At 40.0% G+C, this 144179-nt stretch overlaps 1 protein-coding gene, 1 long non-coding RNA gene and 1 pseudogene across 6 annotated transcripts; 2 read left to right on the top strand and 1 right to left on the bottom strand.

The window, feature by feature from the left end:
* Positions 1–25413: 25413 nt before the first annotated feature.
* LOC147340078 (uncharacterized) lies at positions 25414–113309 on the bottom strand. Of its 5 annotated transcripts, XR_015159211.1 has the most exons (8): positions 113105–113309; positions 110363–110483; positions 45667–45728; positions 37507–37579; positions 36887–36958; positions 34018–34081; positions 33083–33172; positions 29329–31594 (listed from the first exon to the last, which is right to left on the bottom strand). It is a non-coding gene; the product is annotated as an uncharacterized LOC147340078 (long non-coding RNA). The 5 variants fall into 5 exon arrangements; XR_015159210.1 differs by lacking the exons at positions 36887–36958; positions 37507–37579; positions 45667–45728; positions 110363–110483; positions 113105–113309 and adding an exon at positions 25414–26726 and having other exon boundaries at positions 30658–31594; positions 34018–36684; XR_015159212.1 differs by lacking the exons at positions 36887–36958; positions 37507–37579; positions 45667–45728; positions 110363–110483; positions 113105–113309 and adding an exon at positions 25414–26726 and having other exon boundaries at positions 31257–31594; positions 34018–36684.
* Positions 50910–52416, top strand: LOC147340079 (BAG family molecular chaperone regulator 4 pseudogene; annotated as a pseudogene).
* Positions 113310–116185: 2876 nt separating the features above from the next.
* NR0B1 (nuclear receptor subfamily 0 group B member 1) lies at positions 116186–121832 on the top strand. Its single transcript, XM_086388422.1, has 2 exons — positions 116186–117416; positions 121480–121832. The coding sequence occupies exons 1-2, from the start codon at positions 116246–116248 to the stop codon at positions 121722–121724; spliced, it is 1416 nt and encodes a 471-aa protein (XP_086244548.1). The 5' UTR covers positions 116186–116245; the 3' UTR covers positions 121725–121832.
* Positions 121833–144179: the final 22347 nt, after the last annotated feature.

Below are 144179 nucleotides of genomic sequence, written 5' to 3'. Positions count from 1 at the left end.
GATATCTGACTTCTACTTCTGCATTATTTTAAAAACAGAATAGTATTCAAGCTGAAGGAAAGTGCAGCAAGAAGTCCCTAGACAACAACAACAAAAAATCCAAAGAATAAAATTACAACAGATTCATTCAAATAATTATCGTTCTTTTATAAAAAGGACGAGTTTGAGGTTAATGTGACATTATCTATGAAATACTGCAAAATCTCTCGTCCTTGAAAGGTATGTCAACATGCTGCCAGCTTTGGGTTACCTTAGTAACTAATAGAATAAGGCCTTGTGAGTATTTAGTGACCAAGGAAAGTGGAAAGCCATTTAGACGTTCTAAGTGGAACTGAAAGATATTTTTTCATTGCGTTAAACTAGTTTGTGTTTTTCCCTTTCCTCATTTCTGAGCTTTCAGGACAGTTAAAGAGTTTTTGAAAATAATTTGGTTAAAAGAGCAAAATTAGTATCAGGAAACCCAAGGCAAATAATTGTGCTTCAGATATAAATGGCAGTTTGGATACAATCTTGATCTTAAATTCACATTAAAATAGAGAATAATTAACACAGAAAAAGGTGACATTAAATTCTTGAGCTCTTTCTTGGCTACATGTATTAATTTTAATAAATTCTCTGGTTTAAAACAGTCAAGATAGCATTTTTCAGTGATATCTTGGTATAATCAGATACCTTGAATGCCATTTCCATGATTATCTTTGTATACAGCATCAGGTTGAATAAAATAGTTAGAACTGTTAGTGACTGGGAATTTGTCTAGTTCAATCCCTCCTCATTTTCCCCTAAGCCATAGTGAGGTTAGAGAGATCACCTACTTCTTAGGAAGAAAGCAAGGATAAGAAGAGTCATGACTTGGCTCAGTGGTAAAGAATCTGCCTGCCAATGTAAGGGACAAGGGTTCAACCCCTGTTCCCAAAAGATTCCACATGCCGCAGGACAATTAAACCCATGCGCCACAACTACTGAGCCCAGGCACTGCATGTTCTGAAGCCCATGTGCCTAGTCCATGCTCTGCAACAAGAGAAGGACCACAACAAGAAGTCCAGGCACCACAACTAGAGAAAAGCCTGGGTAGCAAAGAAGACCTCAGTACAACCAAAAAGAAATAAATAAAATCTTAAAAAAAAAAAACCCTCACAACTTGACAATGGATGCTTCTCCCTCTGCCACATGACCTAACACCATGAAATGCATCAGATCTGGCCTCTGAGTTATGCCAAACAGAGGACTCATTTTTTTTTTTGGGGGGGTCTACTTTCTATAGAACACTTGGTTTCCTAGCATGGCTCGAGCAAAACAAAAGAGAAACTAGGCTTAAAAAAAAAAAAAAAAAAACAGCTTAAGCAAATAGTCTTCATCCTGTAAAAATTCACCTATCTTACATGTACAGTTCAACAGTTTTCAGTGTATTTACAGAGTTGTGCAACCACCACACTACCATTTCCCTCAGAAGAATCCCTGTGCTACTAGCAGCCACACCCCATTTCTACTTCCCAACCCAAGTGAACACTAATCTACTGTCTCTTCATATAGATCTTCTGATGCTGGACCTTTAATATAAATGGCATAATACAGTATGTGGTCTTTGGGGATAGGCTTCTTTCACCTGTTGTAGCATGTATCAGTACTTCTTTCTTTTTTACTGCTGAGTATCATTTCATTACATGGATGTACCACAATTTACTTATCTATTTGTCAACTGACGGACATTTGGATTATTCCCACTTTTGGCTTTTATGAATGATGTTGCCATGAACATTTATGCACAAGTTTTTGTGTGGGTATGTCTTCATTTCTCCTGGGTAAGAGGGAAATTGCTGGGCATTATGGTAACCCCATGTTTAATCACTTGAGGACCTATCAGACTGCTGCACCATTGTACATTTCCATCAGCAACGAATGAGGGTTCAGATGTCTCTGCATATTCTTTTTATTACAGCCATCCTAGTGAATTTAAAGTGGAATTTCACCATAGTTTTGATTTGCGTCTCCCTGATGACTAATAATGTTGAGCATCTATTTTTTTTTGTACTTATTGGCCATTTATCTATCTTCTTTGGAGAAGTATCTATTCAGAATCTTTGCATTTTTGGGTTACTAGTCTATTATTGACTTGTAAAAGCTCTATAAGTATTCTGGATACAAGTTTCTTATAAGACATACAATTTACAAATGTTTTCTCTCAGTTTATAGGTTGTATTTTCACTTACTTGATAGTGTCTTATGAGGTGCAAGGTTTCTGTAGAGGATTGTCAACCTTGAATGTAATAGGTTGGCCATGGTATGCTATTTCCTTGGAAATTTTGTGTATTAGTTTTATCCCCATGTTTAACAAATCACAAACTTAGAAGTCTAGAGCAACACAAACTTATCTCATAGTTCCCAAGAGTCAGGAATTGGACACATCTTAGCTGGGGTCCTCTGCTCAGGGTTTTAAAAGGCTGAAATCAATATGTTGGCCAGCTGTGTCCCTATTTGGTGACTTGGCTAAGGAAATAGCCCCTTTCAATCTTCCTCAAGTAGTTGGAAAAATTCATTTCCTTGAGGTTGTATGATTGAGATCCCAGTTTTCTTGCTGTCAGCCAGGGGTAGCTCTCAGCTCCTAGAGGCCACTTTCAGTTCCTTACCATGTGGATCCTTAGTTTGAATAGGCTAGTTTGAAATGTGAATATTTGCTCCTTCAATGCCAGAAGAATCTTTCTCACACCATCAATCTCTCTGATTTCAAGAAGGGGCAAAACTCTCTTTTAAACACTCACCTGATTAGGTACAACCCACCCAATTAAAAACCAACTGATTAACAACCTAGCCATGGGAGTTATTTCTCATTATATTCACAGGTTTCACCCCATACTCAAGGATTGTAAAGGGTGCAACCACCAGTGGGCAGGAATCTTGGGGGCCATTTTAGTATTCTGCCTACCATACCCTGAAAAGGTAACTTTTCTATCTCTATATGGGGAGAGATTTATTGGGTTGGCCAAAATATGAGAAGTATTTTAGTTTTTTGTGATTTTCACTTTTTCAGAATAAAAAATACAGTAACATGGAGTTTTTGTACCTGAATTATGTTATATTCACTTATTTTTGTCTTTGAGAAAACAAAAGGTTAACAGTGAACAGGTAAATGAAAGATTTGTCAAATATACCATATTTCTATTCCCACTCCCACCCCTTCCCTCTTTCTCATACCTGCTAAGCAAGAAATGGAGTAGTTTGCTTATACAGCCTCAATATGAATAAGGCAGAAAATATTAATGGAAATAATCATCTTAGATAATGCACAATATGATTTCTATTATTATTGCCTTATGTTGTATATTATTTTTAATTTCACCATGCTCTGTGGCTTCAAACTATGGAAGCTTCTGATAACAACCTTCATGGCAAAATCCCTCTGCTATTTCTGGGTTAGAGCAATTTGGCTGATAACACTAAATTTTATAGTTGAAATATGCTAAGAGAGTAGAACTTAAATATTCTCACCAAAAAGGGAAAAGAAAAATAATTGTGTGAGGTGATAGATGTGTTAATTAACTAGATGGGGGGGGGATTCTTTCACAATGTATGCATGCATGCTCACTCAGTCATGTTCAACTCTGTGAGATCCCATGGACTGTAGCCTACCAGGCTCCTCTGTCCATGGGATTCTCCAGGTAAGAATACTGAGTGGGTTGCCATTTCCTCCAGGGCATCTTCCCAATCCAGGGATGGAACTCGAGTCTCTAGCATCTCCTGCACAGACAGATGGATTCTTTACCACTGAACCACCTGGGAAGACCTTCACAATGTATTAATGTAAATCACCATGATGTACACTTTAAATACCTTACAATTTTATTTATCAATTATACCTCAATACAGCTGAAATTAAAAAAAAAAGTAATTTGGGCTGCAGCATGGGTACAGGAGGATGGACAGCGTGAGTCAAGGCAGAATTCTATCATGACTGATGAACTGGTGGAGTGATCCTGCCAGATGAGGGCATGTCCACAGACATATCTGAATGCTTCTGATGAGCATGCAACATGACCAAAGAAGAGTCTACTTGTAGGGGCTACTAGAAGCTTCTTGGAGAGAGCTCATTTGAAGGTGTTTGCCTTAATTTCCCCCCCCCCTCAAGATTTGAATCCTGAAGTAAGAATTCAAGTTTAAGTAGCTCAGTCGGTAAGTAAGGGCAGGTAACAATGGTAGAGGAATTGGTGTCATGAGACAGGGCAGGGAGGGTAGCTAAGACATTAAGCCAATGACCCTGATGGGCACTTGGGAGCTGGAATCCTCTGGCAAACAATGCATAACACCCACTCAGAGGTGACAGAGCGGGGAGGTTTACACACCTATCCTGAGACTCAATGGTTGCAGATGCTCCCAAGAGATGTTACATAAATTCCTCAGCATTTCCTTGTACAGGGAAGATCCTAAGGCATCTATATCCTAAGGGATATAGATTTAGGTAGTTGGATGTCTATACACATAAAATTTCAGGGACATAGACAGGACATTGACAAGATCTGTCTTAAGAACTAGGCTGAACCTAGTCTTATGTACTCAAAGGGAAGAGAAATATTCTGCCTTTAGTTGGAATCCATTTCTCCAGTCAGTTGGCTACTTATGTAAGTGCTAATATATAAGGACATTTTAAGACTGAGGAAGATATTTCATTAAATGTCCCTAAGCACGTATGGACTAGAAGCAACCCTGCTTCAGAACCCAACTTAACAGAAGGAAAGGGTCTACTCTCTCTTCTCCACTCAGAATAGCATGGTCCTGGGAGAGCCTTGTCACAACCTGAGAGTGAACTTGCTCTTGAGCACAGCCCTCTTGGGGTTTCCTAAATGTCCTGGAAAAGTGGATCAGGCCTAGAAAATGTTACTATTGTCAAGGTAACCACATTTCCATAGCTTCCCAGGTGGCTCAGTGGGTAGAGTCTGCCTGTAATGCAGGAGATGCAGGCAATGTGGGTTCAATCCCTGGGTCAGGAAGATCCCCTGGAGGAGGAAATGGCAACCCACTCCAGTATTCTTGCCTGGGAAATCCCATGGACAGAGGAGCCAGGTGGGCTACAGTCCATGGGGTCACAAAGGGTTGGACACGACTGAGCACACACACATGAATAAGGCCTGGGAACATGATCTAAGCAATGAAACATTTACAGCAGCCTTAGTTGTCACCCAATTCAAAAGCAGAGACATTACTTTGCCAACAAAGGTCCGTCTAGTCAAGGCTATGGTTTTTCCAGGGGTCATGTATGGATGTGAGAGTTGGACTGTGAAGAAAGCTGAGTGCCTAAGAATTGATGTTTTTGAACTGTGGTGTTGGAGAAGACTCTTGAGAGTCCCTTGGACTGAAAGGAGATCCAACCAGTCCATTCTAAAGGAGATCAGCCTTGGATGTTCTTTGGAAGGAATGATGCTGAAGCTGAAACTCCAGTACTTTGGCCACCTCATGCTAAGAGTTGACTCACTGGAAAAGACTCTGATGTTGGGAGGGATTGGGGGCAGGAGGAAAAGGGGATGACAGAGGATGAGATGGCTGGATGGCATCACCAACTCGATGGACGTGAGTTTGAGTGAACTCCCGGAGTTGGTGATGGACAGGGAGGCCTGGCGTGCTGCAATTCATGGGGTTGCAGAGTCGGACATGACTGAGCGACTGAACTGAACTGAACTGAATTCTCTCCTAGGTCTACTGCTCCATGTATCTCCATGTATCTCTGTTTTGGTTTGGGTTCATGTTGCTCTTTCTGCTCCATTTCATCTCCTGTGGACCATTTTTGGTGAGAATGTATACCTGTATCAAATCACCATGAGGTACATTTTAAACACCTTACAATTTTATTTGTCAATCATACCTGAAACCTTCTGGTTGTATTACGACATCTGGGATAAGAGACTCATCCAATAGTCCTTTCAGGAACACACAATCCGGGGTTTAATCACACCTACAATTTTTGTTCCTTTTGAGCTTTTGGTATCCTGTGGCTCAATTAGAGAGAACCAGGCAGATCTCAGTCTTGCAGTTCATTTATCTGCACTAGTACATAGGATTATATTCCATGCTATATACAAATATGTCATCTCCATGTGCTCTTGCCACTGCCCTCCCCCTTTTTAAGACTGATTCTTTGTCCTCTATTCTCACATATTCCACCATTACAGGCCTTCAATTAGAGAGTACAGTCCTTCTACTGCAATGTCCCTCCCAGCAGGCTCTGCCACTCAAGGCCCTTGCTGATACTCATGTCCTTGGCATTTACTGTCTAGCTTCCATAGATTCCTATAGTCATCCTCTCTGTCTGGGCCACTGTGGAGAACAACCCAGGGGGCCAACATTTTGCAAAGCAATGCCTGTTATTCTCATCTGGGGAAGGTGAACCCAAATCTGAAGGAGATCAGACTTTACTACTCTCTTTATGGTGAGGGGAGACTGGAAAAGGGAAAATCCTACTTGTTTATCCCTGATGAGTCCTTCATGGGAATGAGACTTGGGTTATTCCTTGGAAAGCTAATCTGCCCTGTGATGCATAACTGAGTTCACTGACTTTTCACCAAGGCCAAATTTAAGCTTTCCTTCTGGATTAGGAAAATGAGACCAAGAGAGGTGAGACAACTCAATCCAGTCTGCCCATCCAGGAAGAAAGAGGGCTAAGATGAGAAACAAAGACTGAGACAGAGGCACATGTGCTCTGCATTGTTCTACCCCAGTTCTCCCAAAAAAAGAGCCAGCCATATCTTTTAAAAGTTTTTATTTTTTTCTTCATACAAGTCTATACGGCATTCTGAAGGATTTTTACAGTTTATGGGTTGGATACATTACCAACTTAAGAAAAAAATAAAGTGAAACTATTAAGAACTAATTCTTAGGAATAAAGATGTAAAAATGGACTGTATAAGAGCTAAAGCAAAAAAAAAAAAAGATAAAAATATTTTTACCACTATGAGTAGGAAACAGATCCATAAGGAGCCATATCCCTGACTTTTTGGGTCCGAGACATTGCTGGTCAATTGCTACTGAAAGTCAGATCATTTGTTGACGATACCCTTCAGCCCACAAGAAAGATTACATTGACAATGACTGCTTTTGGGACACAGAGTAAAATTAACTTCTAGGTTATCCCCGTCAAGGACCATTAAGTCCTGAACTATGAGGGACATCGTGAACAAGTCATATTTTAACCTCCCATGAGCACAGAGCCGGCAGATTTCGCCCCCTCTCCTCCCTTCAACAAATCTGACCTTCACTAAAATTTATGGGAAAATGAAAAGAGAAAAGAAAGCTGTGGCCCTGCCAAATTCTGACGATGTTACTCATTTTAATTACTGGTATTTGGAAATTAAATGGCCTAGGGCTTGTTCGGCAATTTGTTTCAGGAAAAAAAATGATTTAAGCAAGCCACAGAGTCCCAGCATCTTTTTATAGCAGGTGTTGAACAAGGCGTTCATTTTTCTTTTTACAGAGTGTCCTTGTAAGCATAATAACAATTAGGAAGTGAGGCCTTCACATGGAAACCTCAGGCTCGCTCTGACATTCTTTCTTCGGCTACTTCATTGCTTATAGTTTCCTTCAGCCAGCTTTGTAAATGCCTGCACTTGAACATTTCCTTTACATAATGTCACACTTAGAGGACTTTTTTTGTAGAGGTAAAGATTTTAAAGGATAATATGAAGAGTACTTTAAAGTTAATTCAGCTGCTTTTTCTGTCCTCAGGTTCTGTTCTCTAGCTCTGGGTTTAGTTAAATGCCACTAATACAAATAAACTGAAGCAGTTTAAAATCAAGGAAGGGGGGCTATAAATGAAATCTGATTTGAATACATGTTTCTATCCATCGAAAGGGGCCATCCGCTCATATTTTCCTGTGTAATAGGTTGCATGTGGACTCTACTGCAAAAATAGATTCTTTAAAAAAGCTTGGAAAGTCATATGTGAAATCCTCCCAAAGACCAACTGGTTTTTCAGATCCCTTTTACCTTTAATCAACTCTTCTCATTCACTCTAAAAATGTGCTCAATCAAATGTGAAGTGCTGTGTTTTCTGCTACCCTGTTTGGTTTAAGACCTGCTAATAAACAACTGTGTATTTCTGAAATGAACCATGAACATTAGCTAAAACTGAATCTTTTAATACCAGCATGTATTTACTTACAAAAATACTTAAGGTAAGATGAAAATAGTTTATTTTGTGCATGTATATGCATGGTATAGTAAACTATTAGGTATTATACAGTAGCTATCATGAACTATAGTCTTTTATGAAATTATGACACAGTGGTGGAGGCTGATGAGAATCAGCCAGGAAGAAGTATTAAAACAACGTGGCACACTCCTTTATTTAAAATGGATAACCAACAAGGATAATCACAGGGCACTGTGCTCAATGTTATGCGGCAGGCTGGATGGGAAGGGAGCTTGGGGGAGAATGGATACATGCATATGTATGGCTGAGTCCCTTTGCTGTCCACCTGAAACTATCACAACATTGTTAATCAGCTATACCCCAGTAGAAAATAAAAAGTTTTTAAACAAAACAATATGGTAACCCCACTGCCCAAAAAACCCCAAACTAGTGGAGGCTGATGAGAATCAGTCAGGAAGAAGTATTAAAACAATGTGGCAGGACTTCCCTGGTGGTCGGGAATCCACCTGCCAGTGCGGGGGACACAGGTTTGATCCCTGGTCCAGGAAGATTCCACATGCTGCAGGGCAACTACTGAGCCAGTGCTCCACAACAAGAGAAGTCACTGCAATGAGAAGCCTGGGGACCACAACTAGAGGAAGCTCGTGCACAGCAATGAAGACCCAGCACAGACAGAAACTATTTTTTTGAATGTGGCACCCCCTCAAAAAAAACCCAAAACAAACAAAACAATGTGGCATCCAATCAGGTGGTAAGAGTACTGACTATGCTGAATCAGGTCAGAGAGAGCCAATACTACAAGAGAGGGCTCCTGTGTCCTGGCTTTGACTTCTCTGACAACAAATTGAAATTATGGCCTCAAGTCTTAGAAACTTTAGTTGCATTTTGCAGCTATACGAGAAAAAAAATAACTAAAATCAAAACCATAGCAATATTACTTTGTATTAACTTTGGGATTACCTTTTGTCAGTTCAGTGTATTCTATGTTTTAAGATGCTTATTGGCACATTTAAAAGGATGCTTAGGGCTGGTGCACTGGGACGACCCAGAGGGACGATACAGCGAAGGAGGAGGGAGGGGGGGGTTCAGGATGGGGAACACATGTACACCCGTGGTGGACTCATGTTGATGTATGGCAAAACCAATACAATACTGTAAAGTAATTAACCTCCAATTAAAATAAATAAATTTATATTTAAAAAAAATAAAAAGAATCTGATGTACTGGAGAATCTGACATGTGAGCTGATTTTAATTTGAAATGGTTAATTAATATTAGACTTGTGACTTTGACTTGAAAGGTGTAAGACAATCTCATGGAGTTTAAAGATTATTTAAATATGTAAGTGCTCCTGCTCTATTAATGTTTCTGCTTTATTTGATTCAGAGGAGTTGCTTAAGTGAACAGGAAGATTTTGTTTCTACTCTTATCCTGGGAGGCTTTTGAAGAACTTGTGAGAATCAGATATATTAAATTTGTAAATGGAGATTCTTAGACACTTTAAATAAAATTGAGGTTAATTGTTTAACATAATTTAATCTGTTAAGTGTGAGCTAGAGAACACCCATCAAAGAATATGTACCATGACTATTGATCTGCAACAGTACAACAAGTATAAATTAAATGCCTAAGAAAAATCAGGGTTTTAAATTTAACTTTACCAAAATATTCATTAAAACATGCAGCAACAAAAATTTTCTTTTATAAATGAAAAACCCTGCCCTCAGATGTTTAAAAAAAATCAGAGTCCCTATGTGATGAGCATTAATTTTTATATTCATAATTACATTCTAAATTTTGTGACAACATGGATTTTATATAAATTTTTTCTTCATTCTCCCCCTTTGTTCCAAATACTCACCATCTCCTACAAGGACATAAGAAATATTCAAGGTGAATGTTTGTTGAGACAAACTGTCAAATAACTAAATGATAATTATCACTTTTTGTAGCATGTAATGGAGAAAATCAATTCAGTTCAAGAGCTATGTTTGTTGAAAATCATTTTTGAGATGAAATCAAGACCATTGAAGTTTTCCGTGTAGGAGTTGTATAAAAAGGGCCACACACAAGACACTAATAACTCCAAAAGTAACTCTCTGTTCTCACCATTATGAGATTTTTGAGTAACAATAAAAAGATAAAATTATGAAAGAATACAGGGACACAGAACAGGAAGAGAGCTGTTGCCTTGGATGGAAAACTGCAGTAAATATTCTCTGAAGTTCTTTCTAACATGGATATATCTTAATGCTAAGGGAGAAGATGGGCCAACAGCACTATGATGTGGATACTGAGGAAACTAAAAGTTAAGTAACCTGCCCAAAGTCACCCAATCAGTAAGGCATAGCACTGGGACTCAAATCCAGGCAGTCTACTCTAATCCATCTCAATATGTTACTAATAAAGGATTTACTGAATAACTTTGCTCTTATGTTTAGTTGCTAAGTCCTGTCCAACTGTTTTGCCATCCTATGGACTTAGCCCGCCAGGCTCCTCTGTCCATGGGATTCTCCAAGCAAGAATACTAGAGTGGGTTTTCATTTCCTACTCCAGGGGATCATCCCAACCCATGGATCGAACCTGTGTCTCCTGCACTGGCAGGCAGAGTCTTTATCACTGAGCCACCAGGGAAGCCCTACTGAATAATTACTATGGAGTAAATGGCAGGCGGCAGTTCTTTGAAGAACAAATTTTTGGACAAAGTGGGAAAAGGAGAGGGTGGGATGATTTGAGAGAAGAGCATGGAAACATATACATTACTGTACATAAAACAGATAGCCAGTGGGAGTTTAATGTATGACACAGGGAATGCAAAGCTGGTGCTCTGTGACAGCCTGGAGGGATAAGGTGGGGAGGGAGATGGGAGGGGAGTACACGAGGGAGGGGTCACATGTATGCCTATGGACGATTCATGCTGATGTATGGCAGAGGCCATCACAACATTGTAAAATAATTATCCTCCAAATGCGGAGGGAGGTGGGAGGAGGGTTCAGAATGGGGAACACACGTATACCTGTGGCAGATTCATTTTGATATATGGCAAAACCAATACAATAAAGTTAAAAAATAAAATTAAATTAAATTAAAAAAAAAAAAAAAAAAGGCAGGCCAGCTAAAGGGTACAGAGAATGACAGAGTGAAAGGAAACACATTTAGATACACTGGTCCTAAAAGATCTCTCTGAGGGGATGAGTGGAGTTCTGAAAGAAAAGAAGAATGTGACAATCAGGAATAACAAGATCCAGGTAGGTGGGTTTGCCAGGGCAAGGCCCCCTGAAGGACTTGGCAGAAGGCAGTTTCAGGGACTACAAGGAAGCCAGTGAAACTAAGAGAAGGGAGCAGTTAAAGAGTAGGAAATTGGGGCTTCCCTGGTGGTCCAGTAGCTAAGACTCTGTGCTTCCAATGCAGGGGTCCAGGTTCGATCCCTGGTCAGGGAACTAGATCCCACATGCCGCAACTAAGGATCCTGAGTCTAAGACCTAGCATAACCAAATAATGTTTTTTGTTTTTTTTTAACAAAGAAGTAGGAAATGAAGTCTCAGAGATAGCCAGGTACCAAATCACACTGAACCTATAGGCCATAATAAAGATTCTATTTCAAAACAGTGATGGTATTTGTAGCTATAAGCTCTTGACTGTATTTTACGGAAAGTAAATGACATTTATTTGCCAGTCAATAAATATCTGGAGAAGAATTCAACAGGAAACTTCTTGGAGTCAATGCCATGTGAGGATAGGGTGATGTATATTAGTAACTGTGACAGCAGAGCTGGCATTCTTGGCGGGGTGGGGGGGACTTAGTGCAATTTGTCCAGATGGAGAAAATTCAAGTCAGTGATAGGAAACTGTCAATTAATAAGTCAAATTAATTCACAGAATTCATAAAATTCATTTGTAAACTGTATTTTATCATAAATAACAGAAAGTGATTAATATTTAAAAGTTGGTTTCAACAGAAGCTACTCATCTGTAAATGTAATAATCAAGTACAACTAAAATTGCTTTCTCCACTATAATTAAAATTATCTTCAAAATTCAATTTATCTGTCATTTCAAAATTATTCTGTGTGTTTCTAATGTCCACTGTCTGACAAAAACCTAGATCTCATTCCAACTTTAACATGTAGAATTTTTATTCCAGTGGTTCTCAATAGTGGGTGATTTCTAGTCCTAAAAAAAAAAGCTGTTTGTTACAATGACAGTGGGTAGGGTCATTAGATGGCAAGGCAGGTGTGGCTACTAAATATCCTGCCCTCTGAGAGAGAGGGTTCCTCACAATGAAGTGTTCTTTCCCAAATGACAATACTACCCTAGTTGAAAGCACTGCACACATTTGTGATTCCTTTTATCAAGGGATATGAATTTTTACACCTGATGTATTTCTCATGATGAAGATTTCCTGTCCAACTTTTTACTAATTTTAAACATTTTCCCACTGCCCATTTTAAGCTGCCTCACATCAGTAGCTTCTTTTAGTCTTCTATCGAATCCATTAGAAAATGGAATGGTTTTTCTAGAGCAGATTATACAGAAAATACTACTGGAAGTATTTATTTGATCTGACTGAACAGCCATTTGTGGCTCAGATGGTAAAGTGCCTGCCTACAATGCGGGAGACCCGGGTTCAATCCCTGGGTCGGGAAGATCCCCTGGAGAAGGATATGGCAACCTACTCCAGTACTCTTGCCTGGAAAATCCCATGGATGGAGGAGCATTGTAGGCTCCAGTCCATGGGGTTGCAAAGAGTTGGACATGACTGAGCGACTTCACTTTTCACTTTCATATATTACACAGCTCTATAGAGAACAGCAAATCCATTCCACTTGAAAAGGTCAAGCAAATATTTACAATATAATTTCATCACAGGCAATATATTTTCATCAAAGATGAAGGATCCAGGCACATTGGTAGTTAAGTATGTGTGGACATTTGTTTTCTAATGGCTGGAGTTCTGTGCTTTCTGCCTAAGTGTTTAGTAGTTGGAACAGATTGGCAGGTAAAAAATGGATGATGAGACAAACTCTATATAGGAATTAATCTTCAACATCCTCCAGCATCTAACTATTAACATAATTAGCCAACATGGCTCCCCCAGGTTTTATAACTTATAGGGCAATACTGGGGACCATTTCCACTTATTAATATGCAGAAGAATAACCCATGAGCATATTTTCTTGACCTTGATTTTTTTTCCATTTCACAAATTGCCAATGGCAGACAAAGTAATTTATAGAGAGACATTCCACGCCAAGAGAAGCAGAAAGGCTGAAATGCAGCTACATCTATTCCAGCTTGCTAGTTATCACAATAGTACTTTTTATTTGGGGGTTTTAGATTTCAGAAAGCATTTTCATCCACATTGCCTCCACTCCTTCTTACTAATGCCCTGTAAACAAGGCAAGCCAAGTGTTACTGCTTTTCAGTATTGGTTCTGAGAGGTAATGTACAACTAATGTACTACTATATTTCTTGGAGGTCACTTGGCTGGTAAGGATGAGCTCAAAATAAGATTTTTTTGATTCCCAACCCATTCTTTCTGTGTTTTTTAGATCACTGAAATAAAAAAAAATAAAACTGGGACTGGGAACAGTATGAGACAGTATGCACCCAAGACTATAGATTATTGACAATTTACTAGCATGAGTTAAAAATATAGGTGGATGTTCTCAGTTGATCATTTAATGCCTTAAGCTTATCTTAAATGAAAACTAAGAAACTTAAATGAAAACTAAACAAGTCCAAAGTGCATTTGGACTTATTTCAGAAAATAAAAAGGACCTTTTAAGTTTTGTGACTGGAAGAGATTTAAAAATTAAAAGCCATGAAAAGAGTGAACGATTTCAGATAGGCTGACAAATTACAAAAAGGCCAATAATAGTCCACAGAAGGTTTCTCTGGATGAAAAAGGAAGGTCTGCAGAAGAAAAAGCCTCATATTCAGTCCAAGTCAGTCAATCCATTAAACAAGAGGGCAACAAAACAAAGTTATGTTATTTTCCCCAGTGGATGGTATCTTTTTTCTTTTTTTCAGATGGTGGTTTTGCATCCCAGTAATCCTAGTAGACCCATCAGATATAAATATATAGTTTGACTAAAGCTACTTGTTACAGATACCCCTTTTCAGAATACCATGCTTAATTCCTGTATTTAAGGGAATACATAAATGTGTCCCTTGAAAATGAACATGAGTTTCTAGGTGTGGGACTCAATATATAAAAAGAAAACAAAATTTAAGTTTTAAAGAAATATATAAGAAGAGTGTAACAATGTATTTGAGGAATGAAGACACAGCAAAAAGGCAAGGACAGGCATAATTTTAAGAATGAACAGCTTACAATGATGTTTAATTTTTCTGAACATTAAAACATGGGTTTTATTAGTAATAAAGTCTCAGAAGAGGGCATTACCCAGGGAAATTATTGACCATGTGAAGTTAATGGACCTCTCCCTTGCCTTGGGCTATGAAACCTTTTAGCTAGTTATCCATCAATCTTAGAAAATGCCTATACCAGAATCATTAATGTGCAAAAAGTTAAGAAAAGAGTGATGTGGAAATTTTAAAAAAGATCCAAAAAGGATACAAAGATTACATATAAGTATTTATCATGAGGAATTTGTACAGAATGTTATATCAAGTTAGTGTGGAGATTCCCTGGGCCTGCCTGTTTCTATTTCTCTCTCTCTGGCTCTGAGACTCACACTAAATCAGAAAAATGCAAAGACAATTATTTAGACTATATGAGTCCTAAGAATGGTCAGATATTTGGCAGGGCAGGGAAAGAGGAGGTGGAGAGGGTACAAGGATAGGAGGATGAACTGGGAGAGAAATGTGGTTCTTGATAAAGGAATAAGCACCAAGCTGGGGTATACACTGCAGCCAGCACCTTATTAAGACTTGTTTCCTCATCAGTATGTTGTTTAGACAGTGTGAAGTGACACTAGGAAATAGAGGGTCTAATCTTACCTTGCCTACTACATTCTTTAGATCTGTGTTTGTTTTTAATAAATAATGAAATAAATATTTACAGAAAAACCTGAACAAACCGTTTGGCTAATCCATTTTAATAGACCATTTGGCGGTGGAGGGGTGAGTGCTATAAAAGTATAGCGTATAAAAGACACGACATGGATGTCGTGTAAAAGACACGACATGGACTTCCCTGGTGGCTCAGTGGTCAAGAATCCACCGGCCAATGCAGGAGACACAGATTCAATCCCTGGTCTGGGAAGATCCCCCCTGCTGCAGGGCAACTGAGCCCGTGAGCCACAAATACGGAGCCAGCACCCTAGAACCCAGGAGCCACGACTACTGAAGGCGGTGTGCTCTAGAGCCTGTGCTGCACAAACAGAGAAGCCACCACAGTGAGAAGCCCATGCAGCACAACTAGAGAGTAGCCCCGTTTGCCACAACTAGAGAAAGCCCACACGCAACAACCAAGACCAAGCGCAGCCAAAAATAAATAAATATTTTTAAATGCATGACACCAGCATTTTCAAATTATTTCTTCAGCTCAACCTGAAAATTCCAAATGGCATCTGAAATGTCTTAAAGCAACTTGTTATTTCCCCATGTTTTACATTTACTGTTTTGAATAGGGAAATTAACCTAATAAGAATTACTGTTATTATATTAAAAAACTGAAATGTAGAATGACTGATGGCTAACATTCAGTTTCAGTCTGTGAACAAATCCTCATTGGGAAAAGGTCAAAAAAAGGAAAGGCTCATTTAAAGCAAAAATAATGGTTAAACAGCCAGCATTTATTGTCATTTACAATGGGCTTATGACTGTGCTAAGAATTATCAAAGGCATATAAAATATGGTACTCGCCCTCAGGCAGCTCACAATATGTTTTGGTAAGAATGATTAACATCCATCAAATAATGATGACAATATGCTAATACTGGGAACTGTATGATAGAAAAATTGACAGGAGAGGAAGGGCAGTGAGGATAGAGTGAAGGGGGCTTGTGGGACCCCTGAAGATGAATGGGATCTGAATCTCTCCAAGGAGACAGGGGTATTCCAATAAAGGGCTAGGGTGAACAAACGTACCAGTGTGTTGTATTTGTGGAGATACTGTGGATATCAGAATGACCAGCACCAATCTTATGTGTAGAAAAGCAAGAAGAAGTAAGGTTAGAAAACTAAACATAGGCATATGACGCAGCTGAAAGAGCACGTGATGGGGCTTACACAGGGACAACCCGAAGTCATACCCCTTCTCTGCCAGACACAGGTTAATTGTAATGTCTTGCATGTCACTTTCCACTCTGTGTCTCAGTTTTCCCATCTGTAAAATGGTACCTTTGCTGAGGATTAAATACACATATGTGAGCTCGTACGCACCAGCAGAATTCTGATGATGGAAAACTGGCATCAGCCCAGAAGGACTGAGCCTCCGTGTGGTAAGACATTTGTTGAGCAGGAAAGAAGCAAAATTATAGTAGCCCATAAGAAAAGTTATTTCTGCTATTGACAAAACAAACTGGCTGGCTGGAGACCAGACTTAGGAAAGCGTGCCATAAAACTACTGCAGAAGTCCCAGGCTGAGATATCAAATTCTGGATTATGGCAATAGCAAAGGAATAATGAAGAAGGGTCTGGAGTGTTGGCCATCATTTTGGCTTTCCTCATCATAGGTATTTCAATAGCATATGAAATCAACCTTGTACAAAAACTGTATTTAAAAGTAGATGGATAGGAACCTTCTCTGGGGCTGTAGGTTGATGATCTTATTCTAGCCTTAAATTGTAGACAGTAATAATTCCAATTAAATAAATGCACCTTATTGAGCTTGCATATACAAGATATAATGACAGGCACTAACTTGCACAGAGTACCGGGAGGATATATTTTCTAATCTCAGGGTCAGCAGTAAGCGCTTAGTTTATATCAACACACACATACTCACAGTGTGTTAATAATACTGTCAGATCCAAAGTCTAGTAGCTAATATGAAAGACAAAATTCTCAGACAGAAAATATTAAATGGTGTGATATAATACACATTAGAGTTAGTTGTCGAAGAAGGCAATGGCACCCCACTCCAGTACTCTTGCCTGGAAAATCCCATGGACAGAGGAGCCTGGTAAGGCTGCAATCCATGGGGTCGCTAAGAGTCGGGCACGACTGAGCGACTTCACTTTCACGCACTGGAGAAGGAAATGGCAACCCACTCCAGTGTTCTTGCCTGGAGAATCCCATTGACGGAGGAGCCTGGTGGGCTGCCATCTATGGGGCTGCACAGAGTCGGACATGACTGAAGCAACTTAGCAGCAGCAGAGTTAGTTGTGAATAATTTTCCTTTATTTTGTTGACAAACAGCTGAAATCATTTCACTAATCATCTATGATCAACCAGAACATCAGTTACTATCCAGTGAAATTACAGAACGCAGTGACCACCTACCTTCATGGAAATACACAGTTGTAAAGAATATTTAAAGCAACACCCAATTTTATACTGAGTAATGAAATCCTTTTAGATATATAAGAACAACTAGCTACACTAGAGAATATTTATGTTCTAATTCCCATTTAGCACTCCCAACTTTGGTCAAGAGTAGAAAAGTGCAGTGGATACTTATGGTACATTTTGGGGGTTTGACTCTTTAAAACACCATCAGATTTGGAATCAAAACACCTAGCTCCACTACTTACTGGCCCTGTGACTCTAGATGAGTTTTGTGGTTCCCACAAAGCAAATATATTTAAGAGTTCTAGGTTTTCTGCATAAAGACCACTCATAACCATGGAACTAGTCCTCATTTTTCTTATTCTAAGTATCTAGGTATTTATCCCAATTTCATGACAAAGTAGCTTCCAGGGATGAATGGGGCAGATATATGAACAAAATAACTTCATGGAGGAACAGAAATGTCTTTTAAGAAATTTTGTTTGGCAGACAGCCACCAGTGACCCACAGTTCTTTTTAGACAAAGCTGCCTATAGCATCTCTGAACAGACATCTCTCTGAAGACATACAAATAGCCAACAAATAAATGAAAAGGTTCTTAACACCACTCATCATCAGGGAAATGCAAATTGAAACCACAAGGAGGAATCACCTCACCACTGTCAGGATGACTATCATCAAAAAAGAGATTATGAAACGAAAATAAAAAGACACAAGTGTTGGCAAAGATGTTGAGATAAGGCAACCCCTGTATACTGTTGGTGGAAATGTAAATTGGTGCAGCTGCCATGGAAAACAGTATAGAGTTTCCTCAAAAAATTAAAACTTTAACTGCTGAATGAGTGATTTTACTTCTGGGTAGAATTATAGGACCAAAGCAATCAGTATGACCCATACCTTGAATACACCTGTACTCCCATGCTTACTGCAGCATTACTCACAATAGCCAAGGTATGGAAACAACTTAAGCAGATGGATAAGGAAACTGTAGAATACACATGTGATGGAGTAGTTTTCAGCCCTGAGAAAAAAAGGAAATCTTGTCATTTGTGACAACATGGATGAACCCAGAGGACATTATGCTCAGTGAAATAAATGCAGAAAAACCAATAGTGTATGATCTCACTAATATGTGGAATCTACAAAAGTCAAACTCACAGAAGCAGAGAGTAGAATAGTGGTAGCTGAGGGCTACGTGGTGGAAATGGGAAGATACTGGTTAGTGGGGATCAACTCTAAGTTATAAGATGTGTAAGTTGTAAGGATCTAATATAGAGCATGGTGACTATAGTTATAGTGTATTGTATACTTGAAATTTGCTAACAGAAACTCTGCAAATATGACTTTGTTAATTGTTCCTTATTGCCTCATCAGATGTATAGAAGGTATCATTATATACAACTTACAAAGTAAACTTTGCAAAAATGACTCTTAGTTACAGAAGGTAGATCTTAAGTGTTTGATGGTAATTATGTGCGGTGATTCATGTGCTAATCAGCTTGACTGCAGTAATCATATATACACATACTGAATCATCTAGTTGTATACCTCGAATATATATAATTTGATTGGTAAATTATATTTCAATAAAGGTTTCTGAGATTTCTAAAAAAGAAATTTATTTATGAATACAAGACAGATATGAGGCCTACAGATATTTTAAAGATTAAATCTGAGCAATGCTACCCATGCAGACCATTTCTTTCCAATCCAACTGAAAGAAAAAAAGGTAAAACAAAGCCTTCAATTCCTCTGAGAATTACTAATTATTATAGTAAGAAAACGTCATAAAATGGAATTGCATAGCATATATAAAACTCACATAAGTCATCTACAGTAAAGCTGTCTTCTTTAACAAGAGATCCTAACCTGTTTCATTTCCTTTTTTAGGTTTTTAAAAAACGTTTCCTTTTATTTTTACCAGTTCTTACTTTTCGCAGATTGACTGAAACATCACTTCTCACTGACACAGTTTGTAATTCCTATCATTTCCTTTAAATTGTGTTTAAAACGTGAATGCCCAGCCTTCTCCAACCTCCAAGTAATTTAGACACACACACACAGACACACGCCTCAAGTCACGCAATAGCTGCCTTTGTCTCATAGCAGTTTGTCCATTTGTCATAAATGAATATAAACATAGGGCTCTGAATAAAACGGTTGCCCTTCTGAGAAAGGTTGGCCTGCTTGTGAGGAAACACCAAAAAAGTCCCATTGGAATAGGTGCAACTTCACAATTTCTCTCATTAAAGGGAAGACACTAGGCTGATGCCTTGACTGGATCATTTATAAAGAGTGTGACTGAGTGGGAGAGAGAAAAAGCCTGTCATACTTGCCTTCTATATTATACACTGCCATCCTGTCAAGTCAAATCTAATATAAATGAATCACATTAATCAGAAAATGTGAATTTTTACATGACAAGCTAAAGGGGCATGCCATTTCCAATTAGATTAGTGATCTAAAATTAGCTACTGACACAAGCAAGTATACATGGTCAATTTGCCTGCCTGAAACCGAAAATTAAATAAGACATATTGGATAATAGATAGCCCTAGAGGAGACATGCAGCTGTAATTCACTCATGTTGCTCAGCTGATGTCACAAGCCACCAAAGAATAGTCAATCTTGTGCTCATTTTGAGATGGATTTAACTCAAGAAAATACTTGGATCAATTGTCCATTGATTGGGCTCTGTGGAATGTTAGGGGGTGAGTACAAGAAAGAACATTCTCTATCATTTCCGTAGTGAAGTAAATTGAGGTGGCCGATCAATAGCTCATTGTTGATATGTAGCAGTACTTTTGAAATTGAGAAACATGTCTTTGTACACACACCGAAGCTTTCTCTTCCTCAGTGTTCAATTTTACATGGTACAGAATATACCCACCTCACCCTTCTCACAGGTTGTCACCAGTCTTGGTGAAAATAATGCATGTAAATAGGGTTTGAAAAATCAAAAGTGTTTTTTTTTTTTTTCTTTCAGTTACTACCATTTGTTACTTCAAAATGTAACTAAGTCATTTTTGCAAAGTTTACTTTATAAATTGTGTATTGTTATACCTTCTATCCTGAATATTCATTGGAAGGACTGGTGCTGAAGTTCCAATACTTTGGGCACCTGACGCAAAGTGCAGACTCATTAGAAAAGACCCCAATGCTGGGAAAGATTGAAGGTAGAAGGAGACGACAGAGGATGAGACGGTTGGGTGGCATCACCAACTCAATGGACATGAATTTGAGCAAGGTCCGGGAGATGGTGAAGGACAGGGAAGCCTGGCGTGCTGCAGTCCATGGGGTCACAAAGTGTCAGACATGACTGAGCAACTGAACACCACCACCTTCTATAAATCTGATGAGGCAAGAATGCAATTAACAAAGTTATATTAGCAGAGTTTCTGTTAGTTGTTCTGATGTGAATAATGACTATCAAATTAAGGTTCTATGTCTTGATATCAGGCTCTAGAAGCAAAATGCAAGGCAGGAAAGTCTGGAAGACTTTGGTTCATCTTTTCAGACTATTTTTAGACCAGTTTTATGTTTACAATGAAACTGGAAGGAAAGTATAGCTAGTTCATACATAGCTGCTGTCCCCACACGTGCACAGGCTCCCCTACTATCAACATCACTGACTGCTAACTGGAATGGTACACTATTTTAAAACAAGGTTGAACCAACAATGACACATCATAATCACACACAGTCCATAGTTTATCTTAGGATTCATTCTCTGTGTTATATAGCCTATGACTTTGGATAAAAGTACAATGATATATAGGTCCATCATTATATATCATACAGAAAATTTTGACTGTGCTAAAAACCCACTGTTCTCTATTCATCTCTCCCATACCATCTTCTACTCCTGGCAACTACTAATTTGTTTATTGTCTCCATAGTTTTTTTTTCCAGGATGTCAAATAGTTGGAATCATATAGTATGACAACACCCAGTATTGGCCAAGATATGGAACAACTGGAACTCTCAAACACTGCTTCCAGGAATGCAAATTGGTACAACCACTTTGGAAAAATGTTTGTCAATATCTACTATAGCTAGACATAAGGTTGACCCTATGACTTAGCAACCATACATTTAGATTTATTCTTAAGAAACTGAGGGTGAAAGTCAGGTATGCAAATGTTCTTAGCAGCTTTGTTCTTAATAGCATCAAACCACAAACTCAAATACCCATCGACAGTAAAACGAATAAACTATGGTATATTCATTCAGTGGAATACTACTCTGCAATAAAAAAGAATGAACTACTGCTATACTCAAAACAACATGCATTTGTGTCACAGACATAATGATGAAAACAAAAAGTCAGACATAGAAGAGTAGATTCCATTTGTCTAAGTTTCAGTAATGGGCAAACAAAATGTACAGTGATAAAGTGAGAGGAGTGGTTAGCTCTGGGCATATGCTATGAATGACAAGGTCATGAGGGAACCTTTCGAGGTATTGGGAATGTTCTCTATCTTGATCTGAGTGGTGGTTATCCTAGTGTGTGTGTGTACGTGTAGTGTGTCAGAGCAAAAGTTCATGCAGCTGAAAATTTGAGATTTGTGTGCTTTACTGGAATATTTTATACCTCAGCAAAAATTTTTAAAAGAATGAGCAAATCTTTTAATTTAAATTTATTTTAATTAGAGGCTAATTACTTTACAATATTGTATTGGTTTTGCCATACATCAACATGAATCTGCCACGGGTGAGCAAATCTTTAAGACCAATTAAATAAAAAGAAGTTAATTGCTGACAATGTACAAAATATTAACAAAGAATTGAAATTCCCAGCACTATCTATGAGCCATACTAAAAACTGTCAAATACTCAAAATGATAAGGTAGTTTTTAAACCTCTGCCAGTATCACTATTCCATCTTCACATGTACTTTCCCACAAAAAGCTTCATCAATTCAAACAGGCTTGCCAACTGTTTCTGATGTCCTTGAAGCATTTCAGTTCCCATTCAACATCATTTAAAAAATATCTTCATGCACGTTTTATTGATGAGTGTACTGGTTTCTCTCCAAACATATGTTTATGTATGCATGCCATATTCAATTATGTAAAACCTGGGTGATTATTTGCAGCATTGTTGAATGGAAAAAGAGAGCTATGAACAGACCTACAAGGTGGAAAATTTCTCTTTGTTCTCGGGAGTCCTAATGTAATTAGGACATAGAGTTCTCTGAAAAAACAGCTAATGTCCAAATGCTCAATAAGGATTATTAATTTGTAAATGGTGCTAATTATTTGCCTCCATACGTATGGTTATATCAACTGACGTCTGAAAAACAAAAATAATGCATACAGACCTTTCCAAAGTATAGGCTATTCCTTGAGTTCCATTAAAAAATAAATTATTAAGACATTAACCCTCCAGGGACTTCCCTGTAGGTACAGTGGCTAAGACTTCATACTCCCAATGCAGGGGGCCCAGGTTCCATCCCTGACTGGGAAACTAGATCCTGCATGCCACAACTAAGTAAATAAATATTAATTAAATTATTATTTTAAATATTACAAAAAGAGACACTATCCCTCTGACTCTGATAGTACTGAAGACCAAATCTCACAGAAAAATAAAGCCAAGAGCCCTTCCAAATACTGTTTATGGGCAGATTGTTTTATTTTACTCCATCTATTCATTCATTATATTTAGAATTCTGTTAAGACATTTTTCCTACAAAAGGCATAAGTTATTTCACATAACTTACTCTCTTTCATTATAAACATATTAAGGCCCTACTGGCCAGTCTCTGAACATTTTAAAATTTGATCACACACACAAAATTTTAGGCCCAGAGCAACACCCTTTGAAAGTGGCAGGGGCTCTTCACGTTGTGGATAACATGTTTGGGAGATCTGGAATGAGGAGGGATTAGACAGGGCCATTGGTGGGTGTGTTCACTTAGGAAAGAGACAGAAAGCAAAGGATCATGTTCTAGTGAGATGTCATGTGGGAGAAGCACTTTTAATCATAAAAAAAAACTGTAGTTTTTACGCCACTGACCTTCCAAAAGTGCCAAGAAGGAGCTAACACACAATCTCACTTCATTATAAGATTAAGAACCTGAGATATAAGGAAAATAAGTGTTCACCCAAAATGAAGATATAAACCGAGTCCCAGAAAATCCTGAGTTCCTGATCTCTAAGTACTGTTCATTCATTACCCTGGGGAGCTTTAACTTTGGTTGCAGGCAGAATTAAGATTTTTAAATGATTTTTTAATACATAGTATATTCCTATGTTTCAAAATTGAAATGATTTAAAGGGTCAACAAGTAAAATTCTCTCTTCTATTTCTGTCCCTCAGCCACCTTGCTCACCTTCCCAGAGGCAATTTAGTGTTACCACTTTCTTGGGGATCCTTCCAGAGATATTTAGGAGAGAAAATACACAAATGCATATACAAAGATTTTCAAATTTGACACAAATTGCAGCATACCATACACGAGACTCTGTACCCTGTTGGTTTGATTTCATTTAAGTATACCATGGACATCATTCCAGATCAGCAGTATGGTTTCTATATGTGCTATTTGTATGACACCAGTATCATCTATTTTTCCCATTTTCGGGAGAATTATGTGGTGAACTAAAATCACATAGAGGGACATCCCTGGCGGTCCGGTGGTTAAGACTTGGCACTTCCAATGCAGATGATATGGGTTCCATCTCTTTTTCTGGGGGGGGGGGCGCGGAGCAGAACTAAGATCCCACATGCTATGTGGCAAAATGAAATAAAAGCACACAGAAACTGGGTTTATACAGATCATGGCTCCATCACTTACCAACTAGCTTTGAGATTGGGCAAGGCACCTAATTCTCTGAACCTCAGATTCTTCACTCAACGATGTTGATAATGCCTTCCTCACAGGATAGTTGTGGGAATTCTAAGAGCTTGAAACTGGAGTCAGGCAGCCTGGCTAACTGAACATTTATATTATCTTGGGCAGTTAATGTGATCTCTTGCAGCCTCAGTTTTATTTGTTCCATGTGCACTTCCACAGACAACCATAAACAGAAAAGTTCACTGATCTTAAGAGTACTGTCCGAATTATCAAAAAAGAAACAGATTCACATGATCCTGACATAGGTGAAACAATACATGACCAGAAACACAGAAGCGCAATCTTTGTGTTATTACTAATACCTCTCCAAAGGTAACAGCATCCTGACTTCTAATATAATCTTACATGCTTTTAAATTTTATATAAATAGAATGAATAGGTATATAATTTTTACTGTCTTTTGATCAACATTTGGCTTGATACTCATCCATATTGTTGAAATAGTGGTAGTTCTTCAATAGTTCTTCAATGTCATTGTTGTAGAGTTGTAAGAATTTTCCAGAAATTATTCATTTTACATAATTAACAAATATTGATTTACTTTTATAAACACAGACTTATAGATCAATGGAAAAGGACAGAAAGCCCACATACCTATGGTCAATTAATTGATGACAAAGGAGGCAAAAAGATACAATGGAGAAGAGACAATCTTCAATAAGTGGTGCTGGGAAAACTGGACAGTTCCATGTAAAAGAACGAAACTAGAACATTATCCAACACTGTACATAAAAATAAACTCGAAAATGAATTAAAGATCTAAATGTAGGACCTGATAGTCTAAAACTCCTAGAGGAAAACATAGGTAGAACACTCTTTGACATAAGTTGCAGCAGTCTATTTTGATCCACTTCCTAGAGTAATGAAAATAAAACAAAAATAAACAAATGGGATCTAGTTCAAATTAAAAGCTTTTACACAGCAAAGGAAACCAACGAAAAGACAACCTACAGAAAGGGAGAGAATATTTGCAAACAAAATAACAGACAAGGGATTAATTTCCAAAATATACAAACAGCTCATGAAGTTCAATATCAAAAACACAAACAATCCTATCAAAACATGGGAAGATCTAAACAGACATTTCTCCAAATAAGATCAGTTGCTCAGTGGTGTCCAACTCTTTGCAACCCCATGAATCGCAGCATGCCAGGCCTCCCTGTCCATCTCCAACTCCCGGAGTTCACTCAGACTCACGTCCATCGAGTCAGTGATGCCATCCAGCCATCTCATCCTCTGTCGTCCCCTTCTCATCCTACCCCCAATCCCTCCCAGCATCAGAGTCTTTTCCAATGAGTCAACTCTTCCCATGAGGGGGCCAAAGTACTGGAGTTTCAGCTTTAGCATCATTCCTTCCAAAGAAATCCCAGGGCTGATCTCCTTCAGAATGGACTGGTTGGATATCCTTGCAGACCAAGGGACTCTCAAGAGTCTTCTCCAACACCACAGTTCAAAAGCATCAATTCTTCGGTGCTCAGCCTTCTTCACAGTCCAACTCTCACATCCATACATGACCACAGGAAAAACCATAGCCTTGACTAGATGGACCTTTGTTGGCAAAGTAATGGCTCTGCTTTTGAATATGCTATCTAGGTTGGTCATAACTTTCCTTCCAAGGAGTAAGCGTCTTTTAATTTCGTGGCTGCAGTCACCATCTGTAGTGATTTTGGAGCCCAAAAAACTAAAGTCTGACACTGTTTCCACTGTTTCCCCATCTATTTCCCATGAAGTGGTGGGACCGGATGCCATGATCTTCGTTTTCTGAATGTGGAGCTTTAAGCCAACTTTTTCACTCTCCACTTTCACTTTCATCAAGAGGCTTTTGAGTTCCTCTTCACTTTCTGCCATAAGGGTGGTGTCTGTATATCTGAGGTTATTGATATTTCTCCCAGCAACCTTGATTCCAGTTTGTGTTTCTTTCAGTCCAGCGTTTCTCATGATGTACTCTGCATATAAGTTAAATAAACAGGGTGACAATATACAGCCTTGACGAACTCCTTTTCCTATTTGGAACCAGTCTGTTGTTCCATGTCCAGTTCTAACTGTTGCTTCCTGACCTGCATACAAATTTCTCAAGAGGCAGATCAGGTGGTCTGGTATTCCCAACTCCTTCAGAATTTTCCACAGTTTATTGTGATCCACACAGTCAAAGGCTTTGGCATAGTCAATAAAGCAGAAATAGATGTTTTTCTGGAACTCTCTTGCTTTTTCCATGATCCAGTGGATGTTGGCAATTTGATCTCTGGTTCCTCTGCCTTTTCTAAAACCAACTTGAACATCAGGAAGTTCACGGTTCACATATTGCTGAAGTCTGGCTTGGAGAATTTTGAGCATTACTTTACTAGCGTGTGAAATAAGTGCAATTGTGCAGTAGTTGACATACATGTGGCCAAAAAGCACATGAAAAGATTCTCAACATTGCTAATGATTAAAGAAATGAAAATCAAAACTACAATGAGGTTATCACCTTACACCAGTCAGAATGGCTATTATTAAAAAATCTACAACCAATAAATGCTGGAGAGGGTATGGAGGAAAGAGAAGCCTCTTACACTATTGGTGAGAATGTTAATTGGTATAGTCACTATGGACAATACTATGGAGGATCCTGAAAAACTAAAAATAGAGTTACCATATGATCTAGCAATCCCACTCCTAGGCATATATCTGGAAAAAAGCATACTTTGAAAAGATACGTGCAACCCGATGTTCATAGCAGAACTATCTACTATAGTCAAGATATGGAAACAACCTAAATGTACATCAACAGAGGAATAATAATGAATATGTGGTACATATATACATAGCGGAATATTACTCAGCCATAAAGAAGATCTTTAGTCTTTCCCATTCTATTGTTTTCCTCTATTTCTTTGTATTGTTCACTTAAGAAGGCCTTCTCATTTCTCTGATATTCTGTGGAGCCCTGCATTCATTGGGTATATCTTTCCCATTCTCCCTTGCCTTTTACTTCTCTTCTTTCCTCAACTATTTGTAAAGCTTCCTCAGACAACCACTTTGCCTTCTTGTATTTCTTTTTCTTTGGGATGGTTTTGGTCACTGCCTCCTACACAATGTTTCAAACTTCCATCCATAGTTCTTCATCTGTCTTGGATGGCCTTGCACAGCATGGCTTATAGCTTCATAGAGTTACCCAAGAAAGGATGGGCATGATATAAGACAAAAACAGTAAGGACCTAACAGAAGCAGAAGAGATTAAGAAGAGGTAGCAAGAATACACTTAAGAACTATATAAAAAAGGTCTTAATGACCTGGATAACCATGATTGTGTGGTCACTCACATAGAGTCAGATATACTGGAGTGTGAAGTCAAATGGGCCTTAAGGAAGCATTACTATGAACAAAGCTAGTGGAGGTGATGGAATTCCAACTGAGATATTTAAAATTCTAAAAGATGATGCTGTTAAAGTGCTGCACTCAATATGCCAGCAAATTTGGAAAATCCTGCAGTGGCTATAGGATTGGAAAAGGTCAGTTTTCATTCCAATCCCCCCAAAAAGGCAATGCCAAAGAATATTCAAACTACTCTGCAACTGCACTTATTTCACATGCTAGCAAGTTTATGCTCAAAATTCTTCAACTAGGCTTCAGCAGTACATGAACTGAGAATTTCCAGATGTACAAGCTGGGTTTTAAAGAGGCAGAGGAATCAGAGATCAAGCTGCCAACATATGTGGAGATAATGGAGAAAGCAAGGGAATTCAAGAAAAACATCTACTTGTGCTTCATTGACTATGCTAAAGCTTTTGACTGTGTGGATCACAACAAACTGTGGAACATTCTTAAAGAGATGGGATGACCAGATCATCTCACCTGTCTCCTGAGAAACCTGTACGCAGGTCAAGAAGCAACAGTTAGAACTGGACACAGAACAACTGAGTGGTTCAAAATTGAGAAAGGAGTATGACAAGGCTGTATACTGTCACCATGTTTATTTAACTTCTATGCAGAACACATCATGTGAAATACCAGGCTGGATGAAGCACAAGCTGGAATCAAGACTGCTGGGAGAAATATCAACAACCTCAGATATGCAGATGATACCACTCTAATGTCAGAAAGTGAAGAGGTACTAAAGAGCCTCTTGATGAGAGTGAAAGAGGAGAGTGAAAAAGCTGGCTTGAAACTCAACCTTCAGAAAACTAAGATCATAGCATCGGGTCCTGTCATTTTGTTACAAACAGAAGGGGAAAAGTGGAAGCAGTGACAGATTTTCTTTTCTTGGGCTTCACAATCACTGCAGACATTACTGCAGCCATGATATTAAGATACTTGCTCCTTGAAAGAAGAGCTATGACAAACCTAGACATCATATTCAAAAGCAGAGACATCTCTTTGCCAACAAAGGTCTGTATAATCAAAGCTGTGGTTTTTCCAGAAGTCATGTGCAGACAATAGAGCTGGATCAGGAAGAAGTCTGAGTGCCAAAGAATTGACGCTTTCAAACTGTGGTGTTGGAGAAGACTCTCGAGAGTCCCTTGGACTGCAAGGAGATCCAACCAGTCAATCCTAAAGGAAATCAGTCCTGAATATTCACTGGAAGGACTGATGCTGAAGCTGTAATACTTTGGGCAGCTGATGAGAAGAACTGACTCACTGGAAAAGACCCTGATGCTGACAAAGATTGAAGGTAAAAGGAGGAGGTGGTGGCAGAGGATGAGATGTTTAGATAGCACCACCGACTCGACGGTCATGAATTTGAGCAAATTCAAGGAGACAGTGGAGGACAGAGAAGCCTGGTATGCTCCAGTTCATGGATTCACAAAGAGTTGGATATGACTTAGTGACTGAACAACAACATTAAAAAGAATGAAATACATTTGCAGCAACATGGATGGACCTACAAATTATCATGCTCGGTGACGTAACTCATCCAGAGAAAGACAAATATCATGTGATATCACTTACATGATATCATGTAAGTGATATCATTGCATTCAGATGATACAAATGAACTCATTTACCAAATAGAAACAGACTCAGATTTTGAAAACAAATTTGTGGTTATCAAAGGGAAAAGGTCGGGGGAGGGATAGATCAGGAGTCTGAAATTAACATATACACACTACTATATTTAAAATAAATAATCAACAAGGACCTACTGTGTAGCATAGGGAAGTCTACTAAATACTCTGTAATAATCTATATGGGAAAAGAATCTGAAAAAAAAAGAGATTATGTATAACAGAATCACTTTGCTATACATCTGGAAAAACAAGACTGTAAATCTTTATACCCCTGTATAAAATACAAAAATTTAAATGTAGATGTTTTTGCATTGCTTTCAGTTTTTATCTTTTATTATAATGACGCTATAAACATTCCAGTACAATAAATATATGCATTTCTGTTCAACTTATACCTAGGAGTGGGACTGCTGGGTGACAGGGTAAGCTTGCATTCAGAATACTCAGAATTGGTGGTAGGAATTTAAGCTTCAACCAAGGTTTACAGTTCAAAGTACCAGAAGCCAATTCTGGCAGATTTAAGAAGAAAGGAATTTATTGAAAGACCATTTAGTAGGCCATAAAATCACTGGGAGGATTTGAGTAATAGGCTCAGGAAAAGGCAAGTAGAATGGAGGGCCACATGGGTTGAAATGCAGCCTACATCACACTACGGAACTAGTACCAGAACACTGTTTCGGTCATGCTGTATACCAGACCCCACAGTTCGCACAGTCAACACTGAACTCTTGCCAACAGACTCATAACGCTGCATCCCCCTATTACTGCCAGAGAGAAATGCCTTAGTCTCAGCTTCTTCACATCTCTAGCTACTGATTTGAAGTCTGGTGTGTTCACAGCTCATAGGCCAGGCCCAGGTCACATGTCCAGGTCACAGCTGCAAGGGAGCCTGGAAAAGTGAGGCAGGCACTTTCCAAACAGAAGAATAGAATAGGGTGCAGCCATTGGGCATAAAAACCTGTTTATAATACTGATTATTTCTTCCTAAGTTAAATATCTTGGGAAAAAAACAGGTATTGATTTCAGTCCATTAGGAAATAAAACCACCACCTAAATTCAGCTCTTCAAAAATCATGAGTATTTTCCTTGATTACATATTTAATAAATATGACCTCAGTATCAATCCTGAACATACGTTTGAGGTTTCTAAACTAACTTAATGATTCTGTAGCTCCTAGTAAGCAGAAATCTAGTATTAGACTATACAAGAATTCTTTTTGGGTTTCCCAGGTGGCTCAGTGGAAAAGAACCCACCTGCCATGCAGAAGACATGGGTGTGATTCCTGGGTTGGGAAGATCCCCTGGAGGAAGAAATGGCAACCCACTCTTGTTTTCTTGCCTGGAAAATTCCATGGACAGAGGAGCCTGGTGGACTACAGTCCATGGGGTTGCAAAGAGTTGGATGAAACTGAGCATGAACACACACACAGAGCCTTTTTTATAATGAAGAGAAACACTTTCTTCCTCCCATGTTTATCATAGTTTTTTAATATATGCATATGTGGCTTTATTAACCATCTTACTGAGGCAGATATTGCCTGGGAGTCACCTAGTTCTGGCCCCCAAACCACTTGGTACAAATTCAGAGCATCTAAGGCCAGTTCTTTGCCCCTATATACTCCTTGGTCAACTTCCGAACAATAGGCCTCTTTTGTTCTCTCCTATATCTTTACCTTCTTGCCATTACCTGTTTTACTTTCCTGATTCCTGTAACTACCTACCCCATTCAACTGTGGGTCCTTTTGAAAACTTGATTCTATTGTTATCAAACTCCTATCCATCTTAAATTTGAAGGAAACAAGCTCTCTCTCTTTTTGCCTTAATTATATCTAGCCCCTTCCCAAGCACCTTACTTTCTCCTGTTTAGTTCATTTTAGTAGAGGCTGCCAGGTCTCTTGGCAGAAGGCAACGGTACCCCACTCCAGTACTCTTGCCTGGAAAATCCCATGGGCAGAGGAGCCTGGTGGGCTGCAGTCCTGGGGTCGCTAGGAGTCGGACACAACTGAGCGACTTCACTTTGACTTTTCACTCTCACGCATTGGAGAAGGAAATGGCAACCCACTCCAGTGTTCTTGCCTGGAGAATCCCAGGGACAGGGGAGCCTGGTGGGCTGCCATCTCTGGGGTCGCACAGAGTCGGACACGACTGAGGTGACTTAGCAGCAGCAGCAGCAGCAGCCAGGTCTCTCACCCTGTGAGCAGTGAATCCAAAGGTGAGCTGGCATTACAACAGATCGTCAATGTTGCTTCTGAACACGATTTTCCCATCCTCTTATAAAATCACATTCTATGTTTGTTTGTTTTAACTTTACTGGAGTATATGCTTTACAATGTTGTGTTAGTTCCTGCTCTGCAGCTTTACATATATATACGTCCCTCCTTTTTGGACCTCCGTCCACACTCCCCCCCATCCACTGCAATCCTACCCATCTAGGTCATCAGAGAGCACTCAGCTGAGCACCCTGAAAATTGCATTCTCTTTAGAGATTCACTACAATTCATATTCCATCCTCGAGCCATTCTAATTTGTGGCCAATCCACTTGCCAACTGGTTATCCATTTACTCACCAAAGGCCCAACTCACAGTCTTCCTCTCCTCACATAATTCTAGGAGATTTTAACATTCATGGACATAGATCATCCAACTTAAAGGCCTTGCAATGCCTTTAGCTCCTTATTCAAAAACCCACACCCTCAATCTTTTCAGGGCTTAGTAACTGCTCCACTTGAACACAACTTCCCGATTTCTATCTTCCTCATCAACTTATTCCCATCTGGTAGCTTCACTCTGTTCAATTTTTAAATTTTCACACATGATGGCTCCACACACATTTACTGTCTGCAAAAGGGGTGGCTTCCCAGGGAACCTTCCAGTCACTTTACTCAGTCTCGGCCAGCTCCCTTTTCGATTCCCATCAGCAAACATCCCCAAACTTACCCTAAGTCCTTCCTCCAAACAACTGCTGATTTCATTCCCAGCAGGTGACCTTGCCTTTACATCAGTGGAAAAATTGAGGTCATCAGGGAGGTCTCACTCAATTTCTCTGTAAACATATCTATATTCATTGCTTTTTACTTTCTTTCCTTCACTCTGGAAGTTGGCAACGTCCCTTACCGGTTCAAGGCCAACCCATGCCACTGGCCCACCTCAATCTCCCTCTGTATCTGCCTCGTCCTTGCCCTGTCAGTCATCTCTTCCTCGGCCTCTTTACTGGATCCTCCCCTCAGCTCATAAACACCTGAAGACCTTTTCATTTTAAAAGGCCCTCACACCTGTGTCCTAGTCAACACTCATCAAGCTTCTGTTCCTCCATTTTCTGCTCTTTTGAAATCACAGAAAAACTGGCTTTTTTAAAAAAAAATCTTTTCACCTCACTTTTACCCCTTGAGCTCTGAAATCCTCCTTCCTTCCACATTCCTCTACTGAAACTTTTCCCTAAGATGCATAATGACCTAATTGCCAAATCTAACACACATCTTCCAGCTTTATGTAACCAGACTTCGCTCTTTGACTCTAATTGCTTTCTCCTTTCAAAGCGTTATCTTGTGTGTGTGTGTGTGTGTGTGTTTTTTCCTGATAATAAAAGCAGTGCTTGTTCATTACTGTTTTATTCTATTCAGGGCTATAACAAAATACCACAGTCTAGGTCAACTCTGAACAACAGAAATTCATTACTCACTGTGCTGGAGGCTGAAAGTCTGAGATCAAGGTGCCCAGTGGTCAGGTGAAGACCCTCTTCCAGGCTGTAGACTTGTCACTGGATCCTCCCCTGGTGGAAGCGGCAGGGAGAGCTCTGAAACTTCTTTTATTATATAAAGCTTTTATCCCATTCTCAAGGGCTCCACCCTTGGGACTTGACCACCTCCCAAATCGCCCCAACTTCTAACACCATCACTTTGGGGGTTAGAATTTCAACATATGAATTTTGGAGGGACACATCATTCATACCATAGCAATTACAGTATATGTGGAAAATCTAGGAGAGTACAAAGAAGAAAAATAACATCATCTGTAATGGCACTAATTGGTGATAACCACTGTTAATATTTTGAAGTATATAAATATACAAAGATACAGATATAAATACATAAATATAGATATATACAGGCACAATTCTGCATAGGAGCTTTTACCTGCTTTTTATATAACCCATATCCTTAAATATTTTTGAAAATGATTATAAACTGCTGCATAATATTCTATAAAGTGGATGAATTGCCATATATTAGCCATTTCTCTGCTACTAGATATTTCACTCATATTTTAAATCTTTTCTATTGTAACTAAAATTACTATATACCTCCTAGTACCTAAGTCTTTGACCATTTCTTTTGGATTATCTCATTAGAATTATTGAAAAAGAATTACTGTGTGCAAGCGTATAAATATTCTCTAGGCTTGGCTGCACAATGCTGAGCTGCTTCCCAAAAAAGTTGGAGTGACTCATGTCTCGCAGTGAGTATAAGGGCTTGTTTTCAAACTTTCTGCTCTATGTACATTATAATGTTCTTTGTTTATAATCTTTGGAGCTGTGCTTGCCCAGCTTCCAGACCAAAGAAAGGGCCTGAAGTCAGCAACAGAGACATCACTGGCTTAATGGATGGGGGAGCTTACCTGTCTGAAGCAAGGTCCTAGAGTGACACCCCAGCGAGCGCAAGAGACAGGATCACCAAGCAGACTTTGTTCCCAGGGGTGGGGGAGAGGAGATTACCAGTTATAAGGGAATTGACCTCAGATGGACTCATTAGCTACCAGGGAAACCAGTAGATGGCACGCCCCTCACCACCTCATCTCAAACGGGAAGAGAACAATCTCCAGCTGGGGCCTGGGGCAAATATGTAAGATGGTCAGAACTTTGCAGTTAGATACAGGTGAAGAAGGCACTAGTCGGGCAGGGGATGGTTGGTGGTGGACAGAGAACAAGACAACACCCATCTTGAGGGGCCTGACCACACAAATATCCTCTGTTCTATTTCCTGATAATATCCTCTTCTAGTTTTCCTTGTATTTATCTGCTTTGTGTGTGTGTGTTTTTTAATCTCACATTTAGGACTTTATTTTCCTATAACTACCCCTTAAAGTTGACGTTCCCTACACTTATATCCTAAATTCATTACCTTTCCCTCTTATTCCCTAGGAATTTTCTTATTCTACTCCTAGCTTGAACTACTTCCACTAGGCAAGAGATTCCCAAATAGAAGACACCAGACCTGACCTCTCTCCTGAATTTTAGACTCATGTGTTGTACCATAGGGCTTCTCTGGTGACTCAGACAGTAAAGAATCTACCTGTAATGCAGGAAACTCAGGTTCGATCCCTGGTTGGGAAGATTCCCTGGAGGAGGGCATGGTAACCCACTCCAGTATTCTTGCCTGGAGAATCCCATGGATAGGGAAGCCTGGCAGGCTGCAGTCCATAGGGTCACAAACAGTCAGACACAACTGAAGCAACTTAGCATGCAAAAAATCATCTGTTCTCCATCTCTTTTTTGTTATTTGAAAAAAACCCAAAATTCAACCTGTCAAAATGATAAGTTGGGGGCTTCCCTGGTGGCTCAGTGGTAAAGAATCCGCCTACCAATGCAGGAGACACGGGTTCAGTCCCTGGGTCGGGAAGATCCCACATGCCGCAGGGCAACTAAACCCATGCACTACAACTGCTGCTCTAGAGTCCATGGGCTGCAACTACTGAAGCCCGCAGGCCTAGAAGCTCTGAAATGAGAAGCCTGTGCACTGCAACTAAAGTAGCCCCCACTCACCACAACTGGAGAAAAACTCTTGCAACAGCAAAGACCCAGCACAGCCAAAAATAAATAAAATTGAAAAAAAAAAAAGATAAGTTGGTAGTACAACCAGCCAAGGAGTCACACAAACTTGAAACAAGACGAATTTGCCTTTTCTCTCTTGGTCAACCTCCCTACCACAGGCCCCATCACAAGAAGAGAAGATTCTCAATTTAATTGCCATGTACCTGAGGAGAAAACATACTAAAGATAGAAACATTCTCAAATTTCTTATTCTTTTTCTTGTTTAAGAGACAAACCTTTGAAGGATTTTGTTATTGGTAGAAGTGATATAAGGCCAAAAGTAGGGCTAAAGCTTTTATTTCTAACTTTCAATCCAGAATAGTACTCTTTTCTTTGAAAGCTGTGGGTTCTAACCTATGTGTGTAAGCTTTTAAAAAATCAGCAAACCATACGATACAAATAATATAGAATCATATTCCTTCTGAGCTGGAAGGCATAGTTGACACATCCAGTTGAATACCATCACTTTGTCTCTTAACAGTCTAGGATGAATGTCCCTGGTGGGCAGTGGCTAAAATTCCATGAAACCAAAGAAAGGGACCCAGGTTCAATCCCTGGTCAAGGAACTAGATCCCACATGCTGCAACTAAGACACAGTGCAGATGGACAGACAGATAGATAAGTAGGTAGATATTAAAAAAGTCTAGGACCCAGAGATGTTTCATGGCTTACTCAAAGTAGCATGGTTACTTAGTAGCAGATATCGCTAAAATTAATTCTTGTAACTTTTGTTCCAGTGTTTCAGTACATACATATTTCTACGTGTTAACCCTTGTCCTCTGAGAAACTCTACAAATAGATACTCATGCACGAGTAACTGTTGGAAAATCCTGCACATCACATCTTTTAGAGAATCTTAACCAGGGCTACAGTATGATATTTGTGGATTCTAGACACTTTTGCCTTTGTGGGCTACTTTCTCCATAGAAAATTACTAAAATATTGCTTATGACTGTGGGCTTCCCTTGTGGCTCAGCTGGTAAAGAATTGGCCTGCAATGTGGGAGACCTGAGTTTGATCCCTGGGTTGGGAAGATCCCCTGGGGAAGGGAAAGGCTACCCACTCCACTATTCTGGCCTGGAGAATTATAGTCCCCCTGTATAATCCATGGGGTCGCAAAGAGTTGGACACAACTGAGCGACTTTCACTTCACTTTACTTCACTTCATTGTAAAGTAATCCAGGCTGGATTCATTATTATCTTTTCATTTTTCTTCTTATTTGAAAAGACATAAAAAGATTTTTGTGTACTCCTAAAAGTATTGTGGATCTTAGGCACTGTGCCTATAGTGCCTAGTGGATAAATCTTCAGTCATGTCCAGTTCTTTGTGACCTCGTGGCTCCTCTGTCCAGGGATTCTCCGGACAAAAATACTGGAGTGGGTTGCCACTGCCTTCTCCAGGGGATCTTCCCGACCCGTGAATTAACCCTGGTTTTCTGCATTGCAGGCAGATTCTTTACCGTCTCAGCCACCAGGGAAGCAGTGCATAAATCAGCCCTGTACACAATACATGGTAAAGACTCGCAGAAGTCTTGCAAAGAGAAAACCTAATTACCTAGAATTTCCAAAATTTTTGTTCACAGGGTCCCATTAACATCTCAAAGATCAGTAGTGTCCTATAAAACACAGTTTAGAAAAAAAAAATGTTCTCTGCTCTCAAACTGCAATAATACTCACTTTGCAGAAAGGAAGATGGTGATGCAAAAATCAAGTTATCCTTCTTGGCTGTGGTTGAGATCTCTGAATTGGCTGTAAAATATCCATAAAGGCCTGTTTAAAATGTTTTATAGACCAGACAAGCACATCAAATTTTCACATATGGTTCATATTAATGTATGGAATACATGACAATTATATTTCATTAACACATCTTTCTAGTACATGGGAATGGTAATACACCATTAACTCGTGCTTTTGCTTCTTATACTAATCAAATAAAATTAGGATGTCTATAAAACTTGATTTCCAATTCATTTTCAGAAGATGGATAATAGAAATTTCCCGAATTAGCAATCAGACTGTATTTATTGCATATGGTGACTGCTTTAAAATGTGACTGCATTCTCTATACTTTTATGAATATTTTGACACATTGCTCTGGAGCAATCAACCAGGATCACTTGTCTTTAACAACTGCTAATATTCCTTTTAAGAACAAGAGTATCTTATGAATATCACCAGGGAAACTTGGGGCTTTATCTGACGTCTGGAATGAGAGCTGCCCCTGAGAATCCAGAGAAGTTATCTCTTTTCTCAAGGGTATGAGTTGGAGATTGGGATTGACATATATACCTTACCATGGGTAAGACAGATCGCTGGTGGGAAGCTTCTGTATAGAACAAGGAGCTGAGGTTAGTGCTGTGTGATAACCTAGAGGGGTGGGATAGGAAGAGGGAAAGGATATATGTATACTTATGGCTTATCACTTCAATGTACAGCAGAAATTAACACAATATTGTAAAACAACTATATCTCAATTTTAAAAATTTAATCATGCAATCTAGGGTATGAGTTAGAAACAGATGCCATTTGGGGAGCTGCATACATCCTTTATACACGTGATTCAAGCAGTTAGGTTCAGTTCAACAATATTCATTGAGTGCCTTTAGTGTGCGAGGTAACAGGCATAAATGAGACATGAGTTATGCATACCTCTCACCATGGGGTATTAAAACTTGCTGTCTACATATTAGATTTGAGCCTTAAGTCACAGAGGCTGTGTAAAGGAGAAAAGGAAAGATATACCCATCTGAATGCAGAGTTCCAAAGAACAGCAAGGAGAGATAAGAAAGCCTTCCTCAATGATCAATGCAAAGAAATAGAGGAAAACAATAGAATGGGAAAGACTAGAGATCTCTTCAAGAAAATTAGAGATACCAAGGGAACATTTCATGCAAAGATGGGCTCAATAAAGGACAGAAATGGTATGGACCTAACAGAAGCAGAAGATATTAAGAAGATGTGGCAGGAATACAAAGAACTCTACAAAAAGATCTTAATGACCCAGATAACCTCAATGGTGTGATCACTCACCTTGAGCCAGACATCCTGGAATGTGAAGTCAAGTGGGTCTTAGGAAGTATCACTATGAACAAAACTAGTGGAGCTGATGGAATTCCAGCTGAGCTATTTCAAATCCTAAAAGATGATGCTGTTAAAGCACTGCACTCAATATGCCAGCAGATTTGGAAAACTCAGCAGTGGCCATAGGACTGGAAAAGGTCAGTTTTCATTCCAATCCCCCCAAAAGGGCAATGCCAAAGAATGTTCAAACTACTGCACAATTGCACTCATCTCATACGCTAGCAAAGCAATGCTCAAAATTCTCCAAGGCAGGCTTCATTATGTGAACATTATGTGAACCAAGAACTTCCAGATGTATAAGGTGGATTTAGAAAAGGCAGAGGAACCAGAGATCAAATTGCCAACATCCGTTGGATCTGAGAAAAAGCAAGAGTTCCAGAAAAGCATCTACTTCTGCTTTACTGACTACACCAAAGCCTTTAACTGTGTGGATCACAACAAATTGTGGAAAATTCTTCAAGAGATGGGACTATCAGACCACCTCACCTGCCTCTTGAGAAATCTGTATGCAGGTCAGGAAGCAACAGTTAGAACTGGACATGGAACAACAGACTGGTTCCAAATCAGGAAAGGAGTATGTCAAGGCTGTATATTGTCACCCTGCTTATTTAACTTACATGCAGAGTACATCAGGCAAAATGCCAGGCTGGATGAAGCACAAGCTGGAATCAAGATTGCCAGGAGAAGTATCAATAACCTCAGATATTTAGATGACACCATCCTTATGGCAGAAAGAGAAGAAGAACTAAAGAGCCTCTTGATGAAAGTGAAAGAGGAGAGTGAAAGAGGAGAGTGAAAAAGCTGGCTTAAAACTTAACATTCAGAAAACAAAGATCCTGGCACCCAGTCCCATCACTTCATGGCAAATAGATGGGGAAACAATGGAAACAGTGATAGACTTTATTTTCTTGGGCTTCAAAATCACTGCAGATGGTGACTTCAACCATGATATTAAAAAAATGCTTGCTTCTTGGAAGAAAAGCTATGACCAGCCTAGACAGCATATTAAAAAGCAGAGACATTACTTTGCTGACAAAGATCTGTCTAGGCAAAGCTATGGTTTTTCCAGTAGTCTTGTACGGATGTGAGAGTTGGACCATAAAGAAAGCTCAGAGCTGAAAAATTGATGCTTTTGAACTGTGGTGTTATAGAAGACTCTTGAAAACCCCCTGGACTGCAAGGATATCAAACCAGTCCATCCTAAAGGAAATCAGTCCTGAATATTCATTGGAAGGACCAATGCTAAAGCTGAAACTCAAATACATTGGCCACCTGATGTGAAGAACTGACTCACTGGAAAAGTCCCTGATGCTGGGAAAGATTGAAGGCAGGAGGAGAAGGGGACGACAGAGGATGAGATAGTTGGATGGCCTCACTGACTCTATGGACATGAGTTTGAGCAAGCTCCAGGAGTTGGTGAAGGACAGGAAAGCCTGGCATGCTGCAGTCCATGGGGTCACAAAGAGTCGGACATGACTGAGTGACTGAACTGAACTGAACTGATATGGGGGCAGCAAAGGAAGATGTTTTACAGTCCAGTCTGTGCAAAACGGAAAGTAGGAAAGAAGGTGAGGAGGTGGATGGGCTTACTGAGGGGTGGAGGAGGAGAATATGTCAGGAAAGAACTCCTAAAGAAAGTAGTGTCTGAAAAATGTGATGCACTCTGTTTCTATTTTGTAATATACATAAAGTAGAATTTTTGGAACACGCATGCAGCCAAGTTTCCCTTTATATTTAGAGAATAATTTGAAATTGCAGACTTGAGCGAGATGATGAGTTGTTGCGTGAGAGTTGAGTTACTTGTTTCTATAGCAAGAAGGCACTTCAATATGGGGTAAGAAGTCTGAAAATCAGAGTTAGAAACTTGCAGTAATCAAATCTCTTCCAGTTCTATACTTTTATAGAGACCCTATGATATACTCGCAGGTGATGAGTCAGGATAGGATAAGCTTAGGCCATGGTAACAAACAAATAAAGATAAATCTCAGTGGCTTAACACAAAATTTATTTTCAGTCACAAAATCTGATGAGGATCCGGAGACTCTCCATGGTAAACAATGCCATGAGATGAGCAGAGATGCAGGCTGTTTTGATCTTCCATCTCCATCAATTCAACATGAGACCTTCTCTACAACTGCTGTGGTGAGGAAGAAAATCCTAGAAAGTCAAACACTGGCTGTGAAATACTTTGGTCTGAAAATGACAACTAATATGCCTGCTCACAATTCATTGGCCAAAACTAATTGGTCAAAACCCAAGGTGGAATATTCCCCTATATTTGAAGGAGAGGAAATTTAGATATGGAAGAACAGAGATGTCTCTACCACAACAGTCTTTAGACAGGAACTGCACGCTCCAAGACTCTCTGAAAATAATAGTGGATATTTTTTCAAAAGATTAAAAAAATAATAGAGTCAGAGTATTTAAGTTTTCTATGTGGATTTTCAAGCAGCTTCTTAACTGGTTCTGTACAGTTTGAAGCTTAAAGATCTATGACAGCTTTTAGGAAGTAACCATGGAATCACCAGAAAGCTAAGGTCAATAGCCTCTATGAATATTTAAGCTTTCTAGAGTAAAAGAATGTTTAGTATTTTTTATGCTGATTTAGCTTTCTCAACATGGAGCACGCTCATTAATTTCAGCACTTGCTAAGAATGAAGATTTCTAGCTTCACCTACAGAATGAAACTCTCTGGAGGTAAGCAAGTCCAAGCTTTCCTGGGGATTATTATGTACACTAAGGCCTGAGAACCTATACAGAGGAAGCAGATGGCCCATGCTGGGGAAAGGAAAGAGTAGGCTTTCTTGAAATCCAATTGTGAAGCAGAGCTTACCTTGAGGCTTCCCTAGTTGAAGGCAAGGAGTTCTAATTTAAGTCATCTTGATGCTGGTGAAAAGAAATCTCAACAAGCAGGACCCTCCTCCTAGGAGCAGCCCAGCTATCCATTCGGCAGGAAAGGGCTCCCATGCTCCTAGTCACTGGACCTAGTTTGAGCACAGAGCTGATTGAAGACTTGTGCTTTTCACTCTGATGCTTTTATTTTCACCTCTTGTATTTTCTGTGTACCTTCATCTAGTCTTATTGCTTTATCTTCTGTATGCTAACTCCTTGCAAATATATATTCCTAGAGTGAACTTCTTTTCCAGAAGTTCAGACTTCTGGAGTCCAAAAAGTCCAGAATTTCAGACTATTGCTGTTCAGCATTTCCATTCAGATGGCTAGTAGGCTTTTCAGAGTTAACATGTCTAAAATGGAGCCCCTAAATGATCTTCCCCTAAACATGCTCCTTCCATGGACTGACTGGCTCCATCTCAGTTTATGGCAACTTTGTTGGTTCAGGCCAGGTTCTTGGGAGTCATACTTGACTTCCCTTTCTCCAACGTATACCATTTAATTCCAATCTTCTAACAAATATTAACTTTGCTTTCAAAATAAACCCAAGATCTCATCACTTCTTCACTTCCACTGTTACTGCTCCAGTCTGAGTCCCCAGCATCTCTTATCTGGCTTAAATGGTCTGTCTTCTTCTTTCAAGTCCCCGTTAGTCTATTCTCTACATGGCAGTCAACACAACCCTGTTAAAATATGATAGATCATATCCACTTTTGTGTTCAATATTCTCCAAAGGGCTCCCCACATCACTCAGAGGGAAAAACAGATAGAAGTTCTGACAACGTTCTGCAAGGCCTTGAAGGATCTGGCCCTTCTTTCCAATCTTATCTCTTTATCCATTTTCCCCTTTTCACTCATTTCAGATACACTAAACTTTTTTATGTCCTTTAACACACCAGTCCTGGTCTCTCCTTTGTTCCTGCTCTTTCACCTTCCTGGATAATCTTCCTGGGATATGTGCAGGTCATCCTTCAGGTCTTTTTCAAAGGGCATCTTCTCAATGAGAATAGAGTGATATGTGCTCAGGAGAAAAATGGAAGGGATATAATTTGTTGTATTGGAAGAAGGGTGGTCTAGGGTAGCTAACATGTCACCCTCCTCTCAACCTAGCACATTAGATCCCCTTTCTTTCACCCTAACACTTACCATGTCTTGTTACTATCTTCATTCTATTTGGGTTGGCCAAAAAGTTCATTCAGCTTTAACCAGAAGCTGGTACAGAAAACCCCAAATGAACTTGTTGGCCAACCCAATACATCAATTTATAAAGGTTCTTGAAAGCAAGCTTTTCTGTTCGTTTGTTTCCTACACTGACGTGTCTTAACATCTAGGACAGTGCCTAGCACACAGTCACTCAAAAAATACTTTTTTTTTAAATTTTATTTTATTTTTAAACTTTACATAATTGTATTAGTTTTGCCAAAAAATACTTCTTGAAAGAATGAAATAATATTTGCCTTTTAATGACAACCAGCTCTTGGTACACACTGTTCTGATATCAATATTTTATTGAAGTTTTGTGACTGGGGTATTTTCCCCAACTTCCTATATATCTTAAACACTTTTCCCTCAAAATTTCTAAGTTGGAAAGAATAAACTCAGACAAGTGACACAAAGTGAGCATGATGACCAGTGCTTTGGCTCCCAAGAGAAAATTCCAGGAAAATAAGACAGAGTAAAAGGAATGGGACAAAAATGTACACAAACATGGAGGCACGGAGCTGTGGTAGGCAGCTGCTAAAATGGCTTCCAGTGATCCTTGCCTCCTCGGATTCAAGAGAAATATCCTTCCCCTCAATTTGGGCTGGACCTAGTGACTCACTCGTAACAAACAGAATAGAGCAAAAGTGATGGCATGTCATTTCCAAGATTTGGCTACCAGATGATATACTGTCTATGTTGCTCAACCTGTCTTCTCTCTCATCTTCTCACTCTGCTGAAGCAAATTGCCACGTGATGAGCTGTTGCATGGAAAGGCCCAGATGACAAGGAACTAAGCCTCCACCAATAGGCAGTCCGTCTGGAATCTAGAAAAATGGTACTGAGGAACCTATTTGCAGGGCTGGAAGTAGAGACACAAATGTAAAAAATGGATTTATGGACACAGTTGAGGGGGAAGGAGAGAGTGGGATGAATTGAGAGATGAGCATTGATATATACACACTACAATGAATAAACTAGACAGCTAGTAGGAAGCTTCTGTAGAGCACAGGGAGCTCAGCTCAGTGCTCTGCGATGACCTAGAGGGGTGGGTTGGGGGGAGGGAAGGAGGCTCAAGAGGGAAGGGACATACGTATATTCATAACGTAAACATATGGGATATATATATATACACACACATACACACACACACACACCCCTATGATTCACTTTGTTGCACAGCAGAAACTAACACAACATTATAAAACAATTTTACTCCAATAAATAAATAAATACTAATAAATAGGCAGTCTGATATGGCTTTCATTCTGACTGCCTATGAGAAGGTGAATCCTTCCAATAGCCAGAGAAGTCTGGAAGCACACACTTACACTTTGGAGGAGCCTTGAGAAGATGGCTGCCCTGGCCAATACCTTGGCTGGTTGCAGCCTGAGAGACCCTGAGCCTAAGGACCTAGCTAAGCCATTCCTAGTTTTCTGATCCACAGAAACTGAGATAACTATTAAAATGCTATTTTAAACCATAAGTTTTGAGGGCATTCTGTTACTGATCCATAAATAATAAATACAATGGACATATAGTAAAAGGTATGATTGTGTATATGACTACCTTTTTAAGGAAACGCGAAGCATTGATAATAAACTAGTGATACTTTTGAGTGAGGAACTATATCCAGAGTGAAGAAGAGATGTGAAGTGAAAGTCGCTCAGTCGTGTCCAACTCTTTGTGACCCCATGGACTATACAGTCCATGGAATTCTCCAGGCCAGAATACTGGAGTGGGTAGCCATTCCCTTCTCCAGGGGATCTTCCGAATCCAGGGATTGAACCCAGGTCTCCCACATTGCAGGCGGAAGAGCATTTATCAAACTAGTTGTATTTATTCATTCATACCAGAACTATTTTATTTAAAATAAACAGGCAGAATTCAAGATGAAAAAAATACCTACTTTAATAGAATTTATAATCTAGCATTGGGTGAGAATGATGACGGCAAACATCAAGTCCAGAAACACGTGATTAATAATTTCAGGAAAAATAAAACTGAGTTACAATCTGTGGACACCCTGGCCATGGGAGTGAAGCATCTCCTTTGAAAGCCTCTTGCAATCTGTAACCACTGAGTTGAACTGACACTGATATGGCCATGGTAAAATCTGTGGGCCAAGCACTGTAGGCAGAAAGAATGGCCAGTGCTAAGCTAGGAATAAGAAGATTATGAGCTAGAGGGTGGATCATGTAGAGTGTTTGAATTTTATTCTAAAGGCAGTAGAAAGCCTTTTATAGAGTTTAAACAGAGTAGAACATTGCATTTTACATGTTTAGATGGTCACTCCGGCTTCTGTAAAAAAAAAAAAAAAAAAATGAGTTGTGGTGGATAGGAGGTTAGGGAAAGGGAGAAAGTTAGGAGACAATACAGGGTTAGGTACTTTATTGGCAATGGAGCACCGAGCCAACAAGTTGTTGTACGAGAGGAGGCTGTGAGGCTGTAGCAGATTCATAAGCCAGTCTTAACGTCCTGTCAATATAATCTTCTGCTGCTGCTGCTGCTAAGTCACTTCAGTCATGTCCGACTCTGTGCAACCCCATAGACAGCAGCCCACCAGGCTCCTCCGTCCCTGGGATTCTCCAGGCAAGAACACTGGAGTGGGTTGCCATTTCCTTCTCCAATGCAGGAAAGTGAAAAGTAAAAGTGAAGTCACTTAGTCATGTCTGACTCGTAATTACCCCATGGACTGCAGCCTACCAGGCTCCTCCGTCCATGGGATTTTTCAGGCAAGAGTACTGGAATGGGGTGCCATTGCCTTCTCCCAATATAATCTGAATAACTGGCAAATTGGTTCCTGCATGGGGTGATGTTAGGGGAATAAAAAGAAGTCACATTTGCAGGCAACTCATTTGTTCTTGGGGACAGGGTCAAGTTTACTTCTGCTAATCAAAAGAACACTTAAAAATATATTACACTTGGTATTTTGTGCAAGTAACAACTCCTCATCGCTCAAGAAGAAAATGCAACTTTGATGTTTTTAAAACAGCTGTTAGCATTTTTATGGATATGTTCATAAGTAAGATTTTTATGACCTTGAAGACTAGCCTCACAGCACTGTAAACCAATTAAATGTTAAACATAGTGTCTCTCAACCTTGGTAGTAAGTATTCCACATAGAAACGACTTTTTAACTGCCTTTATGCTAATTAGGATTCTAAGTAAAAAACAAATTACAAGAAGAGATATACTCTGTTGACTGGCCTTATCAACTGCCATGAAAAAGAAAGAAAATGATCAAATGTGTCATGGGATGGGAAAGTTGAAATACTTACAGCTGTTACTTTGACAAACTGCTAGCTTGATGCTGACTCATAGTCCAATGGGTTATGGAAAACTAAAGTGACACAAAAGACAGGCAAATTAGGAAGTGGGTACAAACTTTACAAAGAAAGTTACAAAGAAGAGAATAAAAGATGTAATTTAATTAAAAACTATTTGGGAGAACTTCCCTGGTGCTCCAGTGGCTATGGCTCTGTGCTCCCAATGCAGGGGGCCCTGGTTCAATTCCTGGTCAGGGAGCTAGATTCCACATGCCACAACTAAGACTTGGTGTAGACAAACAAAAAGATATCTTTAAAATTATTTTTGAACCCGACAGAGAATAAGCCACTTATATTTGACCACTAAAAGAACCATTTTAAGGAGTACGAAATTGCAACTCACTCCAGTATTCTTGCCTGGGAAATCCCATAGACAGAGGAGCCTGGTGGGCTACAGTCCACAGGATTGCAGAGTCGGACACAACTGAGTGACTAAACAACAACAATCCTAGTTACTACCTGAATCCCTGAGGGCAAGCACAATGCTGACTTCTAACACTCTGATTTCTTCCTGTCTTATAAACGAGTCATAGAGTATATTACTGTTTTATATCTGTCTTCTTTTATTCAGTATTATTTATGTGTTGCAAACAGCAACAATTCTCATTGTTGTATAGTATTTTATTTTATGAATGTATCACAATGTATTAATTCATTCCACTGTTGATAGATATTTGGATTACCTCCAGATTTGGGTATTATAAATGACAACACCTGCCCTACCCCAGCCTGCATGCTTAGTCACTCAGTCATGTCTGGCTCTTTGCAACCCCATGGACTGTAGCCTGCCAGGTTCCTCTGTCAATGGGATTCTCCAGGCAAGAATACTGGAGTGGGTTGCCACTTCCTCCTCCAGGGGGTCTTCCTGACCCAGGGATCGAACTCCAGTCTCCTACATTACAGGCAGATTCTTTACTGTCTGAGCTATCAGGGAAGCTCAGACACTTCCAGATTTGGTTATTATAAATAGTACTGTGATGGATATTCTTATACTTAGTCTCCTCTGGAGCATATATGTGAAAGTGGAGGAGTTGGATCACTGAGTGCACATATGTTCAGTTTTAATAGACAATGCTAAACTATTTTCTCAAGTACCTATACCAACGAACACTCTGGCCAGCAGTATCTGAAAATTCTAGTTGCTCCACATTCTTGACATTATTAGGTTATTTTTTAAATGAACTTAAATTAAATGGAATATAACTGCTTTACAATACTGTGCTAGTTTCTGCCACACATCAACATGAATCACCCATAGGTATACATATGTCCCCTCCTTCTTGAAGCTCCCTCCATACCTCCTCACCCCTCTAGGTTGTCACAGAGCAGGAGGTTGAGCTCCCTGTGTTATACAGCAACTCCCCACTGGCTATCTATTTCACATACAGTAATGCATATGTTTCCATACTACTCTCTCAATTCATCCCTCCCCCTCCTTCCAAATAGTTGTGAATAGAAGAGAAGCAAAAGGCAAAGGGAAAAGGAAAGACAGACCCATTTGAATGCAGAGTTCCAAAGAGTAGCAAGGAGAGATAAGAAAGCCTTCCTCAGCGATCAATGCAAAGAAATAGAGGAAAACAATAGAATGGGAAAGACTAGAGATCTCTTCAAGAAAATTAGAGATACCAGGGAACATTTCATGCAAAGATGGGCTCAATAAAGGACAGAAATGGTATGGACCTAACAGAAGCAGAAGATATTAAGAAAAGGTGGCAAGAATACACAGAACAACTATACAAAAAAGATCTTCCTGACCCAGATAATCACGATGGTGTGATCACACACCTAGAGCCAGACATCCTGGAATGCAAAGTCAAGTGGGCTTTAGGAAGTATCACTACAAACAAAGCAAGTGGAGGTTATGGAATTCCAGCTGAGCTATTTCAAATCCTAAAAGATGATGCTGTGAAAGTGCTGCATTCAATATGCCAGCAAACTTGGAAAACTCAGCAGTGGCCACAGGACTGGAAAAGGTCGGTTTTCATTCCAATCCCCCCAAAAGGGCAATGCCAAAGAATGTTCAAACTACTGCCCAATTGCACTCATCTCATACGCTAGCAAAGCAATGCTCAAAATTCTCCAAGGCAGGCTTCAACATTATGTGAACCAAGAACTTCCAGATGTATAAGGTGGATTTAGAAAAGGCAGAGGAACCAGAGATCAAATTGCCAACATCCTTTGGATCCTAGAAAAAGCAAGAGCGTTCCAGAAAAGCATCTACTTCTGCTTTATTGACTATGCCAAAGCCTTTGACTGTGTGGATCACAACAAACTGGAAAATTCTTCAAGAGATGGGACTACCAGACCACCTCACCTGCCTCTTGAGAAATCTGTATGCAGGTCAAGAAGCAACAGTTAGAACTGGACAGGGAACAACAGACTGGTTCCAAATCAGGAAAGGAGTATGTCAAGGCTGTATATTGTCACCCTGCTTATTTAACTTATATGCAGAGTACATCATGCAAAATGCTGGGCTGGATGAAGCATAAGCTGGAATCAAGATTGCTGGGAGAAATATCAATAACCTCAGATATGCAGATGACACCACCCTTAAGGCACAAAGTGTAGAAGAACTAAAGAGCCTCTTAATGAAAGTGAAAGAGGAGAGTGAAAAAGTTGTCTTAAAACTCAACATTCAGAAAACTAAGATCATGGCACCTGGTCCCATCACTTCATGGCAAACAGATGGGGAAACAGTGATAGACTTTATTTTGGGGGGCTCTAAAATCACTGCAGATGATGACTGCAGCCATGAAATTAAAAGACATTTGCTCCTTGGAAGAAAAGTGATGACCAACCAAGACAGCATATTAAAAAGCAGAGACATTACTTTGCCAACAAAGGTCCATCTAGTCAAAGCTATGGTTTTTCCTGTAGTCACGTATGGATGTGAGAGTTGAACTATAAAGACAGCTGAGTGCCAAAGAATTGATGCTTCTCCAACTGTGGTGTTGGAGAAGACTCTTGAGAGTCCCTTGTACTGCAAGGAGATCAAACCAGTCCATCCTAAAGGAGATCAGTCCTGAATATTCATTGGAAGGACTAATGCTAAAGCTGAAACTCCAATACTTTTGCCACCTGATGCGAAGAACTGACTCATGCCACCTGATGCGAACGCCCTGATGCTGGGAAAGATTGAAGGAGGGAGGAGAAGGGGACAACAGAGGACGAGATGGTTGGATGGCATCACCGACTCAATGGACATGAGTTAGCGTAAACTCCGGGAGTTGGCGATGGACAGGGAGGCCTGGCGTGCTGCAGTCCATGGGGTCACAAAGAGTCGGACACGACTGAGGGACTGAACTGAACTGAATGCTCCTTCCCCCACTGTTCGCACAAGTCTGTTATGCCTGTCTCTTTCCTGCCCTGCAAATAGCTTCATCAGTACTGTCTTTCTAGATTCCACATATATGCATTAATATATGATACTTGTTTCTCTCTTTCTGACTTACTTCACTCTGTGTAATAGGCTCTAGGATCCTCCACTAGGTTTTTAAATTTTAGTCAAGCTAATAGGAAACTTAAAAATGTTTTTATATGTTTTGAAGCAACTGATGAACTGTAAGAAATGAGACTAGAGTTTACCTTGCTCCTAGAACACTTCTCTTTAAGGGATCCAAGACTGATGGCATTCAGTCCATGGAAAAGTAAATATTAGTTGATGGAAGAGTTAATAACATTTTCATCACCATGAAAAAGTTTTTGCTATTTACCTTTTACAATCTTTACATGAAGCATGAAATACTTAAATAGGACTACAAATTGGAATGAAAGCTTTAGCAGCCTTGACAATGTAAAATAAAGGAAAAGCTGATGATAGGTGAGAAGTGGAAGGAAGAAACAGAAAAAAGGGGGGGATATATTATAATCTCACAATGTAGAAAGTAGAAGGATGACAGTTAAAACTTAATAGGGCATGACAGAGTTTAAGGTGCATTATTTAAAGTTGCAAAAGCAAACAATAAAAACAATAATAATAACATGGGGAATATATGGAGTATGTGGAGTTTTATGTATATTATTGAAAGTTATAATAACAATCAATTGTAAATCGTACAGTTTGCATAATTAATAAAAAACAGAAGTAAGAGATGGGGAGTTAGGGTTAATAGTATTGAATAAAATCTATACTTTTTCATAGAAAGTTGTAAATAGACATAATTTAAAGTTGATAAGACAAGAATAGATGCATAAGCATATTATTTAGACTTACTAAGATAAACACCCAAAGAACTAAAAAAGGTTAAAGAGGTTGCATCTGGAAAATGCCCCTGAAGGTATGACAAGCAAGGCCTAGAGATGGTTGCTTTTTATTATAAACTTTTCTGTACTACTTAACTGTTCACTACCATCTATATGTATTGGGTTGGCCAAAAAGTTCATTCAGGTTTCCATAAGCTGTTCCCCAGTGAACTTTTTGGCCAACCCAATGTTACTTAGCTATAAAAGAATGAAGTTTCAAAAGTAAGATTTATTTGGGGAAATGATCAAGTATAATCCTCTTGCTGTGAGTGATTTCAGCTTTTACTTTGGAGAGAGAAGAAATAAAAGAGAGAATCTTAAATGAGAATGAATATGCATATGGGATCCAGAAATTGGGAAGCCAGAAAAGAAAATTGAGGAAGATAAGTTAAGGGGACAAAAAGGATCATTACCAGGTTGAAAATAAATGGTAAACAAAGACTCTTATTTTACTTAGAATGTTTCCTTCAAAATTCCTTCTGATTTGAAATAATTCATGGTTTGAAAACTTGGGTAACATATTCAGAAATGCTGGTATTAATAGAATGGGCTGACTTTCCAATCTCTCAACTTCCTAGGTCAATTTATGGTTTACACTATTTCCAAATAAATTCTAATGTCAATCTGATCTCATCACATCCTCCTCAAACTCTCCAGTGGCTCCTCAATACCTATTCAGTTAACTATTACATCCTCACCTTGATATTCTGGGCCCTGAATAATACGGATTCAACATCTAAGTTGCCTATGGTTACACTACTGGTAACTGTTAATGTGGAAATTTAAACAGAAGCAGCATAGCCTTTGAAGCCTGCGCTCTTTCATCGAATACATACAGCCTCTCATGTGAAACTCACATGTGCACATATAAAGCCATGTAAGAATGGTCATGGCAGGCCGACCATGGGGGACGTGGGGGGCAGGGCAGGAAACGCCTGGGGGCAGTAGAGCCCATGTCGGCCTTGAGGCGCTCTGGCTACAACCCTAGTGACAGCCTGTCTTATGGCCACTACTACGGGCCTGGGGGTGGAGATGTGCCAGTGCACCCGCCTCCGCCCATCTACCACCGGCCCTGAGCCTCCCCAGCCTCCCATTTCCTGGCAGGGCCGTGGGGGTGGCCCGGCGGAGACCACCTGGCCGGGGGAATGAGGAGGAGGCAATGGCTACTAGGTGTCTGGAGGTGCCTGGTCAGAGCCGGGTCGTGCTGGCAGAGGCCACCAGGAGCAGCCACCATATCCTAGTTACAATTCTAACTATTGGAATTCTACTGTCCGACCTCGGGCTCCTTACCCAAGTACATACCCTAGAAGACCGGAAATGCAAAGCCAGAGTTTGAATTCTTATACAAATGAGGAATATGACCTACCATACCCCACTGGCCCGGAGACAAATACTGCCTCATACCCTGGGGCCTATTACACACCTGGGTATGCTCAGACCAATTACTCCACAGAGGTTCCAAGCACTTAGCATTCATCTAGCAACAGCCCAACCCCAGTCTCCAGTTGGATGTACCCCCAGCAGGACTGCCAGACTGAAGCACCCCCTCTTAGGGGGAAGGTTCCAGGATATCCTGCTTCACAGAATTCTGGAATGAGAGTACCCTATTACCCTTACGGGGATGGTGATCATAGTGTTCCACAACCAGGACCAACCATACGACCCCAGGAGGATTCATGGGCACCTCCAGGTGCTTATGGAATGGGAACCTGGTACCCCTGGCCTTCAGCTGTGCCCTCGGCACCACCGGGGAGTCTCTACATGAACGAAAGCACTTCATCATGGCCTAGCAGTGGCTCTCCTCAGCCACCTCCTTCACCGCCAACCCCACAGCCTAAGGACTCCTCCTATGCCTATAGCCAAGCAGATCAAGGAATGAGCCGGCACAACTTTCCTTGCGGTGTCCATCAGTACGAGTCCTGGGGATCAGTGGACGATGACAGTTCGGAGCTTTTGGATTCCCAGGTCCAGTATAGTGTTGAGCCTCATCTGTATGGTAATGCCACTCACAAACATCCCAGCACTCAAGACCAGGGTATTCATCTTGCTGAAGAGTGTTTATCTTCAGATGAAGGGACTCCCCCAAGCATTAAAAAAACCATACATGTGCTAGAGAAGGTCCAGTATCTTGAGCAAGAAGTAGAAGAGTTCATAGGAAAAAAGACAGACAAAGCATACTGGCTTCTGGAAGAGATGCTAACCAAGGAACTTCTGGAACTGGATTCAGTTGAAACTGGGGGCCAGGACTCCATCCGGCAGGCCAGGAAAGAGGGTAAAGAGGCGGTTTGTAAAATCCAGGCCACACTGGAAAAACTGGGGGAAAAAAGTATTATGAAGGGATTTAGAACAAAGGGGAAGCCTATTACTAACTTGACCAAAGAACTCTTGATTTTGGTTAATTACCCTCTTTTTGAAATGCCTGTTGATGACAAGAAGCAATACATTCCAACTATCCTTTGATAGAAAGCTTGAAAAACTGGTACAGGACTTGGAAAAACAGTTGGGTTATGAGTTGTTTTCAGACCAGTGAATATAATAGGGAGCTCTCGGGTTATGGATATTGCCAAGTAGACTTGCCCAGTAAGAAATATGTGGGTGTTGGCAAGCTGCTGCTTATCAGCAGGAGGCGAATTCATCTTATTGAACAGGCTCCTCAGAAACCTACAGGATAAGACTGGATGTTCTTTGGACAGGGTCTGTTTTTTGTAAACATCTGGATTACTTGTCACATTTTTATACATTGTAACTGCTTTCACCATACACTTTGTGTGCAAATTACAGCTTGGACTTTAGCATCCTTGGACCTCAGTTTTGTTTTGTTATTTGCAGTTCACAAATATAGTATGATTCTCTAAAAAATAAATGGTCATGGCAGCATTGCCCCAAAACTGGAAGCAATCTAGATGTGCATTAATAGAGAAAGGGATCAGCAAGTTAGGTAAGGTCACATAGTTCAAAGATCAGAAATAGTTAAATGAACCAGATGTATACGTTTCCATATGAATAAATCGTTAAAGAAAAACGTAGACTGAGAATAGCAACTTGTTGAAGATTAAGTACTATATAATTCTGCTCAGGTGATGTTTAATAATATACCTATCTTATAAAGAAGTAACAAAAAGAGTATCAGCAAAAATACAAATAAAAATCAGGATGGTGATTATCTTTATGGAGTGAGGGTAAAGAACTGAGAAGGGTCAAAAGAGCCATCAACCAGTTTGGCCCCAAGCGACAAGAGCTCTTATTGGCCCTGGCTTTTTCATTTCATCTCTTAGCTTCTCTTGGCGTAGGTGGGGTATGGGGTGAATTCACTCTGCCTGAGACAGAGTGGCTTTGGGTTGTATGAATTAGCATGAAAGCTCTGATCTATGTCTAGATCTACTTATTGATGCCCTCAATAAGTTCATGTCTGCACTGCTATATTTAAAATGGATAACCAGCAAGTACCTACTGTACAACACAGGGAACTCAGCTCACTCTGCTCATTATTATGTAACAACCTAAATGAGGAAAGAGTTTGAAAAAGAATAGACACATGTGTATATGTATAACTGAATCATTTTGCTGTACACCTGAAACTAACACAACACTGTTAATCAGCTATACTCCAAAATAAAAGAAAAAGTTAAAAAAAAAAAAAGAGCCATCAACCAGAAAACAACGGGACAAATAATTAACATGGGTATACAGGTAATTATAGTATTCTGTGTTTTATCTGAATGTTTATAAAACAATTATATAGGTATAAAAATAATTGGAAAGATATTTAACATTATTCTAACTTTTTAATCTCACAGTGATGAGAGTATGGGTGATTTTGTTCTTCTCATTGTTTCTTTAATTTTCAAAAATAAACACTTCTGACTTCTGGTTTCTAGTCCAACGTATAAAGAGCTTGGAAGTCATCACTTCCATCTTTATAACAGGAAAAATGCTCATAAACAAACTAAAACACTACAACTCTTCTTAGATCCATCAGGGAATGGTAAACTGCTGCCCCCAGAAACTAGAAACACACGTGATACACAGAATAACAGTTTACCAGGAACAGAAGCTGTTACAAGAGTATCGTAAGTTTAAAGAGTTCCCTGATAATGAGTGATGTTGAGCATATTTTCATGTGTTTGTTAGCCATCTGTATGTCTTCTTTGGAGAAATGTCTATTTAGTTCTTTGGCCCATTTTTTGATTGGGTCATTTATTTTTCTGGAACTGAGCTGCAGGAGTTGCTTTTATATTTTTGAGATTAGTTGTTTGTCAGTTGCTTCATTTGCTATTATTTTCTCCCATTTTGAAGGCTGTCTTTTCACCTTGCTTTTATAGTTTCCTTTGTTGTGCAAAAGCTTTTAATTTTAATTAGGTCCCATTTGTTTATTTTTGCTTTTATTTCCAGTATTTTGGGAGGTGGGTCATAGAGGATCCTGCTGTGATGTATGTCAGAGAGTGTTTTGCCTATGTTCTCCTCTAGGAGTTTTATAGTTTCTGGTCTTAGAGAAATGCAAATCAAAACCACAATGAGGTACCATGTCACGCCAGTCAGAATGGCTGTGATCCAAAAGTCTATAAGCAATAAATGCTGGAGAGGGTGTGGAGAAAGGGAACCCTCTTACACTGTTGGTGGGAATGCAAACTAGTACAGCCACTATGGAGAACAGTGTGGAGATTCCTTAAAAAACTGGAAATAGAACTGCCTTATGACCCAGCAATCCCACTGCTGGGCTTACACACCAAGGAAACCAGAATTGAAAGAGACACGTGTACCCCAATGTTCATCGCAGCACTGTTTATAATAGCCAGGACATGGAAGCCACCTAGATGTCCATCAGCAGATGAATGGATAAGAAAGCTGTGGTACATAAACACAATGGAGTATTACTCAGCCATTAAAAAGAATACATTTGAATCAGTTCTAATGAAGTGGATGAAACTGGAGCCTATTATATTGAGTGAAGTAAGCCAGAAAGAAAAACACCAATATGGTATACTAACGCATATATATGGAATTTAGAAAGATGTTAATGATAACCCTGTATGTGAGACAGCAAAAGAGACACAGATGTATAGAACAGTCTTTTGGACTCTGTGGGAGAGGGAGAGGGGGGATGATTTGGGAGAATGGCATTGAAACATGTATAATATCATATAAGAAACGAACTGCCAGTCCAGGTTCGATGCAGGATACAGGATGCTTGGGGCTGGTGCACTGGGATGACCCAGAGGGATGGTATGGGGAGGGAGGTGGGAGGGGGGGTTCAGGATGGGGAGCACGTGTATAACCGTGGCAGATTCATGTTGATGTATGGCAAAACCAATACAATATCATAAAGTAATTAGCCTCCAATTAAAATAAATAAATTTTAAAAAATAAAGTGTTCCTATTGAAAGAATAACTATATAATTGCTAGAAACTCTGTGTATGTGTACTCCCTCACTCAGTTGTATTCAACTCTTTGCGACCCAATGGATTGTAGCCTGTCAGGCTCCTCTGTCCATGGGATTCTCCAGGAAGTAATAATGCCTGAAAATTTTCCAAAATTAATGACAGGCACTAAGCCATAGATCCATGAAGCTCCATGACCATGAAGGAGGAAAAATATAAAAAAATCTACATCTACACATACGTGTTAAGTTTCCAAGGGCTGCCATAGCAAAGGGCTCCCTGGTGGCTCAGATGGTAAAGAATGTGCCTGCAATACAGGAGACCTGGGTTCAATCCCTGGGTTGGGAAGATCCCCTGGAGGAGGGCATGGCAACCCACTCTAGTATTCTTGCCTGGAGAAACCCCATGGACAGAGGAGCCTGGCGGGCTACAATCCATGGGGTCACAGAGAGTTGGACACGACTGAGCAACTAAGCACAGCACAGTACAGCCATAACAAAACCACCATAAACTGAGTGGCTTAAAACAACAAATTTATTGTCTCACAGTTCTAGGGGCTAAAAGACTGAAGGTGTCAGCAGGGCTATGCTCTCTCTGAAACCTACAGAAAAAAACTTTCCTTACCTCTTCCTCATTTCTGGTGGTTTCTTGGCAATCTTTGGCATTCTGTGGCCTACAACTGGATAACTCTAACATTCACCTTTATTACCACATGGCATGGTACCTGTGCATCTCTGTGTCTTCACATAATTAACTTTTTATAAGAACACCAGTTATATTGGATTAGGGCCTCACCCTGCTCCAATATGATCTCATCAAAACTTAACTGATGTAATAACTAATTATATCTGCAATGATCTTATTTCCAAATAAGATCACATTCTGAGGTGTTGGGAATCAGGACTTCAATATATCTTTACTGAGGGGTGGGAGGAATGACATAATTCCATTTATAATAGCATATTATATCCAAATTACAAAAAAGCAAAGACAAAGAAAAGTTTGAAGGAAGCCAGATGGGAGGAGGTCCAACTTATACAAAGAGAATCAAGAATAAGAATTTTATCAAACTTTCCTTTAAAGCCATGCAAGTGAGAGAGTGAGATGAAATATTTAGTTTTGAAAGAAAAAACCAATCAGCCAAACTAAAAATCTGTACTTTGCAAAATTATGATTTTCTCAATCAAGTAAAAATTGAGGGAATTTGTCACCAGTAGACCTACTTTGCAAGAAATGTTACAAGAAATTATTCACAGAAAAGAAAATTATAGAGGGCAGGAACAAAGAAAGGAATTTGTTGTTATTTAGTCGCTAAATTGTGTCTGACTCTCTGTGACCACGTGGACTGGCGCCTGCCAGACTCCTCTGTCCATGGGATTATCCCAGGAAGAATACTGGAGCGAGTTGTCATTTCCTCCTCCAGAGGATCTTCCCAACCCAGGGACTGAATTCATGTTTCCTGCACTGGCAGGTGGATTCTTTATTACTGAGCCACCAGGGAACCCCCAAAAGAAAGGAATATATGAAGGCAAAATAAAATCTTTTAGTTCTCTTAATATTAATTAATCTAACATACAATAGTTTGTTCAAAATACTAATAATAACAATGTATTTGGTGACTATAGCTTATGGATAAGTGAAATGAACAACAGCAGTATAGAAAGGGACAGGGTGGAGAAACTGAGCATACTGTGTTATAAGATATCTGCACTACCCATGAAGTAATACAGTGTTATTTGAAAGTGTACTCTATTAGTTATAAATGTATACAGCAAACTCTACAGCAACCACTAAAAATAAATTTTTTTAAGGAAGTACAATTGACACACCATGGGAAGAGATTAATGGAATGATATAAATGCTCAATTAAAACCCAAGAGTGCAGGAAATAAAAGTGGAACACATACCCATGCAAAGAAACAGACAATTAAAATAGTTAAAATATGATCATTATTAATCTATATCAATAATCACTTTAAATGCTACTGAACTAAATACATCAACTGAAAGAGAATGTTAGAATGGAGCAAGAAAAAATAAGGCCCAACTAGATTTTGTCTATATGAAACCCACTTTAAATATAAAGACATAGATTAACAGTGAAGGGAAGAGAAGATACACAATTGGAACACTAATCAAAAGAAAGCTGGACTAGCTACATTCAGTTCAGTTCAGTCACTCAGCAGTGTCCAACTCTTTGCGACCCCATGGACTGCAGCACGCCAGGCCTCCCTGTCCATCACCAACTCCCAATCTTGCTCAAACTCATGCCCATAGAGTCAGTGATACCATCCAACCATCTCATCCTCTGTCATCCCCTTCTCCTGCCTTCAATCTTTCCCAGCATCAGGGTCTTTTCAAATGAGTCAGTTCTTCACATCAGGTGGCCAAAGTATTGGAGTTTCAGTTTCAGCATCAGTCCTTCCAACGAATATTCAGGACTGATTTCCTTTAGGATTGACTAGTTGGATCTCCTTGCAGTCCAAGGCACTCTCAAGAGTTTTTTCCAACACCACAGTTTAAAAGCATCAGTTCTTTGGCATTTAGCTTTCTTTATGGTCCAACTCTCACATCTATACATGACTACTGGAAAAAACATAGCTTTGACTGGATGGACCTTTGAAGGCAAAGTAGTATCTCTGCTTTTTAATATGCTGTCTCAGTTGGTCATAGCTTTTCTTCCAAGGAGCAAGTATCTTAATTTCATGGCTGCAGTCATCATCTGCAGTGATTCTGGAGCCCAAGAAAATAAAATCTGTCACTGTTTCCACTGTAACTACATTAGTGTCAAACAAAGCAGACCTTAGAGCAAGGAAATTTATCAAAGATAATGAGGGGCATTGCGTGTGTGTGTGTGTGTGTGCACGGGCGCTTAGTCACGTCCAACTCTTTGCAAACTCCTGGACTGTAGCCTGTCAGGCGGCTCTGTCCATGGAATTTCCCAGGCAAAAATACTGGAGTGGATTTACATTTCCTTTTCCAAGGCTAACCCAGGGATTTAACCTGCATCTCTTGTATCTCCTGTATTGGCAAGTAGATTCTTTACCACTGCAGCACCTGGGAAGCCCCAAAAGAGGGGCATTACTTAACTGTAAAGGGGTCAATTCTCCAAAAAGACATAACAATCATTAATATGTATGTACCTAACAACAGAGCATCAAAATGCATGAGGCAAAAAATGACTGAGTGATTAAGAGAAATCCACAAACCAATAATTATAGTTGGAGATTTCAATACTCCTCCATCAGTAACTGACAGATGAATCAGCTAGAAAATCTGTAAGAATATAATTGAACTGAATAGCACTGTCAATCAACTGGATTTAATTGACATTTACAGAATACCTGACCCAAAGACAGCAGAATACACATCCTTCTCAAGCTCACATGGAACATTCATCAAGGCAGACCACATTCTGGGTCATAAAACACAACTTGACAAATTTTAAAAATAGAAATCATACAAAGTATACTTTCAGATCACAGTGGAATTAAACTAACAATCAATAATAGAAACATAGAAAACCCCCAATATTTAGAGACTCAACAACACACTCCTAAGAATAAACATTCTCATTTTATAACAAGAAAATAAATAGTAAGCCCATTTAAGTATATAAACTCATGCATCAATTTTTTTAGGAATAAAACACACTTTATTCTAACAATTAAGAAATATTCCCCCCCTTTCCAGAAGAAGTTAAAAGCCATAATTTAAGTTTCTCCAGGGTGCTAGTATAAAACACTATTTTCAGTTTCCCATAATTTTATTGAAATTTCTTCTTTGAGGCTTAGCTACATCCATTTGACCTTGAACCAAAGGTAATACACAGTTTAGAAGAGCTCACATTATCAGGGCAACACTAATTTTTAAACTTATATGTAAATTGGTAATCTGCCCTAGTGAATCTATATTTTAAATACTTTCCTATGTGCCTCTGGATGAAAGGTAAGACATTATCTTTAAAAATACGTAGTGGTTCTTTAATCTTTTCTTTCTCTGCTCACCTATAAATGTATTAGCAGTATAGGGACATGAATCCCGGAGCTAAGTTTCAGTCCATGTTAACACATGTCCCAAATCTAACCATTTCAAAATCTGACTATATGGTCAAATCAGTTGTTAACATGAATTATGGTTTAGGTCCTTAATTTAGAAGGAAACCAAACCATGCAGAATAATTACTGGCTGGTTAATTACAGAATGAAGGGGAGTATATTATTTAGAATAAGTCCAAGTGCTATGGTGGTTTAGTCACTAAGTCGTGCCTGACTCTTGCGACCCCATGGACTGTAGCCCACCAGGCTCCTCTGCCCGTGAGATTCTCCAGGCAAGAATACTGGAGTGGGTTGCCATTTCCTTCTCCAGGGGATCTTCCCAACTCAGGAATCAAACCCGGGTCTCCTGCATTGCAGGCAGATTCTTTCCCAACTGAGCTATAAGGGAAGCCCTCCAAGTGCTATAAGAATCAACATTAAACCTTAAAGACAGTATGTTCAGTTCTTATCAATACAAGCTTCAGAATAGCTATTTCTAACTATGCAGTTACTCTGGGACCAAGGCATCTTCTTTCATAGACCATCTTTGGAATCCTCCACTGAATGCTCTCTATCCATGTAGGAGACAAGAGAAGAGAGTTTAGAAGATCTCATTGAAGATTTAAGGGGCCTTGTCTCCAATGAGGATATATAACCTTGCTTACAACCCATTGTACAGAACTGGTCATATGTCTTCATCTACATATAAACATGATAAGAAAATATAGTCTTTCTGTGTGCCCAGGAAATAATGAAGTAGCTTGATGAACACATAGGATTGTTTCTGCCACAGTAGGCAAATACTACAGAACTGAAATGACGACTTATAGCCTATGTCTCTTCCATGGTCAATTGGTTGCAGAATCCCAAACTATAGTCAGCCATGTTTTACTTCTTTTGAGTTAAAAGTAGCCTGTCAGAGGCCTATAAGGTCTCTAGAGAGAAAGTCAAGAAAGAACAAGCAATGGCCTCTTTCACTGACAGCAAGGTGATAACAATCTAATGAAAGTCATTATTCATTCTATATTACAGTTAAAGAATCAGAAGTCAGAGGCACCATAGGACAAAACTCCACTGAACCAGAGTACCAGCCTTCTAGTCTCCTAGCCCAATAACTGACTTTTCACTGACTTAGTGGACAAAGGTCAATAAACATCTGTGGAAGTTGGGAAAAGAGATGCTGCTTTCCAGTGTATTTCTGAGAAAACCTAAATTTAAGTCACTACTGACCAAGATAATCATGATGGTGTGATCACACACCTAGAGCCAGACATCCTGGAATGTGAAGTCAAGTGGGCCTTAGAAAGCATCACTACGAACAAAGCTAGTGGAGGCGATGGAATTCCAGTGGAGCTATTTCAAATCCTGAAAGATGATGCTGTGAAAGTGCTGCACTCAATATGCCAGCAAATTTGGAAAACTCAGCAGGGGCCACAGGACTGGAAAAGCTCAGTTTTCATTCCAATCCCAAAGAAAGGCAATGCCAAAGAATGCTCAAACTACCGCACAATTGCACTCACCTCACACACTAGTAAAGTAATGCTCAAAATTCTCCAAGCCAGGCTTCAGCAATATGTGAACCGTGAACTTCCAGATGTTCAAGCTGGTTTTATAAAAGGCAGAGGAAACCTATATGCAGGTCAGGAAGCAACAGTTAGAACTGGACATGGAACAACAGACTGGGTCCAAATAGGAAAAGGAGTATGTCAAGGCTATATATTGTCACCCTGCTTATTTAACTTATATGCAGAGTACATCATGAGAAATGCTTGGCTGGAAGAAGCACAAGCTGGAATCAAGATTGGCAGGAGAAATATCAATAACCTCAGATATGCAGATGACACCAGCCTTATGGCAGAAAGTGAAGAGGAACTAAAAAGCCTCTTGATGAAAGTGAAAGTGGAGAGTGAAAAAGTTGGTTTAAAGCTCAACATTCAGAAAACTAAGATCATGGCATCTGGTCCCATCACTTCATGGGAAATAGATGAGGAAACAGTGGAAACAGTGGTGGACTTTATTTTTTGGGCTCCAAAATCACTGCAGATTGTGACTGCAGCCATGAAATTAAAAGATGCTTACTCCTTGGAAGGAAAGTTATGACCAAACTAGATAGCATATTGAAAAGCAGAGACATTACTTTGCCAACAAAGGTCCGTCTAGTCAAGGCTATGGTTTTTCCAGTGGTCATGTATGGATGTGAGAGTTGGACTGTGAAGAAAGCTGAGCGCCGAAGAATTGATGCTTTTGAACTGTGGTGTTGGAGAAGACTCTTGAGAGTCCCTTGGTCTGCAGGGAGATCCAACTGGTCCATCCTAAAGGAGATCAGTACTGGGTGTTCATTGGACGGACTGATGCTGAAGCTGAAACTCCAATATTTTGGCCACCTGATGCGAAGTGCTGACTCATTTGAAAAGATCCTGATGTTGGGAAAGATTGAAGGCGGAAGGAGAAGGGGAAGACAGAGGATGAGATAGTTAGATGGCATCACTGACTCAATGGACATGAGATGACATGGGAGTTGGTGATGGACACGGAGGCCTGGCGTGCTGTGATTCAAGGGGTCACAAAGAGTCGGACATGACTGAGCGACTAAATTGAACTGAACTGTATGACTATACCACCAATGCTAAAATTGACTGTAATTCCTGAAGCAAGGACTCCACAGAAACAAACTAAACTTTAGGATCAAATAATTAAAATGAGAGTGTTTAAATTTTGTCCTAAAAAACCCATAAGTACACCTGGCATTTTACTGTCATAATTTAAGCTTCTATCCATTATGTAGTAAATGAAATTTAAATAAAAGATGGTGTCACCAACTTAATGGGCATGAGTTTGAGCAAACTCCAGGAGATAGTGAAGGACAGGGAAGCCTGGAGTGCTACAGTTCATGGAGTAACAAAGTGTCAGACAGGGCTCAGCCATTGAACAATGACAACAAAATAAAAGAAGCCAAAGTAAATAATTTCTTAAAAAAACACTGAATTGTTATCTTTATCACATTTCTGAGGAGTACATAAAAATTTCCCATCTTCCTCTCATAATTTAATAATCACATTGGGTTATTTAGGTTGTTTTTCTTTTCCCCTCAGAGTCTTCAGAGTTTTCCCAATTTTCAAAGAATAAACTCGAAATGGCAACCCATTCCAGTGTTCTTGCCTGGAGAATCCCAGGGACAGAGGAGCCTAGTGGGCTACTGTCTATGGGGTCGCACAGAGTCAGACACGACTGATGCGACTTAGCAGCAGCAGCTAATTAAACATGACACTATTAAAGGACATATTTGTATTTACTGGTCTAATTTTTAAAATCATGTAGAATGTCATTATTGGTGAAGTTAGCTCTTCTAGTAACACAGACCTAAAATCTTTTTAAACATAGGTTAACATTGGAACAAAATAGAAATTGGAAGCATTTGCTATGGAATGGTAGAACTGATAAGGACAATTAAAATTCTCTTACTCCAGCCTCTCAAGTTACACACTAACATATACATTCATTCACTCGACAAAACTTTTAATGCCTCCCATGTACGGGGCACTGCTCTAGATCCTCAATAGAGAAGGGAACACAATAAACAAAACCCCGGCTCTTACGGTGTTTATTAAAGAGGGGAGAAAATATATACTAAACAAAAAAGTAAGATAAACAGCATGGCAGGTGGTGATAAGTAATCTAGAGAACCAGAGAAGAAAAGAGTTGCAGATTTAAGCACGTGTTCTAAAAAGTCCTCACTGAAAAGTCTTCAATAAAGATTTGAAGGATAAGTGAGCCATGCAGCTTGAGGAAAAAAGCGTCCCAGGGAGGAAGAACTCAATATTAAAGAGAATAAGGAACTCTTTTAAGGTCAAAGAGTAGCGAAGCTGGAACCCAGATATCCTAAAGCCTGGATTCATCTTTAAAATAATAGACTATGATATTGATGCCAAATCACTTATCATCTAACAATCATTTCTTTAATTACTGAGCTCATATTTATGTATCACCATCTGTGTGCAGAGCATGGTTCTAGATGTTTCGGCAGCGGGAGAACATTCCTCTTTTTGTGAGTTTTGATGTATAGATTCTCATTTAATTTCTACAGTGGCCCTTTGAGGTAGCAATTATTGGGTTGGCCAAAAGATCATTTGGAGTTTTCTGTAACACCTTGCTGAAAAACCCAAATAAACTTTTTGAATTATCACTTATTGAACTTATTTGCATTATCACTTACAGACAAGAAAATGGGCTCAATTAGGATAACTAACCTGCCCCTCAAGCCAACAGCTATTAGGTGATACAACTAGGATCTTAACTCAGTTGACTCATTCCAAAACCCATGCACTTTCCACCATATCATGCTGCTTAAACTGAACTTTAACTTCCCCATGTACATATGTGTTTTAAATTTATTTTTGTTGTTGCTGTTTTACATGGAAACATAGAAGATAACTTCAAGTAATTTCATATTTACATCACTGACAAAATAAAATTAAACATCAATTATTCACTGATTGCTATATACAGATGGAATTAAATGAGACTCAGAATTAGTCAATTTGGCCTGGAAAATTAGATGCAGAATTCAAAAATGCAGTTCAGCCTGTTTCATCTGGGTTCTTTCCTCCTTCCTAGCTTCTTTTTTTTTTTCTCTTGCTTATTAAATTTAAATGATATTATTAATTTTTGCATTGATGATACATTCACATTGTTCAAAATTCAAAAGTTCCAAAGGCCATATGATTAACTATCTCCCCAGCACTTTGTTCTCTAGCCAAGCAGTTCTCCCCAAAGGAATTTTTTTGGGGGGCCCAATTCCTCATATTTCCTTCTAGTGGTATATTATGTAAGTACATCCAGCTTCTAGAGTATAGGTGAATTTTCAAAGATCAAATCAGAGTGAGGCCAAGAAAAACAGGGTGTGACTGATACTGCTGCCAGCCCACTAGATGAAAGTTCCCCAAAGAGAAAATAATTTACACTGATTTACTTTGGGACTTCTCTGTTCTAGATTTTACACACCTCCCTCCGGATCAATCTTCCTCAAGTGCGTCTCCAATCACATCAACCACCACTCAGTCTTCCAATGATCTCTTACTTATCTAGTCCAACAATCCAAATGCCCAGTTTGGAATTCGTTGCCTTGTGTTTCTTATTTATCTGTAGTTTTTCATTTTTACTCTACCCTCCAGCAGCTATAGTAAAGTTTTATTGGCATTCGACATGTATTAGTACTATAATGCCTAAAAGGATTCCAGATTTGAATGCAATCCATTGGCTCTTTTACTTTGGAGACCATCTGGGGCATGAAAATCCTCACCCCTGGGAAACCATTTAGTGGTTCCTAGAGTTTCCCAGTGGTACTGGTTTGCATAGGACTGGGGTCTTCCAGGATGTGGGGCCTTTTGTTGTTGTTGTTGCTAAAACCAGGAGACTCCCAAGCAAACTAGAGGAAGTTGGCCACCCAACCTGGGACACTGGCAAAAATGCTGCTTCCAGGATTTTCCAAGACACTGAAAGAACATAATAAACTCTTTTTGCTCTCACTCTTACACAGTGAGGACAGAGACACACCAAGGGTGGAGTGGAGAGTTATGGTGCTTGTGGAGATGACATCACCATTCTTTCTCCACAAAAGAATATGGTGGGTTTGCTGCCCTAAGAGCAAACCCTCCCCCCCCCGCCCCGTTCTTACTCCTGATCTGGCCACCAAGAACTACCTGCTCTTCCGAAGCATGCCTTCTCTTTGGTACTAAGTGATACAAATCTTGTGTTATCCTCTACCACTCTCCCTGGAGTCACTGTTATGCACAGAGTGTGGGTGTGAACACCTGGGCTCCTCTTATATTTCTTTCACTGGGTAGCTGCACCCAGCTTCTCTGAGGGTAAGCCCACACCACTGCCCCCTTTTCAGGAGAACTGCCTGCATTGCTGTTTGCCTAAAGAGCGCTGTCACATCCAGGAAGTTCTGCATCCTCCATGCCCCAGTGGTCAATGACTGATTGATACAAGGTTACAGAAACCGAGGCCCTTACCTCAAGATGGGATGAACCAATCCATGCCTCAGAGTTCCCCATGGACTGGGCTAAAACAATTCTCCAGCTGAGCTTACTTCCTTGCTTAGCTTACTTCCCTTACCCCATCCTGTTTCCCTTACTTTCTTTGTCCTGAAAAATCCTGCAATATGTCACTTGAGAGTGTGGTCAAATCACTGTGATTTGCTCAAGACTCTCCCAGTCTGGGGACTGAAAGCTCCACCTTCTGGGCAATCCCTCAGTCCTGGACAACCAACAATGCTCAGTCATTCTACACTTAAACAAGAAGCTCTGTTTCAGGCTCTGCCTCTAAAGAATCTGATCTAAGGCGTCCCCTTGCATCCTGTATAACCCAGGGTTGTAAGGGTACTGTAACCCGATTAGACAGCAGAATTGGTGGTCTGATGTAAAGAACATGTGCATGATGTGGCAAGAGAAGTACAGGCTTGATTTCTGGGCTTGGTGCCCTTGGGCAGCGCTGAATGTATGAATGGTGTGTGTATGGCCACACATACCAGCCCTGGAGTAAAGCAGCTACTGCCTGACCCATGTTCCATCTCCTCTATATCTTCCCTCTCCCTGTCACGTAACTGGTATCAGATTCACATGTGCAAGAATAGTGAACTTGGCTCTGGTCTACAGAAAAGGTAGCATGGAGACGTAGGCAAATCATTAAGTCTGGAGAAAACCAGTCTAGGAACATCAAGGTAACCACCTGCATTCTATAAATCAGAGCATGAATTCTGTTCCAGAGTTTTCCAGGGAAGCTCAAAACTTACAAACTCTCTTTGCTCCAACTTCTGTAAAAGAACTGAGTTAGAACCACTTCTTTGACACAGTTACTTGGAGTCGAATTACCATCGTTAGTTGGAAGGGACTTTTTGAAAACTACAATCTACTTTATAACATCATTGCCATTAAATAGACACACAAACCTACTAGAATTCTCAGACAATGTCTGGCTAGCAAGGAGAAATAAGAGATGCTTTTAAACTCCAGTTTTCAAGTATCAAATAACCCTAACGTGATGAGGTCTGTAGGTCACTCCTGGAGTGGAATCAGTTTGAGAACCATCTCACTGCAACATACCAACTTGTTTCATGAAATCTTCCCCTTTGCCATATATTCCAGCATCAGACTCTTGTTATAGAGAAAAGTGCTTTTTTTCTTTTCTACTTTTTTTGGGATGCTGCCTATAGGAATAGAACCATATCAGCCACAACAAAAGACATCCTTTAAAGTATCAAAATGTTTAATGATCCAGGAGTGAACAAGGCCGTGGGAGAAGTGACTGCTGCTTTATTTCCAGTTGAGCTCTATCTACACAAACAGTTGGTCTTTGCCAAATGTCTTTCAAATACTTAGTGTTAAAACCATATCCAGTAATACTGTAACTGGGTCATTACCCACACATTGCCAGGCTAGTGTTTCAAAGAGGGCTGATACAATCTCATGGTCAGTTAAAGTCAGAACTCCTCCCCTGACATCTCCAAAATCCATACTGGCTGACAGGCGTTATTTAACTTGTGGAGGTAGATGGAAGAGAATTGACTGAAAGAATCACCGTCCAGTATATCAGGAAAGAATGGCAGGATTAGACCTGTTGGAGAAATCTACGGGAAGTACAAAGGGAGTGAGTTCTTGGCTCCTGAACTTGGTAAACAGGGCACAGGAAATCAGAGAGAGTGCAGCTACTGCTTATGCGATATCCAGGTGAATACTGGACACACCATGTCCCCCTGTCTCCAGGTAGTGTAATATTCCAAAAAATTTGCCAAGAAAATAAACTACAGGGAAAACTAAATGCGAAGCAGAGCTGCAATCACTGTAGCTCCTTATATTGCTTTCTTACCCCCAAGGATGCTTACTCTGCCTCACACTGTCTCCTTTTCTAGTACAGAACACTGTCCCTTTCAGACAGACTTCCCAATTGGTAAATGTTTTCCAGTGTGATTTTGCTTGAGATCATTTCCTTGACAAGAACTTACAAGCTGTCATCTATAATTGCACTCAATCCAGGAGTAGAGAGCAGTCGCTCACTCACCCAGCTGCTTGCCTCATGAGTAGAGTCCCTCTTCCCAGTTGGCCAGTCACACAGCGGTTCATTTCAGACAACTGGATCTATCCGGTCCCAGCCCCGTCAATCAGCCCAGATCACCATCAAATGCAAAGACAAATACCGACAACCCTCTCAGTCTCTCTGTAGTTCCACTGATTATAAATCTGCTCCTGGGATCTTGTATAACAGGGTCCAAAACCAGAGACGTGGTTCTGCTGATATTTTTAAAACATTAAAAAAATTTTTTTGGCCATGCCACACAGCATGTGGGATCTTAGTTCCCTGGCCAGGGATCAAATCCCTGTCCCCTGCAGCGGAAGCATGGAGTCTTAACCACTGGATGACCAGGGAAGTCCCTGCAGATTTTTAATAGGCTACTACTGTTTTGTTTTTTGTTTTTTTAATTCTGAGGTTCTTTCAGAGAAAGGTCTACAGTTATAATGTCTCGGGGCCTCTCCAGTCAAAACATCTGGATACAAATCCTGACTGTCACATTGGCGAATTCTTCAGTTTCCCTGTGTTTCCGCTTCTTCAAATGTCATATGGGGTAGGGAACAGGAAGTGCTTACCACTAACGCCTGACTTACAGCAAGTGCTTCAGGTATATTTTCCAAGATTTTTTTAAAAAAAACTTTGGCTGCACTATGCGGCATGTGGGGGTCTTGGTTCCCTGATCAGGGATCAAACTCATGCCCCTTGAATTAGAAGCACAGAGTCTTAACCACTAGACCAACAAGGAAGTCCCTTCCAGGGAGATCTCAATCACCACCTTATATTGGCCAATTTTTACCAATCCTTGCTAACGAAGCTCAGGTATGTTCTCAGAGAAGGCATCCCCATGCCCCTAATGTGGTTAGTGATCTCTCTGATACGTCTGTACTGCATCATGTGTTGAATTATTGAGTATCTTATGTCAGACCCTGTATCAGGCATGAGGAATATAGCAGTGAACTCAATAGACTTTCTCCCTGTTCTTACAGAATGTAAGGTCAAACCGGGGAGGTCACAGCTAAATAGCTAATTGTAATTATGTATTTAATTGTAATTATAAGTGACTGTGTGAGAAGAGGGAAAGGAACCTGATAATATAGAGGAGAGCAGGGGAGGCTTCCTTTGGGTATGATGTTTCTGCTGAGACAAAACTGGGAGAGTCATTTCCAGGGAGTGAACAGCCCTGATATAGCATGGAACACATTCAAGAAACAGGCCAGGGAGATGAAGCCATGGAGAGAGACTAGTGTGACATGGGAGTGGTGAGGTAGACAGGGGCCAGAAAATTCAAGGATTCTGGAATTGTTAAGGATTTTATTTTCATCAATTTAAAATGAGATGTCATTGAAAGGTATTCAATTAAGAAGATACATAGTCATATTTCTGCTTTTTAAATGTCATTCTGAATGTAATTTAGGTAACAGAAAAAAGATATATTGCAATATACATGGGGCAGCTAGTTTGGTGGCATCTGCTACCACCCAGGCTTAGATAAGAATGAAGGCCAAGATGGAGAAGAGTAGAGGATTAGGGAAATAGAAGGTAAAATTGACAGGACTCTGTGGTTGAGAGGAGATAAAAAATAAGGAAAAGGAAGGAGTCAAGAATGATTTGCAAACTTGCTCCCTTTCCTGCACAAGTGTGTAGGGGGAATGGTGGTGCCATTTTTTGTGTGTGTTGAGAACCAGGTTTGGGGAGGGTCCATTATGAGTTCCAATTTTTATGTACTGACTTCAAGATGTTTGTGAGACATCCAACTGAGATGTCGGATAAGCAGCTGAATCTCAAAGGAAGTGGTTGTGGGGGAGGGCTGTACATTGAAAGCTGTCAGTATACAGATGATAAAGCCACAGGAAGATGGTCGGGAGGGAGTACAGAGAAGAGAAAAGAGAAAGGATTGCATGAGCACGAGTCATGATACAGAGGTATAAGTTTCTACCTTTTCTCCTCTTCTCCCCACCAGAATGCAAGTTCCCTGAGGGCATGAATTTTGTTTTTTCTCTTTTTATCCTTTGGGAGCTGGCCTAACTTATATATGTAGAGGCAAATGATTTTCAGATTACCATGATGTCTCTCCCAAGTGGTTCCTCTGAGCACACTTTACACAACTGTCATAAAAATCTTTTGTATTTTCCAACTACCCAATGATTTCCTAAAAGGCTTTTCAAATGGGAAAGACAAAGATACAAACCGAGAACCCCTTAATGACGAGAGTGCTCCTTCATTCTTTTATTTGTTTCTCTATACTAGTTAAGGTAAATAAACCTAGCTTCTGCAACCTATGAACCAGAAAATTCTGGCTTAACACAATGAAATATGATTTGTCTCCCATTTTGCACGCCAATGAGGGTTGACCAGGACAGGTGGCTATGTTCCATTCAGGGACTAAAGCTCTTCCCATCTTATAGGCCTTCTTTCCTTGAGGTCATTGGAGTCCTCTGGATTCAACTTATGGATTGGGGAGGAGAGAGGGGAAGGTCTCCATGGGCCAGTCCTGGAAGAGTTACTTATCTTGTCTGCTTACACTCCATTGGCCATTACTCAGACACGTGTTCAAGGGAGGCTGGAAAAATGAGTCTAGCTATGTGTTCAGGAAGAATGCAGACACGGTGAGCTTTACCTCTCTGTCAGCCAGTGTGTACCAAATATTCTATTCAGTTCAGTTGCTCACTCGTGTCTGACTCTTTGCGACCCCATGGACTGCAGCACGCCAGTCTTCCCTGTCCATCACCAACTCATTAGGCACTTGTGATTATATACTGCACAGAGTAGATGTTCTTCCTGCAATCACTGTGTCTGGTAGGAAATAAGACAAACTATCAGAAAATTAAAATACCTTCCCTGGTGGCTCAGATGGTAGAAGAATCTGACTGCAATGCAGGAGACCTGGGTTGGATCCCTGGGTCAGGCAGATCCCCTGGAGAAGGGAATGGCAACCCACTCCAGTATTCTTGCTTGGGAAATCCCATGGACAGAGGAGCCTGGAGGGTTATAGTCCATGGGGTCTCAAAGAGTCAGTGTGAATTTCTAAAGCATCAGGGAAGAAAAGGAAAGGAAAATAATTTTCAATTATCACTTTTTATACTGTTTTCAGCCATTTTATCTTTTATTTCCTCAAATGAATGGGAAGCTCCCCAAAGGTCCTCTCTAGTATAATCCTGTATCTACACAGGAGGCGTGACCAGCTAATAAATGACTGGGATGATAATGATTTTTGTAGCTTACCAGTAACTATGGACACAGGAGGGGCTTCCCAGGTGTCACAATGGTAAAGAATCCTCCTGCCAATGTAGGAGCCATAGGTTTGATCCCTGGGTTGGGAAGATCCGCTGAGGAGGAAATAGCAACCTATTCCAGTATTCTTGCCTAGAAAATCCCATGGACAGAGGAGCATGGCAGGCTACAGTCCATGGGGTTGCAGAGTCAGATGTGACTTACTGACTCAACAACAACAGGCACTGGAAGCTGTGAAACCAGTGCCCAAACACCTAGATTTTGGGATCAAGTGGCCTGACTCTGACCCTGACCCACTGCTAGCTAGATCTCTGATCCTAAAAGGCTGAAATGAAAGAACACAAGTACAGCATTAGTGTACATGTACTACCGGCATGCAGTGAGTGTATGCTAATGTTAGATACCATTATCATTATTAGCTTCATGAATCGTGAAGAAAGACAAATGGGACTCCTTTGACCACTAGGTGTTTCCATCTATAACACGAGGGTCAAATCTTTCATCTAACTGTGATTTCTGGGTGTGTTAGGATCCTTCAAGAAGCCACAGACTGTACAGTAATAAAATAACGGGCACTATATACAGCCAAGCTCAGATAATTCATAATCTCAACAATCACTACTTTCCACTTGTCTTTTTATTTTTACTTCCAGCTAAGTGCTGTTTTCTTTCCTGGCTCATATCCGAATAAACACTTAAATTAAAATAAATGAGAGAGAAATCCCCTGGGCATGATTAATGCGGTCTTGGGTTCACCCTTTAACATAGGTGAAGACATCTCAGAAAGCCAGGATTGATGGCAGCAAGGAGCAGAAGATGCACTTCAACTGTACACACTTCCCGAATGATCAGCGCAGCATGACCTTCATATAAAACCCAAAGGTGTTTACTGGCCTTGTGCACAAGCATATTGCGAGCAAAAACAGCCGCCTTTCCTCACGGTACAAGTGAAAGGTTTTAGATTAGGAAGCAGATGAGGTTAAATTACTTCATTATTTACTCATTGGGGGAAAAATCAATTTCTGGAATATAATCCTATTGACCTGACTGGCACTGACCAGGCACAACCCTAAAATAAACATCCGTTCATACCCTGAAAAGGCACCTACACTAACCATTCTCCTTTAGGTGTTAAGGGCATCAAATAACCATGCAAACAAGACTCAAGGTTAATGGGCCTCTTTTTTGAATATGTCACTAAAATGGGATGGTGAAAATTCTGCTTATTTTGTTCTGACCTTGTGAAATTTACACATTACATGATCATGGCTATGTATTTCCTATCTCCAGTTAATACCAAGAGTATTCTGTTGCCAGACACTGGTGAAACAAGCAAACGTCACTGAAACAAAAAAGTAATCAAATTACATCAAAGAATAGTGTGTTCACATCCAATCAGCAACAAATTATGGTACCGTATAATACGTGTAAGAAATTTTAACCCTAAATCCCAAAGAGGGACTGACACGGACCCGATCCTATTTTCTTTCTCATAGAAATTTGAAGATACTTTTCCTTCCAGGTTTGTCCTTTAGCAAGGATGTCCTAAGCTTCCATCATGGTGAATTTAGCCTTGCAAGGATTTTTAATTAACAGCGATGATCCACAAGCCATGATTTATATGCAAGAAAGATGCCCTATTTTATCTTCTTTCCCCAGGCTATGATATATGGATGCTTCTAATAAGCCAAAGATAAAAGTGTTTTGGACCAAAAAGCACCTATTTTCTCAAAGATGCACATTAAGACTGCAGCTGTCAGCAAGGGAATAAAGTAGTGCCCAGGCAACAGAAAATATAAAGGAAGTGGAAAATGATCAAGGTTTAATTTATGTATTTATGATGAGATCCTAATTCTTTTTCTAGAAATACCTAATTGTTACTCCAAGTAAAGCACTATATTTAAAAACTGTAGTTTGGTGAGAGGGGTTATCTGAAGTCCTTCTAATGTACTCACTCAAGTTCATGCTGTTCATTAGGATATACACTTATTTCAATGATGAGGCTGTAGCTGAAAATACGTGAGCATCTCTTATCTGGTATAACTCTGAGAGACAGTGGTGTAGGGCTTCCCTGGTGGTTCAGATGGTAAAGCATCCATCTGCAGTGCAAGAGATCCAGGTTCGATCCCTGGATCAGGAAGATTCCCTGAAAAAGGGAATGGCTACTCACTCCAGTATTCTTGCCTGGAGAACCCCATGGACAGAGAAGCCTGGTGGGCTATACTCCATAGGGTTGCAAAGAGTCGAACATGACTGAGCCATTAAGAGTGTTAAAAATCATGTTTTGTACTTGGACTGAGACTCCCTAGTCCTCTAGCTCTGCTGTAAATTAGTTGGTTGACCTTGTACTGTCACTTAATCTCTCTGGGTCATGGTTTACTTATATACATACAGGCATGATTATGCTACATTACTGTCAATGGCCTTTCCAACTATAAAATTACCCAATTTAGTGACTTGATATTTGGAAACAGCCAGAAATCAGTGTTGAAACTGGAGAGCTATCGTTTTATGTATTTAGAAAGAGATATGCTCATGAAGTCACTTATTCATTCAACAAATATTTTTTGAGTAATTCCTGTGTTCCAGGCATTCTCCTTAGCGTTAGAGATACAATTAACAAAATAAGGAGTTCTGTCTTTGTGGCACTTGAATTCTAGACAGATGAGACAGATAACGGACAATGAAGGTAAGAAATCAATCAATTATACAGCACTACAATATACTATAGGGTAAGTGCAATGGGCTTCCCTGATAGCTCAGCTGATAAAGAATCAGCCTGCAATGCAGAAGACGTGGGTTTGATCCCTGGGTTGGGAAGATCCCCTGTAGAAGGGAAAGGCTACCCACTCTAGTATTCTGGCCTGGAGAATTCCATGGACTGTATAGTCTACGGGGTCACAAAGAGTCAGACACAACTGAGCGACTTTCACTCACTCAAGTGCAATGAGAAAAATAGCAGTAGAGTGAGGTATGGAATATGGGGCATGCAGTGTTTAGGGGGCTGGGAAAGGGTGGGCAGGTGGCAGTATTAAATACAGTAATTAGAGACCATCTCATTTAAAAGGTGAGGATTATACAAAAACCTAAAGGAGAATTTGAAGGAGTCAACTAAACAATGTCTTGTATGAGAATGGGTTAGACACACAGCCCAGCTAAAGCAGAGGCCCCGAGGAAGGATCATATACGTTTTGTTTGACAAAGAGCAGAGATGCCAGTGCGGCTGGTGCTGCTGAGCCTAGAAAGCGGTAGGAGAGGAGGCGAGAGAGGTAACAGGGTACTACTTCAGTACTTATTCCAAGTGAGATGGCAGCCATTGTGAAACTGTGAATGGAGGAGTGCTGTGTTCTTACATTTACAGAGGATCACCTATGTTAAGAATATTTATAGGGGAACAAAGGTAGAAGCAGTGAGACCATGCCTTCTTTCCTTATGTAGTTTGTAAAATGCCTATGAAGCTAATACCAAAAGGGCTGAAACAGTGTTTTTCCAGCAATGTGTGGGAAGAAGTGAATAATTTCAATTATCTAGGTTTATGAATTCTGAGCTTATAACAAAATCAGTTGCCAAAGATCATCATTTTCTATATTCCCAAAATATTTTGCTGAGGCTGATAATAAAACTTTCATAAGTGAAGATAATGATCACCGTTCAAAACTATTATTAGGTATATAGTCAATCTTCAAGCTCATAGCATTTCAAGGGGCAGGAGGCTATTTGTTCATAACTGAAAAATAATTGTTCATTGCATTCTCATAACTCTGAACAACTATAGAGCATCCTCCCCAACTCTTTAAAGTGTTTCCTATTGTCCTACCTTCATCTTTTTATTACTATACACTGCCTTTCTCCAGCCTGGTTCAATTAAGCATTAAGCCCACTACCACTCCTTCTGTTTTGGGAGGAAATTAGTAAGACCTCTGCATTGCCTATTAAAGCTATTGTTCTGGCCTTAACAATGTGATATTGGTGCCGTACTAGTGGCTGTGATACTATAACCGTAAACTCACAATTGCTCAATGACTATCACAAGTAGCTTGTCTGTAAAAACAAATATCATATATTAACAAATATATGTGGAATCTAGAAAAATGTTACAGATGATCTTATTTGCAAAGCAGAACTAGAGACATGGACATAGAGAACAAACGTATGGAGGCCAAGAGGGGAAGATGAATTAGGAGATTGGGACTGACATACATGCACTATTGATATGATGTGTAAAATAGATAACTGATGAGAACCTACTGTATAGCTCAGGGACCTCTCTACTCAGTGCTCTGTGGTGACCCAAATGGGAAGGAAATTCAAAAAAGAGGGGATATATGTATACATATAACTAATTCACTTTGCTGTACAGTAGAAACTAACACTGTAAAAAAAAGGTTATACTTCAGTGAAAAATTATCTTTAAAAAAAATGAGTAGCTTGTCTGAAAAATATTTGGTACATTATTTTTTATAAGCCTAAACCAGCACTGTCCAATAGAACTTTCTACAAAGATGGACATATTTTTTATCTGCATTGTCCAACACTGTGGGACCAGCCACAAATGGCCACTTGAGGATGTGAAATGGGGTTAGTGTGACTGAGGAATGAAGTTATTAACTGTATTTAATGTTAATTCATTGAAATTTAAAGACCAGGAGCTGACTGTGGCTCAGATCATGAACTCCTTATTGCCAAATTCAGACTTAAATTGAAGAAAGTAGGGAAAACCACTCCAGTACTCTTGCCTGGAAAATCCCATGGACGGAGGAGCCTGGTAGGCTGCAGTCCACTGTGTCGCGAAGAGTTGGACACGACTGAGTGACTTCACTTTCACTGTTCACTTTCATGCATTGGAGAAGGAAATGGCAACCCACTCCAGTGTTCTTGCCTGGAGAATCCCAGGGATGGGGGAGCCTGGCAGGCTGCCGTCTATGGGGTCACACAGAGTTGGACACAACTGAAGAGACTTAGCAGCAGCAGCAGCAGGGAAAACCACTATGCCATTGAGGTATGACCTAAATCAAATCCCTTATGATTATACAGTGGAAGTGAGAAATAGATTTAAGGGACTAGATTTGATAGAGTGCCTGATGAACTATGGACGGAGGTTTGTGACACTGTACAGGAGACAGGGATCAAGACCATCCCCATGGAAAAGAAATGCAAAAAAGCAAAATGGCTGTCTGGGGAGGCCTTACAAATAGCTGTGAAAATAAGAAAAGTGAAAAGCAAAGGAGAAAAGGAAAGATATAACTCTGTATCTGAACACAGAGTTCCAAAGAATAGCAAGGAGAGATAAGAAAGCCTTCCTCAGCGATCAGTGCAAAGAAACAGAGGAAAACAACAGAATGAGAAAGACTAGAGATCTCCTCAAGAAAATTAGAGATACCAAGGGAACATTTCATGCAAAGATGGGCTCGATAAAGGACAGAAATGGTATGGACCTAACAGAAGTAGAATATATTAAGAAGAGGTGGCAAGAATACACAAAAGAACTGTACAAAAAAAGATCTTCACGACCAAGATAATCACACTGGTGTGATCACTCACCTAGAGCCAGACATCCTGGGATGTGAAGTCAAGTGGGCCTTAGAAAGAATCACTACAAACAAAGCTAGTGGAGGTGATGGAATTCCAGTTGAGCTATTTCAAATCCTGAAAGATGATGCTGTGAAAGTGCTGCACTCAGTATGCCAGCAAATGTGGAAAACTCAGCAGTGGCCACAGGACTGGAAAAGGTCAGTTTTCATTCCAATCCCAAAGAAAGGCAATGCCAAAGAATGCTCAAATTACCGCACAATTGCACTCATCTCACACGCTAGTAAAGTAATGCTCAAAATTCTCCAAGCCAGGCTTCAGCAACACGTGAACTGTGAACCTCCAGATGTTCAAGCTGGTTTTAGAAAAGGCAGAGGAACCAGAGATCAAATTGCCAACATCTGCTGGATAATCTAAAAAGCAAAAGAGTTCCAGAAAAACATCTTATTTCTGCTTTATTCACTATGCCAAAGCCTTTGTGGGGATCACCACAAACTGTGGAAAATTCTGAAAGAGATGGGAATACCAGACCACCTGACCTGCCTCTTGAGAAACCTGTATGCAGGTCAGGAAGCAACAGTTAGAACTGGACATGGGACAACAGACTGGTTCCAAATAGGAAAAGGAGTACGTCAAGGCTGTATATTGTCACCCTGCTTATTTAACTTATATGCAGAGAACATCATGAGAAACGCTGGGCTGGAAGAAGCACAAGCTGGAATCAAGATTACCAGGAGAAATATCAATAACCTCAGATATGCAGATGATACCACCCTTATGGCAGAAAGTGAAGAGGAACTAAAGAGCCTCTTGATGAAAGTGAAAGAGGAGAGTGGAAAAGTTGGTTTAAAGCTCAACATTCAGAAAACTAAGATCATGGCATCTGGTCCCATCACTTCATGGGAAATAGATGGGGAAACAGTAGAAACAGTGTCAGACTTTATTTTTTGGGGCTCCAAAAATCACTGCAGATGGTGACTGCAGCCATGAAATTAAAAGACGCTTACTCCTTGGAAGGGAAGTTATGAATACCTAGATAGCATATTCAAAAGCAGAGACATTACTTTGCCAACAAAGGTCTGTCTAGTCAAGGCTATGGTTTTTCCAGTGGTCATGTATGGATGTGAGAGTTGGACTGTGAAGAAAGCTGAGCGCTGAAGAATTGATGCTTTTGAACTGTGGTGTTGGAGAAAACTCTTGAGAGTCCCTTGGACTGCAAGGAGATCCAACCGGTCCATCCTAAAGGAGATCAGTCCTGGGTGTTCATTGGAAGGACTGATGCTAAAGCTGCAAGTCCAATACTTTGGCCACCTCATGTGAACAGTTGACTCATTGGAAAAGACTCTGATGCTGGGAGGGATTGCGGGCAGGAGGAGAAGGGGACCACCGACTCTATAGACATGAGTTTGAGTGAACTCCAGGAGTTGGGGATGGACAGGGAGGTCTGGCGTGCTGTGATTCATGGGGTTGCAAAGAGTTGGACATGACTGAGCAACTGAACTGAACTGACTGAATTTAAATTTAAATCTAAGTAGCCTCATATAGCTAGTGGCTACTGTATTCAACAGCTCAGCACTAAAGTCTTACTCTATATGATGTCAGACTGACCATGTGACACCCCTGGGCATACTGTCTTACTATCTCCTAGAAATGCTTCTCTTGAATATTCTTTGATATTACACTAGTCATTCATTAAGGAAATCTTCAACAAGAAGTCCTATGAAATACATTGCTGTATCATTGAAAGGCAGTTTTTGAGGGTGCTGATAATTGTGTAAGGTAATAGCTTTTTTGTCTGGTCTTAGTACTAGGAAAAGGTGTGGTTGTTCTAAAAATTTTCTCTGGATGATGATGTAATTTACTCTGTTAACATTTTTACATTTGCTTTAGGGGAAGCACGGAATCAAATAGGTGGTCCACCTCTTGCAAGCACATAAGATATAGACTCTTGGGCTGTGTCCTGTGTGCTTATTTTACGTTAATCTCTTTGTCTTATTTTTTCTGTTTTTATACCCTCTTTGCTGATTTTCTTGCTTATTTTAAACACTAACTGTTGGTACTATAATCTTGTTTCTTTTCTATAAACAAGCAGAACAAAAATTAATTAAAACCCTGTCTTTTTTTTTTTGAAAAACACATTCACTCTCTGTTCAGACTGTTGACTTCCCAAGACCACATTCTTATCATTATTTTTGCTTTTCTCTAAATTATTTCCAAATTCTATATATTTCATATCAATTTTTCATCTCTTATGGATCCTATAACACTCAGGACAGCACAGGGAACTCTACTCGATGCTCTGTGGTGTCCAAAATGGGAAGGAAATTTAAAGAAGAGTGGATATATGTATACATTTAGCTGATTCACTTTTCTGTACAGCAGAAACACAACACTGTAATCATACCCCAATAAAAATTTTAAAAAAATCTAAATATGAACACAAGAATAAAAAGATGATAATATTAAACATAATTTGTTAGATTTTTATTCATTTCAATATTATACTTGCTATGTTACTAAGAAATTTTGATATTATAAAACTTTCGTATAAATGTATGCTTATAAAGACCTTGAGTTTTACCAAGAAATTATGTCCCACAGGGATGAGATTGTGGGTGTTTGTTTTAGAAAAGGAACCACTTAGGAAAATGTACAAGAGTGGTTTAAAATGTGAATATTCACAACATCTGTGAGTCTGTGACATGGTGATCATAAATTAACTATTGTTCACCTGTCCTGGGTTGAGTTTTAAAGATTCTTTTCTTTTTTTTTTTTTTTTTGATATGGACCATTTTAAAAGTCTTAACCACTGGATCTCCAGAGAAGTATGGGTTTGTTTGCTTTTTAATGATTTTTTTTTAAAAAAACAACATATATCTACTTAGCTTTGTCTTCAGAGCCAAACTGGAAACAACTTTCTAAAGTTTGTTATGTGGTTTCTATCATCAGTGTTCCTGGTGGTCTGCAAAAGTTTGAATCTGTTCCTTTATTCCTGGCTTCTAGCAAAACTCTGTTTCTCACTGCGAATAATATCCATCACTCATTATGCTAATTTGTGAGTCAGAGTCAGTGTTGGGCAGAGGGAAAGAGGAGGCTTGTGGTTCTAGTGGGGCTCTTGCTCTAGACCCAGTGTGGCAGTTTGGGCAATGCTTTTGTCATAACCTACCAGTGAATTAAGAGGTGTATAATTTTGAGTAGAAGAGGAAAGTAATCAGGCTTTTAAATATGGAAATCATAACACCTAATATCATACAGGAGATTTACCATATTTGGACAGGTAACACAGTCTTGCTGTTCACCCCCATAAACCCACTTTTTATTTACTGAGGAAAAGTAAAAAAAGAAACATCTCAGTCTTTAAAACTGCCTATGGATCTACGAGATGTAAATTACTACTCAAGTAAATAACTTGGAAGTCAATTTGTCTAACGTCAAAAAGAAATGGGAACAAATGGTAATCAAATGCTAATATAAATTCCTCATACTGAAAAACCATTGTTTTTAAAAACAAGTTCAGTATCCTATAATTTATTTTGCATTTACTTGTAATGGATCCTTTTGTTATATGAACTCCGTAATTTTGACTAAAAAATGTACAACAAATTACAGTCCTTTTCTTCACATTGCAAGGACAAGATTCGACTGAACAGCTAACTCTTAAATAATTAAAGAGGAAAGTAGGTCAAGGCCATGTATTAAATGACCAGCTCCGAAGATAGCTTTATCAGCTATGGTGATTTTAGAGATGCCTCTCAAAGATGTAAAGTTATTAAGCTATCTTCAGAGTTAGTCTTTTGCTTCATTTAAATGTATGGAATTGACCTCAAAGATTATCCTCATATTGAATTAAATATTAACTTGGTTCTGCTCCATCATTTAATATACAACATTTATATTTTAAGATAGAAAACTTTTATTGATTTTAAAAAAAAAACTCTAATTACAATAGAGCTCCCTAACAATGTGTCCTTGAAACATGGTAATTATTCAGACACTCTTATCAACCGTGAACTAGATTACATTTGGACCCATTTAAAAATCATCCACTTGAAGTCATGCCCCTCTTACTCCACTCCTTAAAAAAGAGAACTAGCATGCAAGAGTTAGTCTCCACATTCTTACCTCCCACTCTCAGACTTTTATTCCCTCTACTCTGAAAAGGTTCTTATCAAGGTCACCAGTAACCAACCTACTTAACACCAAGCCCCATGATCGGTTTTCTGTCCCCACTTTCCTTGACCTCTCAGCAACACTTTACAGTTGATGATACTCTCCTCCTTGAAATCTTTCCTTCACTTGGGTTTCCAGATTTTCCTCCTACCTCATCAGCTTGCTCCTTCTCAATTTCATCCGCTAATGCACCCTTCCTTTCCCAATGTCTAAATAATACAATGACCTAGGGCACAGTGTTTGTCCCTCTTTTTTGTGTACACTCTATCCCTACGTGATCTCATCTAGTCCTGTGACTTTTACATAATACCCAGGCGGTGATAATTCCAAAATTTACATCTCCTGCCCTGATTTCGTTCCCAAACACCAGATTCATACATGGAACCATTTGCCATTGCTTGCCATTTTCACTTGGATTAAGAAGCATGATTTTCAGTTCCCTCCCTAAGCTATTGCTTCCTTGGTATTTCCTATCTTATTATATAAGTAACTCATTTTAGCCATTTTCTCAGTCTTCAAACTTAGGAGTCAACTTTCATTCTTCCCTTTTCCTTTGACCCTTCCTCCAGTCAATTATCATGTGCTATGTGTCTTTCTTCAAAAATACATCCTCCATCTGACCACTTCTCATTGATTCCACTGCACTGAGATAAAACTTCTACAGTGCTTACCCCAGAACCTACATAACATCTCTCTCTCTCTTAGACACCTATCTGGCAGTGTGTCCTGAATCTCACTGCTTGCTCACTCTCTGTTACCACTCCAGCTGGAATAACCCTCATTTCTACCCTGGAATACAGCTATAATCTCCTGACTGATCCTCCTCCATTCCACTCTCATGCTTGCTCCCCCAGAGTGAAGAGTAATATTTCAAAAAAATAAATCAGATGAATCACTTCCTTATTTATAACTCTTCATTGGTTTTCCAGTATACTGGGTTGGCCAAAAAGTTTGTTCAGGTTTTACTGACCTCTGTTACAGAGAAACTCGAATGACCTTTTTGGCCAACCCAATACCTACATTAAAATCCAGTCTCCACGATGACTTGTAAAACTCTACATGATTTGGGCAATGTCTACTTCTCTGAGTGTTTATCCTACTATTCCCCTTTTCACTCTCTCTACCTGAGTCACAATGACCTTCTACCTGAGTCATAACGACCTTCTTACTACTAGTTGAACACATGGATCTGATCTTGTTTCAAATGCTGCACTTGATGTTTCCTATACTTGTAAAGGATATTACCATTGAAATTTACATGGTTTACTTCCTCCTTTCATTCAGGCCTGAAATATTAACTCCCCAGAAAGGTCCTCTCTGCCCACCCTATCTTGGAACTTGTTGATAACTTTCAGCAAAAAGGATGACCTGATGTAATCAGACCGACTGCATAGAGGCAGCTCACCTGGTGAACAGCCATCTGATGAAGGCTGTATAATCTTATACACAAAGCTCAACCTTTGCATTTGGAACTCATAGGTTCAGTGCTTAGCACAACCACCAATAACTAAATAACTACGGGCCTCAGTTTTCTCATCTGTAAATGAGGAATACAATTAGGGGTCAATATTACTGTTGTGAAAGAGTCGACAAGTAGGTTGACCAAATAATTTATCATCCAAGATGGGGACTTCCTTGGTGGTCCAGTGGTTAAGACTCTGTCCTTCCAATGCAGGGGGCATGGGTTTAATCCCTGGTTGGGGAACTAGGATCCCATTAAGAGAGGAAGGGTACACTTTTAATTTTCTCTGCAATTTAAAAAGTTACCATAAAGTAAAACTGACTTTTTTTCTAAAAAGTTTAACATGTTAAAAGTTCTCTGAACTTAAATATACACATAAATTTGTGTTAATAACATTGCAAGCAGTATAGAGAACACCTTAATAAACTCCCTGTGCCTTTATAATTACATTGGCCCCCAAAACCCCTTGTCAATAACTGACCTGTTCTCCACCACTATAGTTTTGTGTTTTGGAATGTCATATAAATGGAATCATGAAGTATGTAACGTTGATACTGACTTTTTATAGTCAGTGTAATTCCCTTGAGATCCATCCAACTTGTGTTTATCGATGGTTATTTTATTACTCAGTAGTAAGCCACTGAACGACTGCACTACAGTTTGCTTACCCATTCACATACTGAAAGACATTTAGGTTCTTTGAATGTTTGGCAATTATGAATAAAGCTGCATTAAACAGTAGTGTACAGGTTCTGTGTGAACTTAAGTTTTAATTTCTTTAGGGTAGGGGTCAGCAAACTACACAGAACATTCATATCACATCTGTTCTACCACCTGTTTTCATTAGATTTCATTGGAACACATTTGTACCCATTAAAAAAAAAAAAAAACATAGTGGACAGCAAGGAGATCAAACCAGTCAACACTAAAGGAAATCAAACCTGAATTTCATTAGAAGGACTGATGCTGAAGCTGAAGCTCCAATACTTTGGCTACCTGATGCAAAGAGCTGACTCATTAGAAAAGACCCTGATGCTGGGAAAGACTGAAGGCAGGCAGAGAAGGGGATGACAGAGGATGAGATGGTTGGGTGGCATCACCAACTCAATGGACACGAGTTTGAGGAAGCTCTGGGAAATGATGAAGGACAGGGAAGTCTGGCGTGCTGCAGTCCATGGGGTCGCAAAGAGTCAGACACGATGAGGAACTGAACAACAAACTTTTTTAAAAAGTATCAAGTCACTTTTTCAGAGCAGCTATACCTTTTTGTATTCCCATCAGAATTATGTGAGAATTCTCATTACTTTGCATCCTCATCAGCACTTGATAATGTCACTATTGTTTATTTTGGCCATTCTAAGGGTTGTGGTGAGATACCATGAGTGGTATCTCATGGTGGTTGTAGCTTGCACTTCCCTAATGACTAATGACATTGAACATCTTACTATATACTTATATCCTATGATATACTTATTAGCCATCCTTACATCCTCTTTGGTGAATTGTCTGCTCGAGTTCTCTCCCATTTTTAATAAAATTTTCCATTTTCTTATTGCTGAGTTTTGAAAGTTCTTTATGTGCTCTAGATACATATCCTTGTATACATATATCCTAGATAAATGATTTGAAAATGTGCTCTCATAGTCGGTAACTTTCTTTCCCTCTTAAAAGTATTTTTCACAGAGCATAACATTTTAATTTTGATAAACTTTGATTTATCAATTTGTTGTAATAGATTCTATCTTTGGTATCATATCTAAGAACTTTTCACCTAAATTCATGTCATGAAGATGTTCTATGTTTCCTTTTAAAAGTTTTATAATTTTAGGTATATATTTAAATCTATGATCCATTTTGAAGTAAGCCTTGTATAAAGTGTGAAGCAGGTTAAAAGTTCTTTGTGTTGGTCTGTTTTTGCATTTGAATGATCAATTATTCTAAAAACATTTGCTGAGAAGACTATCCTTTCTCCACTGGATTCTTTTACACCTTTATAAAAACTAAATAGCTACATTTGTCTTTTTCTGGACTCTATATTCTATTGTTCTATGTGTGTATCTCTCCTTTTCTGATTATCCTGGTTATACAGTAAGTTTTAATATCTATTAAAATAATTCCTCCCATTTTATTATTCTTTTTCAAAATATTTCATCTATTTTAGTTTATTTTCACTCCCATAGAAACTTTAGAATCAGTTTGCCTATATTTACCAAAAATACTGCTGGAATTTTTATTTATTTATTTATTTTTAATGTATTTTATTTTTTAACTTTACAATATTGTATTGGTTTTGCCATGTATCAACATGAATCCGCCACAGGTATACACGTGTTCCCCATCCTGAACCCTCCTCCCTCCTCCCTCCCCGTACCATCCCTCTGGGTCGTCCCAGTGCACACAGTATGTCTTCCATACTGTCTTACTCTCTGCTACTGCCCTAGTACCCCTAGTACCTTCTGATTCCCTGAAGCTCCATAAAGAAGGCAGTTTTAATAATTTTGCCAGGAGAACAGGCATAACTGGGACTAATTCATCAAACTGAGTCATATGGTCACCACATTAAAAAGAACATGGGGGTGGGAAGCAACAGATCTACTTTATGGCTAACAGGGAGAAAAGACTTCCAGGTGTAAACCAGCTAAAATTTGCTTTGCCTAAATAATGTGGGATCAAGAGCTACAGCAAGACATTTCTGGGACATAAGTGAAGCATACAGACCAGCATGACATTAAGAAAGTGAAGGGTACTCCTACACTGAGTGGAAGTGTAAACTGGTGCAGCCACTATGGTAAATAGTATGGAGGTTCCTTCAAAAATAAAAATAGAACTACCATTGTTGTTTAGTCACTAAGTCACCTCTAATTCTTTTGTGACCCTGTGGGCTATAGCCCACCAGGTTCCTCTGTCCATGGGATTTCCCAGGCAAGAATACTAGAGAGGGTTGCCATTTCCTTCTCCAGGGAATCTTCGTAATCCAGGGATCAAAACTGTGTCTTCTGTATTGTAGGTAGATTCTTTACAGCTAAGCCACCAGAGAAGCCCATAGAACTACCATATGATCCAGCAATCCCACTCCTGGGCATATATACATGGAGAAAACTCTAATTCAAAAAGAAACAAGCACCCCAATATTCACCACAGCACTATCTATAATAGCCAAGACATGGAAACAACCTAAAAGGCCATCAACAGATGAACAGATAAAGAAAATGTACACATACACAATGGACTATTACACAGTCTTAAAAAAGAACAAAACAATGTCATTTGCAACAACATGGATGAACATAGAGATTATCATATTAATACTAAGTGGAGGAAGTCAGACCGAGAAAGACAAATATCATATGATATAACTCATGTGGAATCTAAAAAAGTGATACAAATGAGCTTATTTACAAAATAGAAACAGATTCACAGACATAGAGATCAGGCATCTTTGACATTCTTGCATGATGTGTTTGGTCATGTGTCAGCATTTGTTGGTGACTGAATTTTCCACTTATTTCTGAGAGTTTTAAAACTCTGATGGGAAAAAAGTAGCCATTACAGGTGTTTACAGCAGGAAAATGATACAATTAGAAGGGTTTTTTAAGAGTGTTCAAGTAATGAGTGTAGGATGGTTTGGTAGAGGAAAGAGTTGGAAGACACGGATAAAAGTTGATAATTTAGTCTAACTATATGGCAAGAGACAGTGAGGGTCTGTGGCAGACAGAATAAATTCCTGAACCTGAATAATATGTATTCTTTGCAGGCTTAAGGCACTTAGAATTTTTTTTCATTTTCAAGAAATCTCATTATCACAATACTATAGGATAGATGAACATGTTTGTTAAACAGTAAGAATTATTCTCATAAAAAGAGTTGAAGTGATATTAGTGTTTTGAAATCATATGACTTAGATTCTGTTGCTAAGATTAAATTCTATAGATTGTTTCCTCAAGAAATGACTTGCTACTGAATGATCAGTCACAAAGTAGTGCAGTTACTTTTCAACAATTTGACTGCTTTGTCAGCCCCCTGGAAGAGTACAGAAAAAGAAACCATGAGAAATGTGGCTAAACTGTTTTGAGTGAAGTCCTAGGGAATTTGGAATTCACCTCCAAGCTCAACTGCCTCAGTGGTAGAGGTAATGAGCAGTTGTCAGGGCTGCATCCCTATTTCAACCAGAGTGGCATGCCTTCTACTAGTCTTATATATTGGGTTCCCTTATAAGATTTTATTTGAACAAGGGGATTAATGGATAAATTAACTTGAAAATTATGAACATAAAGAAATTCTTAATAATTTATCCATTTGTAGTTAAATATGAATAGTTTTCACATATCTAAAATCTATTTTTACACAAATGGAAACAATCTACAGTTATTTAATTTGGATATAGTACCTGCTTTGAACAAAAAAAAAAAACAGAAGGATGGATATTTTCTAGGATGTTCTTGATAAAATATATTCTATCATGCTGTTTTGGTCTCTGTTCTAGTACAGAAATGAAAATATTCATTGTGGAAATTTATATTTATTTTATATCAAGATCTTTACATAATTGATAAATGTTATTAAAATAAGTGCATACAATGAAGAAATGAACAAAAAATATGGTAACATAAAATGTGAAAACTGTAAAAGAAAAAAATATATGGCTATTATGTTGGTACCACTTTATTTTCTGTTTCCTAAGAAGAATTTCTTTGACATAAAAAGGACTATAGATATTAATGGTTATAGTTTAAAATTTTCTCTAAATTACCTCCACTGAGTCATTGAGCCTTTGAGGGGGAATTCACATGATCACAACGCAACTCATTATACCTATACATTTGGCTCTATTTCTATACTATTAATCCAACAGAATTATAATCACTTTTACTCATTAATTTACTGATTCATTTAAGCAGTCTATCATTTCCCACATACCATGTATTGTTCTGGGTGCCAGGGATAACAGTGCGGAACATGAGGGACAGAGACTCTACTGTTAGGAATTTATAGAAATTCTGGGCAAAGGTCATTTAGAAATATATCAGATGTTAGAAAATCACAACCATGTCTCACTTCCTCACATGCACAATGAACTGAACGACCTCTCAGCCTGCACCCCTCACATCTCCCTCCACACTCCTTTCTCAATCAACCTGTGCTGTGCTGACTTAGTCGCTCAGTTGTGTCCAACTCTTTGCGACCCCATGGAGTGCAGACCACCGGGCTCAATCAATCTAGAGAGGTGGAATCTGAAAGAATTCATTTGAGGCTGACACCACCCATTCAGGGTAAGTGTGATGGAGCCATTCACAGCTAATGTGAGACAGCAGGAGACAGGAGATGTGGATCCTATTATATAAATTAAGTTCTAGAAGGATCAAATGCTGTTAAGTACTATTTTATCACTATTATTATTCTGCTAGGAACAGAGTCATAGTAACAGGAAGAAAATACTTTCCTTCTAAGACATTTGCCTTGTCTTCAGAGGGCAAAAACATTAGCACTTCTTTAGTGAGATAAGTTTTCTTCTAAGATAAGTAGCCAGGTGGCACAGTGGTAAAGGATCTGCCTGCAATGCAGGAGACATGGGTTGGATTCCTGGGTCGGGAAGATCCCTTGAAGAAGGAAATGGCAACCCACTCCAGTATTCTTGCTGGGAAATTTCATGGATAGAGGATCCTTTCAGGCCACACTTCATGGGGTTGCAAAAAGAGTTGGACATGACAGAATGACTGAGCACACATGCGCAGTGAGGTTCTCACTGGTGGGGATGTTGAACTGAGGAGACACCTGCTCCTGTCACTCACGTCATGTAAACAGAAACACATCTCTTCTCTAAAGTATGAGCTACTGGAGAAGATAAGAGACAAGAAAGGTCTGAAGCATATAATGTTTTCCTTATACAAAAAAGTTTCCTTTAAGTTTCCTTGAGGTCTTAGAAGGATAATGGGGGCATTTGTAGAAACATAGAGGTGAAGTTAAAAAAAATATTCACCAGGCCACTTCCTAATGAGGGAATGCAAGAATTCACAATAAGTGAACTGTTTTGTTTTTTCTCTTACCTAAGTGCTTCTGCCACTCAAATCTTCCCTGCAATCTGAAGCAGAGCACAACTCCACTTCCAACAATGGCAGTGGGTTGACTTGTAATTGGCATCAGATAACATAAGGCAAGAGATATCAAGAGATATTTCCCTGGAGTCTCCATGGTGTAAGTCACAAAAGCAGATGTTTACAACGTGGACTGTGGCAGTCCCAGAACTCCTGAGTGCTCTGTCTCTAGTGAAACAGGCATACATGTGTTCTTTAATTGTGTGTGTGTATGTGTATGTGTGTGTGTATGTGTGCCTGTCTGTTGTACATCATGCTTGCTCAGTCGTGTCTGACTCTTTTGCGACCCCATGGACTGTAGCCTGCCAGGCTCCTCTGTCCATGGGATTTCCCAGACAAGAATATTGGAGTGGGTTACCATTTCTTTCTCCAGGGGATCTTCCTAGATCAGGGATCAAACCCATGTCTCCTGTGTTGGCAAGGCAGATTCTTTACCACTGAGCCACCTGGGAAGCCCATGTGTTAAACATGGCTCAAGGCAAGTACCCTCTGCTGCCTGGGATAAGGGCAGTACTGCCCTCAAGCCACCTGTTAAGATGAAGCTAGTTAGCTTATTATGAAGCTATGCCCAATCATGTAGCATGTTCTTTATACTGAGTTGGCCAAAAAGTTTGTTCTAGAACAGCTTACAGAAAAGCCTGAACGAACTTTTGGGCCAACCCAATATTTGCTGTCACTTTCTGCCTTGGCACTCCTTTCTCTTGCTCTTGATTCTTGCGAGTGCATGCCTCTATAAAGTATTCGCAATAAATATTTGATTTGCTTGTGCTCGCTTCGGCAAGATTGATTTTCTGTGGAACCCAGGCTAAATTAAGTTTCTCTCCAAAGATTACTAGAAAGTGTTCCATGATCACATTGAGAGATCTTGTTTTTCAACTCCCTGTAAAGAATTTATTATTTGGACTTGGTGACTAGAAAGAATTTCAGTATCTACTCTCACTTTTCAATGTTTGAAAATCAAGCCAACTCTCATATCATTATGGCCCTGTTCTCAAAGCCAATGTCTATGTTTTGGAGTTTTTTTGTTTGTTTGTTTCTGTATGTATTTGGCTGTGCCAGGTCTCAGTTGTGGCATGTGGGATCTAGTTCCCTGATCAGGGATCTAACTCGAGCCTCCTGCATTGGGGGCATGAAGTCTTAACCACTGGACCACGAGGCAAGTCCCTGTCTATGTGTTTTAGATAACAATTACTGAAAGCTTAATCTATGTTAGCCACCATATGTTAAGCACCTTGCTTGCATTATCTCATTTAATCCAGATAACAACCTTATTAGACAGATACTATTATCTCTGTTTTACAGATGATGATACTTAGACTTGGCTAGGTCAAAAACTTTGCCCAAGGTCACTTACTGAGGGTCATATAGCTGGTAAATGATAGAAGTTTGCGTTAAACTTCAGTTCTGAATCCACAGTCTGCACTTCTAATCACTGGGCCATACTACCTCTCAGGGATAGAAACTTCTCTCACTTTCTTTGGCATTTGGATCACAGTGTTCTTCCCTATCCCTATGGCCCCTGTTTTCTACCACTTCGTATCACAGACCTTTGCCCTACCTCGTCTCCTCACAGCTTTAACTGACTCTGGAATAGTCACTCTCCTCACTCAAGATTAGAAACTCTGAAGTTTCCCTTCTGATCACAGCCTGCTATCTTACGACCTATCCCATACGTGTTTCTACAAGATGTATATTTTTATCTATCATTGGAATCCAATCCATCTTCTTTAAAAAGATCCCTTTTGGTTTTACTTCATCACCTTCCATTGGGCCTACCTTGCAAATGATCAACCAGCGCATGTACCCACCACCCTATTTTTCTCCTCTTGCTACTGAACTTCTGAAGGCTATACAGATTGAAAAGTACAAACATCTCATTAGCTGGGCACTAAGGGCTTTTGAGTCATTCCTTTGTTTTCAAAATTTTGTTTGTTTGTATTTAAATGATCAGGTAGTGCATTAGATGTTAGCTATTCAGAGATGAAAGAACGAGTTCTGTCTTCAAGTAACTCACAAATAAACAGTAAATTATAATATATTTCATTCTTGTCTTTAGTCTTCTTTAAATAGCTGTGAGTTAGCGTGATTCAGAAAAACTTCAAGATTGGAAATAGTGACTTAAAAGTCATTACATTCGATTCAAAAAAATGTTCTCACTTGTACTGAACCTAAACAGAGAACTTTGCATCTCTTCATCATGGGTCATGCTAGCATCATTCTCTTACCACTTCCTTAATTAATATTTTGGAAGTTAACTTTCTTTCCATTCAGCTCAGTCACACAGTCATGTCTGACTCTTTGTGACCTCATGGACTGCAGCACGTCAGGTTTAACTGCCCTTCATCATTGTCCAGAGTCTGCCCAAACTCATGTTCATTGAGTCAGTGATGCCATCCAACCATCTCGTTCTTTCCATTACACATGGCCTTTCTCCATCATACCAGGCATGAGGATGCTACTTAACTGTTAACTATACCACATCAGAATCTGGAGTAATACCAAGATCTTTACAAAGCAAGTTGGAAAGAGAGAAGTGTGTAAAAAAGAGAGAAGAGGGACTTACCTGGGGTCCAGTGGCTAAGACTCCATGCTCCCAATGTCGGGGGGGGGGCGGGGGCTGGGTTCGATCCCTGCTTAGGGAACTAGATCCCACATGATGCAATTAAGAGTTTTCATGCTGCAACTAAAGATCCCACGTGCTGCAATGAAGATGGGAGATCCTACATGGCACAGCTAAGACGCAGAGTAGCAAATAAATAAAATAAATACTTTTTTAAAAAAGAGAGAGAAGAAATGTTGAGAGAGAAGTATATGCCACAGGAGACTACAGAACCCTGGAAGTCAAAATGATGTTTTAAGGAGAGAATGTCAATTAGACTTTTCAACTAGGAGAGCATTAGAGATTTTTTCCCAAGCATGTTCAACAGAGTGGTAGATGTAGTAGCCAGGGGCAAAAGCTTGAGAACTAACAGGATGAATTTGAAGTGTTTGTGGTACATGCAAAAGGAGGTTGAAAACACAGACCTGGAATTGGACGAGATATTTGTGTGGGATATAAAGATCCTGGAACTGACAATATGCAAGAATTGTTCAGTTGTCCAGTCATATCCAACTCTTTGCAATCCCAGGGACTGCAGCACACCAGGCCTCCCTGTCCCCCATCATCTCCCAGAGTTTGCCCAAGTTCATGTTCATTGCATTGGTGATGCCATCCAGCCATCTCATCCTCTAATACCCTCTTCTCCTTCTGCCTTCAATCTTTCCCAGCATCAGGGACTTTTCCAATGAGCCAGCTGTTTGCATCAGGTGACCAAAATACTGGAGTTTCAGCTTCAGCATCAGTCCTTCCAATGAGTATTCAAGGTTGATTTCCCTTAAGACTGACTGGTTTGATCTCCTTGCAGTCCAAGGGACTTTCAGGAGTCTTCTCCAGCACCACAGTTCAAAGTCATCAATTCTTTGGCACTCTGCCTCGTTTACAAGAACATTAACATGAGTTAATGCAAGAATTAACTCATGGAAAATATATAAAGTCTAGAAGAGTATGAAGATTGGGATTGTAGTAAAAAAAAGAATGTTTAAGGCCAGAGTAGAGCTAAGCCTGTAAAAGAGGCTGATATAGAGTGGCTAGAGAGGCAAGAAAATGATGTCACTCCATGTGGTGGAATAGGTTTCAAAGGGAGAGAAAGTGAAACTATTAACTTCTGTCAGAAGGACATCAGATAGAGAAACATTTAGTTTTAGCAACTGGGAGGTCACTGGGAACCTCTGCAAAGCAGTTTCAGTAAAGAAGAGCTGTCATAGGTCAGACCATTAAGTAAATGTACATAGTGTAGACTACTTTTTAAACTATTTTTGGCAGTGAAGGGAAGGAGAAAGGCTAAGATTGACAAGAGGAAAACTTAGGACCCAAAAGAGATGACTTGTTTGATTGCTTTCCATTTGTTTGTTGTTTTAGAAGACAAAAATAGTCTTTTAGAGATCTAAGTAACTGGAGGAAGAAGGGAATTAAATAAAGTAAGATCACTAAGGAAGAAGGAAAATATAAAATCCATAGCACAAGGGTTTGGATTAGATTGGAGAAAGACAGAAACATCTCATAAATAGACACTAGAGGGAACAGGTAGGGTTGATACAGATACAAGATAAGTAGATACATGTGTTGAATAATGACATTGTGGAAGGCCAAGACATTGGGGTTCAATACCTTCTGATATTGAACACGGCAGGAGCAGGCTAGAAGAGGTGGTTGGCCTGATCAACTGGCTTCAATTTCTTGGTAGCGAGTATACTATACTCACTAAATTTAGGTGTAAAATTTAAATTTTACATTCCCCAAAATCTAAAGTTTCACTCAGCCCATACAGAAAAGGAAAACATAATGGATTCTTATAACATGACAGAAAAAAAATACATGATTTTAAAAATCAGGAGAAACAAAGTTTAGCTGTGAATTCTGGAGGAATTTTACCTATATTAGAGATTGGGACAGTACATGGGACTGTGATGAACACATTCAAGCTGGCAGGCTATCTATCGGCATTAGGAAAGCCTGCCAACAAAGCTTTACCCTTAGGACTAAAGTTCAGATATTATTCAAGGCTGGAGAAGTTTGGCAAAAAAAAAAAAAAAATAGAGGATTTGGATGCTAGTAATGTCATCAAGGTAGCAGGGTACAGTTACCACAGTGGTTGAATAAGAAATTTAAGGCTTTCCAAAAAAAAAAAAAAAGGAACCCATTTATAAGAGAAAATCAGAATTAGAACTGATGACTTGATGTTGAGGATTAAAGTAGAATTTATTAAATACTTGATGACAATAACCCAGTGGTTCTCCCTTGTGGAGTAATCTGGGGAGCTGTAAAAACCACTAAAGCCTGAGTGTCACTCCTGGAGTCTAACTGGCCTGGGAAGAGGCCTGGACACGATTTTTACAAGCTTTGTTAGATAATTCTAGTGGATAGTGAAACTGAGAGCTATGGCTCAAACGAGAACCTGTCCCACAGGTGGAAATGAGACTGGATGGAATCAGAGATTTCTTAATGTTCCTAAGATTCTGAATTGACTGGACAAAAATTAATTTTGTCATTTCTCTGCATTCCCTCCCCACTTCTAGTGCACATTCTTTGGCTTTCTATGAATCTCGAAATGATTTAGGCTCAAAAAAGTTCTCTACTCCTCACAGAAAGTTTCTAAGTTTGTATTCCTTCTCAGCTCTCTCTCTTATAACCCCAGGAATGATCATTTGACATCTTTTCTCCAAACTTTACCCAGAATATTTTTTTAACTTTCACTTCACTTTATTTTTATTTATTTTTTAAGTTAATTTTTTTATTGAAGGATAATTGTTTTACAGAATTTTGTTGTTTTCTTTCAAACCTCAACATGAATCAGCTACCCAGAATATTTCTTCTCTTCATTCCCACTGACTCATTCTCATTCTACCTACACCATGTGTAATTCAAAGTCTGATTAACTATTACTGCATAAATCATATCCCCATATCTGGTTGCTTTGCCCTGCAGTGTTTATTCTCCAAGCAATTCACTGTGTCTTCCTGATACACTTGTCTTCTTATTTCTCAGCTAATCTCAAGAGTTCCATCATCTGTTGAAAAAGCCTCACCCAAAGACGTTGCACTTTCAATGCAAAGGGCACAGCTTCAATCCCTGGTTGGGGAACTTAGATTCCACATGTCACACAGTGTGGTCAAAAAAAGAAAAGAAAGCCTTACCTTAGCATTCAAGGTCTTTGAAGTAGACTCTGTTGATGCCCTTTCCCATACCCTCTCAGCTATCATGAGTATAACTGAAGCTATAGATAGACACAATTCCCAACCTGCTGTCAAATTTTCATCTCAAGCTCCTGTGTTTCTCCTCTCTCTGAGGCATTTCCCCAACAACTAGGGAGTTCGACTTGCTGCCTACAGTAGCAACCCAGACAAGGGTCGACGTAGTTACCTTACTCCTTAATCCTCAACCAATGCAGAATGAGACTTCAAAGATAAATGACCCAAGTTCCCCCTCTTCCAGTGGAATAATGTGTCCCACATGGTTTACTAGGGGGCTCCCTAAAGGGACTGGGCCCCAGGTGCCCACAGAGGTAACTCGCTCATCAATGAACCCTGTGTTGGTGCTTTTCTCCCTTTACTGTCTCACTTCCTCATTTATACTTCTTGAAAGTAATTTCCAAATAAACAACCTGCAGGCACCCAAATCTTTGTCTCAGAGTCAAGTTTGAAGGGAATCCAAATCAAAATCACCTGACCCAAATTAACCTTAAAAAACAGTCCACACCAAACTGGAAAACCTGAAATTCTCGGAGGGTTTTCTCAACCACATCCAGTACTCATATCATCCCCTTCCTTAGAAAAGCCTTGCTGTCCATTAAAAGAACATTCCCTTCCTCAATATCCAGCTCACATTCAGCCTCTCTGAAATTATGCCCAGTGTTCCCAAGATCAAAGAGATGTCTGGATCATCTTAACTCTCATAGCTCTTTGTATAGTCTCCCCTTACTGGACACACACATATATACATACATACATTATAAGTGAAATCATAATATAAATGCACTGTTCAAACTGTAAATATAGGCTCAATTTGAAACAAAGCAAGCCTTTTCCCACTTTTTCAAACAAGCAGGTTTGAAGAAAAATGGATTTTTCAAAAAAATGAAATAAAACAAACTATTATCCAATGTTCTGCAGAGCACAGATATGGACTGTTACGAGAAAAAATTACAAAGGTTGCCATTATTACCAATAGACTTCATTGTGTTCAGGGAGAATTTTGTTTCTAAAAGAATCACTAAGTTACAGGTTGCATGTAGTTACTGTAATTATAATGGTTAATATGCTAACTAGTAAGAATGAACATCATTACTATAATTCTATGTTTCGGTAGATACTTCTATATTAAATGCATTTTAGATAGATTGGTAGAAAAATAAAACATGACAAAGATGATTTGAAGGCATTCAGTAAAGGATAGGACACTGCTTCACTATATCAATGTGGAAACTCACTTTCCTTTTGGAAAAAAGAACATGGTTTTGTCTCTTGAGATTGATTATTCTTAGCCTTCGGGAAAGCATTAAAATGACATACACACTTCCAGGTACAGTTAAGATCAACATTTCTTTCTCATCTTATAATATACTCAATATTTTATGTAGTGCTCTCAAAGTTCTTTTTCAAATAGGATTCAACCCAGCAAATATTTATTGAGAGTCACATATACAAGGCCCTGTGTTAAGCTGTGAGGGGGTACAAATGTGAACATAACAAGATCTTGGCCCTCAAGGAGTTTTCAGATACCCTGAGCCAATTTATTTATGACTGAGCTTTGTATGAAACTAGCTCTTTTAGCAGTATGAAAAATTTAAAAAAACTATGGCATTGCTGCTGGAGGCAGTACTTGATTAACCCTCCTGTTTTATATCCCCTAAGAGTCATAATCAAGACAGAGAGGAGGAGGTCCTAAAGACATACTTCCTAATCAATTTTTAAAAGATAATTGACATTTAACCAAAGGAAATTACTTTATCATGATGCTTTTGTAGCAAAGAGTACCTCTAAAGACTTAATGTCATTTACAACTAAACAAGCTCTTGATTATACATGACATTCACCAGATGACTAGAACATAGACATTAAAATAATGAAAATCTGTCTGAGATTGAAAAAAAAAACTTTAGCCTCAGGCTAAAACAGAAAAAAAGCAACTCTGTTGTTAATCATGCTGGGAGGACAGAAACAGACAACAGTTGCAAAATTAACAGGAAATGCTGGTTCACTCAAGGCTATGCAATCACTCTCCCTACTCCTTGTCCTGATTTGAATTTTTACTACTTTTCTTAACCAATAATGCTTCCCTGATAGTTCAGCTGGTAAAGAATCCGCCTGCAGTGCAGGAGACCCCAGTTCGATTCCTGGGACGGGAAGATCGCTAGAGAAGGGATAGGCATTCTTGAGCTTCCCTTGTGGCTCAGATGGTAAAGAATCCACCTGCAATGTGGGAGACCTGGGTTCAATCCCTGGGTTGGGAAGATCCCCTGGAGAAGGGAAAGGCTACTCACTCCAGTATTGTGGCCTGGAGAATTCCATGGACTGTACAGTCTATGGGGTTGCAAAGAGTTGGAGACGACTGAGTGACCTTCACTTTCACTTTACCAATAATGCTCCCAGGTACACTGTACTATTTCTATCTATCACTGAGGATACCCAACTGTTAAACTGCCCCTGAGTCATGACAACACTAACCTTTAGTTAATCCCTGCTTTCCCTGATCCCACCTCAGAAACACCAACCAGTTCAGAACTGATCCCCACTTAACTGACTTCACTGAATCTTTTAACAGGAAGCTAAACCTTACAAAAGATGCCTCCATCTTTCTTCTCATTGACAGCAGCAATTCAGTCTCTCCGGGGTGTACTTCTATCACTTCACTGAGACAGCACATAAGATTATGTCAGACTAGGCTTGTCTCTGGTGATCTTTGACTCATTAGGCTTTAATAGCGTGCACACACAGGCACAGAGAGAGTAACAAATATTTAAGTAACACCACCAATAACAAACCTCAACATATTTTTCATAGTTGAGCTGGGAGGTCAAACATTTATTTAAATTATTTAAAAACTTGGTGTGATTTATCCCTTGGAATTGACTTTAAGGATGAGAGTTCATTTATTCCCTTCCTCCTTTCCTCTTTTTCCTTTCCTCCTCTTTCCTTCCTCCCAGCAGTCTTTAATGGTAAACACACTGATTATGAGACTTCCCCAATGGCTCAATGGTAAAGAACCCACCTGCCAATACAGGAGACTTGGGTTCAATCCCTGGGTTGGGAAGATCCCTGGAGAAGGGAATGGCAACCCACTCCACGATTCTTGCCTGGAGAATTTCCTGAACAGAGGAGCCTGGCAGGCTACAGTTCATAGGGTCACAAAGAGTCGGACATGACTGAGTGACAAATGCTTTCAATACTTTTTCACAGTGATTATATATCTGTGTTCTGGAACTAATCAGATATCACCTGGATACATGGTTGCTTTGCACCCCCCTTCCATCCTTGTAAGATACCTGTTTAAAACTCAAATCAGTGACCTAAGTCTATACCTTAAGGAATCAGAAAAAGAGCAAACTAAACACAAAACTAGTAGAAAAAGGAAATAATAGAGATTAGAGTGGAAATAAATAAAATAGAGACTAGAAAAAATAATGAAAAGAATCACTGAAACCAAAACTCGGTTCCTTCAAAAGATGAACAAAATTGACAAGCATTAGCTAGACTGACCAAGGACAAAAGAGACTAGACTCAAATTACTAAAATCAGGAAGAACAGTAGGGACTTCACTGGAACCTTGCAGAAATAAAAAGGATTGTAAGACAACACTATGAACAGCTACGTACCAACAAATTAGATAACCTAAAGTAGATGGACAAATTCTTAAACACACAAACTACCAAATCTGACTCAGTAAGAAATATAAAATCTGAATAGATCTATAACAAGCAAAGGGATTGAATCAGTAAGCAAACAACTTCCAAGAAAGAAAAATCTTGGACCAAATGACCTCACTAATAAATTCAACCAAATGTTTAAAGACCAATTAACATTGATCCTTCCCAAACTCTTCCAAAAAACAGAAGAAGAGAAATTACTTCTAATCTCATTTTATGAGTATTATCCTGATATCAAAACTATACAAAGACATCACAAGAAAAGAAAACTAAAGACCAATATCCCTTAGGAATATAGATGCAAAAATCTTCAACAAAGCATTAGCAAAGGTTAATGTTTGTTAACATTAGCAGCATGTTAAAAGGATTATATACCATGCCCAGTGGAACATATACCAGAAACATAAGGGTGGTTCAACATATAAAATTCAACTGATGTAATACATATTTATAGAAATGAAGGAAAAAGACACATGATCACCTCAATTGATGAGAGAAAACATTTACAAGAGATTAATATCTAGAATATAAAAAGAACTCTTACTGCTATTATAAACAACTAAGTTAAAAAGTGGGCAGATTCAGACAGACAGTTCTCTACAGAAGATATGCAAATGACTGGTCAATAAACACACAAAAGATTACCAGCATCATTAGGAAAATTTAAATAAAAAACGCAGTGAAATACCACTTCACACTCACTAAGATTCTATAATTAAAACAGAAACAAACAGAAAATAAGCAGTGTTGGTAAGGACATGGAGAAGTTTTAATCTTCATAAATTGCTGGTTCTATGAAAAACAGTTTGACTGTTCCTCAGAAAGTTAAATATAGCATTATCATATAAGCAAGCAATTTCACTCCTAGGTATATACCCAAAAGAAATCAAAACATATATCCAAACAAACATTTGTACATGAATGTTGATAGCAGCATTATTCATAATAGCCCAAAGCAGAAAAAACCCAGTTTCTGTATAACACAGAAAACTCTACTCAATATTCTGTAATAAACTATATGGGAAAATAATCTGAAAAAGAATGAACATATGTGTGTGTATATATATAACTGAATCACTTTGCTGTACACCTGAAACTAACACATTGTAAATCAACTATACTTTAATATATCAGTAAAATAAAAATTAAACATCCAGTATCCATCAACTAGTGAGTAGATAGATAATATGTGGTACATTCACACAATGAGACAAATTTGGCCATAAAAAGGAAAGAAGTATTGATATATACTACAACATGGATGAATCTTGCAAACACAACACTAAGTGAAACAAGCTATACACAAAAGGTCATATATTGTGAGCTCATTTTATCACCTTTTTAGATTCCACATATGGGTGATATCACATGCTATTTGTCTTTTTCTGTCTGGCTTACTTCACTTAGTAAGATAATCTCTAGGTCCATCCATGTTGCTACAAATGGCAGCACTTTATTGTTTTTTAGGGCCAAGTAATATTCCATTGTGTATATGAATCACATTTTCGTTATCCATTCCTCTGTCAATGGACACAGGTTGCTTCCATGTCTTGGCTATTGTAGATAGTGCTGCTATGAACATTGGGGTGCATGTATCTTTTCAAATTAGAGTTTTCATCTTTTCCAGATATATGACCAGGAGTGGGATTGCTGGATCATATGGTCATTGCTATATTTACTTTTTTAAGGAACCTCCAGAGTGTTTTCCATAGTGGCTGCACCTATTTACAATCCCACCAACAGTGTAGGAGGATTCTCTTTTCTCCAAAGCCAAGTGAGGTTTCTTTTTAAATAAATACAAATTGACACTCATACGTTAGATACAGAAAATATACATTAGCTCAACATCTCCACACATGGTGACACTACTGTCAACTTACCCACTTGTTACCACTTATCCTCTGTCCCAGCCACACTTGTCTCTTTTCAGTTCCTTGAATATGCAAAGATGTATTGCATTTTAGGGTTTTGTCCAGCTGTACCTTCCACCTGAAAGGTTCTTTCTTCCCCTGGCAAACCCCATGTACTCTTCAGGGCTTGACTTCAGTATGATTTTCAAAGAAAGTATTTCCTGACACTCTTATATTGAATGAAATAATTGACAGAAAATGCTTAGCACAGTATGTGTAATATACTAACTGTTCAATAAAAATCTGCTGAATGAAAAGACTCTCACTGATCAATAATGCAAAATGGGTCAAATATGCAGGACACATTGAAAAATATCCTGGTATGACATAGAGTTTGAATATTTTGGACATCTGTATATGCATACTGTCACAATGATTTCAGTTAAGATTTAAATCAAGTACTTAGGCATAAAACATATTTTAGTTACCTCACATGAGTTAAATGCTCATATTTGGGCAAAAAGCCTTTGTCTAATTTATCTTCAAAATTATTGCTACAGAAAATTCCCTGTCATCACTCTATGTTTCAAAGGCATATCATGCTATTTGCAGGAGCAACATGGCATGTGAATAACTGCGTGGAGCAGGAATAAGGTCGGCTTTCATGGTAATAAAAACACATCTACATTTTTACAGATTAACTGAAGTAACAGACCTTGGGATAATGTCTCCATGATACTGATAAATTGAATACAAAAGGCTTGATAGGGAAAAAATCCTCTTCTTACTTTTTTATTTATCTCATTTACATTTTTATAGCAGTTGTTAAGTAAAGTTTAACTTTAATTTTCTTCAACCAAGTTTTGGCTTGGTGAATATTGACAAAGAAGGAAAAAAGTTTCTGAGCCCCTGTATTATAATTGGTTTGTTAATTGGCTAGATAATGGAAAACAGAATTGAGACTTCACTGTTCCTTTGTATTAATTTGGAGAATCTAAAATAGGATGTTGCTGCTACGGCTGTGGCTGCTAAGTCGCTTCAGTCATGTCTAACTCTGTGCGACCCCAAAGATGGCAGCCCACCAGGCTCCCCCGTCCCTGGGATTCTCCAGGCAAGAACACTGGAGTGGGTTGCCATTTCCTTCTCCAATGCATGAAAGTGAAAAGTGAAAGTGAAGTCGCTCAGTCATGTCTGACTCCTAGTGACCCCATGGACTGCAGCCTACCAGGCTCCTCTGTCCATGGGATTTTCCAGGCAAGAGTACTGGAGTGGGTTGCCATTGCCTTCTCCTAAATAGGATGTTGTGACCCATCTAATCTGCAACACTGAATCTTAGTGTTATATTCTTAGTCATCACAAAAATGCAGAGGAAAAGCAATCTGACTTGCTTTGAAATCTGTGGAAGTGGTTGAGTGGTTGTATCAGGGATAAAATTGGGAATTACATTTGTCATAGTGGAAGAGTGGTGAATGGGTTGAAATATGTATTGTTTGCCTATAATAGGTGAAGCTTCATATAAAAAATGTGTTCCCTCGTACCTGGTATCGGAGAAGGCAATGACAACCCACTCCAGTACTCTTGCCTGGAAAATCCCATGGACGGAGGAGCCTGGTAGGCGGCAGTCCATGGGGTCGCTAAGAGTCAGACATGACTGAACAACTTCACTTTCACTTTTCACTTTCATGCATTGGAGAAGGAAAATGGCAACCCACTCCAGTGTTCTTGCCTGGAGAATCCCAGGGGCGGCAGAGCCTGGTGGGCTGCCATCTATGGGGTCACACAGAGTCGGACACGACTGAAGCGACTTAGCAGCACCAGCAGCTTTAATATTTAAAAGGAACACAATGCAAGTTCATATAAAGTGGAACTTACTGACAAATGCGGAACGTTCCTGGCATGTAGATGGCCCTGTGGTAGACGGGACTATTCACCACCTCCTCTCATTGGAGAGAGGCTTACAAACCCCTGTCTCATTGACATCGGATTTGGCCATGTAACTTGAAATGTTCACTCCTGCTGTAAAATTATATATCATGACACTACTGAAATTAGAAGTAGCCATATGACTTGCTTTAGCCAAAGAAATATGGCTACGTGAGGTGTGTTTCATTTCTAAGCAGAAAATTTATAATCTCATGGATCAAATTCTCTCCTTTCTGTCACAAAACCAGCCACATTCCAGATGGAATCTGCCCTGTCAACCTGGATTTTGGAGAGAAGACAGCATGAAACAGCACAACCTACTCATATCATAAGCAAGAAACACACCTTTGCTCTTTTAGGAGACTCAGTTTTAAGGGGTTGTTATATGGCATAACTTAGCCCAAGTGGACTGATACAGATCCCAAGATGAAGATGTTGCTTACAAAAATGAGTAAGACATGATTTGCATCCTCAAGAACCTCACTGTATAAGAGAGAAATAAAGAGACCAAAATAATTACAAAACAAGATGTTGAAAGCTTACAGGATATGAGGAAATTACTATAGTTACACTGAAGAAAGAGAGACACATCTATTGGGGGGGGTTTGGGGAATACTTTATGTGGGAAATAACACTGAATTTGAATTTGGAAGGCCACAGAAGGGTTCAAAGATTCTTTTTTTTAAAGGGGTACATTATAGAAACAAATATTGTGTTCAAAAGTTTAAAGGAAATTAATTTTAAAGAAATAATAAGAAGCATGATGTGTTTTGAGGATGTGTAATGCCTGTGTGGGCATCTATAACACGGGGAAAAGTTGAAAGATGAATCCACAAAAGGTGTGAGATTATGAAAGATCTTCTATACCATGCTAGACAGGGAAGCTCCAGGCACATGAGAATTCTAATTTCACCTCTGACATTAAATATTCTACCCATGAAAAAGGACATTAGTTTCTTAATCTGTACAATGGGATCAATAACACCTACCTCGCAGATCTTGTTTCGAGAACAAAAGCAGTACCTAATGCTCAATAAATCTTAATTTCCTCCTAGACCCACTATGGGATGGAGGTGATGTTTAATGTAAGGGGGATGTGTTTGGAGGGTTTTTAAGCAATGGATTGATGGGATCAAAATCTTATTTTAGAAAGATCACTCTGGAAGCACTTGGAAGATGAAGTTAGGAGGATGATGAGAGGCAGGGAAGCCATTTAGGAGTTCAGTGACATGAAATAAAAGATGAGGACTCTAGCAAAGGCAGTAATAATACCTGGCTTTCCCCGTTCCTTCTTATGAACTTCTTATATGTCATGGGCATATATCAATGCTCGTGACAGGACAGGGAAGCAGTTTCCTTGGGTCCCAATTTTCCAAAGGTGAATGATGGTGACCCTTTGCTAGCCACCCGAGTATAGGTACTGAACCCTCGCTATTGAAGGCCATGTATTTAGGGACTGACACTTTTCAAGGTCTAGGTTACTATGCCTTACCCTGTGTTTCAAGTCCTACCCTTCACTATCATTTCTCTCCCATCCCCTTATCACTCTGCTAACCTGATGAACTGATCAGTATTAATGTGATAATGGGACAAAACCTTTTCATTAATTACAGTTTCCATGTTTGCTTTCATCTGGGTTTTCTGAAGACTTTATTGTCCTCCAATACTACTACTATTATTTATTATGACATAATGAATATGATGTTGAGTTTCATTTTTAAGATCGATTCTCAATCTCAGCTGCTCATTAGAATTACCTGGGGAGTTTTTCCAAACTCTTTATGCCTAGGTTACTAGCCATGCCTCATACTAATTAAACCAGAATCTCTGGGAGTGGGATCCAGTCCTAAGTAAGTAATTTTTCAAACTTGCCAGGTGATATCAAAGAGCAGCCACATTTGAGAAGCAGAGATTTATGGAGTGACTTAGATGGAACTAAGGGGTCGCCTTTCCCCTGGAGAAGGAAATGGCAACCACTACAGTATTCTTGCCTGCAGAATTCCACAGACAGAGGAGCCTGGCAGGCTACAGTCTCCAAGGTCGCAAAGAGTCAGACACGACTGAGCACACACACATTTGCAAGCTTTAAGGTGCATACAAATCACCATGGGGATCTTGCTCAACTGCAGATTCTGATTCAATAGATCCGGGGCCAGGCCTGAGCTTTTGCATTCCTAACAAGCTCCCCAGTGATGCTGGTGCTCTGCTCTGAAGACACACTTCACATAGTCAGGACTTAGCGAACATTAATACCTTTATGATGAAACCATTTTAGGATATTTCAAGGGAAACATTATTATTTGTGATTATCAAGGAACAATTTTTTTCCTTCCCCTTTCCTCCTAGAGCTATATTTGGAATTTTAACTAAGTATGTGCCCCTGTTTAGTCATCCCTTTTATAAGTAATCGATGGACTGGTGATCAAAAGCCAACGTGCTTTGCTTAACTAAAACTCAGCAGAGATTTGCACATAGTGAAACACTGCACTATACAGTGAAGCCTTTTAATAGGACTTGCTGGTACTGACCCTTACTCAAAGAACACTGAAACGATATCAAGCAAAAACAAAAAAAGATACCAAGTAAACTAATACATTTAGAATTATCTTTTCTGTCTGAAAAGGAAGTACTTATTATGAGGTTAAAATTTACCTGCTGAATTAAAAGATGTCAATAACACAAAAGTTACTTCACTCACCTTATGCACAGCAAAGGAAACCATCAAGAAACGAAAAGACCACCTATTGAATGGGAGAAGACATCTGCAAATTGTATAACCCATAATGGATGAATATCCAAAATATATAAACAGCTCATATACCTCTAACAACAACAACAAAACCCTGATTTTTAAATGGGGAGAAACCTGAATAAACTTTTTTCCAAAGAGGACATACAGATAGCTAAGAGGCACATGAAAAACTCCTCAACATCACTAATTAGTAGAGAAATGTAAATCAAAACTACGGTGACGTATCACCTCACACCTATCAGAATGTTGTCATTGTTCAGTCACTAAGTCATGTCTGACTCTTTGTGACCCTGTGAACTGTAGCCCACCAGGCTCCTCGTCCATACGATTTCCCAGGCAAGAATAGTAGAATGGGTTGCCATTTCCGTCTCCAGGGGATCTTCCTGGATCAGGGATTGAACCTGTGTTTCCTGCATTGGTAGGCAAATTCTTAACCACTAAGCTACTAGGGGAGCCCACCTGTTAGAATGGTTAACATCAAAAAGTCTACAAACGATAAATGTTAGCCAGGATGTGGAGAAATGGGAATGCTTCAGCACTGTTGGTGGGAATGTAAATTGGTATAGTCATTGCAGAAAATAGTATAGCGGTGGCACTAAAAACAGAACTACCATATTCTCCAGCAATTCCATTCCTGGGTATATATTTGAAAAAAGTGAAAACACTAACTTGAAAAGATACATGTACCCCAATGCTCACAGAAGCATCATTTACAATACCCAAGATATGGAAGCAACCCAAGTGTCCACCAACAGATGGTGAGGGTGTTAGGCTCAGTGAAATAAGTCAGGCAGAGAAAAACAAATACTGTACGTTATCACTTATATGTGGAATCTAAAAAATAAAACAAATGAATGTATATAACAAAAGAGAAATGGACTCATAAAGAACAAACTAGTGGTCACCAGTGGGGAAAGAAAGGGAGAAGGGGCAAGAGAAGGGTGGGGGATTAAGAGATACAAACTATTAGGTATAAAAACATAACAACATGAATGTATTATACAACACAGGGAAATATGGCCATTATTTTGTAATAACTTGAAATAGAGTATAATCTATAAAAATATTGAATCACTGTACTGTATATCTGAAACTACTATTAAAAATCAGCTATACTCCAAAAAATACATACAAAATTTTTCAAAAGTTACTTCACTCACACACAGAGTTATAGATTTGAGAGAAATGTCAAATCATATTTTATTTATACATTTCTGTACTCCCTGGTGGCTCAGACGGGTAAGAATATACCTGCAATGTGGGAGACTTGAATTTGATCCCTGGGTTGGGGAGGTCTCCTAGAGGAGGGCATGACAACCCACTCCAGTAGTCTTGCCTGGAGAATCCTCATAGACAGAGGAGCCTGGCGGGCTATAGTCCATGAGGTTGCGAAGAGTCGGACACAACTGAGTGACTAAGCACAGCACAACACTTCTAGTACTGGTGTATGTTGGCAGAATTTTTGTGAAAAGTTTAACTTCTTATTTGTGTGTCCTTTCTTATATGTGGAAAGTAAGTAAGTAAAGTCACTCAGTCGTGCCTGACTCTTAGCGACCCCATGGACTGGAGCCTACCAGGCTCCTCCATCCATGGGATTTTCCAGGCAAGAGTACTGGAGTGGGGTGCCATTGCCTTCTCTGACTGTATAGCATAGGGAACTCTTATCTACTCAATGCTCTGTGGTGACCTAAATGGGAAGGAAATCTAAAAAAGAGGGGATATATGTATATGTATAACTAGTTCAGTTTGCAGCAGAAACTAACACAAACATTGTAAAGCAACTATACTCCAATAGACATTTTTAAAAAAAGAATGTGTAAGTCTCATGGGAGAAGCAAGCAATAAACAGACAAAGAGATTAGGTAGATAGAGCCCAAAAAGAAAAGTAAAGAAAGCAACAAGTATAAAGAATGACAGATGTTCTATTTTAGACACGGCAGTCAGGCAGGGCGGGTCTCTCTGAGGACATGACATTTGAACAAAGTCTAATGGAAGTTAAAAGAATGAACCGTGTGATTATCTGCAGGAAGAGGTGTAAAGGATGAGGGAAGCTACAGGCTTGAGGAACATCAAGGGAGCCATGTAGCTAGAGCATACAAGTGACAGGTAGGAGCTGGAAAGAGCCAGGGCCAGCTCCTGCAAGATTTTAAAAACAAGGTCCTAGACCGCTAGGCTTTTCTAAGTGTGACAGAAAGGCATGCAATCTCACTTATATTTTTATGGGTTTTAGGGGCTTTTTTATGCTTGTTTGTTTTGGATGTGCTATGCAGCATGTGGGATCTTAGTTCCGCAACCAGGGATCAAACCCATGCCCCCTGTATTGGAAGTACAGAGTCTTTACCTCTGCCATGCCAGCCAAGTCCCAATTTCACTTATATTTAAGCATAACTCTTGGAGAACTAGCTGTAGGCAGAGAATGAGCAGAAACAGGAGATCAGTTAGGAGGTTACTACAGGAATTGAGATCAGAAAAGATGGGAGGCATGAGCCAGGTATAGTGATGACAGTCATGGGAAAGTGCTGGATCTGAGATACCTTTTGAAGGGAGAGTTGAGAAAATTGACTATTGGGTTGGATACAGGCTCTGAATCAAGGATAACTCACACTGGAATGAGAGGCCAGAAGCTTCAGAAACACGTCCAAGCAATGTAGTTTGAGGACCTGGATCAAGCCACACCTCAAAAAGAAGTCTGTGCAAATGTTCAGGTTTTGTTTAAACTTCTTGGAATAGACTGAAAAAATCTTAAGAACCTGTGAATAATGTCAAAGTATTTAAAAATTCCCCCAATACACATGCAAGGCTATGACCCCTACTTTTGCAGAAAGTTGTGGCTATCTGGTGAAACTGTGCTGTTTTATTGGTAAATAGTACAGGTTGTTTTTTTTTTTCCTCCTAATATATCTATGAAGATAGCTGATAATACTGTTGAATAAAGGCCCAGTCAGGACCAACACGTATTCAATTGCTAGCTGAATGTTCTTGCCTACTTCTCCCACTCAAGCCTTACTTATCTAAAGAAATGGACATCTTGGGACATAACGGTAACATGGTCTTCAGAGATGAACAAACTCAGCAGAAGAGTGAGGATGTAGTCATTCTTTCACCTCAACTCATTCCCGTTATCAAGTGAGACTGACATAAGGCCAGTAAATTTAGGATGCTGAGCTATGAACTTCTCTCTCAGAGGTCTCTTATCCCCTGCCCTGTATCCTCTTGCCTGCACCTCTGATTTAAGCACAAGTGGGTGGATGGTTGGTTCCATATGGCCTGTGGCCTTTTTTCATATTAACTGTGTTTTGCAACACTATGGATACTGGTGGAATCTTGGGGCAATATTCAACCTTGGAAAATGGAAACTAACAAATAATGACTGCTGGCTCATTCCTGGGTGGACAATTCTGGGAGGCAGTCTGTATCTCTCTCTGGAGGCCCTGGTAAACTTACTCCTGGTGCCCAGAGCAGTGACCTCAGTTATGCACCTTGATGTTGGATTCCCCTCATTCCCAGCTTCATTTTTCCTGCATTCTCATCACTGTTTTCTGGGGCCATCTCCCCAGGACACGTGGGTGGTACTCATAGAGGGTTCTGCTCCAGAGAATTCAAGCTAACACAGCTTCTTTTTAATAACACAGACACACCCATCATGGCAAAAGCATCAGTTTGGAAATGAAAATCTTGGTTTTCTTTGTCACCAGCATTTGGCTTGGCTCCAAAGAAATTCACCTACATCCATTCACATATTTTTGGTTCTTCATATGTTTGTCATTCCAGCCTCAGAGAAAGCAATTAGGTTTTACAGCACTACTAATGTTAGGTGCATTTAACTCCAAACTTGAATAACTTATTATCAAATGTAGAATCTCTTATTTCAAATGCATTTTAGACATATATGTACAGAGAATTCCAAATGCACATATTTGATTTAGTTAAGCAATATATCACTTCACAAAGACTGATGCTTCAGATTTAAAGAAATCACAATCTAACCATAATAACTCACATTTATGATGCATTTGTTAATCATTTCATACATTTGACAATGTTGTAAAGCAAACACAGATAATATATTTATTATAATTTTTGAGACTATCAAGTTAGAAATCAGAGTGGTTACAACAGGTAGCTATTTACCAATGGCATTTTTCACAGAACTAGAACAAAACATTTTTTAATTTGTATGAAAACACAAAAGACCCCTAAAAGCCAAAGCAATCCCGAAAAAGAAAAACAGAGCTGGAGGAATCAGGCTCCCTGACTTCAGACTATTCTAAAAAGCTACAACGGCCAAAACAGTTTGGTGCTGGCACAATGACAGAAATATAGATCAACAGAACAGGACAGAAAGCCCAGAAATAAACTCATGCATTTATGGTCAATTAATCTTTGACAAAGGAGGCAAGAATACACAATGGAGAAAACACTTTTCAATAAGACGTGCTTGGAAAACTGGACAACTACATGTAAAAATATAACATCAGAACATTCTCTAATACCATACACACCAAAAAAACTCTAAACATATCAAAGAACTAAATGTAAGGCTAGATACTATAAAACTCTTAGAGGAAAACATAGGCAGAACACTCTCTAACATAAACCTTTTTTGACCCACCTCCTAGAGTAATGAAAATAAAAACAAAAATAAACATATGGGACCAAACTAAATTTAAAAGCATTTGCATAAGAAAGGAAACCAGAAACAAAATGAAAAGACAACCCACAGAATGGGAGAAAATATTTGCAACTGAAGCAACTGACCAGGGATTCACCTTCAAAATATATAAACAGCTCATGCAGCTCTATGTTAAGAAAAACAACCCAATCAAAAAATGGGCAGAAGATCTAAATAGTCATTTCTCCAAAGAAGACACAAAGATGGCCAAGAGGCACATGAAAAGATGCTCAACACTGCTAATTATTAGAGAAATGCAAATCAAAACTACATTGAGGTATCACTTCACACAGTCAGAATAATCATCATCAAAAAGTCTACGAACTATAAATGTTGGAGAGGTTATGGAAAAAGGGAACCCTCCTACACTGCTTGTAGGAATATAAGTTGGTACAACCATTATGGAGAACAGTACAGAGGTTCCTTAAGAAACTAAAACTAGTACTACTATATGACCCAACAATCCTACTCCTGGGCATATATCTGGATAAACTATAACTCAAAAAGATAATGCACCCCAATGTTCACTGTAGCACTATTTACAACGGCCAAGACATGAATATATCCTAGATGTCCATCAACAGAGGAATGATTAAAGAACATGTGGAACATAAACACAATGGAATACTACTCAGTCACAAAAAAGAATGAAATAATGCCATTTGCGGCAACATAGATGGACCTAGAGATTGTCATACTAAATGAAGTAAGTCAAAGACAAAATATCATATGATATCACTCGTGTGGAATCTATTTTTTTTTTTTAATGAGACAAATGAATTTATTTTCAAAACAGAAACATACTCACAGATTTGGAAATAAACTGATGGTTACCAAAGGGGAAATGTGATTTGGGAGAAGGGATAAGGAGAAGGATAAGAGATAAGGATTAACACACATACACTGCTATATATAAAATAATCAACAAGGACCTACTTTATAGCACAGGGAACTCTACTCAATATTCTGTAATAACTTAGATCGGAAAACAATCTGAAAAAAATGAATATATATGTAACTGAATTACTATGCTATGCCCCTGAAATTAACACAACATTGTAAATCAACTATACTCTCACAAAATTTAAAAAATAAAACAGGTAGCTAGTATTTGGCAAAATAGAACAGGGCCTTTCTACCAGGGCTGGCAAGGTTGTTGAAACCTATACAGAGATGGGAAGGAAGAAAAGGTTGGGCAATCTAATGAGGTTAAAAGATGTGCAGTTGTGAAGAAACTTCACTCTGTTTCATTAAGTGGGTGTTTGTTGAGTGCCTTTAATATGCCAGGGAATATACAAGGCACTCTATATGTAAGGGTTGTGGGAAGAAGTTGTTAGGAAAAATTGCAGGAGAAAACAAAGCTATTTCCAGGGAGAAAGGTATAACTCCACTTCCAGACCCCAGTATAGGGGGAGGCTGTAACTAAAACTACCATCACCATTGGGGACATAGCTGTGTGGACCAACAGAGTAATGATTTTCCAACCTGCCAGTGAAATCAATTTTAATAGCTTGATAACCAATGGGGCAATCATCCTGAAAGCTGCCAGTCAACTGAATTTATTAATTGGATCACTTGATCAACATCCCCTATTGGGATGTCTTCAAAATTGGTAGATACAGTAAAATAAATTGATTTGAGGAACGTTTTTTTTTTTTTTTCCTTGCACAGAATGGCTGTTTGATTTAGAAAGCTGATTTTAGAACATTCCAGAATTACAGTGAGCAGATGAGTCATTATTCTAGCTCAGCAACCATGTGACCCCTCAGGCAACAGATTACCTTCTTCGTAGCTCATCTGAAGGAAATAAATAATGATGACTTGATCTTCTTTAGGGGTTTCATGAGTCAGCAGCTAGAGCCTATTAATTCTTCCATCAAGAGAGCTTTCAACATTCTGGTCCTGGAAAAGAAGAGGAGGGAGGTTATCTCTTGGATTTTATCAGCCACTATCTTCCTACATGGTGTTTACCCCATATTTACATTGAAAAGTAAGGAAAACACTACTGTTACTCCCTGGCACCTGTTTACTGAAGGAACTGAGCTCCAAGGCATTTCAGCTCTTTTCAGTCTGTATTGAAAATTCCTATCATGTTTCAGATCACCATGCCTTCCCAGGTCAAGAGCTGCTCACTGTGCAAAGGTCAGTTTACAATTTTACCCAGCTTTATCCCCACCTGTACTTCCCTCCTCCATCCTTTAGTGAACACTGCATTACTTTGAAGTTGAAGGTTGCACTGGGGCAGGCAGAGTAGCTTTACTCCCACCCTGAGTTGAAACAGATAAAGGATTCTACAGAGCAGGTGTTCAATGGACCAAGGTCATCGAACAATGACTCAGTGTAAATACTCAAACTGCAGTTGCAGACAAACTCAGTACATGACAGTTGCAGCTGATGAGTGTCCTTTTGTCTAGCTGTCACCGTGGCCTGAGGACATAGAACAAATCAAATGAAGACGCCTGTGCCTGCCTTGGAAGGTTATGTCTTCACTAACTCTGTAGCAAGCGGCCGGCTGGCATAACTTGATGGGGGTCTCTGCAATTGTTTGGATGATTTTGTTTCTTAGAAACTATTTGTTCAGGGGGAAAAAATGGAAAGTGGAGAGATGAAGTCAGTTTTCTTCTGACATTTCCAAGGATGAATACGTATGAAGGACAAGCAGGCAATCTCTCCTTTTTGCCGTCAATCCCAAGAACCGAGAAAGTCCTTCAGAGTTGGTGAACAAGTGAGAAAGTCAGAAGACTGATCCCGGGAAAGAAGAGGAATTATCACCAATAGATTACAAGTTCATGGTTCTCAGAACTGCACTGGAGTTTCAATTTGAGACAAAGCCTCAAAGTCAAAGTCAAAGGCATCAAATACCGGCAGGGTGCAGATGATTAAAGTCACAAATAATGGGTTTAAGTTACTAGGATTTAAAAAATAAATAGGTGATCAGATGAAAAAGTTTTAGAAAACTCTTGAATTATATGTGGCTAGGATATATATATAAAAGAGTTTATAGCATTTTTTCTGGTTTCATAGCTGAAAAGGCTAACAAAATGTTAAATGCTTTCCTCAATGTGAAATCATTAGGAAATGAATAAGTGTAAAGTTCTCATAACTCTGAACTTAATGAGGGTTAAGTTACTTTATATTTTCAATGTAGTGAAAAGGTCAGCAAACATTTCTGTAAAGGGCTATACTGAGACAGAAATAAGAAGAACCCTTGAAGGACTTACACCAGCTAGGCACATTAATAGTGGTTTACAGAACTGATCACCATTTCACAATGGTGAAGGCTGAAATTAAATGATTTGTTCAATGTTATATCTTTAGGGTGGAAGGGCCCAAATAAAGTCATGTCTTTCGGCTGTTAATTCAGTTCTGTTTTAACTTTACCACAGCATGTGTAGCACTCTGTGTACCAAAATTGGGAGAGGGGTCCAAATAGGAACATGAAAAGATGCTCAACATCATCAATTATTAGAGAAATGCAAACCACAGCTACTCTGATAAATCTCACATCAGTCAGAATGGACATCATCAAAAAGTCTGCAAATAACAAATGCTGGAGAGGATATTGAGAAAAGGGAACCCTCCTTCACTGTGGTGGGATTTTAAAGTTGGTGCAGCCACTGTGGAAAACAGTATGGAGGTTTGTCAAAAAATGTAAAAACAGAATTACTGTATGATCCAGCAATCCCACTCTTGGGCACATATCCAGACAAAACTATAATTCAAACAGATACAGCAACCCTGTTTATAATCAGCACTATTTATAACAGCCAAGACATGGAAGCAACCTAAATGTCTACCAACAGAGGAATGGATAAAGAAGATGTGGTACATATATACATTGGAATACTACTCAACCAATAAAAAGAACAAAATAATGGCATTTGCAGCAATGTGGAGGGACCTAGAGATTGTTGCACGGAGGGAATTCAGACAGAGAAAGACAAATACCATGTGATACCAGTTGTATGTAGAACCTCAAATATGACACAAATGGACATATCTCTGAAACAGAAACAGAATCACGAACATAGAGACTAGACTGATGGCTGCCAAGTGGGAGGGGAAAAGGGAGGGAAGGATTGGGAGTTTGTGATTAGCAGATGCAAACCGTTACACATGGAATGGATCAACAACAAGGTCCCACTGTATAGCACAGGGAACTGTATTCAGTATCTACTGACAAACTATAATGGAAAAGAATATGAAAAAGAAATGTGTGTGTATATATATATATACACACACACATACAAACATATGAGTCACTTAGCTGTACAGCAGTAATTAACACAATATTGGAAATCAACAATATTTGAATAAAGATTTTTTTTTTTTTTACAATTTTAGGAAGGCCTCCAGAAAGCTCTGAGTCCAGTGGGGCTCCTCCTAACCTTTCCTCCCTCCAGGCTGAGTGCAGCCACAGTTGTGTGGGAATGCTTGCCCTCTGTGTTGAGAGCAGGAGCTGCAGCCTTCTCCTTGTTCTCTCAAGATACAGTTCGCCAACACATATAATTTCAAGCACCTACTGTCTGCCAGACGTTCTAGTTGCTGGGATACAGTGTGGCTGACTCCTTTCCCTTAAGAGAGGTTCATACTAGTTGAGGGAGGCAATCAACAAGCATCAAATAACTAAATCAATCAATCACATCCAATTTTGATCACTGTTAGGAAGAAAATAAAATAGAACACCATAAAAAGTAACTAGCATTGGTAATGTAAGGAGGAGATGGAAGCAGGCTGGGTTATTCAGAGAGGCTGGTTGGTGCATTCGTCAGGCAGGAAGATCACTGAAGCAGCAGTAACAATATCCCAAACAGTAACTTGAATATTGGAAACATGTGATGAGGTAATATTTCCAACATATGTTATTGTGGTGGACCAGGTGATCCACCCAGTGTTTTGAATCTGGGCCAAGAAATGTGGACAGGCAGAAAAGAAGGAGACAATCTCAGGGTTTGGGGTCAGGGTGGGCTTCCCTGGGACACAGAGAATAAGGACGGCACTGGGATGGTATTACCTCTTAACCCTGAAGAAGTGAAGTGAAAGTCACTCAGTCATGTTTGACTCTTTGCTACTCCATGGACTATACAGTCCATGGAATTCTCCAGGCCAGAATACTGGAGTGGGTAGCCTCTCCCTTCTCCAGGGGATCTTCCCAACCCAGGGATCGAACCCAGGTCTCCTGCATTGCAGGCTATTCTTTACCAGCTGAGCCACAAGGGAAGCCCAAGAATACTGGAGTGGGTAGCCTATCCCTTCTCCAGGGGATCTTCCCAACCCAGGGATCGAACCCAGGTCTCCTGCATTGCAGGCTATTCTTTACCAGCTGAGCCACAAGGGAAGCCCAAGAATACTGGAGTGGGTAGCCTATCCCTTCTCCAGCGGATCTTCCCCACCCAGGAATCAAACTGGGGTCTCCTGCATTGCAGGTGGATTCTTTACCAACTGAGCTATCAGGGAAGCCATAAACTTCTCTCATATTATCTTAAAAAGGGAGAGGCAATACATCCAAGACTTAGGTACCAAGCAAATATTTTATATGAATTAACTCACATAGGAGGATTACTTGACAGAGACTACTGCCCACATTTTACAAATAAGGAAATTGAGGCAGAGGTGGCTTGAGTAACTGTCCTGTGAATGACTAAATAATGCCTCCAATGATGTTCATGTCCTAATCCTCAGCACCTGTGAAGATGTTAGCTAACATGATAAAAGGATGTTCTTCAAATGTGATTTAATCACGAACTTTGCTATGGAGAGATTATTCGGGATTTTCTGGATTTGCCCAATGTAATTATAAGGTTCCTTATAAGAGTCAGAAAGGAAATGGAAGCCAGAGGTAGGAGTGATGTGGCCAGGAGCCAAAGAATATAAGGAGCTTCTAGAAGCTGGAAAAGGCAAGAAAACAGATTCTCTCCTCTGGCCTTTACAAGGAATTTCACCTTGATTTTAGTCCAGTGAAACTGATTTCAGACTTCCGGCCTCCAGAACTGTGTGTATGTGTGTGTGAAAGTCTCAGTCGTGTCCGACTCTTTGCAACTCCACGGACTGTAGCCTGCCATGCTCCTCTGTCCATGGAATTCTCCAGGCCAGAATACTGGAGTGAGTAGCCATTCCTTTCTCTAGGGGATCTTCCCAACCCAAGGATCAAACCCAGGTCTCCTGCATTGCAGGCAGATTCTTTACCATCTGAGCCACCAGGGAAATTGCCTTAAGTCAACTAAATTGGTGATAATTTGTTTCAGCAACAGTAGGAAACTAATACATCGCCCAAGGCCACCAGAGCTTCAGAGTGTCAGGGCCAGAGTTAAAATCAAGGCTATCTGGTGCCAGTGTGAAGATTTAAGCACTGTGTTATATGGCTGCTCACAGGCAGAGTAAAATTTCAGGTTGAATGTTAAAATAAGCGTCCCCGAGATTTTCCTCTTATGCTCAGAATTTCACGTCTCAGAGAAACTAAAACCAACCAACCAACCAAACACACACAGAGAGAGCGAGAGCGAGAGCGAGAGAGAGAGAGAGAGAAACATGGGATCCAATGTTCACCTGTCCCCTTACTTCATGTTTTCAGTCATGGACCCAAGAGATCACTAAACAAACTTCCCATTTCAGCAATAAGGAATTTGAGGACTAAGGGATTGTGATTTCAAGTTAACCAGATGGCTGGTGAAGCAATCAGGGGGCAGGTGGTGATGTGGGGCTGCCCATCCCATTGCCTCTAAGGAGCTCAAGCAGAGTCCAGTGGCAAGTGAGGACCAAAGGATCCAGGCTTCCTGTGTTTCTCATTATTTGCTCAGAAAAGGTGGGAGGAGAAATGTGCATTGCACATCTACCCAATGTAATATCGCTAGAAGAACTCAAAGTTCTCTCTGTAGCAACTTTTTAGCCCCTTTTGATTATTATATTCCAAAATATTAGCCACTTTTATGCCCTGGTCGCGTGGTCCCCAGCTAACACAACAGCTACGACTGAGTGGGAACTCATGAATATTACTTGAACAAGAAGCTTATGATAGCATCCTTAGACCAGTGCTTTTTCAGAATTTAACAGCCACACAAATCCTTTGAGAATCTTGTTAAAATGCAGATTCAGAGTCAGAAGGTCTGGTTGGGGCCTGAGATTGGGCATTTCTACCAAGTTCCCCTTCGACGCTGATACTGCTGGTCCATGGTCTGTATTTTTCCAAGTCCCTGAAAATGAGACCTCCCTATCCATAAACAAAATGTAAGTCTTGCAAAGTTTGGTCATTTAATGTAAGTTTGCAAAGAATGCATGGAAATAGATTTTTCCCCTTTTTGGTAACCCTGTCCTCCCAGTAAAGGGAGTCAATGAGACGCCAGAGTTGAATGGAAAGAGTTGGAAGCGTGCCCCCAATACCTGCTCCCTGCGCTCAGCTGTCTTCCAGAGGCGGGGAAGGGTGTAATGAGAGGAAGGGGGCAAGTGTCCAGGAGCGCCCACGCCTCTTCTCCTCTTCCATTTTCAGCCTGTGAGGTGCATCTGCCCCCTCTGAACCGCCGAGGTCACAGGCGAACACACCCAGCGCCGCGCCCCGCTCTGCGCCTTTGCCCGGGCGGAGACGGCCGACGCGCGTGCGTGCGCGCTCGGTATAAATAGATCGCAGGCGGCGGCCACTGGACAGAGCCAGGCTGCGGGCACCGCGGGCCATGGCGGGCGAGGACCACCAGTGGCAGGGCAGCATCCTGTACAACATGCTCATGAGCGCCAAGCAAGTGCAAGCGACCCCGGAGCCGCCCAAGGCACGGGTGGGGGCCGCGTGCTGGGGCTGCTCCTGTGGCTCTGAGCCCCCGGTGGGCAGAGAGGGACTGACCGGTGCGCCGGCCACGGTGCTCCTGTACCGCTGCTGCTTTTGCGGGGAAGACCACCCGCGGCAGGGCAGCATCCTCTACAACCTGCTCATGAACGCCAAACAAGCGCAGGAGACTCCGGAGGCGCCCGAGGAAGGCTTAGGGGGCGCGTGCTGGGGCTGTTCCTGTGGCTCTGAGCCCCCGGCGGGCAGAGAGGGGCTGACCGGTGTGCGGACCACGGTGCTCCTGTACCGCTGCTGCTTCTGCGGGGAAGACCACCCGCGGCAGGGCAGCATTCTGTACAGCTTGCTCACCAGCGCCAAGCAGACGCACGTGGAGCCGGAAGCTCCCGAGGCGCGGCCGGGGGGCGCGTGGTGGGACAGCTCTTACAGCGCGCGGAGGCTAGGGGGCCGAGAGGAACTGCAGGGCGGGCAGGCTGGTGCGCTCCCGTGCCGCTGCTGCTTTTGCGGCGAAGACCACCCGCGGCTGGGCAGCCTCCCCTGCCACGTGCCCCCGGGCGTCAAGCCGACGGACTTGGGTCGAGAGGCACCGCCGGGGACCCCCTGGTGGGACCCCGCGCGCGGCGTGCGGCGGCGGGTGACCCTCAAGAGCCCACAGGTGGTCTGCGAGGCCGCCTCGGCGGGCCTGTTGAAGACGCTGCGTTTCGTCAAGTACTTGCCCTGCTTCCAGGTGCTCCCCCTGGACCAGCAGCTAGTGCTGCTGCGCAGCTGCTGGGCGCCGCTGCTCCTGCTGGAGCTGGCCCAGGACCGCTTGAACTTTGAGACGGTGGAGACCTCTGAGCCCAGCTTGCTGCAGAGCATCCTCGCCACCAGGCGGCGGGAGACCGCGGGCAACGAGCCACCGCCCCAACCCCCACTGCTGCCGCACTCGGTCCTGCCGCTGGAGGCCGAGTATTTGCCGTCGGCCGCCGAGGTCCAAACCATCAAGGGCTTCCTTGCCAAGTGCCGGAGCCTGGATATAACTACCAAGGAGTACGCCTACCTCAAGGGGACCGTACTCTTCAACCCGGGTAAGGGCGTCGTCCTCGGCTCTGGCTTTTCTCCGCAGTACCTACCCTGGGGCGCAGACGAAGAGCTTTCAGTTAGGGGAGTTTGAGGGTGCACAAGTGAGGAATCATGACTAACTCAGCAGAGATAGGGGAGTTCCGGAAACCCATTCCTTGTGAGGGGCAGCCGAGAGGAGGAGGGGGGCTGTTTGCTAAGGTTTGTACTTGATCTCTCGACACCTTTTTGTTACCACAGAAAAGTTTGTGGCTTGGGGGACTTGGCTATATTCCTTGTCAAATCTTCTAAATCCAGTAGCGTACTTTTAAAAAAGAAAATAAAGTTTGTGTTCGCTGCAAATTCTGCAACGTCTGTTTGTGAAACTCAGCTCTGAAATTTACCAGAGGCTTTTTTTGTCGGCGGAAGTCTGTTAAGGCTGACAAGAAAAGAAACATTTGTTAAGGATCCATAGAGAGACCATCCCCTGGGGGGAACTGGCAGGAAGGACACTGGACTCAGTGTTTCGTGGGTCTGCCTCTGAGCGGTCATTTTAATGGTCCTAAGTAGTTGAACTATCTCATCGTGTGCATGTGACAGGTTAGCAAAGGGATAGGAAAAAGACATGTTCAGGACTGCAAGCAGGAGTGCTGTTTTAGAGCCTTTAGATACCTTGTGGCTGTTTAGTCACTAAGTCATTCGGACTCCTGCGACCTGCCAGGCTCCTCTGTCCATGGGATTTCCCAGGCCAGAATACTGGAAGGGGTTGCCATCTCTTTCTCTTAGATACCCTAGAGACCTCCTTGTCAACCCCCTGGGCCTCTCCCTCTTCCTTTGGCAGATTAGGTAGTCCAGTTGCAAGCGACCTTACTCCAAAGTAAATGGCCACTGAGTTGTGGCACATGAGTCTCCTGGGCCCAAGGGGATGTCCACTGCCCCACACTCTCAGGGTGCCTGTAGGGTGCTGAACACTGCCCCGCTAAGCACAACCAAATCATCCAAGAGCATCTCCCTGGACAGCCCAGCACTCTGTCTCGAGTGTGTCCTACTACTAGAGTCATCTTTGACCAGCATCCTTCCAAGAGGTTGGTGGGTGGGCAGGAAATTTTCAGATAGCTTGAGACGGTATAGTTTTCACCATGCTCCCACTACATCCTTTTTCCTGACACCAGGCGTCTTGCTGTCATGTCCTTGGGGTTATGTCCTTGCTTCCTACCTAGCATGTTTGAAGTGGTCAGGAACAGTATTTAATGGGATGATAATTCAGACCTCACATTTCAGGACTTAGAGACCTCAGCTTTATCCCAGTGATCATTATAGGTTACCTTTTGCTTATACCACTGTTTTCCAAACTTGCCTGTGCTCTTGGGGGTGGGAGTCATTCAAAATCTTTCCAGGTTCTTCCTCTGGAAGTTCTGATTCAGTAGCTCTGGTAGAAGGTTTGCAAATGTGCATCCATAGTAATGGATTCTCACGTGGTTCTTAAGATCGTTGGGAAGACTGTTTTCTTGCTCCTTCAGACATGTTATTAGACATGTGCTTTGTTCTGCTGGAATAAAAAGGTAAGACAAGCCCTAAGCTTTCAGAAGTTTACATCCCACTGCCTTACCTTTTCCTCCACCCTGTTTTGCATCCCTTATTCTTCCCCTGCTTTTCAGAATTCTCTCTCAAATCCACCCAAGTTGGGTATGCTTTAAATACAAATATACTTTATCTGGGAAAAAGTACTGCCTGCTAAGTGTGTGGCCTTTCTTTGGTGTTTATCATTTTGTATCCCCTGATCTTTATGTTTAAAAATGTCCCTCCCCCCTCCCATGGAGTCCATCAATCTGCTTTTCTTTCCTCAAATTACTTTCAAGGCAGGTCTTGGTGGGGCAGCGGGGGCAGGGGGGAGTACTTTTAGAGGAGGATGGAGGAAGAGCAGTGTGGTATGAAAGCAGAGAAGAGTAGAGTTCACAAGATGAAGTTTTAATAAACCATGAATTTAGACCTGGTGGAGCTTCCAATTTTTGGTGGTTTCATGCAAGCTTCTTCTGAAGCTAGAGGAACCCAGTGGGCTACAGTCCATGGGGTCGCAAGAGAGTCAGACATGACTTAGCAACTAAACAACAGAACAACATGAATGGAATCCCAGTGCAGTAAAATTGGGTCTCAAGCCTGGATAATGAACTGTAGGTAGTAGGGGATGGTAATGCATGGGCTGGGGTAATCAGAATTGGAATATGGATTATAGATGTTGCACTATTTTTGTTCTCATCGATCAGATTTGATACTTGCCTATAATAGAAATAACTTGCCTATTGCCAGTATGTTTGTTTTTTTTTTTTAAAGAACACTGGCTGGTTCTGTTACGCTGACAATGAGCATGATGCTTTTAAAATACTTTGCCATTGGATTCATAGAAAATGGGAAGGAAAATGATTACAATAATCAACACCATTTACACTGAATGGTAAATTGGTACTTACTTAAATACAAGTTAAAGAGTTTACAGTAATAGTCCAGTAATAGTACCATTGTGTAGGATTAAAGGACTTTGAAAAGCAGCCTCCTCTTACCACCCTCTTTGTAAAACCTAACAGGCATTTAATCTTCCCTGTATTGTATTTCATTCTATTTTACTTGGGTCGCAATGGCAACCCACTCCAGTACTCTTGCCTGGAAAATCCCATGGATGGAGGAGCCTGGCGGGCTGCAGTCCATGGGGTTGCGAAGAGTCCGACAGGACTGAAGTGACTTAGCAGCAGCAGCAGGCTGTATTTGAAAAGTTACTCTTGTACCATGTTGCAATCAATGATGTTTTCATGCTTACTCTTTAACCCTTTAAAGACTGCTTAAAAGCCTTTTGGAATGCTCATTAGAATCCATTTTTAAAAGATTTTTTTGATGTGGACCATTTTTGAAGTCTTTATTGAACTTGTTGCAATACTGTTTCTGTTTTATGTTTTTGTTTTTTGGCCAGGAAGCATGTGAGATCTTAGCTCCCCAGCCAGGGGAGCACACCCACAAACCCCTGCACTGAAAGGCAAAGTCTTAATCACTGGACCACCAGGGAAGTCCCTGGAATCACTTTTTTAAAAACCTTCCCCAATACAGAAATCATGGTACAATGAACTAAGTGGCCAGTATTAACTCTTAAATTATTATGGGACTCCAGACTAAAATCAGCTTGCAGGCAAATAATTAAAATGAGACTGTCAGTCACAGTTGACAGCTGTGAAGTCCACCACCATGTGCTGTAATCATTACAGTGGTGGGAAATTCAAGGGAGGATGGTGAAATATTAGGGGCAAAACTTCTCACTTTATACTAAGGCCCATTTCCTACAGGTAAAATGTAAGGTGCACAGTTCTTGAAATAATTTTCATGTCTTTGTATGTGCATAGAGAGTGAACTGGAGCAGTGCTATTCATTAAACTATATTCAGCTGTCCTCCTGAGTTAAATATGCATTTGGCTTAGGACCAGCAGTTTTTGAATATGAGCATACAAACATAGTGACTATTAAATAAGTCACATGATATTTTCTTCTTGGAGGCTTTGCTCCTAAAACCTTAGAACTGGTTTGGCACTTTCTTTGTTGAAAAGAACTTTTAACCAGGAAGCTTGAGCATTGTTTTAGTTGGTGTGTGTATGTGCTCAGTTACTTCAGTTGTGTACAACTGTTTGTAACCCCACGACTGTAGCCCGCCAGGCTCCTCTGTCCATGGGATTTCCCAGGCAAGAACATTGGAGTGGGTTGTCATGTCCTTCTCCAGGGGATCTTCCCAACCTGGGAATCTTCCCAACCCAGGGATCAAACTCGAGTCTCCTGCACTGTTAGGCGGATTCTTTACCACTGAGCCACCTGAGAAGTCCCCCCACCCCCATCCCTAAATATCATTTGTTGTTCAGTCACTTAGTCATGTCCAACTCTTTGTGACCCCATGGACTGCAGCATGCCAGGCTCCTCTGTCCATGGGATTTCCCAGGTGAGAATATTAGAGTGGTTGTCATTTCCTCAAGGAGGCAAAAGGATCTATTGAAAAATCTAGTCAAGGGTTCTGAGTGAGTGTTTCTAAACAAGATATTTTCTGCCGTTTTTCTCCTGCAGACCTGCCAGGCCTGCAGTGCGTGAAGTACATCCAGGGACTTCAGTGGGGAACTCAACAGATACTGAGTGAACACGTCAGGATGACACATGGGGTGTACCGGGCCAGGTTTGCCGAACTGAACAGTGCCCTCTTCCTTCTGAGATTCATCAGTGCCAACACCCTGGCTGAACTGTTCTTCAGGCCCATCATTGGCACCGTCAGTATGGATGATATGATGCTGGAGATGCTCTGTGCAAAGTTGTGAAGGCACGCAGGCCACACATGTGCTGTTCACCATGAAGCACGATGGAGCAGCTATGGGCAGAAGTATAAAATAGTGTAAAATAAAGTTTCTTATTATTTTTACACACAATATTTTTGTAGTCCGTTAAGGAAAAACTCCAGTTACAGACGATTAGAAAATCCTCTGTTCCATGCTGCATCACTGCAAAGGAGTGTTTCCCAACAGGAAATGCATCTCTGTACATCTTTTAAAGACAGAGCAGGGGGTTTGCACTCATACACTATTTTTATCATAGTCTCTCCATTGAACCTGCTGAAATAAAATTTGGAACATTAAGTTATAATGTTAAGTTGTTAACCACTCATTTGGTTGCGAAAAGATTCATCAGGGTTTAAGGACAGCTTCAAAAAATACTAAAGACCTAGGCATTGTAAACAAAAATTACTTTTGTAGGTTTGCTCTCTCTGCCACTCCCATTAGCTGTGGGGAAGACTGTCTTTGTACAAAGTCGAGTGGAAATCTCTGATCAGAGAGGTACCTGAAAGTGAAATAGGAGGTTTTTCAGAGTTTTAGTGTGGGATTTTTCTGTACACAGTAAATAAAGTTCAGGAAACTTATATTCTATAAGGAGGCTCTATGGTTCCAGAAAATCAACATCATTCTAAATCCCCAATTGTACCTCGCCTTTTAGATGCATTACATAAATAACCGTCACATTGAATGAGCATGGTATGAAATATAAAGTGACTTTATCGTTGGCTCCTGCTGCCCCTTTAAATGCAATCAATGAAGCTAGTTCTTCCTTGTCCCTGGATAAAATTTAGGGCACTGAATGTTTATTCACATAGGTAATAAATGGCTCATCAGTGATTAATACATCTAGTCCAGGTTAATAACCCATTGCAAAGACTCTTGAAATTTCTTTTGTGCAAACTTCTTTGGCAGTGTGATAAATCTATGGACATCTCAGAATGAGGCTCTTGATAATGCAGCAAATAAAATAGTTAGGATTCCAAAGAAAATGAGTTATGTCAAAAGATAGTATTAAGAATGTTAAACTTTCTGCTGTACAGCAGAGTGACTCAGGTATACACAGATACATTCCTTTTTATACTCTTCTCCATTATGGTTTATCCCATTATTAAATACAGCTCCCTGTGGTATTTAATAGAAACTTGTCCATCCATCCTATAAATCAACTACACTTCAATAGAAACATTATATTTTAAAAAATATTTTGAAATGTATGAAATGTATGTTCTTTACACATTAAAAAACTATCTGGTGGCAGGTCTCATATCTAAATTTTAGGGCAGTGATCAATACAATTGAAATTTGAAAATAATCTACATCTATAATGTGATAAGAAAATATTTGAGACATCCTTTGGTGGCTGTGTTGGGAGGCCCCAAGATCACCATCCCACTCAGGGATCTGCCAGGTCTCTTGGGCCTCTGCCTAGAGTTGTCTTTAGGGCTAAGACTTACACAGAGATGTGGTAAGGATATACAGGCAGATCATAAGGGGAAAAGACACAGGAAGAGCCTGGGGGAATCCACATGTAGGGTTCCTTTTGCTCTCCCCCTCCCTTGGGGGATCACAAGCATGCTTTTCCTAGCAATAAAAATTCAGCAATGTGTGTGTGGTATCTCTGCCCACAGAAGCCCTTTGAGACTCAGAATTTAGGGTTTCTCTTGAGGGCTAGTCACATGGTCACCCTTGACCTAAGAGGGACCAAAATCCCAAATACACAGAAAAGAAGCAGGGGCTCAGCATAAACCCCATTGTTGGCATCAACTGTCTAGGCCCAGAGAGCCACTCCTACGAGTTAGGGAAAGGAGGGAAGAGAATGCTCCCTAAACCAAAGTTCCCAGATGTCAGCCAAGGGCCAACCCTGCAAGCAGGTCCTTCTAGATGGCAGTCTCACTCTTGCTCTGTGAACTTGTCTTCACAATCCACTCCCTTGGCTGAGGAGTCTTTACAGAATTATGATCAGTAGAACCCAACACATCAGGGAGAGGCCAACCTGTAGAAGTGATCTCTACAAAGCCAGTTAAAGCACACCCCATTACCCAAAAAAGTCTATCTTAGAAAGCCAAGGCCCTTCCTCTATAACTTTCTGTCTGAACCTTTTTTTTTTTTTTTAAAGCTGGCCAGAGACATCAATTCAGGGCCTCGCATAGCTCTGACCAGGAAGAAGAGACTAACCCCAAAGCCCTGCAGTGTCACAATCATCAGGGCACACATCCAAGACATTGAATCCCTGACTGCACATGTGTCCCCTGGAAACAGAATTTCTGATGTTCTGGCACACCACAGAAGACATGCAGGGGACAGGCAGGACAAGCTCATAGTGTCCCCAGAGTGGCTTCCCACCATGGTTCCTCTTGTCCTCTGGTTCTCAAACTGTATGATTCAGAAGTCATTCAGTTCAGTCCTTGCTCTCAGAGGGACTGCCTGAGGCGGTCTATTCCAAAGTTTTTCCGGTGATGCCAGTTCATCACCTGCCAAAGGGTGAACTGCATTTGGAAGTAGAGAGTGGGGATGGCAAAAGAGGTGGGCCCTCTCAAGTCAGTCATAAGCCATCTGGGCATGGCCGCCCATGGGAATCTGACTCACTCCCACAGCAGCTTGCTAGGTAGCCCGAAGGAATGTTTTTTCTTCAGAAAGAGCATAAAGCTCCCAGAAGCAGTTCTGAAAAGCAAAGATCCTGAATGCCTCACCCCAACCCTGTGCCTACTTAGGTGTTGAAGGTTTCTTGTTGTTCTACATCTCTACTGTTAGATCTGTGAGCCCAATCACCAATCCTAACTTTACACTTTTTCCTAACTAGTTCTTTTTGCTCCAGACCTTTCGCTTGCAAGAGGGACACAAGCATTTTCACAGAACATTTTTACAACTGAAACAAAAAGACACATCATATTCAGGAACTAATCAGGGTGAAATGGAAACCAAGTCTGACTAAAACCAAGTGCCCTTACCAAGTTTATGATTACTCTCTCCATCCAAAACTTTATTTCCTTTCTTGTCCCCAATCCTGTGAACACTAATCAACCAGTTAGATGACTAAAATTGCTGTTAATAACATCATTAATGTAATAAAACTACTATTATAACTATTATCATTAATGTACAAATTCAGCTTATTTCTCCAGGGCAAAATGAACTCACAGACCCCTGAGCCATGGTCCACCTGGCCAGTGATTCATAAACCAGAGACATCCTGACTCCCAAAACCATGGTTCATAAATGGTCATAGGACAATGATTAATCCCAGCCTTTGTTTCTCCCCTTTAAAACATCCCTAAAGATGTAGTACATATATGCAATGGAACACTACTCATTCATAAAAAAATGAAATAATGCCATTTGCAGCAATATGGATGGAACTAGAGATTATCATACTAAGTGAAGTAAGTCAGACAAAGACAAATACCATATGATATCACTTACATGTGGAATCCAAAATATGACACAAAAAATATCTTATCAAAGGAATAGACTCACAACATAGAGAACAGACTTGTTGCCAAAGTGGGTGGGGATGGATTGGGAGTTTGGGATTAATAGATACAAATTGTTATATATAGAATGGATAAACAAGGTCCTACTGTGTAGCACAGAAAACAATATTCCATATCCTGTGATAAACCATAGTAGAAAAGAATATGAAAATACGTGTGTGTATATGTATATATACACCCTGGTGGCTCAGACAATAAAGAAGCAATGCAGGAGACCTGGGTTCGATTCCTGGGTTGAGAAGATCCCCTGGAGGAGGGCATGCCAACCCACTTCAGTATTCTTGCCTGGAGAATCCCCATGGACAGAGGAGTCTTGTGGGCTACAGTCCATGGGGTCAACAAAGAGTTGGATGTGACTGAGCACAGCACAGTGGATAGCTGAATCACTTTGCTATACAGCAGAAATTAACACAACATTGTAAATCAACTATACTACAATAAAATAAATTTAAAAATAAAAAAATAAAAATATCCCTAGCTCAAAGACAAAGTTGGACAGGATCTGATGCTTGTCTCCTACTCCCTTGTTTGTGTGTGTGTGTGTGTGTGAGTCACTCACTCGTGTCCAAGTCTTTGCAACCCCATGGACTATAGTCCACTAGGCTCCTCTGTCTAGACAAGAATACTGGAGTGGGTTGCCATTCCCTTCTCCAGGGGATCCTCCTAACCCAGGGATCGAATCTCAGTCTCCTGCATTGCAGGTAGATTCTTTACCATCTGAGCCACCAGGAAAGGCCACTCCCTTGATTGGCATCCTACAAATAAACTCTTACTTTCCTGCAAACACCCACTATCAGAGTTTGGGTTTCTGTGCCATCATGGGCACATGAGCCTTTGCTTGATAACAAAAGTCTGGTTTTTTAACATTTGAAAAAATGGATTTATATACCTCCCCCTTCCCCCATTCCTCTTGCCCTGATCATTTATCTGGTGAGCAGCCTAGAAAAGATCAAACCCTTTGTGAAGACTGCTGCACTGAATGGTCCAAGGGCCTTCTTAAAGCCTGGGCAGCAGGAGAAAAGTGAGGGAAGTGCAGTCAGCTTGTCAGTCCACTGCTGCAAATTGCACCAAATCTGGGAAAGCAGAACACAAGTCGATAGCGGTGAGACCTCTCTCCTTACCACCCTGCCCTGCACAGGGCTTCCAGAGTTGGATCTGCCAGCTGGGCAGAGGGGTCCCCCTGAGTGCCCTCGCACAATCTGCAGCTTTCAGCAGGAAGCACAATTGAGGAATGCCATCAAGCTGTGCATCTGAACGACAGAGCACCTACAGCTCTATTTCAAATGGGCCCCTTGAAGAATCACCCTCACTCTGGGGCATCTGGAAGTTACCCAGCTGGTCCAGCCAGCATCCATATGTTTACAGAACTAAGACTGCACAGAGTGGTGTCCTACTGTTAGGACCCCACAGAGTAGAGTCCTTCTGTTTTGATGTCTATAGCTTTGTAGAGTAGTCTGAAGTCAGGGCACCTGATTCTTCCAGCCTTGTTTTTCTTTCTCAAAATTGCTGTGGCAATTTGTGGTCTTTTGTGTCTCCATACAAAGTTTCAGATATTTTGTTCTAGTTCTGTGAAAAATCCCATTGGTAATTTGATAGGGATTGCAATGAATCTGTAGATGGCTTTGGGTAGTATAGACATTTTGACAATATTGGTCTTCCAATCCCAAAGAAAGGCAATGCCAAAGAATGCTCAAACTACTGCACAATTGCACTCATCTCACATGCTAGTAAAGTAATGCTTAAAATTCTCCAGCTAGGCTTCAGCAATACGTGAACTGTGAACTTCCAGATGTTCAAGCTGGTTTTAGAAAAGGCAGAGGAACCAGAGATCAAATTGCCAACATCTGTTGGATCATTGAAAAAGCAAGAGAGTTCCAGAAAAACATCTATTTCTGCTTTATTGACTATGCCAAAGCCTTTGACTGTGTGGATCACAACAAACTGTGGAAAATTCTTCAAGAGATGGGAATACCAGACCACCTGACCTGCCTCTTGAAAAATCTATATGCAGGTCAGGAAGCAACAGTTAGAACTGGACATGGAACAACAGACTGGTTCCAAATCGGGAAAGGAATATGTCAAGGCTGTATATTGTCACCTGGCTTATTTAACTTCTATGCAGAGTACATCATGAGAAACACTGGGCTGGAGGAAGCACAGCTGGAATCAAGATTGCCAGGAGAAATATCAATAACCTCAGATATGCAGATGACACCACCCTTATGGCAGAAAGTGAAGAACTAAAGAGCCTCTTGATGAAAGTGAAAGAGGAGAGTGAAAAAGTTGGCTTAAAGCTCAACATTCAGAAAACGAAGATCATGGCATCTGGTCCCATCACTTCATGGCAAATAGATGGGGAAACAGTTGAAACAGTGGCTGACTTTATTTTTCTGGGCTCCAAAATCACTGCAGATGGTGATTGCAGCCATGAAATTAAAAGACACTTACTCCTTGGAAGGAAAGTTATGACCAACCTAGACAGCATATTGAAAAGCAGAGACATTACTTTGCCAACAAAGGTCCATCTAGTCAAGGCTATGGTTTTTCCAGTGGTCATGTATGGATGTGAGAGTTGGACTGTGAAGAAAGCTGAGCACCAAAGAATTGATGCTTTTGAACTGTGGTGTTGGAGAAGACTCTTGAGAGTCCCTTGGACTGCACGGAGATCCAATTAGTCCATCCTAAAGATCAGTCCTGGGTGTTCATCGGTAGGACTGATATTGAAGCTGAAACTCCAATCCTTTGGCCACCTGATGAGAAGAGCTGACTAATTTGAAAAGACCCTGATGCTGGGAAAGTTTGAGGGCAGGAGGAGAAGGGGATGACAGAGGATGAGATGGTTGGATGGCATCACCGACTCAATGGACATGGGTTTGGATGGACTCTGGGAGTTGGTGATGGACAGGGAGGCCTGGCATGCTGTGGTTCATGGGGTCGCAAAGAGTCGGACACAACTGAGCGACTGAACTGAACTGAACCCAGGAACATTGGTTCTTTCCATTTGTTTGTGTTATCTTTGATTTATTTCATTAGTATCTTATAGTTTTTGGAGTACAAGATCAAATTGCCAACATCTGCTGGATCATCAAAAAAGCAAGAGAGTTCCAGAAAAACATCTATTTCTGCTTTATTGACTATGCCAAAGCCTTTGACTGTGTGGATCACAACAAACTATGGAAAATTCTGAAAGAGATGGGAATACCAGACCACCTGACCTGCCTCTTGAGAAACCTGTATGCAGGTCAAGAAGCAACAGTTAGAACTGGACATGGGACAACAGACTGGTTCCAAATCGGGAAAGGAGTATGTCAAGGCTGTATATTGTCACCCTGCTTATTTAACTTATATGCAGAATACATCATGCAAAATTCTGGGCTGAATGAAGCACAAACTGGAAGCAAGATTGCCGGGAGAAATATCAATAACCTCAGATATACAGATGACACCACACTTATGGAAGAAAACGAAGAACTAAAGAGCCTCTTGATGAAAGTGAAAGAGGAGAGTGAAAATATTGGCTTAAAACTCAACATTCAGAAAACTAAGATCACGGCATTTAGTCCCATCATTTCATGGCAAACAGATGGGGAAACAATGGAAACAGTGACAGACTTTATTTTCTTGGGCTCCGAAATCACTGCAGATGGTGACTGCAGCCATGAAATTAAAAGATGCTTGCTCCTTGGAAGAGAAGCTATGGCCAACTGAGACAGCATATTAAAAAGCAGAGACATTATTTTGCCAACAATGGTCCATCTAGTCAAAGCTATCATTTTTCCAGTGGTCACGTATGGATGCGAGAGTTGGACTATTAAGAAAACCGAGTGTCGAAGAATTGATGCTTTTGAACTGTGGTGCTGAAGAAGACTCTTGAGAGTCCCTTGGTCTGCAAGGAGATCCAACCAGTCCATCCTAAAGGAGATCAATCCTGAGTATTCATTGCTGAAGCTGAAGCTCCAATATTTTGGCCACCTGATAAGAAGAACTGACTCATTCAAAAAGACCCTGATGCTGGGAAAGACTGAAGGGGAAAGGAGAAGGGGATGACAGAAGATGAGATGGTTGGATCGCATCACTGACTCAATGGACATGAGTTTGAGTAAACTTTGGGAGTTGGTGATGGACAGGGAAGCCTGGCATGCTGTAGTCCATGGGGTCGCAAAGAGTTGGACATGACTGAGTGACTGAGCTGAGTGACTTTCTTTGTTCCTCAGCAGAAACTTGCCACAGATTCATATCTTAACATCCAGTTAGTAATGTGCATCCATTAAAGTTCTTTTCCTAAACAGCTGAATTTATGATCTGCATGTAAGTCAGTCCAATGAGAGCCTTTTCTTGGTACACATGATTTCAATCTTTGTCTCAATTGTAGTAAATTTGACCCTCATCTTCTTCCTTTTCATTTTCCTATTTTAAAATTCATTTTTATAAAAGAATAAGGCCAAAGTGGAAGAAACTCTTTAGATACTTCACAAACACTGTGATGGGGGCACTAAGATGGCAAAACGTTAGAAATGCAAGTGTTGGTTGGCAAGCAGCACTGTCATGGGAAAGTTGCAAATGTTCTCTCATCAGAGGATGGATGAAGGTCCATATTCGGAACAAGAAAGGTAGTTCTGAGGTTCAAGTGTATATTTCACTAAGGTGCTGATACCATCTGTAAAGATTAGTTTGGTTTATAATATTCTTCTTCTAAATTACTAATACCAGAAGTTCACACCTTAGAATTAAATTAGATTTTCTTCCTTCTTTCGTTTCTCCTTCCTTCCTCCCTTCATTCCTCTGTTCCAGATATTACTAATCACTAAGAAGAGGTGCATTTAATAAATGACAGTTTGTCTCTACTGAAAAACAACAGACCTTTAAGATTAATTTTTTTTAGATAATTTAGATCTGGATATGAGGTTAGTAGAATAATTGGGGTGGGGGGCAAGTGAGAAGGCCTGACAATAGGTAGAAGAAGGTCCTTGGATAGAAGCTGTCAGAACCTGAATGCCTACTTAGAAATTCTGTCTGAGTGGCTGCAGTGACCTCATTCTTTTGTTGCCCTTTTTTTCTTACATTGGTTGATGGTGTCCCCTGTAGTGCTATAATTTCTTTTCATTTTGACTTATCTTCATCTTGCAGTTAGATAAGGTATGATGAAATATGGCCACTAAAGTGAAGGTGAATGAGATACTGCTCCAAAGAGAAATATATCAATAAACAGAGTCATCTCCAAATTCCTTAGAATTATAAACTCAGGCATTGTAACATCAGTTACTAAGTTATGTGTATGGGTTTAAGAAGCTACCATTTAATGTTTTAAAGTAACAATATCTGAGAGTTGGGTAGGGTTGTTCATTTCTTTTTCTGGAAGTCTTACTGATGAATAGTGCTGAATTCAGCTTTTTTTCTATTCTTTTCTGGTCTTTATAAGTAATCGATGAAGTCTAACCCTGAACCTAATGTTTTAGGTCAGAATTTCTGATCAAACCATATGTCCAAATTTTTTTCATATGCCCAATTTTGGGGGAGAAGACCAAATGTTCTGGGAGATATTTTAAGAGTGCTTTAAGTCATTAGACAAAGATACAAAAGGGGCTATAGGAAATAAAATGTATAAATAAAGAGAACAGAAATAGGAAGGTAACCAATAGCAGAGGGTGGGAGACAAAATAAGCAGGAAAGAGGTGGGGAATAAATTCATAATATAAAATGTCAGATTTACCTAAACTATTCTTTATTACTAAGTTTGTACAAAAGTAATTGCTGTTTTGCATTGTTGAACTTTGCCATTTGATATTGGAATACATTCTAAATAATTGTGGTTATGTCATATATCATTTTAATACACATTTCACGCTTTATGTTTTTTTCCTAATGACTTATTACTTGCTGTCTAAGTGTATTTTAAACTACAGAAATGATATTAGACAAAAAGGAAATTTGAGCAATTTTCTTATTCGAGTTCAAAATGGGTTGTAAAGAAGCAGAGACAACTTGCATCATCAACAATGCATTTGGTGTGGGAACTGTTAATGAACCTATAGTGCAGTGGTGATTCAAGAAGTTTTGCAAAGCAGAGGAGAGCCTTGAAGATGAGAAATGCAGTGACCGGCCATTGGAAATTGACAATGACAATTTAGAGGCTTAATCGAGGCTGATCCTCTTACAACTACGTGAGAAGTTGCCAAAGAACTCAATGTCGACCATTCTATGGTCATTCAGCATCTGAAGCAAACTGGAAAGGTGAAAAAGCTCAATAAGTGGGTGCCTCATGAGCTGACCACAAATCAAAAAAAATCGTCATTTTGAAGTGTCGTCTTTTCTTATTCTATACAACAACAATGAACCATTTCTCGATCAGAATCTGACATGTGAAGAAGAGTGGATTTTATAGACAACCAGCAACCACCAGCTCAGCGGTTGGAGTGAGAAGAAGCTCCAAAGTGCTTCCCAAAGCCAAAGTTGCACCAAAAAAATGTCACAGTCACTGGCGGTCTGCTGCCAGTCTGATCCAATACAGCTTTTTGAATCCTGGCAAAACCATTACATCTGAGAAGTATGTTCAGCAGAAGAGATGCACCAAAAACTGCAATGCCTGCAGCCAGCATTGGTCAACAGAAAGGGCCCAATTCTTCTCTACAACAATGCCCCACCACATGTCACATAATGAATGCTTCAAAAGTTGAACAAATTGGGCTACAAAGTTTTACCTCATCCTCCATATTCACCTGACCTCTTGCCAACCAACTACCACTTCTTCAACCATCTCGACAAAGTTTTTGCATAGAACCAGCAGGAGGCAGAAAATGCTTTCAAGAGTTTTTTGAATCCTGAAGCACGGATATTTATGCTGCAGGAATAAACTTATTTCATTGGCAAAAATGTGTTGATTGTAATGGTTCCTATTTTGATGAATAAAGATGTATTTGAGCCTAGTTATAATGATTTAAAATTCATGGTCCAAAACCGCAATTGCTTTTGTACCAACCTAATATTAAATTGTTTTACTCCTCATGCATGGATACAAAAAACTATGGCATAGTTCTTTTTTTAAATATAAATTTATTTATTTTAACTGGAGGCTAATTACTTTACAATATTGTATTGGTTTTGCCATACATCAACATGAATCTGCCACGGGTGTACACATGTTCCCCATCCTGAACCCCCCTCCCACCTCCCTCCCCGTACCATCCCTCTGGGTCATCCCAGTGCACCAGCTCCAAGCATCCTGTATCCTGCATCGAACCTGGACTGTAGCATATTTCAAGTAAAACAGCTAATACTTATCACATCAAGCTCTGTTTTGAGTGCTTTTTGAGGAGTAGATCTTTCAGTCCTTACAATAAATAGCTCTACAAGCTCAATCCATACTATCTTCCCAAATGAGTTAAGCTGAGCCTCAGTGATCAGGTATCTTTCTCAGGCCCCCATCACCAGCATAAGGCATGGCTGGAACTTGAAAGAAGTAAGTCCTGTATGATGACCATATCTGAATTTCTACCATCATACCACACTGTCTCCAATTTAGCTGAAGAAGCTCAATGGTAGTTAATATATCTGCGACACTTTATAGAATACAGCTAATACACCTTATTTTAAAATTCAGATATCTAAGACTACTTTTGTTTTTTGGCTGTGGCTAAATCTGCTGGTTCCTATGATGTCATTGTACAGTTCCTAATGGACCCATTTTTCCAAACCAGAAATTGGGACCAGAGGTATGATAGAGAGTTGTCAGTTGGTATACACGTTTATATGAAAAATCTTATATAAAATGTAAAGTACATTTAAGTCTGTGTTTGACAAGTCACCTTAATTGAAAAGAAAAATAAAATCACATTAAATATGGTCCATTTGGAAAATACCAAACATATGGTTCTGTAACACATACTTTTTTCCTTTATAGCCAAATCTTTTTTCTGCTGTCAGGACCAGACTTTACCTTTCCTAATTTAGTCACAATCTTTGTTTAGCTAAGGACTTTGAAGCTATTTCATGCTTCAGTGCAGAAAGGTAATTAATGTTAGGATTTTGATATTTAAAAACACACATAGAGGTTTTAATAACATTGATGTAATTACAGTGCTTTAAGTGGTTATTGCTTTCTTACCTCCATGATGCAATTGTAATAGAATCTGATGCTACTATTATCATTGCTTTTTAAATTATAAACAAGGGAATTGCCACTGTGGAAAATGAATCCTAATTCAAATTAGGCATAACCTATAGAATATGAAATACAAGGAAACTTGCTTCCTTGGCTTCCTTTCTTCCTGATACAAAATAAAAATGATTATTTTTAATTAGTCCCTAAGCCACTCATGCATATATCTGGTTAAATACTAGAAATTATTTATTTGGGCATCATAGAGGAGACATTTAAACAGTAGATGAATGATAGATAAATCCTTCTAATCAATTGGAGGACTGATTGAATCTGTGGTTTCATAATCAGAGAATGGCATTTTTCACTGTTCATACCCAAAACACCAAAAGTGAAAAGTGAAAGTGTTAGTTGCTCAGTCGTGTCTGATTCTTTGTGACCCTACGGGCTGTAGCCCACCAGGTTTCTCTGTTCATGGAATTCTCCAGGCAAGAATACTGGAGTGGGTTGTCATTCCCTTCTCCAGAGGATCTTCCTAACCCAGGGATTGAACCTGGGTCTCCCACATTGCAGGTCAATTCTTTATCGTCTCAGCCACCAAGGAAGCCCACCAAAAAATAACAAAGTGAAAATAAATCCACTGGTTTGTAGACAGTTTAACTACTTTTATAAATATTAACACAGTACTTTGCCAACAAAGGTCTGTATAGTCAAGGCTATGGTTTTTCCAGTGGTCATGTATGGATGTGAGAGTTGAACTGTGAAGAAAGCTGAGCACAGAAGAATTGATGCTTTTGAACTGTAGTGTTGGAGAAGACTCTTGTGAGTCCCTTGGACTGCAAGGAGATCCAACCAGTCCATTCTAAAGGAGATCAGTCCTGGGTGTTCTTTGGAAGGAATGATGCTAAAGCTGAAACTCCAGTACTTTGGCTACCTCATGCGAAGAGTTGACTCATTGGAAAAGACCCTGATGCTGGGAGGGATTGGGGGCAGGAGGAGAAGGGGATGACAGAGGATGAGATGGCTGGATGGCATCACTGACTTGATGGACATGAGTTTGAGTGAACTCTGGAAGTTGGTGATGGACAGGGAGGCCTGGCGTGCTGCAATTCATGGGGTCGCAAAGAGTCAGACACGACTGAGCGACTGAACTGAACTGAACTGATGGGGTCTGTATGCAGACTAAAAATACTTACATTTATATGAATTGGATCTCTTTTAGGAGATAAGGCATATTCTCTTTGCTTTACCATAATTCATGCAACTACTTATTATCTTATTAGTTTGTGTTAGTGCTAATTGCTCAATCGTGTCCGACTCTTTGTGATCCCAAGGACTGTAGCCCACCAGGATCCTCTGTTCATGGGATTCTCCAGGCAAGGACACTGGAGTGAGTTGCCATTTCCTTCTCCAGGGGATCTTCCCTACCCAGGGATTGAACCTGGGTCTCCTGCATTGCAGGCAGATTATTTACCATCTGAGCTACCAGGGAAGCCTATTGTCTTAAAGTGTTCCTATTTTCTTCATGTGGGTTATTTCTGGGCATCTAAGATTTTGGGAAGTATTACTCGAGTGAGAGGATGACAGAAAGCATATACATGTTATATTGGCCATTATATTAAAAATAAACAGTTGGACACCTAAATTAGATTCATCATATATGTGAGTGTGCCAGTTAATCACTTCTTGACACAACCCCAACTTCCTTGCCTTTGTTTGTAATATAAGAGGCACACTCTCTAAATTTTTCTTTTTGGCCAGTGACACAATGTTTATTTCAACAGTAGAAAAAGCTTAAGGGACACTGCGAAGCAACAGCAGGTGGAAGGCATTTTCCTTCCAGCTCTGACACTTTATTATTGATCACTGGAGCCTAGGGACTCTCACAGATCAGCTCCAGTCAGCTTCACTCTCAAGCCACACTCTCCCCACTCAGTGGCCCACTAGCTGTGCTATGTGCCCTCTGGCAAGTTTCTTTGACCATGGAGGATACCTGTTCCTGCCTTCTTCCAGGAGATCTGAACCTCAGTCTTGGGAGGGCCCTCTGCTAAATTACTGTTCTTATATTCTCAACTCTTCTCACTCTAGATATTGTAATCATTGGTTTCAAAACTTGCTATCCCAAGATCCCTTTGAGAGTCTTCTTTTACCCCATTTAGGGTTTGACTCCTTTGTATTCATGATTAATTTGTTATGCTAATATTCCCTATTCAAATTACTGGTGCTGTTTCTGCTTCCTCCCTAGAATCACACATATATAATGAGCAACTAAGGTCTAGAAAATTTGATTCCCTAAGATGCACCAAAAATTGTTATAGGCAAGTTAGAGTGTTCTAGAAAATATAAATTGAAGCATGATCTATTGTGTGCCAAGTTTCAATTCTGTGTGCATGAATTGAGGCCTGCTTCTTTATATTATTTAATATCAATAGACTTTAATGAATCGTAAAATGCAACTTTCTCATAAGGAGAAAGCTGAAAACCAGAACCATGGATTTTCAGCCTAAGATATCTGAAGTTATGCTGAGCAATGACTTGAAGAAAAGTCAGTCTCCAAGGATGCACACAAAATACATAGAAAACCATGTAGGCAGGACCTTTCCCTCAGTCATCATTTAGCCAACACAATGCCAGGAAGTTACAACTGGGTGGATTGGGTGTCCTTTGTTCTTAAAAAAAAAAAAAACAAAAAAACCAACATTTGTTTTCTCTTTGTATATATGTAAGGATTTGCAGATCAATAAGCATTTTGATTTCAGCATGCAATTACATTCTCTGCTTGAATTCCTCTGAGTTATGCACAAGGCTTCCTGCTCTGACGCCACCGTGTATTTGTTTTTCTGCTCTGATTTCAATGCATGCTGATGGCAAGTTAAACTATGAAAAACCTTAGTCTTTAATTCCATCAAGATGTGGATGTCAAAGAAAGGTAAAGATACAAATTAAGATGGTGCTAGGAAACTTGAACCTCCCTCTACAGGAAAGTCCTCTTATAATTTTGGGGGAGGATTGGGGCCTGGATATAAGTTGAGTGTACAATACAAGGATGCATGTAAGACAGCACTGTAAACTCATCTGCTGACAGTTCATATGAAGACTTGACTAGAAAAATTCCATTAATCGGATCACCGATATAAACAAATTTTAACAAATGGTAAAACTGCTCTCCATATTAAGGTGGCCATGTATACCAGGTATTTCCAACTTCAAAATGGTAGGGGTTTTGTGAGCTCAGGCAAGGGCTTTAAGGTCAGCAAGTAATGAAAGCAAGTAACATCAGAGTTCAACTCAATCCAAATAATATATACTGATTCTCTATAATGTGCAACCTACTGTGCCCTCAAGAAGATTAATATTTGGGAAATCTACGGTGGTCCAATGGTTAAACATCTGCTTGCCAATACAGGAAACGTAGCTTCAATCCCTAATTTTGGAAGATCCCACATGCCGCAGGGCAACTAAGCCCATGTGCCACACTATTGAACCTGTGCTCTACAGCCCGGGAGCCACAACTACTGAGCCCACACACCTAGAGCCTTTTTTCCACAACAAGAGAAGCCATCACAATGGGAAGCCCATGCACTGCAATTAGAGAAAAGCCCGAGCAGCAATGAAGACCCAGCACAGCCAAAAATATATCAATAAAATCGTTTTTTAAAAAGAAGATTAGTATTTGATGGGCAGACAAATGGTTCATCTTGAAGTATTTCACTATTGACGCTTTACACCTACACAATAATCCACAACTACTGCATTTTGAGTGATTGAGCTATAAATAAATTATTTTCCTTTCAGTTCAGTTCAGTTCAGTTGCTTAGTCATGTCCGACTCTTTGCAGCCCCATGAACCACAGCATGCCAGGCCTCCCTGTCCATCACCAACTCCTGGAGTCTACCCAAACCCACGTCCATTGAGTTGGTGATGCTATCCAACCATCTCATCCTCTGTCGTCCCCTTCTAATCCTGCCCTCAGTCTTTCCCAGCATCAGGGTCTTTTCCAATGAGTCAGCCCTTCACATCAGGTGGCCAAAGTATTGGAGTTTCAGCTTCAGCATCAGTCCTTCCAAAGAAATCCCAGGGCTGATCTCCTTCAGAATGGACTGGCTGGATCTCCTTGCAGACCAAGGGACTCTCAAGAGTCTTCTCCAACACCACAGTTCAAAAGCATTAATTCTTCGGCGCTCAGCCTTCTTCACAGTCCAACTCTCACATCCATACATGACCACTGGAAAAACCATAGCCTTGACTAGACGGACCTTTGTTGGCAAAATAATGTCTCTGCTTTTTAATATGCTGTCTAGGTTGGTCATAACTTTCCTTCCAAGGAGCAAGCGTCTTTTAATTTCATGGCTGCATTTTGGAGCCGAGAAAAATAAAGTCAGCCACTGTTTCCACTGTTCCCCCATCTATTTTCCCTTAGACTTGCCTTATTTTTCCCTTTGCTGTGCACCTCCAATTTTTATCAATGATTTTACTCTAGCCAAGGGCAAAGTAGAACAGGAAGGTCAATAATTCTGAAAAACATATATTTCAAAGTTTGTTCATTTGCAAATATTCAGATACTTTTCGTACTCCCATTTTTGTTTCACCAGTTAATGCTCTTTGTCAACAGCAAACTGGTAATTGGTGAAAGATGTAAACCCAAGTGCTAGGCCATTTAGATTGAATAATTTTGACCATGCTGTGTTGATGGCATTTTTACCACCATCAGCTCCTTATGAAAATTCTTTTACTCTGAAAAAACATTTTGGCCATGCTGTGCAGCATGTGGAATCTTAGTTCTCCAACCAGGGATCAAACCCCCGACACTGGGAGCAAAGAGTCTTAACCACTGGAGCACCAGGGAAGTTCCATCAGCTCCATCTTAGTAAAGGACATTTATTTACTTAACAAACACTTACTTAGCATGTATATGCCACACAGCAGTATTCTCAAGGCTAGATTATTTGCCCAAATTTTAGGATGAAAAATCCTACGAGAGGCCTTTCACTGATTAATACCTCTTTCCTTCAAGATACAGATGTGTGAAAGGTTAAGTGAAATTCTTTCCTGGAGGCACCCCAGACTGCCTCCACATTATTCCAGAGGTATTCATTTCATTTAACAAATTAAACTATAAATTAGAGGATTTAAAGTAGTTTTTAAAGACTTTGGGAATGGCAAGGCTTTAAGGTCTCTTCTGTTACCCTGGAAAAGTACAAGTCACCAATTCAGATCATCAGATATAATTTGGCCTCATTTTTGGGCTTCCCTTGTGGCTCAGCTGGTAAAGAATCTGCCTGCAATGCAGGAGACCTGGGTTCGATCCCTGGGTTGGGAAGATCCCCTGGAAAAGGAAAAGTCTACTCACTCCAGTATTCTGGCCTAGAGAACTCTATGGACTATATAGTCCATGGGGTCACAAAGAGTCAGACACGACTGACTGACTTTCACTTCACTTCACCTTGGGGATATCTAAACCCACTTATTAAAAAAACAAGAGTCTCATGCTTTATCTACAGAGCTAGCCAGGCAACTGTCCATTAACAGATGAATGGATGAAGAAATGCATACAATTGAATATTATTCAGCTTCAAAAAAGAGGGTAATCCTGCCATTTGGGACAATGTGAATGAACCTGAAGGACAGAATGGTAAGTGAAATAAGCCAGTCACAAAAGGGCAAATATTGCAGGAGGTTCCACTTGTATGAGGTATCGAATATAATTAAACTCATAAGAATGGAGTAGAACAGTAGTTACCAGGAGACGGTAGGGAGGAGGTAATAGGGACTTGTCATTTAATTGGTGTAAAGTTTCAGTTAGGCAAATTAGTTCTGGAGGTCTTCTCTACAGAACAGTGCCTATAGTCAATACTAGACTTTTCATGTAGACATATGCTGAGGATAGTTGTTCAGTTGCTAAGTCATATCCAACTCTTTGAGACCCCATGGACTGTAGCATGCCAGGCTCCTCTGTCCTCTATTATCTCACGGAGTTTGCTCAAGTTCATATCCGTTGAGTCGGTGATGCCATCCAACCATCTCATCCTCTGCTGTCCCCTTCTCCTTTTGCCTTCAATCTTTCCCAGCATCAGGGTCTTTTCCAATGAGTTGGCTCTTCCCATCAGGTGGTCAAATTATTGGAGCTTCAGCTTTAGCAACAGTCCTTCCAATGAATATTCAGGGTTGATTTCCTTTATGATTGACTGGTTGGATCTCCTTTCTGTCCAAGGGACTCTCAAGAGTCTTCTCCAGCACGACAGTTTGAAAAGCATCAATTCTTCAATGCTCAGCCTTCTTTCTGGTCCAATTCTCATATCTGTACATAACTACCAGAAAAACCACAGCTTTGATTATATGGACCTTTGTCGGCAAAGTGATGTCTCTGCTTTTTAACACATTGTCTAGGTTTGTCATAGCTTTCCTTTCAAGCAGCAATTATCTTTTAATTTCATGGCTGCAGTCACCATCTGCAGTGATTTTGGAGCCTAAGAAAATAAAATCCGTTACTGTTTCCACTTTTCCCCCTTCTATTTGCCATGAAGTGATGGGATCAAATGTCATGGTATTAGTTTTTTGAATGTTGAGCTTCAAGCCAACTTGAAGCCACTCTCCTCTTTCACCTTCATCAAGAGGCTTTTTAGTTTCTCTTCACTTTCTGCCATTAGAGTGATATCATCTGCATATCTGGAGAAGGACATGGCACCCCACTCCAGTACTCTTGCCTGGAAAATCCCATGGATGGAGGGGCCTAGTAGGCTACAGTCCATGGGGTCTCGAAGAGTCAGATACAACTGAGCAACTTCACTTTCACTTTTTACTTTCATGCATTGGAGCAGGAAATGGCAACCCACTCCAGTATTCTTGCCTGGAGAATCCCAGGGACAGAGAAACCTGGTGGGCTGCCGTCTATGGGGTTGCACAGAGTTGGACATGACTGAAGCAACTTAGCAGCAGCAGCAGCAGCATCTGCATATCTGAGGTTGTTGATATTTCTCCCAGAAATCTCAATTCCAGCTTGTGATTCACTCAGCCTGGCATTTCGCATGATGTACTCTGCATATAGGGCTTTCCAGGTGGCTCAGTGGTAAAGAATCCTCCTGCCAATGCAGGAGACGTGGGTTCAATCCCTAGTTTGAGAAGATCCCCTGGAGTAGGGCATGGAAACCCACTCTGGTATTCTCGCCTGGAAAATTCCAGGGACAGAGGAGCTTGGCAGGCTACAGTCCCTAGCATTGCAAAGAGTATTGGATTTGGTAGGCCAGAATCAATTCTCTCTCCCTAAAAGCATCCAATAGTTATTTTGAGGAATTACTTCTTCTTTATTGAATATAGTCTGGTGGGCTATGAACAATGGCTCTGTCCTCCCCCAGCTAAGGGGTGGGCACGTGACTCACTCCAAACCAGTGTAAATCTTGAGCAAAGAAATAAAGATCGACAGTGGTTGTGGTGACTTCCTTGGCCGTCCAGTGGTTAAGGCTCCATACTTTCAATGAAGGGCTGTGGGTTCGATCCCTGGGCGGGGAACTAAGATCCAACATGCTATGAGGCGTGGACAAAAACAAAGAAACAAAAAACAACGCTTTTAATTTCATTCCTCCCTGGTGTGGGAGATGGGGGCAGGGGTATTCTGGCTGTCCCAACTGCCGATTCCTGCTTGGCAGCCTTAAAGACAACCCTGGTTCTGGCCCATTTGAAAACCAACCCCTGATAAGTTTTCCACATTAAACTGTTTAACTTCAGCAACATGGAATTATTTTGGTTGCTTAAAACCAAAGAAACTTCATTATATAATGGGCTAACTCAGAAAAATAAGCCAAAGAATGAGCACTGGTATCTCAAACATATTAAGCTCTTATTACCTGATCCGTAGTTTGTCTGACAATGTAATAAGATTAAGCACCAAATATATCAACATTGAGTGCATAAGGGAATCTGCTTGCTTTGTAGACTTCAGAGAAAAAAATCTGCAGCATTTGAAAATATTTTGTTCATTTCAAAGAGATCTGACAAACAGTGCTTTGGAGTGGTTCTAAACCTCAGGCATAAACAAACTAAATGATGAAAACATTAATTCTTCCTTTCCCCTTTTAGATGAGATTGCTTGCAGTAATAAACACTAGTGTAACCAGGGAGAGAGTCAAACATACACTGAATGGAAGGCCAAAACAATTTGTTCCATATAAAATTTATGCCATTAGTTGGAAAATTTGTAGTAGTGTAAAAAGATAATTTCCTTTCAAACTTTTATAGGTGAGAAAAACACATAAGTTAACAATTTGGGAACAGATTCACTTATTAATGTACTTTATCACGTAGAAGTTGGAATGACAGTGTGCTTTTCTATACATGGCTCAAGTGTTTTATGACTGAAGTTTCTTGGCTCTTTCAAGAAAATGAAAGGCCTAAATGAGCAGGATACATAAGTAAATAAATGAACCATATTAAGAGTATGGTAACATCACACCATGAGCCCATAGAATGAAAATCAACTCTAGCAAATGTTCCTCTTGAAGATTTCTGAGGGGAGACACCTCTTTGGAGATCATCACGATCTTGCTGTCCCTACAAGGAGTCAGTCCAACACTAGTTTGTCCTGTAGTATTGGACTACATTGCTCTTTCTTAGGTGAGATCCAGATTAAACAGTTTTCCCTTGCTTCAGGTTCATGTTTCCAAAAAAGGAAGCTTTTATCAAATACTAGATCCACACCCAATGTGGCAAGAAGCTCCCAACTGTTAAAGCTACAGGGAATAGAGACCAAGAAAGAAGATTCAACTCTCCCATCTCAGCCCACACTGAAGATAGCTAGAATTTTCTACATGCTGACATTTTGGTGAGCTGACTGCTCAGAAGTCACACATGTGATTGATGGGCCTCCACTAGTGAATGATCCTTATGGCACATCTGAAGTTGCAGCCTGCTTCAGTTGTACTTGACTTTGGTTTATAATCCCATCTTGTGGTTTACCTTATTAGCTGGTAATGAGCTGGTAATTTGCCATCCAAAATTAGTTGATTAAATAATAGCTACCCATATAGCACATGTGCGGGGTTCTCAACAAACTATCAAATTTAACCCTTAAAGGTAAGTATTATTATCTCCATTGTATAGAATTTTTTTAAAGGAAGGTTTAAACAATAACAGCAAAAATAAACGACAAACCAAACCCAACAAAAACAAACACGTAGATTCAGAGATCAGAGTAGTAATGGTTACCAGAGGGGAAGGGGTGGGAGCGGGAGGTGCCAAATGGGTAGAGGGGCTCAACTGTATGGTGATGGATGGAAACTAAATTCTTGGTGGTAAGCACTCAGTGTATACATTAGTAGAATGTAATGTTTTAGAAAAGGCAGAGGAACCAGAGATCAAATTGCCAACATCTGCTGGATCATGGAAAAAGCAAGAGAGTTCCAGAAAAACATCTATTTCTGCTTTATTGACTATGCCAAAGCCTTTGACTGTGTGGATCACAGCAAACTGTGGAAAATTCTGAAAGAGATGGGAATACCAGAACACCTGATCTGCCTCTTGAGAAACCTGTATGCAGGTCAGGAAGCAATAGTTAGAACTGGACATGGAACAACAGACTGGTTCCAAATAGGAAAAGGAATACGTCAAGGCTGTATATTGTCACCCTGCTTATTTAACTTCTATGCAGAGTACATCATGAGAAACGCTGGACTGGAAGAAACACAAACTGGAATCAAGATTGCTGGGAGAAATATCAATAACCTCAGATATGCAGATAACACCACCCTTATGGCAGAAAGTGAAGAGGAACTAAAAAGCCTCTTGATGAAAGTGAAAGAGGAGAGTGAAAAAGTTGGCTTAAAGCTCAACATTCAGAAAACGAAGATCATGGCATCTGGTCCCATCACTTCATGGGAAATAGATGGGGAAACAGTGGAAACAGTGTCAGACTTTATTTTTTTGGGCTCCAAAATTACTGTAGATGGTGACTGCAGCAATGAAATTAAAAGACGCTTACTCCTTGGAAGGAAAGTTATGACCAACCTAGATAGCATATTCAAAAGCAGAGACATTACTTTGCCAACAAAGGTCTGTCTAGTCAAGGCTATGGTTTTTCCAGTGGTCATGTATGGTTGTGAGAGTTGGACTGTGAAGAAGGCTGAGTGCTGAAGAATTGATGCTTTTGAACTGTGGTGTTGAAGAAGACTCTTAAAGTCCCTTGGACTGCAAGGAGATCCAACCAGTCCATTCTGAAGGAGATCAGCCCTGGGATTTCTTTAGAAGGAATGATACTAAAGCTGAAACTCCAGTACTTTGGCCACCTCATATGAAGAGTTTACTCATTGGAAAAGACTCTGATGCTGGGAGGGATTGGAGGCAGGAGGAGAAGGGGACGACAGAGGATGAGATGGCTGGATGGCATCACTGACTCAATGGACGTGAGTCTGAGTGAACTCCAGGACTTGGTGATGGACAGGGAGGCCTGGTGTGCTGCGATTCATGGGGTCGCAAAGAGTAGGACACAACTGAGCGACTGAACTGAACTGAATGTTGTACCCATGGAACTTATGTTATAAACCAACGTTACCTCAATCAAAACAACAACAAAAAAGGAGGGCCCAGAAGAACTACTGTGAGGTAATACAGACAGTAAGAAACTGAGAAATCTTTTTATTTATAATAAATAAATACATTTATTTATAAATTATAAATATATTTAAATAAATTTTTGCTTATAAATAAATTTAAATAAATTATTTTATTTATAAATACAATCTTATTTGTTTGTAAATTCTTTTTATTTATAAATAAAATCTTTTAAAATTTATTTATAAATTCTTTTATTTATAAATAAATACATTTAAATAAATTCTTTTTATTTATCTATAAATAAATTCTTTTTAT

This window comes from Bos grunniens, chromosome X, assembly GCF_055505025.1.
Source record: "Bos grunniens cultivar Pamir isolate PY7600 chromosome X, Bosgru_T2T1.0, whole genome shotgun sequence".
Taxonomy (NCBI): Eukaryota; Metazoa; Chordata; class Mammalia; order Artiodactyla; family Bovidae; genus Bos; species Bos grunniens.
The sequence above is the reverse complement of the archived record's forward strand: the minus strand, read 5'-3'. Positions and strand labels throughout refer to the sequence as shown.

Coding starts and splice junctions, on each gene's coding strand:
- NR0B1 (XM_086388422.1), top strand. CDS start 116,246: ATGGCGGGCGAGGACCACCAGTGGCAGGGCAGCATCCTGTACAACATG. Junction 117,417..121,479: donor GACCGTACTCTTCAACCCGG/GTAAGGGCGTCG, acceptor TTTCTCCTGCAG/ACCTGCCAGGCCTGCAGTGC.